General features: G+C 41.2%; 1 protein-coding gene across 2 annotated transcripts; it reads left to right on the forward strand.

Annotated features, from left to right (window-relative positions):
- Positions 1–520: 520 nt before the first annotated feature.
- hunk.S (hormonally up-regulated Neu-associated kinase S homeolog) lies at positions 521–67,565 on the forward strand. Of its 2 annotated transcripts, none has more exons than XM_041583397.1 (11): positions 521–656; positions 19,364–19,604; positions 46,033–46,325; positions 49,605–49,660; positions 51,324–51,459; positions 55,578–55,705; positions 56,527–56,656; positions 60,408–60,576; positions 61,507–61,590; positions 62,818–62,998; positions 64,921–67,565. In XM_041583397.1, exons 1-11 carry the CDS (start codon positions 556–558, stop codon positions 65,589–65,591), a joined length of 2,190 nt encoding a protein of 729 aa, XP_041439331.1. In that variant the 5' UTR covers positions 521–555; the 3' UTR covers positions 65,592–67,565. The 2 variants fall into 2 exon arrangements, with proteins under 2 accessions (XP_041439331.1, XP_018104362.1); XM_018248873.2 differs by lacking the exon at positions 521–656 and adding an exon at positions 18,223–19,193.
- The last annotated feature ends 66,904 nt before the right edge of the window (positions 67,566–134,469 follow it).

Below are 134,469 nucleotides of genomic sequence, written 5' to 3' on the forward strand. Positions count from 1 at the left end.
GCCCACGGCTGCTAATCTATGGAGCAGTGCTGACATTCTAACAGCAATCTGCTCGTGTATTACCACCACAAAGCAATTTTGGGATCAAAGGGCTGTTTTCGTTATCCTATAAAATCCCAGCGCCTCTTTGCATTCCTTGACATATAATGTGCAGGGTCTGTGACCCGCACAGATATTTTCTCATTTCAGCAAATAACAGATTGCCATTTCTTTCATCCCCTGTTTTTGTGACTTGCTTTGTGCCGCTTTTCTGCTCACTCCCTGATCTGATCACGATGTGCAGCCCAACGCTATTTTGTTGTCTGGTTGCTGTGGTCCCCCCTTCTCAGCAGTTGCTAGGCAACAAAACACTAATGCCTCTCTCCATCATCTATAGCATGTCCTCTCTTAATATGCCGACAATTGTACAATCTAAGTTGATAATGTGACTATTTTTAACCAACCAAAACCCATCAAGCTCTTATTGTTCTCTGCCTGTGATTTTTCTTCTAATCCAAGAAGCTGGGAGACATCTCGGCACATTGGCTGGTGCACTTGTGCTGGTAACATCAGACTATGGTTGTTTTAACCACCCTGAGGTCTCCTTGTATTACAGAGAATGCCAAAGAACACCAGCCTTTGGAATGGAGTGTGGAAGAAGATACTATTGGCTTGGGGTAAATACACTTTTTTATTACCCTACTCATTCAAAAAAAAAAAAAGTTTTGGATCAGTACGAAATTCATCTATCCTGACAGCCGTAACCTGGGCATCTCTGACAGTAACTCTCATCTTAAACCCATTGTCTCATGAGTTCTAAGCACATTTCCAAAATGCATTCATTAAACTATTTCAGTGGTTTTAAGGTTATTAGTACAGGTATGGGACCTGTTACACAGAATGCTCAGGAACGGGGGCAGTAGGGTGTTAAGGGATAAGGGATCTTTCTGTAATTTGGATCTTAATACCTTACTTTTGATAGAAAATTGTTTAAACATTAATTAAACCCAGCAGAATTGTTTTGCTTCCTATAAGGATTCATTATAACTTAGTTGGGATCAAGTACAAGGTACTGTTTTATCATTACAGAGAATTACAGAAAAATTCAAATTGTTTGATTATAATGAAGTCAATAGGAGACGGCTTTTCTGCATAACGGGTTTCCAGAATCCAATACCTGTAAATGTAATCACTACTGAAAGCGGTAGGGTTTATTTTATGTCCCTTTCTGCACTGCTGGTTCTGTCTTTCGAAACGATACAGCAGAAGTCAGCCTTGCTGTTAATCAGGTCGGCTGCCGCTACATTGTGTCAAAAGTCAGAAACAGTAGGGCATGGAACAGAAAGGGAACAGGCAGATGCTGTACAAATAACTTTAGAACTACAGGTATAGGATCCCTTATCCGGAAACCCGATATCCAGAAAGCTCCGAATTACGGAATGGCTGTCTCCCATAGACTCCATTTTATCCAAATAATCCGTTTTAAGTTTTTAAATATTATTTCCTTTTTTTCTGTAATAATAAAACAGTAGCTTGTACTTGATCCCACCTAAGATATAATTAATCCTTATTGGAAGCAAAACTAGCCTATTGGGTTTATTTAATGTTTAAATGAATTTCTAGTGCATGAAGACCCAAATTACAGAAAGATCCGTTATCCGGAAAACACCAGGTCCCGAGCATTCTGGATAACAGGTCCCATACCTGTGCTAAGAATATATCATTGGTAGGTTGCTTAAAATAGAAATTTATTTTATTATTCAAAATAATATTTTTTGAGATGACATGCCCTAATGCTACAGGTTGTTGTCACGTGAGTATAGTTTTCTAGTGTCCTGCAGGCTGTACACAGTGACACGCTAAAGTATAAGTATGGATCTTTGGGGCCAGAATTTAACATATGTGCGGTTTGAGCTTATTTCTATTAAGGAGTTTATTATTTTCTGTGTAAAGTATGTGTGTGTGTGTGTATATATATATATATATATATATATATATATATATATATATATATATATATATATATATACAGTACATGCACACACAGTATATATATATATATATATATATATATATATATATATATATATATATATTTATATATATATGGTACATGTACACAAGTGTTGCTTAGAGGAGTGTATTTAAACCACTCAGTGTCTATTGAAGTTGATTATTTTAAGCTTTTATAATATATATATATATATATTTGTTATATGAAACGCTGCCTTGTCCTGGTTACCAGCCAGCATGCTTTTCCATCCTCCCCATACTGGCATTGTTCTTTGTGCCACGTTGTTACCCTGCGCTTATTACAGCACTAGCCACTGACGGCAGATATTGCCTTGAATGATTAACTCCACTGCCCATTGGGAAGCCCTGACCTTTTTATTAAACAAATACAAACCCCTTTTATTGATTTACATATTACATATTGCTCTTTTCTGACACTATAAACCCCTTCCAATGTAGGTGTGTGTGTATATAATTGTATGTGTATTTGTGTATGTATACATGTGTGTATTTATATTTGTGTATGTATTTATGTGTGTATAAGGCTGAAATCCAATCATAGAGTGGGTTAACCCTTGGAAGCTATGTCTAGCACGGGATTATAGTGAAGCCGTTACAGGAGTCCTGCTGTATATTAGGGCATCAATGGGTTAAGATGTTATGAGCTCTTTACCCACCCTGGGGTTTCACACTTGCATGGGAACCGTATGTATTTGTGCACACGCTGTAACAGAATGAGCCCCAAGGGAAATTAGACAGCCATGTCAGGGATCCAGTAACACATACACTAGCCAATAAAGAATGATAATAATAATAAATAATAACAGATGACAGGAACAGCACAATACACAACAGCTACTCCAACAGCTAATTCAACTAGGGATGCACCGAATCCACTATTTTGGATTCGGCTGAACCCCCGAATGCTTTGTGAAAGATTCGGCCGAATACCGAACTGAATCCAAACCCTCATTTGCATATGCAAATTAAGGGTGGGAAGGGCTAAAATATTTTACTTCCTTGTTTTGTGACAAAAAGTCACGCAATTTCCCTCCCCACATATTTGCATATGCAAATTAGGGTTCGGATTCAGCAATCCTGCTGAAAAAGGCTGAATCCTGGTTGAATCCCAAACCGAATCCTGGATTCGGTGCATCCCTAAATTCAACACAACCATCTAAATCCTTTATACTCTGTACTGAGGGGTCATACAGTTGCCTATCCCAGATCGGTGCAAATTGTGTAATGTTTTGAGTCTGCGATTGAGGGGCTTCTGTTGCTTGATTCACAGATAAAGGACAAGGAATAAATCCAGTGCCTTTGCTCAAACCCAACAGTTTCCCAAACAGTGGGGCTGGCACCCTGAAGGACCCAAGGGATGGACTGGGGGGCCCAAGCTGAGTGCCATTTAAATTAAAATTAACTCTAGCATAACCATGATGAATATGAATATTTTCATCTTGCTCCTCAACTCTTTTAAGATTTGAATGTGACTCATGGGTAAGTAAGGTTGGGGATACTTGGTCTAAAGTATTTGAGGTTTAGGCAAATATACTAACCAGCCAATGGAGCAGATACAGGGATATGTTGGTTTCCCACTCCTTCATTGCTTATAAAGGCACTTGGCAACCAGGAGCCTATGATATTGCAAACACCTACAGAACTACAACTCCCATAGCAATATACTATATACCAAGGATGCCGGAGGCTGTAATACTCAATCTGCCCAGGTATTCTGAGAGATGCTGTTTGGCTGTAGATGATTTCTTGCCTGTCCTTTATCTAATAAATATGCTACAGAAGGGCATGGAAAGTCAGATCTCTATTTATAGCAGTAAGTGCAGAGCAGGGGGCACTTGACTAAGCAGATGCGACAGCTGGAACAACAGTAAAGCCCCTTAGGCATGTGAATATGCATCAGAATATTTCTTAGGCTACACAAACAGACATGCAAGTTGCATTTCATTTAATTGATATTTTTTCATTTCATTAGTTGATATTTTATTCTAAAATTCCTTTACTGCTGGAAGGTCTATGAGCTAGTGCATAAAGCAAGGACTTTATGGCTAAAGCTTATCACATGACAGTGACTTTAATGCCCTGATGAACATGCTGCTAGTTACATGACTATGGGATTTTCAAACTAATGGATGCATTTCTGATCACATGACTACGGTATTAAGTGATGACTGCACTGGTTAATTATATATATATATAATTTTAAACAAGCTGAAATGCCACTCCTCACAATTCTTATTGGGTTCACGTGGGCAAGGCTTAATTTACATACTAAACAAGGTAGCCCCAGCACTCTCAATATATAACCCCCTGAAAAAAATAAATTCTTGCACAACTGAACTGTAACTTTTTTAAAAAAAGACACTTTTAGTTACAAGCATTTAAGGAGAAAGCCACCACCCCAAAATTTTAATTATATAAAGAAGATGAAATAAAATATATAAACAAGCTGAAATGCCGCTCCTCACCTTTCTTATTGGGTGCACGTGGTCAAGGCTTAATTTACATACTAAACAAGGTAGCTATATATATATATATATATATATATATATATATATATATATATAAATATATATATATATTTATATATATTTATATATTATTTATATAACATATAGAACACGCATATATGAACAATATTATTTCGCTTAATGTGGTTTTATCCTCATCTGCCCTTGTGTCCAAACTGTGGCTGTGCCCAAGGCAAAGAGAGGATAGTGGGTTTTAGAGTTTTGTGAGAGTTAAAGGCCCATCAGTAGGACATCCAGGAGCCACTGGTAGAGTGTCCGAGGAACATACATTCTGGCATCTAAAAAAAATTGCTAAAGGGTTTGTTCAACTTTTAATTTTAATATCAGATGGAGCTCATGGGCAGCAGGGGGTCCACAAAATCTTAGAGGGCCACATTTAGCCTGTACTTCATCTGGACAGCCCAGATATAAACAATTCAGGGGCCTGTAAGGGACTGTGATCCTAGGTGAGAAGAAGAAGAAAGCAGAACAACGGCAAAACTGTGGCTGCTGCAGTATGTTATCATTTATCAATACATTTATCATGGGAACAGTCAATTGCATTTGATTAAAGAAGAGCAAACATTGATAGTGGGGAAACCTGTAGACTTAAGTGGACCAATAAATTAACTGACTGTCACGGGGTGTTTGCCAGTAGACGGAAGGCCAGAAAAGTGTCTGTGCTGCCCAAGAGAGGGGAAGACACAGTTGTAACACAAATATCTTTCATGTGCCCCGTTGTGATATCTATTGTTACCCTGTATCATGAACAGAGAAAGCTGCGGGTGTCCTGTGATCGACACTGCTAGTTAGGGGCTTATACTTCCATAAAATATATATCACCATCACTACCCATTATCCTCCACATGATGCACCTGCAAACAGCCTACCTGTAGTTGTCTGTTGAGAATCGTAGTTTTACAACAGCCTGAGGGCCTGTCGGACTAGCCCACCAGGATACCAGGAAAACTCCCTATGGGACTAGGTGTCAGTGGGCCCTCATGCTGCAAAACATTTGGCTTATTTCATGGCCATTCCCGATTTCTATTAGAACAAAGAGGCTAAATAGATGGAATAATAGATTATAGTATGTAAAGAAAAGAGACTAGGAGAATAGAGGTTGAGTGAGGAGAGGAAGAATAATAGCACTGAGAGTGGGCCCCTTGTGTCCCAGACCTACACTGTTATATAGTATATTTTAGCATCATTAGTTGCACTTTGCCAAACGCCTCCTCAGCTCAGCCGTATCACAGGCCCAGTGTGTTAGGAACCATGTGTATTATAGAAAGTTCTGGTACAGCAGCGCTAATGAATAACATACAAACCAACAAAGGAGCTGCCATTCAGCAAGGGATTCCCATTTATTCCTGCAAGCTCTATAGCACAGCATGGAAACAATGATTGTGGAGTACAGTGTGTACGGTGTGTTATTTCCCTCCCAAACTCACCCAGCTGTAATTATTTACATTTATAAAGTTTTGCTGCCCTGTAAATATGAGAGAAATTCCTCCCTGCTGTTGGTGGAAAATATACAGATCATTTTGAATTCTAATTAAAGGCTAAATACCCTTTTCATAACGGGCGCTTAAATGACTCGTGTTATTGTATGAAAGGAAACGGGCTGTCGAATAACTGCTGAGTCTTTGGTGTGAAGGATTCCAGCTTCAGTTAATGCTCCCTGTATTTGCACTTTAATTACAAAGGAATATTATGAGAAAAGGAGGTTTCTGAAGTTCACATTGAAATCACCGTCATGTGTACAGGTTGCCACTAGATGGCAGTATAGGCAAAAGCCAATTTCATCTTGGGCATCTATTGACCAATTTCCCTGGACACCCAGAGGCAATATCTTTGCTTTTACCCACTCAGGCCAGACGGTGAGACCAAGTGAGCTTGCACACAAGCCATTACACAACTGTCAGGTGCTCAGCCTTTTTCATTTAGCGGAATCAATCTGGGCCTGTTGGTTTCCCCTGAAGGTTTGGTTCAGTCGAACCACTGGTTTAGACAAATATCCTAAGCAGTTTTTCAATATACATTAAACCTGATATTACAGGTTTAATGTGTACTTTTTTTTTATTGCACTGCTGGTTCTGACTTTTTAAACAATATAGATGGTGGCTGGCCTCCTGCCAAGATTCCTAATCATTTTCAGGCCTTGTAATCAGCTGGCTTCTGCTACATTGTTTCATTAGTCAGAACCAGCAGTGAATGCAGAGACTAGTGCGGGACAGACTGCTTTCAGTAGCATTTATATTTAGAATAAGTTTAAGACCGTTGACATTATGCAGTTAATGTTTATTGGAAAGATGTTTCAATTTAAACAGGATGATAAAAGCTGGTGACTCGGGACAAACGAGTCAGCGGGTTATTGGTCCATGTAGGAATGTCTTCAATGGCCTGGCCAACCAATATCTGGCAGCAAACCGGGCAGATATCAACTGGGCCATGTGCTAATTAGCAGATCTATTAGCGTATGGTATGCTCAGTATGTCAGGGTGTGCAGGGCATCAAGGGATGCTCCACTTAAGGTGGCCATACACAGGCCGATAAAAGACTGAGTTGGCAACTTATTGGCCCATGTTTGGGGCCCTCAGATGGGCTTCCCCGATCGATATCTGGACAAAAGTCGGCCAGATGTCAATCGGCCAGGGATAAAAACATGGTTGGATCGCAGACCACATCTGTTTGTTGATGCGGTCCTGCAATTCGACTACCCATATTCCTTTCATTACGATCTGATCATTGGGCCCAAGTTTGGCACAGGGTCGGACTGGGGGGCCCGGGGCCCACCGGGACTGCTGTCCACCCCCCTACTCCCCCTCTCGGTGCACACGCATGAAGGCGCTCATGCGTGAACGGCACCACGTGCATGCGCTGACGGTGCTGCGCGGCGCCGTAGAGAAAACTTTTATTTTGTAAAGAGAGGTGTCTTTGGGAAAAGGGGTCTGGCCCGCCGGGGACCATGAGGGTCGGGGCACACCGAGTTTTTTCCCGGTGTCCCGCCGGATCAGTCCGACACTATGTGGGCATATTGGGGAGAGATCCTCTCCGAGCAGATTTCTCTGTGAGTGGCCACCTTTAGAAACGGCACGCCAGAAAAAACGAAGAAAGAACAGGGCTGCAAGCACTCAAACGGATCCACAGGACCAAAAAAGTTTAAGTTAAAAAATATATCTTTATTTTACAAAGTTAAAAAATGTATACTTGCATCTCCATCCGCCCTACGCGTTTCGTACCCACATGGGCTAGCCCATGATTAAGTGCCCTTGTAGGTAGGGCAGATGGAGATGCATATGCAGATGCATATACATTTTTTAACTTTGTAAAATAAAGATATATTTTTTAACTTGAACTTTTTTGGTCCCGTGGATCTGTGAGTGCCGGACAACCCTGTTCTTTCTTCGTATTAAGTTAACTTTTAGTATGTCATAGAATGTCCAGTTCAAAGCACCTTTTCAATTGGTCTTCATTATTTATTTATTTATAATTATTTGTCTTCTTTTGACTCTTTCTAGCTTTCAAATGGGGGTCACTGTCCCCACCTAAAAAACAAAAACAAATGCTAGAAATGTATTGTTCTTGCTACTTTTTATTACTCCTCTTTCTATTCAGGCCTCTCTTAATCGTATTCCAGTCTTTTATTTAAATTGCTGCATGTTTGCTAGGGTAATTTGGACCCTAGCAACCAGACTGCTGAAATTGCAAACTGGAGAGCTGCTGAATAAAAAGGTAAATAACTGAAAAACCACAAGGAATAAAAAATGAAAAACAAATGGAAATTGTCTCAGAATATCCCTCTCTACATCATACTAAAAGTTAACTCAAAGGTGAACAACCCCTTTAAGAGACACAAAGATGTGCTGAGTTGCTTAGGCCAAGACCATTTTGTCTGTCCTGTTTGAGTGCTGGATTAGTATCCGCCGTGCCAACATGGAAATCAGTGTTGTCTGCAGCATGCATTAATACTAATTACCGATCAGCAATGCAACAAGTGGACTTCAGTGGCGAAGCTCATCCCCAACAATAATGCAAAACTACAATCCAATCATCACGTCTCCCCTGAAAGGCTCCGTGGGGCTGCACTGGCTGTTCCCTGTACAAATGATTCCCAGGAACAGCTGCTAATAGTCCTATAATGATCCTGCCATGGGAACAGAATCAAATTACGCCCCGTCCACTGCAGGTTATTATGGAGGCGCTCCCTGAAATTGGCTTTTAAAGCAATTTGTGCTCTTTCTGTATTTAGAATCTCCAAATCAGAGCTACAATGAACATATTGGCCAGTGCCATTCTTTTTTTTTCTTTTTTTGTCTGTTTGTTTTATCTCCCCTTTATTTTCCCTTGCAGATTGGTAATTAAGAACTAACTGCATCTGGCAGCTGATGCCATGATTCTATTAAAGGGAGGGTTCACCTTTAAAGGGATACTGTCATGGGGAACATTTTTTTTTCTCAAAACTCATCAGTTAATAGTGCTGCTCCACTAAAATCCATTTCTGAAAAGACCAAACAGATTTTTTTATATTCAATTTTGAAATCTGACATGGGGCTAGACATATTGTCAATTTCCCAGCTGCCCCATGTCATGTGACTTGTGCTCTGATAAACTTCAGTCACTCTTTGCTGCTATACTGCAAGTTATATCACCCCTCCCTTTCCCCCCCAGCAGCCAAACAAAAGAACAATGGGAAGGTAACCAGATAACAGCTTCGTAACACAAGATAACAGCTGACTGGTAGATCTAAGAACAACACTCAATAGTAAAAACCCATGTCCCACTGAGACACATTCAGTTACATTGAGAAGGAAAAACAGCAGCCTGCCAGAAAGCATTTCTCTCTCAAGTCACATGACCAGGGGCAGCTGGGAAATTGACAAAATGTCTAGCCCCATGTCAGATTTCAAAATTGAATATAAAAAAAATCTGTTTGCTCTTTTGAGAAATGGATTTCAGTGCAAAATTCTGCTGGAGCAGCACTGTTAACGGGTGCGTTTTGAAAAAAAACATGTTTTCCGATGACAGTATCCCTTTAAGTTAACTTCTAGTATGCTATGGAATAGTCAATTCTAAGCAACTTTGCCCTTCATTATTTTTATTAATAGTTTTTTTAAAAATTATTTGCTATTTTGTTCTGACTCTTTCCAGCTTTCAAATGGGGTGGTCACCGACCCTATCTTAAAACAAATGTTCAGTAAGGCTACAAATGTATTGTTCTTGCTACTTCGTCGGATCGCGCTGAAAACGTCTGTGTAGTCCTACCCTCAATGCGATTGTTCTGCCTTGCTTTCTTGGGTGCATGCAGCTGAAATCTCTGGGTAGCTGTCACTTTAAGCGCAGGAACACAATACAGTAAACAACACATTTTAGGATTTTTTGCTGACGTTTTATTTACCTCCGAAAGTGCGATCACATTCTTTAATGTGCTGCTGAAGTTGTGAAGCTATAACATATGTAGCACTAGAAGGTGACCCAAATAATCATGCTAAGGATCTAGATTAGGCTTGTCATCTGAAATCTGTAAAGGGTATATAAAGACTATTTGTAAATCGAGGTTTAATATTCCGTGAAACATCTGCTCACAGAATATTCAACACGGGAAATCTAATTTTAGTGCAAACACGTCTCTCTCTTCTCTCCGTGGGCCAAAAACCCCTGTCCTGATGTTATTTAAAGGAGTTGTTCACCTTGTTTAGTATGATGTAGAGAGAAATACAACTGTTTTTTATACAATCAAAACTTGCCTCCAAGCCTGGAATTCAAAAATAAGCTCCTGCTTTGAGGCCACTGAGAGCAACAGCCAACTGACGAGCGGTTGAAGCTGCGCTCCCCTGCGTTCCGTTTTTTCTGCGTTCAGCCGCAGGGGAGTGCAGGAATAGACGCATTTAGCTTTTTTCAATGGGGCTGTACTCAACGCAGGTTGAGACGCAACATGCTGCATTTTTCCTGCGTTCGGCGCCTACAAGCGCCTGTGTGAGTACAGCCCCATTGAAAAAAAGCTAAATGCGTCTATTCCTGCGCTCCCCTGCAGCTGAACGCAGAAAAACGGAACGCAGCATCAACCGCTCGTCAGTAAGAGCCCTAAGGCTAGCTATGTGTCGTTATTGATACTTTTTATGACTCCTCTTTCTATTCAGGCCTCTCTTAATTGTATATACAAAAATAGGGCACTCCAAGTATTAGAAAGGGGGAAAAAATTACTTGAACACAGAAAATAGCTTTTTAGGAAATATGAGGTGCAAATAACCCCGGGATAACCCCACAGTCAGTTACCCAAAACCATATACATAAAGAGACAAGGGATGCACACTCAATGAAAAAATACTTAACATGCAGAAGGTGGTATTTAAAAATCTTCTTTTATATAGTATATAGCAGACAAATACATATCAGATAAACTGGAATATTGTACAAAACAGTATTAACACAGATATATACATACCACCAAGTTACAAGATCAAGGCAAAAACAGAACAAACCACATGGAGCAGATACACTTGCCAATGATGAGAATTCCCCAATGTTTCGGCACTATAGCCTTTGTCAAGGGGAATTCTCATCATTGGCAAGTGTATCTGCTCCATGTGGTTTGTTCTGTTTTTGCCTTGATCTTGTAACTTGGTGGTATGTATATATCTGTGTTTATACTGTTTTGTACAATATACCAGTTTATCTGATGTATATTTGTCTGCTATATACTATATAAAAGAAGATTTTTAAATACCACCTTTGCCTACTAAGTATTTTTTTCATTGAGTGTGCATCCCCTCTCTATTTGTGTATCTCTCTTAATTGTATTCCAGTCTTTTATTCAAATCAATGCATGGTTGATAGGGTAATTTGGACCCTAGCAACCAGATTGCTGAAACTGCAAACTGCAAGAGCTGCTGATTAAAAAAAGCTAAATAACCTTAAGGGATTTTACACACGGGCAGTTTTTCCTGCGCTTCTCTGCGTTGTGCTTTCTTCCGTTCAGCCACAGGGGAGCGCAGGAGTAGACGCACTCAATTATTGTGAAGGCGGCTGTACTCACACAGATCTATGTGATGAGCGCAGGTGAAATGCAACATGCTGCGTCCCACCTGCGTTTGGCGCTTATATGCATCTGTGTGAGTACAGCCCCCTTCACAATAATTGAGTGTCTACTCCTGCGCTCCCCTGTGGGAGAAAGCGCTAGGAAAAACCACCCGTTTGTAAGAGCCCTAAAACTACAAGTAATAAAAGATGAAAACCATTTGCAAATTCTCAGAATATCCCTCTCTACATCATACTAAAAGTTAATTCAAAGGTGAACAACCCCTTTACCTCTGTTTCTAAATGGCATCTCCCAGCGACTGTTGGGGGATCGTGGGAATAGTAGTGCAACAGCACCAGGTGAAAAGGCAAAGATGGGTGGATTTATATATAGAAAAATTGAATGAGCCCTTTTTCAGCAGACAGAGTTGGAGCTGGTGGCAAAGGGAAGAGATTCACAGCAAGAAGAAAGAGAAAACATTTTACTAGAGAGTGCAGTGTCTATCAATACAGTAGCGCTCCATAAATTACACATGCGCCGTGCATATTAAATGTGCCGCTTAACTAATTACACATGTACAGTGTTATGAATATCAATGGGCTTGCTGGTGCCCCTGTGTTTACTGACTGCTGGGTGGAACCACTTTATCCCAGGAGGGTGTCAGTCCCGGATTTACCCATCCCAGTGTGATAAACTCTCTATTGAAATCAATGGGAATGCAACGACCTGGGAATAGGGTTAAATTATAACTATTTAGTACAAACTATACCCAGCCATACCTCCCAACTGTCCCTTTTTCGGAGGGACAGTCCCTGTTTTGACAGCTCAACCTGCAGTCCCTCATTTGTACTGGAAAGTCCCTATTTTATATATAAATGAACAGCCAGAAATTAATTAGCTTTTAGAAGAGAGCACAGAACACCTAACAGGTGCAAATAAGATACTTTGCAACAATTTTGAGACACAAAAAAACTGTTTCGATAAGGAGAGTTATTTTCAAACTTTCATAACCTGCCAAATTTTGTGAAATGAACATGGTAATTAGGGGTGTGGTCACAGAAAGGGGCGTGGTCCTATAAAATTTGCTACGTGTTAAAAAATATTTTGTCCCTCTTTTTACTTCCAAAATGTTGGGAGGTATGAGCCCTGTTCAGAGGTCTGTCCTGGCAGCTTCCCAACATGTGTCCCAGGCTACTAATCCATAGCAGTCAATCAAATCGGTGCTTTCATCATTCAAACTACTGAATCACAGACCATTAAAACATAAATGAAGGTCAGTTGCTATGGGTTACAAGATTGATTGCTAGCTATCTGTTACAAGACATGGCAATTCTTGGTCAGGAACACAGAGCATGTTGGAGATCTATTTGTCTGGGGCACGGGGAAATAAAGGGGCCGACTGAAGGTCCCAGGAGTTGACATGGGAGTTTTTAGGTTTTCTCCCTGCCAATACCACTATTGTCTGATACAGTTTACACAATTTTTAAGAAGCTGTTTGTGGTGGGGGCTCACCTTTGAGGTAACTTTTAGTATGCTATAGAATGTCCTATTCCTAGAAACTTTTCAATTGGTCTTCATTATTTACATTTTATAATTATTTGCCTTGTTCTGCCTTATTACAGCTTTCATTGGGGGTCATTGACCCCATCTAAAGAACAACTGCTCTGTAAGGCTACAAATGTATTGTTGTTGCTACATTTGATTGCTCGTCTTTCTATTCAGGCCTCTTTTATATTCCATATAGTCTCTTATTCAAACCAGTGCATGGTTGCTAGGGGAATTTAGACCCTAGCAGCCAGCTGTAATTGCAAACTGGAGAGCTGTGGAATAAAATGCTAAATAACTCAGAAGCCACAAATAATATAAAATTAAATCCTAATGCAAATTGGCTCAGAATATCACTCTCTACATCATACTTTAAATTGAAGGTGAACAACCCCTTTAAACCAGAAATAGAGGCAACATCAGTAATCTTGGGACACAGCTAAATGTTTGCTCCCATTCCTCCCAAGAACCAGCACAGTGGGTCCTTTGTAAGCACAATGGGGACCTACTGTCGTGGAATAGAGAGGGGCCCCAGTTGCTTCCATGCACCAAACCAGAGCAGAGCAGCACAAGGCACCTGGGCCCAGATATTGCTTGCAAAAAAAAAAAAAAAGTGTTAACCCCCCCCAAACTAATCCTAAAAGTCATGAAGCCCCTCCCAGCTGTGTCCTCTTCTGATAAACACCCTATGAATGGTGTACAACAACCAAAATCACAGTCTAAATGTGCCCCTATCTTGCTGGGAGTCAGTAATGTAGCACAGGCAAATGCATTTTTCTTTCTTTCTTTCTTTCTTTCTTTCTTTCTTTCTTTCTTTCTTTCTTTCTTTCTTTCTTTCTTTCTTTCTTTCTTTCTTTCTTTCTTTCTTTCTTTCTTTCTTTCTTTCTTTCCCTTTGCCCTTTAATAGGAGAGATATTTTTACTTGGTTTAAGACAAGATAATTCCACTGCTATCATCACATAGGATTAATGACCCCCCCCCCCTCCAGCCAGCCGGACTCCTAGGGTTCAGTGACCTTTATAATGGAACTTGCACAGACCTCCTCTGTGACTTATAGAATCCTCATTATGTGCAAACAGGCACTGAATGATATGATCTAAATAACTAGTCCTTAGCTCCAGGCCATCAGGGCCCACCAGCTGTTGCACTATGGAAGATGCCAGCATATGAAAACTGAGCACAGGTCTCCCAGCAGGAATCACTGGGCACCATACCTGCTAGGGGCCCCCAATTATTTACCCACTTGTCACCTGGGCCCCTGGGTGGAGGCTCAGGCCCAGGCCAGTAGACCCAAAGTGTGCCTAAAGCTGGCCATCGACCAAAAATAAATCGATACGAATCAAAGTTTGGTACAATTTTTGTACAGTCTGGGTCCCTACATTACATCACTACATTGTTTAGTCTATCGGACAGGTTCGAAGATTTCTGTTGGCTAATGATAATTTCTCTACAATATGACAATATCAGTGGGTGACTGTCACTTGTATCAGTCAGATATAACTTTCATACGATTGCTGTCAGGGCCAGGACATCCTCTGATTTGTTCTTTTATTGCTTTATTTAATATGAATGGTTAGTGGCGGGTTGGAAGATTGAGACGTCTGTTTGTTCGTCAGATACAAGGCTTACATCTGCACGACTATGGCTAAAGGTGGCCATACACAGGGATCTCTCCCCAATTTGCCCACATTGAGGTGGGTGATATCAGGCTGATCCGATCGTGGGCTCTAGGGCCCAATGATCGGATCCGAATGGAGATCAGTACAAGATTACCACGCTTGCACACCCTGGCTCTCCACAATAAGATAACCCGGTGCACTGTGATGGAGGCCTCGGCAACCTCAACAATACGAATACAGGAAGAATTCACTGGCACACAAGGGTTCTTTCAAGCAGGTACAAGCCCTTGCTATATTTTATTTGCAGAGGTGCAACGTTTCGGGGTAAACCCCTTTATCAAGCATGCTTGATAAAGGGGTTTACCCCGAAACGTTGCACCTCTGCAAATAAAATATAGCAAGGGCTTGTACCTGCTTGAAAGAACCCTTGTGTGCCAGTGAATTCTTCCTGTATTCGGATCCGAATGGAGGCCATACGGGTGGTCGGATTGCGGGACCGCATCAACGAAAAGATGCAACCGTGATCCTATGGGATTTTTTACCCTGCCGATCGCCATCTGCCCGACTTTTGGCCAGATATTGATCAGGGACGCCCGTTGGATGGCCCCACACATGAGCCAATAAGCTGCCGACTTGGTCTGTCGGCAGCTTTTATTGGCCCGAGTATGGGGGCCTTTACTTTAGACACATGACCATGACCTTAATTAGCTCAGTCAAACCTCCCAATGTAATACCCCCCACAATGTTCAATCAAACCTCCCAAAAGCACCCATAAGGATCCAGGAATTGTGCTTCTACGTCTTCTATGCAGGAAGTTTAGAAATGGAGACACTGAGGGGAGTCTGAATTTAAGCAAGTTTTTGGCAAGGGCATAGGGGATTCTGGGAGTTGTAGTCTATGAATGCTTTAAAAGCCACATACTTCAGAACACTAAGACTTTAGCAATTGCAATACTACAACTCCCAGAAACTCCCATCAGCAGATGCCATTAGCCTACTTTTATTTTTTTTTTAATTATAAAAAAAAACAGTATTATGTAGTTGCTGGGAGTTGTAGTTCTCCATTATGCCCTACTATAGGGCCATCGCTCAGCAGCATCAGAAGAGTCACATATTGAGCATCTCTGATCTAAGCAAAGAGAGAATTGTCAGAACAGCAATAAAACCAGCGCAGGGAAGCAGGGAGTCATTTGCAGACATTATGCTCTAATAATAATAAAGCCTGAATGCAATTAGTTGTTAATTTCTATAAACTCTTTGTAGCTGCAGGCTGCACCTTTCCCAGCGAGCGACTGCATGTGCTCAGCTCTCTGGGCATGCTGGGAGTTGCCGATTTACAGCATCACTATTTGGAAATCTTTGCACTAATGTTCTAGTAAGATTTATATAGAGAGAGCTGAGCCCACGCTTTCCCTACCACAATAGTGCCATAAATAGCTTTTTGGTCTTTTTTTAAGTCCAGCGTGTGGCTGTGTTGGCTCCTCTTCTGCCCTGCCAGGAGGTTAGAGGGACAGTGACACTAAAAGGGCCACTGTTTGTATATGAAAGGGCCACTGTCACATTTATAGATATATCTCTTTCCATATAGCATGGACCACCGCAGCCTGGGGGTGCAATTGTTTTTGCACTATTCACTTCCTGGTGGGAAACCTCATCCAATATGGAAATAACCCCCCAGATGGATGTTATCAGACGCCACTGCCAGCCTCCTGCTGTTACACCTTCACAAGCTGAGTAATGTCGCTCTATAGCCGTCTGAAGGAGTTAATGTAAATGTTACTGCTTGACTGCAAAATAAACAAACACTTTAGCCTGTGGGTGCATGTGAAATAGGGCAACAATAACAGACTGATATGGAAAGGGCTTGTATTATAAGAGGTGTTAATAGCACACGCTGGGGGTTATTTACTAAAGTAGGGCAGGGCACAATTACTATAATGTTTATAGCAATACAGTGATAGTAGGATCCTCTATTATTGGAAGCAATCCTGGCATCCCATGGCTTCTACAATAGCATCCTGAGGTCCATGTTCCTTTAAATGTCCTTTTGGCAACATGCAAAACTGATCATATTTTGGGGGGGGGGGTGCCCAATCCAGCTGCTCTAGCTCTTACTAAACAATAACCCCCCCCCAACCAAACACCAATGGATTTCCTACAACAAACAGTAGGGATGTATTCCCCATGGATTTGTACAATATTGGTACTTAATGCTGCCATGAGTTCTGGGGATATTATACATGGAACTGGCACTGTATTTATCCTGTCAGGAGCTCTGGGGGTATTATACATGGAATTAACACTGTATTTATCCTGCCATGTGTTCTGGGGGTATTATACATGGAACTGGCACTGTATTTATCCTGCCATGTGTTCTGGGGGTAATATACATGGGATTGGCACTGTATTTGTCCTGCCATGAGTTCTGGGGGTATTATACATGGAATTGGCACTGTATTTATCCTGTCAGGAGTTCCTGGGGTATTATACATGGAATTAACACTGTATTTATCCTGCCATGTGTTCTGGGGGTATTATACATGGAATTGGCACTGTATTTGTCCTGCCATGAGTTCTGGGGGTATTATACATGGAATTGGCACTGTATTTGTCCTGCCATGAGTTCTGGGGGTATTATACATGGAATTGACACTGTATTTATCCTGCCATGTGTTCTGGGGGTATTATACATGGAATTGACACTGTATTTATCCTGCCATGTGTTCTGGGGGTATTATACATGAAATTGACACTGTATTTATCCTGCCATGTGTTCTGGGGGTATTATACATGGAATTGGCATTGTATTTATCCTGCCATGAGTTCTGAGGTTATTATACATGGAACTGGCACTGCATTTTTCCTGCTGTGTGTTCTGGGGGTATAATACATGCAATATATACTGTTTTTATCGTGACATCTGTGCTGGGGTTATTATACATGAAATTTACACTGTATTTATGCTGCCATGCAATAAGGCATATATAATTAATCACTTGTCGTGTCTTTATCATGTTATGTGTTTATGTGCATGTTTTCTGTCGTGTTTCAAAGAAATTGCCAATGCATTTACCCTGCTTGGGTTCTGGGGAATCATATAGAATTTATTCTGGGATACTATAAAAGAATCCATGTAGAAAATGTCAACCTCCCAAAACATTCAAATCACCCCTATCTATGACTACAATTCCTATTACCTTTAACTGATCCAAGGTTTTACAGGGATGCTGGGCATTTGTAGTCCAAACACATCTGAAGTGATAGTTTATTGTACCATCACTCAGCAGCCCAGCGCAGACATACCCTATACCTATATTATGACTTTCCCCTCTCTAGCTATTGTAGAACTATAAGTTCCAAGCACCTCCTAACACCCTTATGTGCTATATAAATGCTGATGTACTACTGCATGGCACTTGGGTTCAAGCTGGCACTTTGTAAATGAGATATAAAAGGTGAATCAGAGAAGGAACACACAACAAGTGGGGCCAATGGTGCTTCTCATTTGCTCGCCAGTCCAGCACAATCCAGTGGCCAGACAACTAAATATAGTCGCAGATGCAACAGCAGCCTGTGGGCTTGGCTCAGTGTTAAGGAGGGAGGGCTCAGGACAAAACTCTCCGGATTTAAATGGGGTTTGGTATTTTAGCAGCAGAGTGCTGAGCTTAGAGCACATCTGTTCCCGCCGCCTGTGATCGGATTAAATGACTCTTGTCGCACGTCTTGAAGCAGCAGCGTCTCTGTCGCACACTCGCTGGGGCCAAATAGGCAATTTCTGCATGGGATTTGCACCCTTTGGAAGGATTTAGCTCCGTTGCAGAGAAGGGGGATCTATCGCTGGCGCTGGGCACAAACCTTTAATTACCTTGGGGCTGCCGGGTCTTTAAACGTATTGGGAGGCACTGACAGACCTGCTGGCGCTCTGAGAGGTGTGTGGGTGCTGCTGGGACCGCTGTAAACTTGTATGGGACACTGAGCACCCACTCACCTGCCAAGGGAAACACCGTGTAGAACTCGCACTGAGGAGTGTCTTGTATTTGGGTTAAATGGGATCGACACCACTGGGGTTATTTAACTGCTGAAGTGCTGCAGGCAGGGGACACTGTGCACCCAGTTGAACTGCTGCTGCTACTAGAAAGTGCATGCAATTTGTGTTCAGGGGACACTGCTGAACTACTGCTGATAATAGAAATTGCATGAAATTTGTGTTGCAGAGGACACTGTGCACCCAGTTGAACTGCTGCTGCTACCAGAAAGTACATGGGATTTGTGTTGCAGGGGAAACTCTGCTGAACTGCTGCTGCTACTGGAAAGTGCATGGAATTTGTGTTGCAGGGGACACTCAGCTGAACTGCTGCTACTGCTACTAGGAAGTGTATGGGATCTGTGTTGCAGGCAGCATTGTGCACCCAGTCGAACTGCTGCTACTAGGCGGTGTATAGGATCTGTGCTGCAGGGGACACTGTACTCTCAACTGAACTGTTGGCACTAGGAAGTGAGTGGGATTTGTACTGTAGGGTGTCCCTCTCTGCTGCTCTTTCTAAGTTTAAGGCTGCCACCACTATAAAGTTAGATGAGAGCTGTGCTGCTGTGCACTGCAGGGTACACTGACTAAATCAGACTTTGGAATTGTTCAGCACTCAGTTGGATCCTCTGTCTCCTCAGGATGCCGGCTGCAGCTGGGGACGGACTCAGCGAGTCCCCCTCCAGGTTCTTGGCTGGGGAGAAGCCCCCTGTACACCTGGAAGAGACCTTCCTGCCGGCCTGTGTCAGCACTGTGTCCCGGGAGACTCTGCGCAACTTCCAACATACCAAGCGGGTCGGCAGCTACCTGATCGGGAAGAAATTGGGAGAAGGGTCGTTTGCCAAAGTCCGAGAGGGGCTGCATGTGGGCACCGGAGAGAAGGTAAGCACCTCAGAACTTTATTTCATACCTGCTCTGCTAAATCTCATGGGGGTAACTCTTAAAGGGATTGCTCACCATTGAGTTAACTTTTACTATGATGTAGAGCAGTGATCCCCAACCAGTAGCTCATGAGTAACATGTTGCTCTCCAAACCCTTGGATGTTGCTTCCAGTGGCCTCAAAGCAGGTGATTATTTTTGAATTCCAGGCTTGGAGGCAAGTTTTGGTTGTATAAAAACCAGGTGCACTGCCAACAGAGTCTCAATGTAGGTTGACAATCCACATAGGGGCTACCAATTGGCCAATCACAACACTTATTTGGCACCCCAAGAACATTTTTCATGCTTGTGTTGCTGCCAACTCCTTTTTCTTCTGAATGTTGCTCATGGGTTCAAAAGGTTGGGGACCCCTGATGTAGAGAGTGCTATTTCATCTATTTCTGATTGCTAGGTTCCAAATTACCCTAGTAACCATGCATTGTAGTGATGTGTGGGCTGGCCGATAAACCCGCGGGTCTGGCAGGTTCGGGCCGACCTTGCACCCGACGACTTCCGGGTTGAACTTTTATAGACGCGTGCCCTGGTCCTTTCGTGACTTCATCGGCAGGGCGGGTCAGCGTGGGTCTATAAAGGGAACCTGGAAGTTGGTCTCGGGTGCGGGTTGAGAAAACCCCGACCCGCACATCACTAATGCATTGATATGAATAAGAGACTGGAATATGAAGCGGAGAGGCCTGAATAGAAAGATGAGTAATAAAAAGTAACAATAAATTTGTAGCCTTACAGCGGGCATTTGTTTTTAGATGGGGTCTGTGACCCCCACTGAAAGCTGGAAAGCACCAGAAGCAGAAAGCAAATAATTCAAAAACTCTAAAAAAAAAAAAAAAAATTAAAGCCAATGAAAATTGGAAGTGACCCTTTAAAATTGGGTGTCTGAGTTGAATTATTGTATAATAGAGGAAAATGCTGTGAATTATACAGGATTTATTATTAAACTCTACTGTAGCTAACAGATCAAGTGCTGGCTGTCAGCCAAAAGAGTTGTATCTTAATCCTGGTAGCAGAATGCATTCTAGTTACTCTAGTGTTCAATTGCATCGGCTCTCTGCTTTCATGAAAGCTGCTGCAGAACTTCTTAGGGGCTGTTGGGTTTTGTAGTTTAAAAATACCTGGGAGACCACAGGTTGCCCAGCCTTGGTTTTTTTGTTGTCACTATATCAGTATTTTCCTAGGGAAGCTTCATTTACGCATTTATTACCTGGAGTGATTTCTCCATCCTTCTTGTTTGTGTGTGTGAGAGAGAATTTGCCTGGGGCCACATCAAAGGCCGGAATATGCAAACCACACAAATAGAAAAATTGCTGCACACTTGGTTCAACAAAAGGTGAAAGACAAAACGATTATTAGTCAATCACAGAAACCCACCATGTAAAGGGCTGACATTATGCAGAACACTAGGGGGGCTGATATGGTAAAGTAATTAGCAAGAATAATGCTGCAACTGAACATGCTAAATGGCAATTCATTTAGATGCGTAATGCATGGCTACACTAATAGCAATACAGGCTGCAGCATGCATCTACATCAATGTTAGTCATGTGCTGATTATGCTGATTGTGTGTGTGTAGGGAATGTTAAACTATGACTTTGACTATGGGTTACTGTCATGGAGACTATTTACTCCACTTATGAGGGTACATAAGCAGACCCCCAGATTCTGTGTGGCCCTTGCAGTTATTGTACTTGGTAAAAGTGTATATTATTCATGTACTGCTGTCAGGAATTTCCAACCTTTGACACTATAGCTGTTCAGCTACAACTCCCAGCAGCCCCAAACAGCAGGTGCTTAGCTTGTAGCTGTAGCCTTCCCGGGATGCTGATAGTTGTAGTCCAACCATAAGTGGATGGTGCAAGTTGGACATCAATGTGAGACAGTGTCACTAAAGTTGGGCCAAGCAGCAGACGCTCATCAGGCCAGCAGACTGCATGCAATTTGGCCACACACATGGATGTGCAGATTGCATGGAACGATTTGTTTGGCTTCAGAAGCAGGACTCTAGGGCCAGTCTGATCGCTACTAACAGAAGCAGATCAATGTCCATTGTTTTAGCAGCAGCTTCTGTGCAGCTCATTAATTACCAGTCTAAAGCTGGCCATAGATGTTGAGATTTTTAAAAGATCAGATCCTGATCGTGAGACCACGATCTTCTCAGAACGATCGTACGAATCTACCATCAACTAAAAAGACCAATTTACCAGGAAAACAAAGGGGAGCTGCCTGCTTGGCCCTGCAAACATAGAGATTGCACTGGGACCGACAAAGATTTTTTGACCTGGCCGATCAATTTCCCGACAGATGTCGGACGAAAAATCGTAAGATGTACGATCGTTCGAATACCACTAACCGCACGATAATTTCGAAGGATCGGTCGGGCTTCCCTAAAATCGGTCGTTCGGCAAGAAGAATCGTCGCGTCTATGGGGACCTTAAGCTCCGTGTTTATTTATTTTGTTAAAGGGACAGCAGTTTGCCCATATGAAGGATCCATTTGGCTCCCAGGAATGCGGCAGGAGCTGTTATAATACACACGAGAAGGGATTATTGCAGCATCTGATTATGGTTGCTATCAGGCAGAAGACAGTAGTTGTCGCAATTCCCTTCTCCGTGCATTTACCTTTATTGAGTATTTCTGAGCTGATATCCACCTGTCATCTCCAAGTGGGCTTCTGGCACCACATTCCCCATAGATTACTATACCAGGCTAGAGACAAGTATTTGTATTAATTCGTGCAAGCAGAATCTGCCATACTGCCTCCCAGCAATGAGACAGTGCCCCCCAGTGGTTCTTGCTGACGAGCGGTTGTACCTGCGCTCCCCTGAGTTCCGTTTTTCTGCGTTCAGCCGCAGGGGAGCGCAGGAATAGATGCATTACATTTTTTCCAATGGGGCTGTACTCACACAGGCGCGTGTAGGCGCCGAACGCAGGAAAAATGCAGCATGTTGCGTCTCAACCTGCGTTCGGCGCCTACCTGCGCCTGTGTGAGTACAGCCCCATTGTAAAAAATGTAATGCGTCTATTCCTACACTCCCCTGCGGCTGAATGCAAAAAAACAGAACGCTGGGGAGCGCAGCTTCAACTGCTCATCAGTAAGAGCCCTAAGAATGATTTGTAAGAATAAATTGTGCTGGCCTATGAAGTAGTAGCTTTTCGAGTGCAACAGTAAAACCCTGACCCTCAGTGACGGTATAAGGCGTTAAAATCATAGTAACTCAAAAAAGTTAATAAACAGCAGGGGGGAACCTACGGCTCAACAGGTACTACAGCGCCTAAGTACTACTAGTTGTAGTAGACAGCAACATGCTAGTTTATAGCATTTGGAACATCGCTCTAAATCTGTGAAGTCCAATTGCCTTTAGTATTCATGTTTATAGTAGCTGTTCGCATTATGGGAATTGTAGTTGAACTGCAGCCCAAGTTCTACAGTGAGGCTGTCCCTCTTCTAAACCAATCCAGCAGTGAGATTTATATTACTTTAGTGCAATTTGGAGCCTTGTCTGTCTGGAAACTTTCCGGCTGTCTCCTGTTAATCCCAGTTCATCCCCTGAATGGGGGTCTAGTGGATCTCAAAGGAAAAGCCCCAAACACCATAAAAGCAGCCGAGGCTTTTTATTTGCTGAAGTGTTGCAGACCTGCTGGCAGTTTAACTCACCTCCCTGTTTATCCTGCACCTGGGAAGATTTAATTCACTCGCAGATAGCAAACAATCTTGCAGTGATAAAACACTCAAGTCAAGATCATTATTTTATTGGGGCCACTGGTTCATGGAGTGAAGGAGGGCGGCAGTGTATAGTAAGCTTTTTGATTTGGCAAGGTCACCAAGAAAATTGGCCAGATATCGACCGGGGAGGCTTGATGGAGGGTCCTATACACAGATAAGCTGTTGAACCGGTCTAAGGGTCCGAGCACATGCCCCGATTTGCCCGGTGACAAATCTCCTCTTCTTCGACTTATCTCCCCAAACTGCCACCCGCCGGCTATAATGTGAATCGGCAGCGGGATGTCACTCGGAGCGCTTCGTTTTCCGAAGTCGCCCGAAGTTTCCTCGTGAGGCATCTAAAAACCAGATGCTCTGTAGGGCTACAACTTTACTATTATTACTACTGTTTATTACCCATCTTGGTGTTCAGGCCTCTCCTATTCACATTCCAGTCTCTTATTCAAATCAGTGCATGGTTACTAGGGTAATTTGGACCCTAGCAACCAGATTGCTGAAATTGCATACTGGAGAGCTGCTGAATAAAAAGCTAAGCAACTCTAAAATCACAAATAATAAAAAAGTGAAAACCAATTACAAATAGTCTCAGAATATCACTCTCTGCATTATACTAAAAGTCGCCTCCTTATTTTAGCATCACTGCCTACCCAGTATCGCCAGGTCCACCACAGTAATGGCTCCACCCATACATTGGCCATCTCTGATGCCACCAGACGGTATAAATAAGGAATGACCCCTTGCCTGCTTTTTCGTCTGCCCTCTTTGGTACCTGTGCTCATCGGGAAGAGATAGGGTTCCACCCTCACCCTCCGCTCCATTATTAGTGGGTTGCCTGGGTGTGTTTGAAAAAATCTGCAGAATTGTTTGTCATCTACATAAGCACAAGGGTTGCCATCTAAACCCTTTAAAACCAAACACATATGGAATATACAGCCTGTATGGCTAATTGATGCATGCTGCAGACTGAATTGATTTTGGGTTAGTTCACACAAGGAGATTCGGGGAGATTTTGTCGCCTGGCGACTAATTGCCTCTTCTTCTCTGCGACAATCTCCTCGAACTGAATAATGAAAAGTCACCTGCGCTAAAGCACACGCGGTACTTCGTTTTTCGAAGTTGCCTGAATTTGCCTCATGAGGAAACTTCAGACGACTTCCAAAAACGAAGCGCCATGTGTGCTTTAGCGCAGGCGACTTTTTATTTTATTGGATGGGAAGACACACAGAGGCATTTCGGTGAGATTTTCGCCCAGAAGAGGAAATGATTAGTCGCCAGGCGACAAAATCTCCTTGTGTGGACTCCACGAGCGTTTTTCATCGGATCGGCACCCGCTAACAAAACGGAGGTGACAAGTTGGACAGAGTCGTAGGCGTGAAGATATAATTGGACTGAACGAAAAGTCGCAGGTAAAAATGACACGGTCAGACTGTCGGATGAAGACGCTGCTTTCTGCGTTCACATCCAACAATCGTGTCACATGTAATGTCGTTTTTAAATGCGACTTTAGTTCAATTATATCTTGACGCCTGCAACTCCGTACGAATTGTCGCCTGTGTTTTGTCACTGATCCCACGAAAAACATGGAGTCCAGCCCTTATGTGCAGCCATGCAACTTAATGAATTGCTAATTAGCCATGGAGGCTGTGGATTCCATATGTGTTCGGTTTTAAAGGGGTGAGGTGGCAACCCTAATAAGCACCCTAGACAGCCCCCCTGTAGCTGCTGCCCTAACACATGTCATGGGTGCCTGTATAGGAAATAGGGCATTGGGTGCTGGCCAGTTGGGGGCATGGGGGTGGCTATAAATTCCCAAACCTGTGCATCACTACATTGCAAAAATGATGTGCTGTGAATACTGTGTCATTGCCAGCAGTTCCGTCAGTCCTTCACGGAGCCAAATTCTTTTGGGCTAACACCATTTACAAAACTGGGTGGAAATAGTCTCCATATTGTATTGTAATACGGTGTCCAAGTTGTACATTGAGTTCTAAGTAATTTTTCCCCTGTGATGTATTTCCAGGCGCCTACAAGTTATGAACTCATAGAGCTTCTTGGAAAGCTGTCTCCTACACGCTACCTGAGTGTAATGATATGTACATTGCTAATACCATTGCTAAATGCTCTAAAAAAACACGAACATGCGTCCAAAAAAAGACTCCGAAATCTCTCAGTCTAGCTAGGCCTTTTAATACTGCCTCTCACAATATAAACTGAATTTTAAAAGGATATATTTCCTTAAGGCAGTAATTCCAGCCATAAAGCCCAAGTCCTCTTGGGTATAATTCCATTCAACCTTGTTCATCTGGAACGCATTTCGCTTAAACCAGGGAAGTAGGAAGGTGTATGGTTTTATAATGGAGAAAATAAAAATTAAATGCAGGCCGTTGTATAGCTAAAGTATAGTCATAAGAGTTCTCTTCCTCCACCTAAAATTATAGGCGTGAGGTATTACTTGGCCTTCAAAAGTGCACAGCTCAGCTCTAGGTTATGTGTCCCATGAGGCCCTTGGATATACAGTACCTATAGGGTAATCTGTATAACAGCAAATGTAAGAGACATTAAAGAGACAGGTCCCAGACCTCTAGATGTAGTTGAACTCTATATCCCACAGAAAGAGAAGTTTAGCTGTACATACACCATAGATTCAGTTATAGTATTTGCAGGGGATTTCTGGACCCTCATAGAAAAATGCTTTATAAGGAAGATGTGTACATAGTTATTTACCTTTACATAGAAAATATATCTTGTTCAATAAATGGAAATACTTCTATATGTGCAACTAGAGTCTTGCCTAAGCCAAGCTGGGTTATGGGAAGGAGTACCAGTTGGTTTGGTGATGGATGCAGGGCTCAATGTAGACTTGCTCTTGGATAACATCACTTCCAGGTTTGTGATGATGCAATGGAGGTCTATAATGACATCATTCTCAATGGTCGTCAGTGGGTAATGGGCCAGGTTGTGGACAAAGGATTGGGATGAAGTAGTGTATGCAGGGTCTTAAAATGCGTCCAAATGTGGGTAGCAGGTCTATGGTTACACAAGCAGGTCTATATGTGGAGCTGCCATATCGGTTGCCTTAGCTAACATAGAGCTGCACATGTCCTATAAATGGCAACAGCACCATCTTTTTGGGGAGATGTTACTTAAAAATGTTCAAAGACCAGAAGCAGACACTATGGCTGCTCCCACACACACATATAGTGGTGTGAAAAACTATTTGCCCCCTTCCTGATTTCTTATTCTTTTGCATGTTTGTCACACTTAAATGTTTCTGCTCATCAAAAACCGTTAACTATTAGTCAAAGATAACATAATTGAACACAAAATGCAGTTTTTAAATGAAGGTTTACGTTATTAAGGGAGAAAAAAAACTCCAAATCTACATTGGCCTGTGTGAAAAAGTGATTGCCCCCCTTGTTAAAAAAGAACTTAACTGTGGTTTATCACACCTGAGTTCAATTTCAAAGGTTATAAAGCCATTTCTAAAGCTTTGGGACTCCAGCGAACCACAGTGAGAGCCATTATCCACAAATGGCAAAAACATGGAACAGTGGTGAACCTTCCCAGGAGTGGCCGGCCGACCAAAATTACCCCAAGAGCGCAGAGACAACTCATCCGAGAGGCCACAAAAGACCCCAGGACAACATCTAAAGAACTGCAGGCCTCACTTGCCTCAATTAAGGTCAGTGTTCACGACTCCACCATAAGAAAGAGACTGGGCAAAAACGGCCTGCATGGCACATTTCTAAGGCGCAAACCACTTTTAAGCAAAAAGAACATTAAGGCTCGTCTCAATTTTGCTAAAAAACATCTCAATGATTGCCAAGACTTTTGGGAAAATACCTTGTGGACCGACGAGACAAAAGTTGAACTTTTTGGAAGGTGCGCGTCCCGTTACATCTGGCGTAAAAGTAACACAGCATTTCAGAAAAAGAACATCATACCAACAGTAAAATATGGTGGTGGTAGTGTGATGGTCTGGGGTTGTTTTGCTGCTTCAGGACCTGGAAGACTTGCTGTGATAGATGGAACCATGAATTCTACTGTCTATCAAAAATCCTGAAGGAGAATGTCCGGCCATCTGTTCGTCAACTCAAGCTGAAGCGATCTTGGGTGCTGCAGCAGGACAATGACCCAAAACACACCAGCAAATCCACCTCTGAATGGCTGAAGAAAAACAAAATGAAGACTTTGGAGTGGCCTAGTCAAAGTCCTGACCTGAATCCTATTGAGATGTTGTGGCATGACCTTAAAAAGGCGGTTCATGCTAGAAAACCCTCAAATAAAGCTGAATTACAACAATTCTGCAAAGATGAGTGGGCCAAAATTCCTCCAGAGCGCTGTAAAAGACTCGTTGCAAGTTATGGCAAACGCTTGATTGCAGTTATTGCTGCTAAGGGTGGCCCAACCAGTTATTAGGTTCAGGGGGCAATTACTTTTTCACACAGGTTTGGATTTCTTTTCTCCCTAAATAATAAAAACCCTCATTTAAAAACTGCATGTTGTGTTTACTTGTGTTATCTTTGACTAATAGTTTAATGTGTTTGATGATCAGAAACATTTTGTGTGACAAACATGCAAAAGAATAAGAAATCAGGAAGGGGGCAAATAGTTTTTCAGGAAGCTTCATGGAAAGCTGTACACATATACAGGGTTTATTCAAGGGTGATTCATGGCCTAATACATCGAGGTGGTGACCCAGTGGGAAATAAACATATTTTTTTTCCAACTATGACTACTATATAATGATGGGGATCATGAAGGGGAAATTGGGATACTGTATAGGAATGGGGTTTGCACTGAAACTGCATTTCTAGTAAATAGGAAAATCTTCTAAAAATTCATAATTTGGGTTGTTTTCAGTATGACATATCCTTTCCTCTGCATCCCAGCCCCTGCCACCGGTGTGTGTTATTATCATGATTATTATCAAGGTAACAGAATCCTGTCTCCTTTGTACAATGACACAAGCTTGTTTTTAAATAGGCTCTAAAAATAGACTCGCATTTAATGAAATGAATAATAATAGCTGATCCTCTGTGTACTGAACCTTTCAGTAGAATCACATATTTCATTAGCTCAGCCTGAAACAGCTCTTTTAAATACCACCACCTGCCACAGTGCAGACATCCAGATGTTGTTGAACTACAATAGTCTTCATGTCGAGGGCTGCAGGATGCTGATTTCTGCCTTTGACATTTACCAAACATTAGTGCTACATCTTAAGCTGTCCAAAAAGTTAAAGGTCTATAATAGGTGAGTTTTTGGTGTTTTCCGGTAAACACATTCCTTCCCAGCATTTTAGAGTCTCTATAATTTCATTTTCTCTGGGAGATAAGGTTTTCGGGACAATGTATTACACAATTATGTTGCTCTAATCAAGTTTATTCTGCTGTTGTATGAATATTATTGGGTTCCTGTGAGGAGAAGAAGTTGATACAAGTGTTAGCAGCACGAAGCTGATGCCAGTGGTAGGACAAAGTGGATACCAGTGGTAGGACAGAGTGGATACAAGTGGTAGAACTAAGCGAATGCCAGTGGTAGGACAGAGTGGATACAAGTGGTAGAACTAAGCGAATGCCAGTGGTAGGACAAAGTGGATACCAGTGGTAGGACAGAGTGGATACAAGTGGTAGGACGGAGCAGATACCAATGGTAGGACTGAGGGTATACAAGTGGTAGGACGGAGCGGATACCAGTGGTAGGACAGAGTGGATATCAGTGGTAGGACAGATGGGATTCAAGTGGTAAGACAGAGGGGATACCAGTGGTAGTAGGACAGAGTGGATACAAGTGGTAGGACAGAGCAGATACCAATGGTAGGACAAAGGGTATACAAGTGGTAGGACGGAGCGGATACCAGTGGTAGGACAGAGTGGATACAAGTGGTAGGACGAAACGGATACCAGTGATAAGACAGAAGGGATACCAGTGGTAGGACAGAGGGAATACAAGTGGTAGGATGGAGGGGATACAAGTGGTAAGACTGAGCGGATACCAGTGGTAGTATGGAACAGATACCAGTGGTAGGACGGAGGGGATACCATGGGTTAGACAGAGTGGATACCAGTGGTAGGATGGAGCAGATACCAATGGTAGGACTGAGGGGATACAAGTGGTAGGACAGAGAGGATACAAGTGGTAGGACGTAGGGAATACCAGTGGTTGGACGGAGGGAATACAATGGTAAGATGGAGGGGATACAAGTGGTAGTACGGAGCAGATACCAGTGGTAGGAAGGAGTGGATACCAGTGGTAGGACAGTCCCCATATATACAGTATATACATGAGAATACAGGCTCATTTACCCCATATTCAAAAACTGACTTTTTCTTGAGCCTCTGCTGCATAATGGACAAGTGGAAACATTATGTGAAAAACAGGACTGGATTAATTTGTTGCTGAGTAGTATAGCATTGCTCCCCATCTGCTGTCAGCTACTTACCTCGGAATCCCATTGTAGGGAAAGGAAATGAAATCCTTGCTGTGGTTTCCCTATGGGGATAGAGAGGCAGGTTTATTCTGTCAAGTTTACAGTATTTTAATAAAGGCAAAACAAATAAATGAAAATTCCCAATTTGAAATCACCAACCCCCTCCCTGCAATACCTCAGCTGTCGAATCAGATCAAAAGGCAGCCGGTGACATCCCTGACATTGGGGTTCTTTAAAATGACATAGAGTTAATTTAGTATAACTCCCTGTGCATCAGATATACATCATAGGGTCATGCATTTGCCTGTAGGAGCTTACAATCTAAACATATTAAGGGGCTCTGAGCTCACACTTCCCTTTAAAAAAAAATAAATAAAAATCTTCTGATCCAGGTACAACACTGCCAGCAGCAATGGGGATGATAAATGCAGCAAATTATGTCCCATAATTACACCAAATCTCTGTCTTATTCTGTACATCCCATTTATTATGTTGGTCTCAAGTGAAATCCTTTCTATTCATGACCTACAAGCAATTAGGCCAATCAAATTCCTATTCTTTTGGCACTGTATTGTAATACAGAACAATTGCCAGTGGTTCGTTGCCTTTCCCAAGTAGTTTTGCCTGTTTGTTTTTTTAAAAGCCAGCTCCCTTGACCTATGATTAAACTTTCTACATAGGCCACTGTCATTAGCTCAGGCCGATCCTGCTTGACGCTGTATTTTTCTGTTGGAGACAGCAGTATCCCAGGTTTATATAACTCCACACCTGTAGTTTGGGCTGTGGTGCACCTGGAAGTTTAATAGCATTATGTAAGGTGTCATAGGTATGTCATATGAGGAGCTTTAGGCTATACGTCTCTTGATTAATCTCTTCCTGCTCACATGGTTCAATATTAATTCCAGTATATTTCATGCAAGGGCAATAAATAGTTATCCTTCATTACATACGACCCAAGATATAGTATTTCTTTCCCACAATGGGAAACCAAGAATGGGCCCCCTCTAGATGTTATTATTCCGCAACTGCCAGAATTCCACCGACAGTTAGAGGAGATCATAATTCTTTGAGGGAACACATTTATACAGTTACTTTGCCAGATAACAAAGACTGTTTCACGGCCAGTTCCTGTTTCTGCAACGTTGGGCCTGTGGGTCCTTAAGTGCAATTCATGGATAAACCTTTTAATTCATATGGAGAATATGCAACATTTTGATGCTGGGTTTCTTTGTCCTTTTATTTATATGTTAAAAGGCAACTAATGTTGTGACAATAAGAGGTTATTTTCAATCATAACCAATATTAACAATGTTATATCATCAACTTAGAGCTCCCAATCTACCTCAAGTCTACTTTTGGGCAATCTGTCTCCAGTTGACCTTTTGGCGGGTTCTGCCACGACCAATACACACACACACACATACGGGTTAAATGTAATAATAGGTACAATGTTTGTTTCAGCTGGTAGAACTGTTTTCAATTAATTAATCAATTGGTTCCCTCTTGTTGCCTAAGGGTAGAACTACACGGGAGCAATTTTCGGGGTGCGTCCATCCGTTGCGACGTGACACGAGGAAGCGCAGGCGTCACGTCAGATGGGCAGAATCTAATGTAAGTAATACAAATGACGCGCGTACAAGCTGTCAAATGAGGATACAACATGCAGCGTTCGCATTTGACAGTCATGTCGGATGCAATCAGCTTGTACTTGTATCTTTTGTATTACTTACATTAGATTTGGCGCATCTGACGTGACGCCTAAGCTTTCTCGCGTTGGAACGGATGGACTCTCACTGAAAATCGCCTACGTAGTTCTACCCTAAGGGTAAAACTCCAACAGATTTTGTGGGTCGGATTTTATCTGATCCTTCATGCAATGCTGCGCAACAGCACACGATTTTGATGCTACAAAATCGGATCCCCCTTGGCTAGAATGTAAAGTGGGATCAGATAAAGGGCCACATTCAATTCAGTGAGAAAAAGGTTTATCACGGGAAAAGTCATGGACAAGGTTCAACTCCAGGAATGGGCAGGGTGGATACGGGATGTGGACGGGGCAGAGGTGGGATGGGAGGATGGGGATCGGAGTCCGCCTGGCCCCTCTGAAGATTTTTTTGCAGGGGGGCCCGGCGCACTCTAGTTACGCCACTGTTTTGACCCAATGTGACACCCAATGTGACTTGTCGCATGAGATTTGTTGATCCAACACCATCTACAAAAGCGCTTGTGGAGTTTAGCCCTTACTCCCTTGAAGAAGAACTAAATTCCCCCTACCAAAAGTCCCCTAAACTTCCTTGCATTGCCCCCCTCTCCCTCCCCTCAATGTGCGGGTTTTTTTTAAAACCCCATTAAAAAAATCAGACTCTTAAATGCAGAGAAGCGCAGCGGAGCTCCCGGTCGACATCTTACGTTGCTTCATATTTTCTTCGGGCCTCAACGTCGATTTGTGCATGCGCAGTTGAAGCCGATTCCTGACTTGGCCTAAATGCGCATGCCCCGGCAGGCTTTATGACGGTGAAGAGACCCGAAGACAATGCAATGGGACGGAAGATGGTGACCAGGAGCAATGCCAGGAAGTTTAGGGGTTTAGTTCTCCTTTAATTCACAAGCCTCCAGAGTGGCACACTGTGCCCAAGGAATACAGGGCAGTGGAACCAGGGACAAGCTTTGCCATAGGCCTGTGTATTTTACCCCCTTACAGCTATAATGAACTCCTCCCACAGATACACTTCTCAGCATGGACTGGCTCCTTTTTGTTTCCTGTTATCTTTTTGGAAGCAGCAGAGTCTAATGAGAATTGAAGATAATGGAATCCTATGGGTCAGTGCACATATTGTCACCCTGCTTTTCATTCTGCAGAAATCTAAATAGTGCTGCAGGGGGCACTTTTGCTTTGTGGGTTCAGCTCTTTCTAAAATCCTTAATAAAGCCTGCAAAAAAAAATAATTTATTTCCTATGTCCACTGTGCCTCTCCTTTATTATTTGGGAAGGTGTATTTATTCTACCATCCAGGCCTGTAAAATACCAGTCAGGTGGTAACTCTAAACAGAGCAGCATATCAGACATACCTAGGCAGAACTGAATATTGAGTAGGCCTAGAATAAAACCAAGCAAGACCCAATAGCAAACAATAGAAAGAGAGGTAAGTCATGTGGATACAGTCTGTTGGGACATATGTTATACAGTATATAAGGTATACCAGGCAGATATCATCTTGATGCATATTTCACAGCTAAGCGATCTTCCGTTACGTGCAGAAGACCTTTTTTTGGTGCCGTTTTTCAGTGGTTGGGCTACATTTTTTTAAAGCATAACTTCTTGTACCTGTTTCACTTTTGTGCGGCAAAACTCTTGGCCTAGTTGGGCAGGAGGAACAAAAAAAAATGCAAATTTTGCCATTATTCAGCAAGTAGAAATTTATATTCTTTCATTCCTCAGAAAGTTCCTCCCTGCTCTTTTGTCTTCCAATAATAACAAAAAACGACTTCACGGAAATATATGCGCATATTTGCGAAGTGAAATGCTACGTGTTTATCTGCAGTGTTTACCCGTTTGTTCTTTAGGAGAGATTCATTGAGGATGGAAAGAAAGAATCCACCTACTCGTTGTGCACTTTATACTTGGGCATAATCACTGCTCTTAATTCAGATTATTCACAGCAAGGCCCTTTTTTATGGAAAGGGTTCTAAAAATAAGCCATCGGATCGGTGCCATGAATAATGGGAAAACAATACCGAAAGCAGAAGCTTATTTAAGCAAATCCTAAAGTTTACAGATGATTGTGCTGGTTTCCACTGGGCAGTGGTGGTCAATACTCCTCAAGAGCCTCTGGCCTAATGTTTCCCACTAAACAACAGTGATAATTCCAAGACCCATTGACCTGACAAGTCAGTGCTGCCCAATGTCAAGACTGGGGATGAGAATGAATGTCAGAAAGGAGCTTTCACAGCTAGTTAGGTAGGCTTTGCAGCCTACAGTTGTAGGTGGGGCTTTCACCCTATACTTAAAGGGATATTGTTATGGGAAATTTTTTTTCAAAATGAATCAGTTAATAGTGCTGCTCCAGCTGAATTCTGCACTGAAATCCATTTCTCAAAAGAGCAAACAGATTTTTTTATATTCAATTTTGAAATCTGACATGGGGCTAGACATATTGTCAATTTCCCAGCTGCCCCGAGTCATGTGACTTGTGCTCTGATAAACTTCAATCACTCTTTACTGCTGTACTGCAAGTTGGAGTGATATCACCCCCTCCCTTTCCCCCCCAGCAGCCAAACAAAAGAACAATGGGAAGGTAACCAGATAGCAGCTCCCTAACACAAGATAACAGCTGCCTGGTAGATCTAAGAACAACACTCAATAGTAAAAACCCATGTCTCACTGAGACACGTTCAGTTACATTGAAAAGGAAAAACAGCAGCCTGCCAGAAAGCATTTCTCTCCTAAAGTACAGGCACAAGTCACATGACCAGGGGCAGCTGGGATATTGACAAAATGTCTAGCCCCATGTCAGATTTCAAAATTGAATATAAAAAAAAATCTGTTTGCTCTTTTGAGAAATGGATTTCAGTGCAGAATTCTGCTGGAGCAGCACTATTAACTGATTCATTTTGAAAATTTTTTTTTTTCCCATGACAGTATCCCTTTAATGGAGATCTTTTCCGGGTCCTGATCTACAGGCTTAGAGCCTGAGCTTTAGGCTCATGCCAAAAGTATTTTTGTTGACAGAGAAGCACCTGTCACTGCCAAGGCTGTCAGCCATTTATTAGCACGGCAACCCTAGGTGATAACGATAAAAATTTGACTGCTGCCATTGCTGTTGGAAGATGGTTTCCATTAGAGCCACGATCATTATTATTGTTTGTGTTTATAAAACACCAGCTTATTCCACAGCGTTCTTCAATAAATGGGTGAATACATGAAACATATACACAAAAGCCACCAATATCCAATACAAGAGGTAAAGAGGGCCCTGCCGAAAAGAGCTTGCAATCTAAAAGTAGTGCATACGTGTATGGCCAGCTTTAGAACAAACACTGCTTCTGAAGTTATAGTCCAGAGTCCAGACAGCATACTCACCTGAAACCTTTTTAGCCAGTCTTCTAATGCCATTAGTCTCTTTTTTTTCCCAGCCAGACCAGATTATAGCGGGGAAGAAAGTGTCACAATCCCCTGGCCTTGTTGGGTGCTGTAAGGACAATTCCGACACGTCTCTGACACTTTGCCTGAGATAGGCCTAATCTTGGAAGAAGTTATATTTAGAGGCATATGGTTAACGTCCCACTGGCAAATAAAGCATTAAATGTATAAAAAAACAAACCCAAAACACTTTGTTTCACTGTAAAATGATTCAGTACGACTCAAGATCTTTTATTTGTCTTTAAAGTGAACATGAGATACAGGAGCGACTGCTTTTTATACCCTAGAGAGGTTCATTGTCAAGATGAATGGGTCTCGGCACAGGTGAAGATCAAGTAACTGCACATTCCAAGCATGTTGCACTGGCCATGCAATCAGAAAACAATATGCTTTTAATGCTTCATTCCAAATAATTAGGAAATCCACCAAGCAGATAGCTTTTAAAATAAAAATTAACATTTTATTAGATAGCTTTCGATTTTGTCATGTTTTCCTGCTACCTGTTGGTTCGGGTCCCACTTACACTAGCACCCAGGGTGTAACTGGCCTGCCAAGATTCCGGGGAATCTCCCTGTGCGCCCCACTGTTTAAGAAATCCCATCAACTCCCTTATTTCTACCATGCATGTGTGTAATACAGACATCATCTACAGGGATCCGTTATCCGGAAACCCGTTATCCAGAAAGCTCCAAATTACGGAAAGGCCGTCTCACATAGTCTTGCGGTTGGCTGTTGGGCAGGTAGGCCAATAAATCACATTACAGGCATTTGCATATACTTGTATGGGATCTGTTTTCCAGAAACCCATTATACAGAAAGCTTCAAATTACGGAAAGGATGTCTCTAATAGACTCCATTATAATCAAATAATCCACATTTTTAAAAATGATTTCCTTTTTCTGTGTAATAATAAAACAGTAGCTTTTACTTGATCCCAACTAAGATATAATTAATCCTTATTGGAAGCAAAACCAGCTTATTTGGTTTATTTCATGTTTATCTGATTTTCTAATTGTCTTAGGGTAAGGCAACACGCGGCGATGTGTTATCAATATTCGCCCAAAGTTGCCTCATGAGGCAACTTTGGGCGAATATTAAAAAACGCATCGCCGCGTGTGCATTAGCGCAGGCGACTTTTCATTGTAGCCTATGGGGAAAACCGCTGAGGCAGTTCGGGGAGATATTCGCTAAAAAGACGAGGCAAATAGTCGCCAGGCGACAAAATCTCCCCGTATCTCCTCATGTGGACTAGCCCTAAGGGGGTTATTTACTAAACTCCGAATGCAATAAAATTGGACTTTTAAAAAAATCATGAATTTTTCAGAATTTATTAAATCCCGAGCATGGGAAAAGTAAAAATCTGAAAATCCGGCATCTCAGACCTGTTGAGGTTGCATATAAGTCAATGGGAGAAGTCCCAATGATTTTTTGATGTACACTGGGTTTTTGGCAATACCCCGAAGTCTTCGGGTGAAAAATCCGAAAATATCGGATGAAAAATCCTGAAAAAATCCTGAAAATCTACTTTTTCACGGTTTTTCCAGATTTTTTTCCGCAAACAAAATTTTCGGGAAAGTGTATTACTAAATAAGCTCAAAAAAACCTATGCGAATTTTGTCTGAGTTTTTTTCAGAAAATATTGAGATAAATTCGGACTTTGATAAATAAACCCCTTAAAAGGGGTTGTTCACCTTTAAATTAACTGTTAGTATGATGTAGAGAGTGATATTCTGAGACAGTTTGTTTTCATTTTGTATTATTTTTTTTTTCTAATTATTTAGCTTTTTATTCAGCAGCTCTCTAGTTTGCAATTTCAGCCATCTAGTTGCTGGGGACCAAATTACCCTAGCAACCATACATTTATTTGTACAAGGGACTGGAATATGAATAGAAAGATGAGTTATACAAAGTAATAAATGTGTTGCCTTACAGAGCATTTGTTGTTTAGATGGGGTCAGTGACCCCATTTAAAAGCTGGAAAAAATCAGAAGAAGGAGGCAAATGATTAAAAAACTATACAAAATAAATAATGAAGACCAATAGAAAAGTTGCTTAGAATTAGCCATTCTATAACATACTAAAAGTTAATACAACGGTGAACCACCCCTTTAAAGTATGACGATCCAATTTACAGAAAGATCCGTAATCCGGAAAACCCCAGGTCCTGACCATTCTGGATAATAGGTCCTGTATTACGTGTTCCATAGAATTCTTTCCACCTCCTAAGAAATCTTATTCCATTTAAACATAATTTTTCTGCTTTGTTCTTTTTCTTCCACTAAATATCAGATAATCCATACAAAACAAAAGGATACTTCCAACCTCAACCCCATTCCCAGGTTGGACACGTAACATCTTTTTCCTATTACAACCATCTTGCTATTTCAATCTGAAAAATGTATTTTCTATGTGCGAGGAAACCAGAGTTTTCCAAATTGCTAACAGAAGGAAGTAACTTTGTAAACTGCGGGCGGTTTGTTTGACTTGGGCATTGGGTTACGCTGCTGGGAGAACAGCTCTTATTGTAAGGAGATATCATATTGCTCTTTTCCTTTATACACAACAGATTGATATAGGGGGGGGGGATAGCGCTCGGGCTGCCGTACACTTTATTATGGGGGGATGCCAGGAAAGCGTCCAAGGCTAAAATTCCATAATGCAGATGAATGAGATAAAAGCTACAGAGAATTTTCTTTTACATCTGTAAATAAGGTCTTTGTTTTAAGAAGAAAAAAATAAATGTTTTAAATAAAAACAAAGAGTTTTAGCTTTAAAACGCAAGCCACCCTCTTGTATTCATGAGACGCACAAAGGTTTCTGCCCTCTGACTTTTTTTGCACTTGCATGCTCCCTGCAGGTACTATAAACTTAAAGGGATACTGTCATGGGAAAACATGATTTTTCATCAGTTAATAGTGCTGCTCCAGCAGAATTCTGCACTGAAATCCAATTCTCTAAAGAGCAAACAGATTTTTTTTTATATTCAATTTTGAAATCTGACATGGGGCTATAGACATATTGTCAGTTTCCCAACTGCCCCCAGTAATGTGACTTGTGCCTGCACTTTAGGATGGAACTGCTTTCTGGCAGGCTGTTATTTCTCCTACTTAATGTAACTGAATCAGTTTCAGTGGGACTTGGCTTTTACTGTTGAGTGCAAAAAGTCACCAGCGTTTGACGCCCACGCCAAAACTACGCATTTTAGTGAATTAGCATTGTCTGAGCAAATTTTTGCCTGGCGAAATGTAGCAATGCAAAGTGGTCGCTGGTGAATTTTCGCCGGTTAGTGAATCTGCCCTCTGAGAGTTGGCCCCTGGTCTAAGGTTTTTGGGTGGGCCCCTGGTGTCCAGTCCGAGACTGGACCCAGGAGGTATAGGGACCCCATGAGGCCTTAAATTAGGGATGCACCGAATCCAGGATTCGGTTCGGGATTCGGCCAGGATTGGGGCCTTTTTCAGCAGGATTAGGATTCGGCCTAATACTTCTGCCCGGCCGAACCGAATCCGAATCCTAATTTGCATATGCTAATTAGGGGCGGGGAGGGAAATCGCATGACTTTTTGTCACAAAACAAGGAAGTAAAAAGTGTTTTCTCTTTCCCACTCCTGATTTACATATGCAAATTAGGATTCGGTTCGGTATTCAGCCGAATCTTTCGAGATGGATTCGGGGGTTCGGCCGAATCCAAAACATGTATTGGTAAAAAAAGGACAACCTCTGATTATGTTTGGGGCCCTAAAATTAATTTGCTGTGGGGCCCAGTAACATCTAGTTAGGCCATTGAGCTGAAGTAAGCAACATGGCAGCTCACATTCGCATACCTCCCAACTGTCCCGTTTTGAGTGGAACAGTCTCGATTTTGACAGCTCAACCTGCAGTCCCGGATTGTTACTGAAATGTCCCGAGTTCCTCTTTGATCTCCTGCATTGAACAGCCAGAAAAAGATACAGCATTTCTAAAACTTAATTGGGCTTTTTGCAGAGAGCCCAGAACACTCAGCAGGTGGACTTTTGTAACAATTTAAAATAAGCAAAGAAGCAATTGTAACAATTTAAGTTAAGCAGGTCTCTTGGGGAAACTGTGATTTGCAGCTTAAAGGACAATTCACCTTCATTAGCAAAACTGTAATAACACATAAAAACCCAGAAAGTTGTTCAAACTTTCTTAACCTGCCAAATTTTTTAAAATGAACATAGTAATTAGGGGGCGTGGCCAAAAATGGGTGTGGTCAAAATGCTACGCACGGCAAATCTTTTTGTCCTTCTTTCTATTTGAAAAATGTTGGTTGGTTTGAATTCCCTAAATAAGAATCTTCTCCAGAGTTAAAATTCAACAGGACTCCAAGTTACAAGGTGTATTTTCCCTTGTAAAGCAGTGTCTCCTTTTCTCCCAGTTGTACTTGCTACAGATTTGGAATAGACAGCAGGTTTGCTTGCAGTTCAGCAGGCAAAGAGAAATAAGAGAGCAATTATGCTTTAGTCATTGACTCAGCACGTGTAGCCGTGTGGGGGAGCAGAGTGGGCTTCAGCATTTTGCCACATGATACATGACACATTACCAGGCAGCACGTATGAGGAAATAGTGACAGTTTCAGTTACCGGTATATGTTTTTTCCCAGAAGAATAGCTTTCTCTGTTCCTTCTAGTAATACATCTTGTGCATTTCTTTTGTACTATGAAAATTTCAGACTGGTTCCAGCTAATATGCATAATAGAGAAAGCATAGAGGAAATATTTAACCCCCTATTGTAAATGATAAGGATATTAGAAGTCACTGAGGGGTTCTGTGACCATATAAAGGCACAAGGCTGCAGAGTGAATTATACAGGGAACTCTGAGTATCACTCATGAATTATAAGGGATAATGTACCCCCTACTGTTAATGAAAAGGATATTACAAGTCACTGAGGGGTTCTGTGACCATATAAAGGCACAAGGCTGCAGGCTGAGTTATACAGGGAACTCTGAGTATCACTCATGTATTATAAGGGATAATATACCCCCTACTGTTAATGATAAGGATATTACAAGTCAATGAGGGGTTGATCTGTGAGCATTTAAAGGCACAAGGCTACAGGCTGAGTTATACAGGGAGCTCTGAGTATCACTCATGTATTATAAGGGATAATGTACCCCCTACTGTTAATGATAAGGATATTACAAGTCACTGAGGGATTATATGACCATATAAAGGCACAAGGCTGCAGAGTGAGTTATACAGGGAACTCTGAGTATTACTCATGTATTATAAGGGATAATGTAACCCCTACTGTTAATGATAAGGATATTACAAGTCACTGAGGGATTATATGACCATATAAAGGCACAAGGCTGCAGAGTCAGTTATACAGGGAACTCTGAGTATCACTCATGTATTATAAGGGATAATGTACCCCCTACTGTAAATGATAAGGATATTAGAAGTCACTGAGGAGCTCTATGAACATATAAAGGCACAAGGCTGTAGGCAAAATGTTTTTCCTCAATGACTCCCAAGATCCATATTTCTTTAATAATAAACAAGATTCAAGTGATATCGCCAAGCACTGGTTATTACGCATGGCATTGCCAAGCCTCACAATGAAAGCTAAAGACTATTCATTGATTTTCAGTATTATATGTTTCTAAATGATGAATTATCATAACTGATATAATTCTATGAAATAAACAGTAAAGTATAAAGGTGTGCATGGGGTAATTCACAAAGGTGCGTTGTGTTAACAGATCAGTTTTCTCCCCCCACTGTATAAAAAGCAGTTTATTTTAGCATATGATGTTAAAGTGAGGCTTGTGCTAATGGAGCAGTGGGATACAGTGAAGGGGGCTCATTGGCTGACAACACAAAGTGACCACCATGACTGGGTGAAGTGGGTACAGAGTAAAAAAATGTACTTATTCCTTTACAGGCAGTATAAAAAAATATTTATTGGTTCTAAACTGCAGAACTGGGCGGCATAAGGTCTCCTTGAAGTCTGGTCTTCTTGTGATGCTCAGTTTTACACTCACATATAATAATAAGCAAGTTCTGTTCAGTCGGGCTGACCCAGACATAACACCCAGTGCTTCAATGTTCATTCCTGAAGAATACCTTTTCTCTCTTTTGCTGTGTATTCATTATTTATTGGCCTCTGTAAATTCAATCCAGGACTCAGTTGGCCCAGCTGTGACAACTCATACAACAGATTTCAAAATACCAATAACTGGAAAATCTTTGTATCTTCTTATGACTTTATTGGGCTAACTAGCCAGGGACAGGCAGCCCTTTGTACTCCTGCTGCTAGGAATGTCCCAGCACGGCACCTGTAGGCTAAATGGGACTATACTATCACAATAAATGAATATTATACACTTTGTGTGTACTGCTGAGGCTGTGGGAGTCTGACAACTAAAATGGATTTTTTTATATTGTGATCATAAAAGTTGCTTGAATTATATAATGGCTATTTTCTTTCATTTAGAGGTAAAGGAACATAAAGGGGACAATCTAAAATATAAAAAAGTTTAGAGAGGATCTTCTTTTTCAGAGGAACAAGAGGTGATCCTTTCGGATTAGAGCAGATGTGGTTGGATTCTGCTCTAATCTATTCTAATCTAAGGATCTCACCTTGAACAACCAACCTTTGTTTATGGACCTAAACCCAGTTCATACATGGCTACATATGTAGGTGTATCAGCCATAGTTCCAAGAATATCTTGGACACCCCCAATGTCACCATAAGGGACTGTCATGGATATCCGAGTCCAAAAATGCCAAAGCTTTACCCTAATCATCCTTCATGCTGGGCCTCCCTGCCAACCCTAGCCCCTCCAATTTGAGAACAGCTGCATTAGAGGAGGCTCGTGGGAAGATGGGCCAATAAATTGTTGACTTGGTCTGGAGTCAGCGGCACATGTAGGCAACCCATTCAGAAGTAGCCATATTTGAATTTCTATGATAAATATTAACAAATAACAATGTGTGACATAGCCCATTATGTCTTTGTTTTGCCAGTTGCCTGTGTTAAACTTTTTCTTGCTTTGGTTTTCCTTATCTCTGTTAACACAGGGCGTTCAGTTCAGCAAATTCTAGTTTTTTGCCTTTTTAAGGAACGGGTCACCTGGAGGTTAATGGCAGCCTGACCATGAATTATTCAATATCACTTCATGTTTTAGTTAAAAAGTCCCCTGTTTTCAAGAACCTTTTTCTTTCATTTAACACGCAGGCTAAATAATTCATCAAATCCGCTTGGGTTCTTGAGTTCTGAGATTATGTCATAGAGAATAATCCTGTGGACAGTTTATAACGATTAGATTTAAAACCAGTTTATTGGCAAGCCTTGCAAATAAATGCCATTGGTCGGCTGTGCTTTTTATTGGCTGTTGAAAGAAGACTTTATGAGGGACATTAATTATTGAATTACTGGCGAGTAATGAGGTTTCTGCCTGCTGGGCTGTAAAAGCTAGGGATGCACTGCTTCCAGGATCGTATCGCAATTTTCTCTGCAGAATTTAGATTTGACCAACCAGATTCGATATTTGATTGGAGAGGAGTTTCCATGTGCCAGAATATGAAGTAAAGTAGAAGGGTAGCAGTCTTAGAGCAGTTGGTTGCTTGAGGAACAACTACTTATATGTCTGTCTGAAAAGAGCCACTGGTTTCCCAAAAACATGGAGAAGGTTGAATCTTTGAAGTGACTTGCCAATGTTCTTGAGAAGGTGCATTCATCAAGGCTTACAAATAAGTCTCCTTAAATTTTTTCATCAAATTTGGGTGTGACCTCTTTTGCTTAGACTATTGATGTAGTCCAGGAAAATAAATTTGTTCTAATGGTTGAGCCTATTAAAGATCAAACTTCTTGAAACCAAATATGCTCCTAAACCTACAGTTCAGAGAATGGTAATTTGGTGGCTGTTTTACTTAGAACAGGGATCCCCAACCTTTTGAACCCGTGAGCAACATTCAGAAGTAAAAGGAGTTGGGGAGCAACACAAGCATAAAAAATTTTCTTAGGGAGCCAAATAAGTGATTGTGAAGTGCTGTGATTGGCCATTTGGTAGCCCCTATGTAGCCCCTATGTAGATTGTCAACCTACATTGAGGCTCTGTTTGGCAGTGCATCTGGTTTTTATACAACCAAAACTTGCCTCCAAGCCTGGAATTCAAAAATAAGCTCCTGCTTTGAGGCCACTGGGAGCAACATCCAAGGGGTTGGAGAGCAACATGTTGCTCACGAGCTACTGGTTGGGGATCACTGACTTAGAACAATGATCCCCAACCAGTGACTCACAAGTAACATGTTCATCACCAACCCCTTGGATGTTGCTCTCAGTGGCCTTAAAGCAGGTGAATATTTTTGAATTCCTGGCTTGGGGGCAAGTTTGGAGGCAAATTGTTCTGCCAGACAGAGCCTCCTGTATGCTGCCAGTAGGGACTAGGGATACACCGAATCCACTATTTTGGATTCAGCCGAAAACCCGAATCCTTTGCAAAAGATTTGGTCGAATACCGAACCGAATCCGAAGGGGAAATTTTTTTTACTTTTTACTTGTTTTGTGACAAAAAGACTTCCCTCCTCAGCCCTAATTTGCATATGCAAATTAGGATTTGGTTCAGAAGGATTCGGCTGAATGTGTATCCTGCTGAAAATGACCGAATCCTGACTGAATCCCGAACTGCATCTTGGATTCGGTGCATCCCTAGTAGGGACTATTAAATAGCCCTTACTTGGCACCCCAGGACCGTTTTTATGTTTGTGTTTTATGTTTTACATATGAATGTGGGTTGGGGTCCCCTAACTTAGAAGGAATAGAGATAGAGGGGGGCTATTGCACTGATTAGTGTGCCAGTAATGATCAATTTACAGCTGGTTTATAACCTAAGTTAGATTCTGAATATCACAAATATCATTGTTTCTGATCTTGTTATGTGTTTATCCTCTTCGTGACTAGATATTGGTTTTCTTCAGATTTATACTTTCTTTGGAAATTGCCCAGAGCATTGAAACAGGTTCTGTGTTGATTTGATATTGTCCTATATCAGCCTTAACTTGCTATTTAGGCTCCTTTATAGCCTGTAGGAATGCATACGTTCCTGTGTTTTGGGTTAGTTGCCAAAATATTCGCATGACGAAAGATGGGCTGTTGGAAATTTTTGCAGCAGGTATTTATCTTTCATTCCACTGAATATGTTCTCTTTCTCATGAATTTATGATATGTGACAATTTGACAAGCGAGATCACCTATAAACAATATCATGAATTCCCTTCAAATAAAGGGCCTATGAAAATTAAAGGAGAACTTAAATTAAAGAGACAATGTCTAACCAATTAAAGGCTTTCACAAACAATAGCCATTGTGTATGGCATTTCTTGCTTCATAAAACAAGGACACTTCCAAGTTCAAGAGATGTTTTGTTTAAATGTTATAGCTCATTAAATCCAAATAGCCCACTGAGGAAGTTTAGAGCAGAGGAGACTCCATCTATAATTGACAGTGCTCTTAACAGTGGGAGAGATTATGGGATTTACTGGATACTGTTCAAATCAACGCTGGGGCTGAGGCATTAAGAAAAAAAAGACATTTTTGGTAAAGTAGCTGTAGAATAACAGAATGGAATGCATATGCCTACAGTATATAGTATGGTATAGGTATGGGATCCATTATCCAGAAACCCCTTATCCAGAAAGCTCTGAATTATGGAAAGACTGTTCTACAGTATATGGCAGGGCTCCCCAAGCTTTTTTTTTACCCATGAGCCACATTCAAATGTAAAAAAAGATGGGGAGCAACACAAACATGAAAAAGTCCTTTGGGGTGCCAAATAAGACATTTGGTAGCCCCTATGTGGACTGGCAACCTACAGGAACCTAAAGCACTATACTTTTTTATTAAATTAAAACTTGCCTCCAAGCCTCTGCTTCGAGGACATTGAGGAGAAACATCCAAGGGGTTGGAGAGCAGCATGTTGCTCACGAGCTACTGGTTGGGGATCACTGGTATATGGTATGGGATCCATTATGCAGAAACCCGTTATCCAGAAAGCTATAAATTATGGAAAGGCTGTCTCCCATAGACTCCATTTTAATCATATTATTCAACTTTTTCAAAATGATTACTTTTTTCTCTGTAATAATAAATCAGTAACTTGTACTTGATCCAAACTAATATATAATGAATCCTTATTGGAGGCAAAACAATCCTATTGGGTTTATTTAATGTATAAATTATTTTTAGTAGGGGCATATTAATAAAAAAAAAGTCAGACCAAAGTAGAAGCCACGGTTGGAGCTTTTTTATCATTAAAAAAAGCACAATTTAATTGAATCAGGGACAAGCACGAAAAAATTGAGTGAAAATCTGAATCTTATGAGTTTTTTCCAGAATCGCTCAATTTTTTCTGGCCTTTTCTCGTAAAGTCCACCAAAATAGTTGGATTTTCCGGCTAATTCCAGAGCAGACCACAGAAACTTCCAAATAGGTTAGGGACCTCTCCCATTATCTTATATACAACCTCGGTAGGTCTGAGATGCCGGATTTCCCATCCTCGGGGTATAATAAATCTTGAACAATTAGAGGTTTTTTTTGTCCAATAAAAATTCAGATTTTATAGTAAAAAAAAAAACCTCGATTTTTTTTTCAAGTTTTTGCCATTCGGACTTGGAGATCCAACTTGAGGAAAGATCCCTAATACAGAAAACCCTGGGTCCCGAGCATTCTGTATAATAGATACCAAACTGTATTTTGTTCAAAAGCTTTAATTGTTGATTCAACTATGCCCTATAAACACTCAATGAACTCCCCAACAGTTAGGAGCCATGATGCCGTATTTCAGATCAAAGGTGAACATTTGCAAAATTAGAAGAGTCAATGGTAAAGTCCATCCAGGGAAGTGTAAATGCAGTAAGATTGAAGAAAACAGACCAATAACCAAGACAACTAAGAAAGTTGTCGAGGTGATGATTTACTGGAATACAGAGTCATTTAGCTCTGGGTTCAGGGTGGTGAAAAACTACATTTAGCAGTAGTAAAGTTTCACGACAGAGTTTTGAACTGATTCATTTGTAAAGTTGATCTGTTAATCACTTTCATGAACTTTATTGTTCCAGGTGGCCGTCAAGGTGATAGATAAGAAGAAAGCCAAGAAGGACACGTATGTTACTAAGAACTTGCGGAGGGAGGGCCAGATACAACAAATGATTAGACACCCCAACATCACCCAGCTCCTTGACATTTTGGAGACAGAGAACAGTTACTATTTAGTGATGGAGCTGTGCCCTGGGGGTAACCTCATGCACAAGATCTACGAGAAGAAGAGGCTGGAGGAGCACGAGGCACGAAAGTACATCAGGCAACTTATCTTGGCTGTTGAGCATCTGCACAGAGCAGGAGTTGTACACAGGTAGTTATAAACAATGTATTGTATTTGCTTCAGACTAGTAAAAACCAGCTGAGTTACTGAGCTGGGATAAACATTATCCCCTGTGTTGATCATTAGATATATTTGAAGGTAACAGAAATTCGGTGGACAATTGGTGGATTTAGTAAGGGTTGCCCTTCGAAAGTTGACCTTAGAACTTGATACAGGGGGGCCCCTCCCCCCAAAAAGAAAGAAACTAAACTTTCTTGGCCTTTTACATACAACTTAAATATTTATTCTAAAGTAAACACTTCGGACCATTCCTTGACCTTTAGACAAGGAAACTGTCCCAAAGAAGGATCACGTATTGATTTCAGAATAAATATTTGATTTTCTCCAAGAGTGCAGAGCTCAGCTTTGAAATGTATTTTTCTTTAAATATTTGTTTAACTTTCCCTCACACCTCTACAGTTACGACCATTATATCAATTTTCTCATTTTTTTTGAACCGTAATTGCCTTATGTAAAAATAAAGATTCAGTTCTGTTGAGGGACAATGAAGGCACGGAGTCATTTTAGGATTCCAAGCAAGGTTGTTTTATTCCGAGCGATGTCTTCCAGCTGCAGACTGCATTAATGAATGAGTCATACGCATTGTGAAGGTAAAGATCAAAACTTGTATGGAAAAAAACCTTTTCTCAATGGGCTCCCGAAGTTTATGGCTTGAAAAGCGGCAGCTATAAATAAAGGGGGAGAAGTCATGACAGACAAGAATTCACCTGGGCTCTATCTGAAGATCTGGCTGTTATTAATAGAATAATAGATAAAAGGCCGTCTGAATTGATGTTCTGTTGACACACCATTACTGAATGTCACAGAAATTCTTCTGATATAAATCAAAGTGAGCAGTTCGCTAGAGTGAGGACATTTTTGTCAGCCCTCTAATTTGTGAGCAGAGTCATGAAATGATGTTGCATATAAAACTTCAGTGTGGCTCTATACTCAGCATGGTGTGGACCTATCTGAGGTGGCCATAGACGCACAGATAATATCATACGAAACTAATTTATATACGATATTCGTTGTGTGTATGGTGGGAAAAGAGCCAACCGATATCGGCAGAAGACTTGGATATCGTTCAGCTCGTCAATTGGGCTGGACGGAAAATTTATATCGGGTGCCTTTGAAGGAACCCAAACATCGGCCATTATTAGTGCTGAATCGTCAGATACAGGTAGAATTCTAATGTTTCTACCTGTATATCGATCTGTATATCTGACGATTCAGCTCTACACATGTGTATTGAAACAAACGATCTTTCTTGGAAACCTTAAATCTGGCCGTACATGGACAGATATTATAAACATCTCGCCTTATGTTTAAGCCCAAAACTATCCCCTTCACAATTAACATTTGATTGGGACTTGATTGTCAGGGTGAGGCCAAGAATTCAATGTGTGATTGATAGGTCTCTTATGACTAATATATATTCAGGGGAATAATTAGTAAAAGGAGAAAACTCAAAAAAGAACTTGTCTAAGCACCTTAAGTTTTGGAGTTATGTACCAGTCCAAGGCCATGTAGCAGAGAAGATGTTTGCCAGTAGCTCCACATCTTCTTTTCTTCTGATACACTAATACGACGAATATAATATCACTTTCTACAAATATTTTGCTAATTACCAAAGACCCCTAAACTTAGCTTTGTCAATGGCATCCCAGAGCACACTGAGCATGTGCAGTGCCACTGGCACTCAGAGAATGACATAACAAGATCCAAGATGGGGAACTGATGTGGACAATTTGGAAGGCATAGATCACTACAGGTCTGTTCTGCTGAACTGTTGGACTGGTACAGTAACTTAAGTATTTAAATACTTTCCAAGCCACATTCTTTCATAGGCTTTAGGTTACTTAAATGTTAATAGTACTTCTAAAAGGGGCAGTCTGTTAAGCGTATGTAATAAGAAGGTTTATTGTCCCTTATATGTTGTGTGAGTTACTCCTAACACGTAGGGAATTGGTGTTGACAGAGTTAAAAAGCATGGGCTCTTCCACAGCCCACGGGAGACGTCTGACTTGATAGGAGTTGACAAATGCATCCTTTGCAGAGCCAATTGCTGTCAGGCTGTTAGGCAGCAGAATCGTGGCTTAGCAACGTACAACACAGATGTGTGCATGTGTTACATGATCCTGTTCATCTCCCTGTGAACATATCTTCTAAATGGTGATCTAAATAAGCATGTGCACTTCAGTGTCTGGCAACATAACAACTGGGAATAGGGCAACGAGATGCAATTGACTCATGAGAAAATAACAGGGCACTTCCATCTCTTTCCGTGTAGTTCTGCTCCATTAAGTGCTCCACAAGAACTCACACTACAGATGGAAAGCACAAATCCATCCAGGAATGTCCAACTCTTAAGCTTAAGACTTGCCCAGTCCTTGCACTGCTGCCATCATAACCAATCTACTGACACAGTAATGGTTGGCTTTACGTTGTGCTTCCTCGGCAGATGGTGAGCAGGGAATAGGGCTATTGAGGTCAATCACAATTACTGTTGGGACACAAATGGGTTATAAGTTTAATGAATTCTTTGCTTACCGGAAATTTGAAACGGATTTGCTGGCAATTGCCATTGTGTTTAGGAGGTCAAGATTTAATTTTTTTTAGTAGCTAACCAGTTACTACCAGTGGTTATTGGATTTAGGTCCAACCTTTGGTCAGGGCCAACCTTAGCCCATAATTAGGTTACAGTTGTATGAAAACATTGTTGTATCTTCCACACATAGTTACAAAAACATCTAGAAATAGTTGTTGACTGCAAGTGTCATCTGATTGACCTTCAAGCTGGACCTTCAGGAGCATCTAGGATTCTCCTTAAATTTCAACCCAACTGGTCTTTAGGCTGAGCCCTCCCAGGCACCCCACTCCTTAGAGGAGCCAGCTCTTCAGTACAGGAACCACGACCAAAGACCCTTATAATAACTCCATTCAGTATGGCAGCAATAGTATAGATGTGCTTTTATTTTAATAGTTCCCGGTTCAAGGGAGGATTTAGTCAGCCTTCATTTTAGTGCCTCTGGGAATATTTGCTCTTTCCTGAAGGCAGGAGGGAATGTTGAATATTTTGGGATCCGTTTCATGTAGACACCAATGTTTGTTAACCTGACGTCCTCAATCTAGCAGTAAAGAGGTTAATATTTTTTGCTGAATGAAATGCTTTTCCGCTAATGGTTTATCCTTTCCCACTCATTAAGTATTCCAGCCTCGCTGCTTCCCATGCTCATGTACAATCATTAATTGTTGTCTCCCCCACAGAGACCTGAAGATTGAAAATCTGTTACTGGATGAGAACAACAACATCAAGCTGATCGGTATGCAAATTATTTAATGAGTCTCCCATTAGCATTGTGCTTCTCTGCTGACACTTGATTTGGCCGCATGGCGGATACACAACGCCCTCTAATAGGGTTTCCCCTCCTGGGTTTGGCTGCACTTGCATTTTCCCATTAAACTCATTTTACAGCTGAATGCATAGCTTTTAGAATGAAACAGAATCAGTGTGTCTGTGTTGATGCCAGTTTAAAGGAGATGTCCACACAAATTATAAATTTTTTTTTGTATTTTTAGCAACTTTACGATATACAATTATTGAATACTTTTTAATTTATATATACATTTTAAATTTGAGAATGCATTAGCTATTGAATTCAGAATGTGTCAGTTTGCTCCACTGCTTGTCTGACTACAGAAACAATATAGCAGAAATCAGTTCTCCTTCTGCCAAGACTCCAGTTCCCAAGATGCCTCGCATCGGTGGGCTCAACTGTCCCAGACCCGATCCTCGACAGCTGGCTCCCAGGCTGTAGATATCCCTCCCCTGATTTGCTGATGGTACTTTTTAAGCACGCTCAGGGGAGGGGATAGGGCAGGTGACAATGGCCCATGGGAGTTGCAGGTGGCGCAGTAGGGTCCCATGGGCAGTGTCGGACTGGGCCGGCAGGACACCGGGAAAAAACCCCAGGCTCTTGTTGGCCCCGCCCAGCCCAGATCCGCTTCTCTGTGGCGCGACCCCACTTTGTTGGGGGTTGCGGTCAAATCAAAGTTCCGACACTGGTGGCATAGCGAGGGCTCATGGGGGTCTGGGCCCCCTACTGTGCCGGCGCGCCCTGTGTGTCGCAGTATTAAGAAGCCTTTCTATCACAGATTTAGTACGAATCTGGGCCGGCAGGGCCCACAAGAGCCGGTGGCCCACCTTGTTCTTTCCTGGTGTCCTGCTGGCCCAGTCTGACCCTGACTTTTGGTATCACTGCTCGAAGATATTTAATTTGCTTATATTTATTAACCTTTAAGTTAAAGTAAAATCAATAGAATGAATTTTATTGCACTTGCACTTTAATGTAACTTTATTTGGTTAAAATCAAGCACATTATTATTTTTATTGGTTAGTGATTGCCTTCAGCAACCACAATAGGTTTAATAGGTAGTTTAACATTTGAGGAACTGCTGTACGAGTGGTAGGCAATTGGGGTTCTTTTTCTCTTTTTCATAGAATTATATTGGTTTGCGTTATATTACATGCATCTAAATTCATTTGCAATTTAGCCATCCGGGATGGGGATTTTATATGTTTCCAGTTAAAGGAGCAAGGTGGTAACTGTAGGTTCTTGTATAGCTGACATCTAAATTAATGGCTATTTAGCCATGCAGGGTTTGGCATTTTATTTGTTTTTGGCTAAAGGAGTGAGGTGATAAGCATTTACATGAATGGTTATTTAGCCATGAAGGGTGGGGATTTTATATTTTTTCCGGTTAAAGAAGAGAGGCTGTAACTCTAGGCTCCTGTGTAGCTGCACATCTAAATGAATTCCTATTTAGTCATGCAGAATGGGGGTTTTATATATTTCTGGCTAAAGGAGTGAGGTGGTACATCTAGGCACCCTAAAACATGAATTCATTATTATAATCCTGCTGTTTTAGTTTATGGGTTCTTTGCTAATCAACTCTCTAACCTTAATATGTGGTTTATTTTGGTAGATTTTGGACTGAGCAACTGTGCTGGTATCCTGGGGTATAGTGACCCTTTCAGTACGCAGTGTGGAAGTCCTGCCTATGCCGCTCCAGAATTACTTGCAAGAAAGAAATACGGCCCAAAAGTGGATGTTTGGTCTATGTAAGTACCTGGCGTTACCCATTATGAAACCATTTTTATGTTAGTGAGGCATTTTCCATAACCTGCTTTTGACCAGCTCATGATACTGTTCATGCTCATTACATACCTCCCAACATTTGAAAAACGAAAAGAGGGACACAAAATTATTTTTTGGCCACGACTATTTTATGGTCACTCCCCCTAATTACCATGTTCATTTTACAAAATTTGGCAGGTTATGAAAGTTTGAACACATTTCTGTGAATTTTAGTGCAATATTTCATGTGTTATAGCAGTTTTGCTAGTGAAAGTGAATTGCCCTTTATACTGCACGTCTGAGTTCTCCCAAGAGACCTGCTTGTCTTAAATAGTTACAATCATTTCTTTGATTATCTTAAATTGTTACAAAAGTATCTAAGAGCAGTTGCTGGCTGTTCTGGGCTCTCTGCCAAAAAGGCTCTTATTTTAATTAAGTTTCAGAAACTTTGTATCTCGAGTTAGTGCAGGATATCAAGGATAAAAGTCAGGACATCTAATTTCCCAAGTCTTACGGAAAAGAGAATACCATTGCACACCCCTTCAAACCAATTCTTTGCATTATTCCATACTTGCCAATGGGCACCTCCACATGCACATTCTGGAATCTTTTTAGAAAAAGGGTCACCTTGATAGCACATTAAGCACCATCCATGCATCCCATGGCTGAAACGGAACGGCTGCTGGGTTTCACTTCTGTTTCCATTAAAAAGCCTCTCATCTGTTGGTACTGATCACGGAGCAGCCGGGGCACATCTGCCTGTTTGCGTAGGACGTATTTGTTGTGCAAACAGCTGCACTCAGTTCTAAGGACGGGTAGAAAATGTCAAGCGAGCAGAGGGATTAGGGTGTGTGTGTGCCTATTATCAAAATGGCAAAACAAGAACATGGAGGTTAAGGATGTTGCTTTTGGTTTCTTCAAGCCTATAGTTGCTCAGTCACTGTGACTCTGCCGGGAATTTTTGAATCAGAGCTACAATGGGTTGTTAGGACTCTGGGAAACATACAGGGGTGTAAGTGCAGGGTAGAATACAGCACCAGGGACCAGGCACAAACAATTCATTCTTTCCCATTAGAAGTTTAAAATGTGCCCTTGGTGATATTCACAGATTCACTAAAGGTTGAATTGTTGCCAACGATCGCTTCGCACACATCGCACCACTTCGCCAGGTGCAAATTCGCTACAACTACGCTAATTCACTAATATGCGAAGTTGCGCCCGGGGGGCTGAACGCTGGCGACTTTCCACTAGCGTTCCTTCTACAGTGCGAGCACTTTATAGTGAAGATGCTCTAGCGTTCGTTTGTGCCTAGTGAAAATTCGCTAGTGATCTTGTGCTTAGATCAGTTTGCATACGACGGTAATTTAAAGTTGTATGGACGTCTTTATTATAAATGTTGGTGAAAATGCTTGAAGTTACCACTTTTTATACAAATATCCAGGGAACCTTAATAAAGACAAGAGAGTTAATATAATTCCCTACACATGAGCCCACTGTAAAATAAGGGTAGGACTCCATGAACGATTTTGTCGCGATCCGACGCGCTGCGTCAAAACGCATGCGACAAAAATAAGGTAAGAGATAGAATTGTCGCATGGTGTCGCAGCGTTGATCAAGTTGCATGCGTTTTGTCACATCGCGTCGGATCACGACAAAATGGTTGGTGGAGTCCTACCCTAAATGTTCCATATGTTATAAAAATGTCTGGAGAAAACCGGTTACCCAAAAAAAGGACTTTTTTGTTAGGACTTTTGCAGTCAATCCCGTTTCAAAAAAGGAAAAGTCGCCTGCGTTTTTGTAACTTTGATGCATTTTCGGCACACAGGATATGATGTAAGTTAAATAAGATTGAGGAAGATCTAGCTTCTTTTTAGCACTTATGTAACATTCAGTAAAATCCGCACTTTACTGAATTTGTGGTGTTACGTCCTTTCGCAAAAAGTCCCTGGCGATAGAGTGCGAATGAACGCTAGCAACAGTCTCTTTTGCTAGCGAATTGGCGCCTGTTAATTAATTGGCGATGTCCCTGCGGGTGGCAACGCTGGAGAATTGTCGCTAGCGTTAGCCACATCGTACTTTAGTCAATCTGCCCCCTAGGAATAGATGCAGGCCTAGAATGGGAATCATAATAGGCCCTGGCATTTCAGTGTATCTCCCACAATGCCATATACATATCTGGTAGGTTTCAATGGATCCCTTCCCTGAGCACTCGCGGTGCAGACAGGTTTCTATGGCAACTTCCCGCAGTCATTTATTTGTAGCAATTTCCTATATTTTTTTTTTTTTGGTTAAAAGAAAATATGAAAGGATGCTTTTTTTTCTTTCATCGCCTTAGAAACCAGCTGGACTGTGAGAAAATAAAACTGCGTAAATCAAGGAGAACAAACTCGCAGCCCACCAACTGCCGCTGAATTGTAACGCCAGTCAGTGGCTGCTGTTGCCTGGGGATGATGGGAGGTGTAGTTCTACAGCAGCAGTTTTAGCAATAGTCTGATACCCCTAGTTAATATAATTAAGAAGAGCAACCGCTGGTGCACAAGTAAAGTCGAAGGCAAAATCGTTCCACTTGCTTTTATGAATGTATTATTAGCTTGTGGTTGTAGTTTTGTGTAATGTTTCATTATTTTCAGGCTAGGGACAGCAACCTTTCTTATCTTCCATTACCCCCATTCCATAGCCAATGGGGACATGGCCATGGAATAGACCATATATGGAATAATTCTCCTGTGAATATAAATATATACTATAATATTGTACCAGCCTATATGATTATGGTGGCACAAAGATCATATATTGACCATACTAACCACAGACAGACAACATTAGGCAAATGACTTCACAAAAAACCAACACGCTACCCAACTGAGATACCAGTGTACCTATAGCCTTTCTCTATTAGCACAGTGATAAACCAAATATCTATTTCCATTCCCCAATGGATTTAATGGAGATCGTCTGTCACATCAGGTGAATGGCCTGTAAATTCCTTAATGTGCGTTAAATTCTCCTTTAAAGTAAATGGGAGGTTACAGAGGTGGTTTTGTCCATTTCTGCCAGCTGGGAAAGAGTCAGAGAAAGGCAGAGATCCCCAACCTTTTTTTTTTTTACCCGTGAGCCACATTCAATTGTAAAAAAGATTTGGGGAGCAACACAAGCATGAATAAAAGTTCCTTGGGTGACAAATAAAGTATATGATTGGCTATTTTGTAGCTCATGTGTGGACTGGTAGCCTACAGTAGGGTCTGTTAGGCCCAAAAAAAAAGTTTTTTAAGCAACCAAAACTTGACTCCAAGTCAGGAATTGAAAAATAAGCACCTGCTTTGAGGTCACTGGGAGCAAAATCCAAGGGGATGGGGAGCAACATGTTACTCCTGAGCAACTGGTTGGGGATCACTGGCCTAAAGGCCCCCATACACAGGCCAATAAAAGCTGCCGACAGACTGAGGCGTCAGCTTATTGGCCCATGTGTGGGGCCATCCGATGGGCTTTCCCGATCGATATCTGGTCAAAAGTCTGCCAGATCTGGATCAGGCAGTTTAAAAAATACCGTTGGATTGCGGCCGCATCTCTGTGTGTATGCGGTCCTGTGATCCGACCTCCTGTTCTCATGCATTATGATACGATCATTGGGCCCCAGGGCCCACAATCGGATCAGCCCGATATCGCCCACTTCAATGTCGGCATATCGGGCAGAGATCCGCTCGTTTGGCGAAGGGTGTAGAAGTTTAATTTGTAAAAAGAAGCTCAGTATTACCCGCTGGCTTTGACCTACCCGCATTCTGTCCATTATTTCATGCCCTCTGGGTTGCCGGATGAGGGATCCGAAAATGGACAAGAGTACAGTAAATCAGGGCTATGTGGTGGGTAAGAGGGAGAATTAAAAAAAAAAAGACACAGTGTCACATCTTTTTAAAAAAGTTACACAATGCCAGGTTCAATGTAAATGCCTTCCAGGAACTGCGGTATTGTGCCAAGCAGATTCCCAGTTAAAAAGCACAAAGGAGAGTGGAATAATCCAATATTTGTAAAGAAATACTTGCTGCCTTCGCCTTCTCTCCTACACAGCCCTAACTGTTCATTCCTTTATTTTGTGTTTCCCCAGTGGAGTTAATATGTATGCCATGCTGACGGGCACGCTGCCATTCACTGTGGAGCCTTTCAGCCTGAGAGCTTTGTACCAGAAGATGGTAGACAAAGATATGAATCCGCTGCCCACCCATATCTCTCCGGGTAAGTAGCTCTGCGTTTCCGTGCCCATTCACTGTCGAGCAGCTGGAGGGATCACATGGCAGCGCACGCTATAGAATGAGTATAATCGCTCACCGCTTCGCCAGGCAATTTCAGAGGCACTTTAAATGCCCTTATTTCTCTGCACGGCAGCAGAGACAGAGCCGCCCGCTTCTGAAATCTGCCTGCGGTGCAATGTGTTTACAAGCCATAAATTTCCAGTGCTGACAAACATTGCTCGAGGGGAACAGGTTTGCACGGCTGCTTCTGACTACTACCTTACTATCTTAATCCAAACCTTCCCACATGCGTAGAATTTCTTTTTATTATTGAATAAAGCTTTTCCCTGTATGTGTATGGGGGAATAGTAACCGTGAATTGCAAGGGACTATTATATTGATCACTGCAACTGACCAGAAGCTGGTTAGGAGCAGGTTTATTTGTCCTACTTCAAAGTTGCCCGTACACAAATATATGTGCATGCTTGGCAAGGACACCAAACAAGTTGACCTTTGACCAAATTGGCAACCTACGAGCTGGTCAATATTGGGCTGATGTTATCTTTTAACCCCAGGCCACAATCAGGTCTAAATCCAGGCTTATGTAGATATATTGGGAGGGGACCAATAGATATTTTTGTTTTTTTTGGCCAGGTAGTGTTCTGTCAGGCTGTTGGAAGCCTAGACCAATCAGATTGATAGCCCTATAAAAATGCACCTGCAATGTTAGCTTTGTGGTTCAACATCTGGGGAGTCAGAGGTTACTTATTTCTCCGGCTCTTGCTTATTTCAAATGAACTCATGAGTCACTTTCTGCCTTCCTAGCTGCCATCAGCTGCCTCCGCTCTCTACTGGAACCTGACCCTCTGAAGCGACCAAACATACAACAAGCACTGGCAAACCGCTGGCTTAATGATAATTACCATGGCAAAGGACATCACACCTTCCCAAACAGGTAAAGCACTGGCCATTGCTGGCAGGGGATGCTGGGACTTGTAGTACAACAGTGACTGAACTGCCTTAGACAATATCCCGCTAGGAAAAAGGCTATTTTGTGACAGCAGCACAGCAAGAAACAGTAGACTTCATACTTAACGTGTGTTCCTAAACAAAACAACTTCATGGCACATTGTAAATATTCTGTGTTCCCTTTAATGAACACAAAGTGGATCTGCCTGTTTAGAGACCCCAAAATTGTCCATATAGGCATGTGGGTATCACCTCTGTAATGAACCTACATTATAGCTGCTATTTATAAGATCCAGCATGACTTTTTACCTGCCATTTAGTACAAATATATATATGTATTTGTGTGTGTGTGTGTATATTTTGATTATTTGCCTGTTCAAGCAGAAAGAACAATTAACTGTCATACCTTTTAAAAAAATACCTTTTGGCTTCATGTTTCAGCTTTTAAAGTCCAGGCTTTGAGTTTTGACTGGTAACTAGTGATGGGCAAATCTGTTCTGCTTTGCTGAAAAATTAGCGAAACGGTGAAAAATTTGCGAAACTCATTGAAGCCAATGGGCATCAAAATAATATTTTTTTGATTATGCAAATTGTTGCGGCAGTTTTGCAAATTAATTCGGCTTGCGGCAGTACTCGGAAATTCGCAGCAAATTAGTGTCTGCCGAATTTATTCGCCCATCACTTCTGGTATCACATAGCCGGCCTAAGGGTGCCGATTCCTCACTAAAACAAATGACACTTTAAGGGGATTCCAGCATGGAAGGCCTGACGATTGGTGATGGGCTTTTAAAAGTGTGATATTTCTACGCTGTTCCATTCACTAGAGGATTTAAATGTACATTTATGGATTTTTTTCTTAATCAAATCCATTAAAGGCCATCTCCACTTAAAAATAGCTTTTTGCATAATGGCCGAAAATCTTCCTTAAATACATTCATTACATGTCTCCAGTGCTTGTAAAGCTATTTGTAAATGGCCCTTTTCTGTTTATACCTCTCTGTTTTATAGTTCTGAATGTTGAAATACTACAGCATAATGTAAGTCAGTTCTCCTGATTGGCTTCTGCTTCATTGTTTTAAGAGTCAGAACTAACAGTGTAGAGACTATATATGTGTAATGAATGTTTAGTGCATGAAAGTTACATTTTCTTTCATTAGGCAGTGAACACTTTTTGGGTGGATTTGTTTTGAGTGGAATGTTAGGCATTCACTTAAATGTGAGGTGTTCAAGCTGATTGGGACATCCCAGCCCAGATTAATTTCCATGAAGTCATCCAGTCTGGCTCGTAGAGATACGCCACTATAATCCTTCCTTGATTCCTATCAGTGCATTGATGGAATGTATCCAGTAACAGATACCTCTTTATCACCCCATCACATTATCTCATGAAAAGACATTAAGACCAGGTCATATCAGGGCTATTTTCTCCCCCATTCCACTTCCCTCTGCTCCAACATCAATGTTTGGGCTACTTCAGAAAGTAGCAGGGCCACATATGTAACTGCAGTGACTATTCAAACAGCCGCTGGGGTAGGTCAGGCCCAGACTGGCAAATGCCAGAGGGGCTGCTCTAAGGTGCCATAGAAAGTCAGTATTTAGTGGGCTGATGGGACTGTTTGGGCCTCTGAGTGATCTGATAGGGCCCCCTGTGTACCTGAAATGCCAGGGCCTATTTTAATTCTCAGTCCGGACCTGGGTAGCATTCAGAGGAGATTAGTCTCCCCAGATAAAGGAGATTCAATGTGGGCAAATTAATCTCCTAGTCTAATCTTCCCCCTTAAGGAGAGTGAGGGTTGGAAGAAGAGGGTAGGGTTCTACTAAGCATTATAAAAGGGAGTAATTTAATTTAAAAAGGGGATATGAACAAACGCATACATACTCCCACATACACCAGCAGAAGGAGAGAACAATGAAAAGGATGAAGATGAGTAAGTGGGAGAGAGGGATAGAAAGGGTTAGGTGCCTAGTGAGGGAGAAGGTTATGGGTTAAACAGAGAAGGGGTGGAGAACAGGTGGAAGGGCCACACACAGTGATCAGTCAAGTGCAGGGATTCAATTTAGAAGAGAAAGAAAAGTTGAAACAGAGTAAAATGAGTTAAATGAACCAAATTGACTGCGTAGAGTGAGTGCATGGCTGGCATTTGAGAACTGGATAGATAGATGGAAAGATCTACAAATAGATGATAGATAGATAGATAGATAGATAGATAGATAGATAGATAGATGATAGATGATAGATAGATAAATAGATCAATGATAGATAGATAAATAGATAGATAGAAGATAGATAGATAGATAGCTCAATGATAGATAGAGGACAGGACGCTGGATATTCTGAAGTACAGCTGGAGAGCCACACATCCATGGGGGGAGGGGAATAGGTTCTAATTGAAGAACACAGGGGTTGGCGAGTTTACCAGACCTGTACTACAATATCCACACTTAGGGGGGAAATTTCACACGTCTGTGTTAATCTGCCAGACAATAGACGGAAGGGCCAAGACACAGCACAGTCTCTGGAATAATCAGCATCCTGTCCCTTTAAATGAAACATTTTCTCTATCATCTATCTATCCAGTGAAAAGGCAAATACTTCTTTATATTCTATCTGCCCAAAAATAATATCTGGGGTGGAGATCAATTAACAGGACACAGCTCTTCCCTTACATCAGGGATCCCCAACCTTTAGAACAACTGAGCAACATTCAGAAGTAAAACGAGATGGGGAGCAACACTATCATTAAATATGTTTATGGGGTGACAAATAAGGGCTGTGATTGGCCATTTAGCAGCCCCTATGTGGATTGTCAACCTACATGAAGGCTCTGTTTGGCAGTGCATCTGGTTTTTATACAACTAAAACTTGCCTTGCCTGGAATTCAAAAATAATCATCTGCTTTGAGGCCACTGGGAGCAACATCCAAGGGGTTGGAGAGCAACATGTTACTCACGAGCTACTGGTTGGGGATTACTGCCTTACATCCGCCCCTTATGGTGTCATCTGACGTATTATGGTCTGCTTGTAATAAGCACTTTAGCGGGTGCCTCTAATTTACACATAAAAGGGAACAAGGTTACCTGAATGTTACACTTCAAAGCCAAGAGAGACACAGTCAGACGAGTCCTCCCACCCAACATTCTCTGCTACACCCCCTAATCAATTTGCTTCCTGCCATCAGTAATATAACGGGCACAGCCATAAGGAACACATAGCACGTCCACATGGCAACACTGCCAAAGAGCCTCCACAACGGAGATACACCTAATTATGGCTCAGTGTGGAATCCAAGGACGTTAGTCACTACTAATAGGTGATGGAGGTGGAACTGTTCACACCCAAGTGTTGGGCAGACAGGGTGACTATACTGTGTTCAGCAGCATTCAGCATTTATGGTGTTAAAGGTTTAAATATAAACTTAAAAGGAAAAAGCACAATGACCCTTATGTATGTACAAAATCTTAAAGATTTATTGTTTTCCTTTTTTCCTCTGTGTTCCTTTAACTTTTTTCCCAAGCCACTTAAACTGTAAACACTGTAATCTTTGTAACTGGGTGTATTATTGTATATATTGTACTGATAATGTTTGTCCTCAAAATCACCCAAGTGCATGCGTTTCTGCAGCCTGTTTTATGAATGGCATCTGCCTGTCACCGCTCACAGTTTGTAGAATGGGGCAGTTTGGGTTTTTTCTTTTCCAACTTTTTATATCTTTTTTTATTTTTACATTTCTTTCCAGGATTCACCTGGAGGATCTCAGCCAAAGCGTGGTGCTCCACATGTCCGAGAAACTTGGCTACAAACACAGCGACGTGATCAACGTTATTCTCTCCAATCGAGCTTGCCATACCCTGGCCGTCTACTTCCTCCTGAACTGGAAACTGGAGCACTATTTAGTGAACATGCGGGTACGTCTCATGGTGCCATGGCACCGTTTCGGCCAATGATTTTATGTTGGTAGAGAAAGCATCATTGCAGTTCTTGCTCTTGTGCAAATATAGTGATCAATAAGGGCCTCTGCTGACGTTTGTTTAACATTTATAGACAGGTTGAAAAGACAGTTGATCTATGTATGGTATCTGCCAGGAAGGGGCGCCCTAGAATGCAGACACACGGCCTTTTTACTTAATTAATAAAATAAGTCCATTGGCAGTTACTACTTGTACTGTAACATGCAGAATATCCTTCAAGGCTAGTTACCCAAAGCCACCAATCACATGCCTGCTTTCAAAGAGCAAATGTTACCTGCTGAATAGTTGCTAAGGGTTATTACATGATTTCATTGCAGTTATCTCAGGTATCTTTTGTTCTCTCCAAAACAACCTGTGTGCCATTACCTCGAGAGGGGTGCATTTTAGGCTTCTGAATGTGTGTGATGGTGGGTAGGATTAGGAGGCAGCTTTTTAGGGCAGAGACACACGGGCAAATCCGGGGAGATTAGTCGCCCGGCGACAAATATCCTCTTATTCAGGGCAACTAATCTCCCCAAACTGCCTTCCCGTCGGCTAGAATGAAAATCGCCGGCGGGATGGCACTCGGAGCACTTCATTTTCCGAAGGTGCCTCACAAGGAAACTTCGGGTGACTTCGAAAAACGAAGCGATCCAAGTGCCATCCCGCCAGTGATTTTCATTCTAGCCGACGGGAAGGCAGTTTGGGGAGATTGGTGGTCCCAAAGAAGAGGAAATTTGTCGCCGGGCTACTAATCTCCCCGAATCTGCCTGTGTGTCTCTGCCCTTAAAGCAGAGATTATTGCAAAGCAACAAAACACAGAGCAGTCAGGTTTATCTGCACAACATGTTGCACTCTGTAATTAACATCTGTTTCCTTTAATGCCAGAAACCAGACATCAATGACAATGTTTGCCACAAAAACCAGTTTCATCAGTCAGAAAAATACAAGATGAACAAGAACTCTTATGAGGTGAGCCAACTAGGGCTGAGATTGCTTTGCTTCCAACCCGTTCAGGGTTCTGATATGGCCCATTTGCTCCGGCAGCTCCGTTATATGACTGGTATTTAAAGGGACCTGGGCTCAGACCCCGATACACTTGGCAACTTTTCAGACCGCCATCAATCTTTTATCAAGCCTGGGCTTGATAAAAGACAGATGTCGGTCTGAAACGTTGCCAAGTGTATCGGGGTCTGAGCCCATGTCTCAATAAAGGCATTTTAAGCAAAGGAATCCATGACTGGTGCTGTCAATATTTGAAAACGGATACATGGTGGAAACCGTTGCACGTGCACCGGGCTCTAAGAATTGGGAGGCTACAGGTGCTGACTAAAGGTGGCCATACACGGGCCGATAAAAGCTGCCGACAGACCGTGTCGGCAGCTTATTGGCCCGTGTATGGGGGCCCCCGACGGATGGGATTAAAAATCCCGTCGGATCGCGGCCGCATCTGTTCGTTGATGCGGTCCCGCGATCCGACCGCCCGTTTGGTGAACGCTAGGATCCGATCGTTGGGCCCTAGGGCCCACGATCGGATCAGCCCGATATTGCCCACCTCAAGGTGGGCATATCGGAGGGAGATCCGCTCGTTTGGCGACATCGCCAAACGAGCGGATCTATCCGTGTATGGCCACCTTTAGAAACCTATTCGGTATTTAAAGGGGCCATATATTGAAACTATTGCTTATTTTAAAACTTCCTGAAATTTCCAGATGAATCGTGTCCCAGGGATATGGTCGATGGGGTGAAAGGGATGGACCTTCCTGTTTATTGAAAGGGAATATGGGACAGGAAACCTACACACTGACACTTTGTCAGAGAATAAAAGTGGAGGATGTGCTGATTTATAGGATACAAGGAAGTTCTGTCCCCCCCCCCTCCACTTTCCCTTCGCTCTCAATGAAATCACGTTGATTGATATTTAGTAGACACCATTGTTTAATATTTAGTTTTCCACTTCTGTTTTCTGACATCTTTGATCTGCAATTTGGAGCATTGCTTGGGTCTTTTTGTTATGCCTTATAAAGAGCTAGAGATCATCATTGGGGTATAAAGTCCCTGTATTTGCTTTTTTGTTTTGTAGTTTTTTACATTTGCACAGGGCCAGACATAGGATCTCTCATGCCATGCGTGGCCCCATAAATGGCTGAGGATACCCCCTATTTCTTTGACTAACCTTGCCTTTTACTTTTCTGTTAGGAACGAAGAAGTAAGGATCTAGAGAAAAGAGGAGAGCAGCAGCAGCAGCAACAGCGTGCTATGCCGAGGAAACTGGAGAAATGTTCCCCTTCGCACAGACAAAGTACCAGCCTGACACCACAAGGACACATCAGCAGCAAAGGCCCCATTAAGGAAAGGAGATCCTCTAAGTCTGAGAGAGGTGAGGCTTCAAGACTGTGGCACACGCTGAGCAATGGCTGTGGGCAAAACTGTTTACAGGAAAACTATAGCATAACAAAGAAGTAACTAGAAATGTTGTACATTATGTTTTGCGCTTCTGTACCAACCCAAGGCAACCACAGCCCTTTAGCAGTAAAGATCTGTGTCTCCAAAGATGCCCCAGTAGCTCCCCATCTTCTTTTCTGCTGATTCAATGCACATGCTCTGTGCTGCTGTCACTTACTGAGCTTAGGGACCCACTCACAATATACAGTACACATAGAATAGAAATGTCACAATATAAGGCTGATTAATAATTAATACAGATAATTACTACATGGCAGCACAGAAACCAGTGCAACTAGCATCAGAGTTTAATAATCAGCTAAATAATCAGTTTAATAATAAGTTTAAAGTCCTGAATCATTGCTGCTATTGACAAGCTGAAACTTTAGGCTGGCGCAATTTGTTCAGTATATAATATGGCATTTTTAGCCATATTCATTTTATGGTTTAGTTCTCCTTTAAAAGGACTTTAGTTGAGCTTCTAAAAATAAGTTATCCAAAGCAATCTGGTAAATTTGTGTTTTGAAAGAATGATACAAGTTCATATATTTTTCTAGTGGTTAATTAAAAAAAATTAGAAGTCTTTATACTCAACTGAGTCTGAGTATTCTCCCAGTGGTGGAACTACCGGGGGAGGAGGGGGTGCGAGCGGACCAGGGCCCGCACCCCTTCAGGACGCCACTGAAATCCGGAGTGTACGGAGGGGGGCGGGGCTCAGTTGCGCGTCACGCACCAGGCTTTAGGGGTCAATTACAAACTGGGAAGACGGGGTGCAAAAATAGGCCAATTTTTTTGCACCTTGCCTGCCACCGTAATTAAAATGACTCTCGATTCATGAGCGGTGGGGTTGTCCCCCGTGTCATTCAGACATGCAAGCTAGGGGAAAGCAGTGGACACAACAGGGCTGGACTGCCCCCCACGATGCTGCACATCCTATAGTTTATAAGAAGGATACACTGAGGTATCAACCTTTTAGCCACAGCTCCAAGAATATCTAGTACAGCAAATACATGTTTAACCCATACCTTGACCTTGTCTCGGTGTAAAATACTTTCAGGTATATCTAGCAAATGGGAAATCTCTCCAAATCCTACAAAAACTATATCTATTAATGACATTCTCTGTGGGAGGAAGCTGTAGCAAACAATTTTATACAATGTTCTTCAAATGGACAATGTGTTCTTTACGTTTATCGTACGTACCCCAAGGTCACTTTTTTTTCACGTAAGGTGGAGCCGTCTTCTTGGCATTAATTAAAGAATTCTGTATCTGATGCTTTTCATAGGGAATATGTGAGAGGTCCTACAGGTTGTTAGCCTTGTACTTTACGCTGAAAAAGGAACATTAAAAAGCTGACATTGATGCATGAGAGTCATTCTCTCAGCGCACTCGTTATTTCTATTTTCTGATACAATTCTCAGGATTGAGATGAACATTCATTCAAGGGCTGCGGTCACGTGACGCTGCCTGTGACGTGAATGGAACATATGCCTATTGTACTGCCCTTCAGAAAACAGTCAGTCTCTATAAATAGACATGGGGAATAAGGCCAGTGTGATTCATCAAATGCAAAAGTGCAAAGAAATTTCTGCCCTTCGCAAAGAACCTGTAGCCGTCAAAGAGGCCACTTAGAACAGTGCGGCAGTAATGGCATTAAAGTGCCATTGGGAAGAATAGGGTGATACTTGATTAATATAATATCTCTAAATGGGTAATTGTAGTTTTCATTTGGTAATGACATGTGAAACTTTAATAGGGGCAACTTGCTTAAACATTTGGTTTTACTAAATTTATAGATCGATCGATGTTCGATTTTTTTTCCAAATAAAAAGTATTTTTTTTTTCTTAACTTTGCAGAATCCTTTGGAGGCCTAAGTCCCTTCCATGAAGTCAGGATAACCAAGACGGGTTGCATGAATTCTTGCTCTTTGGAGTATCTGGAAATTCAAAGTCCAGACCCCAGAACCCCAAAGATTATGAGACGTCAAGATTCCCACTCCCAAGAGACTGTAAATGTAAATATGGGAAGCCGGATAAGGGAAACCCATCTCAATGTTGTGCGTTCCTTTGAGTCTGTCAACAGGGAAGACCAAATAGAATCGTTATCCCCAAATCACCAGTACAGAGTTCTTGGATCTCCGATGTCCTTCTCTCCCAGGCATTCAAGTGAAAGAACTCTTTCCCCCATCTTTCATTTTGACAACACATCCCCTTTAAAGGGCCATTCCAATCAAGCTTCCTTCACATACGATGACAAAAGCAGTCCATCAAGTCCAGAGTCAATGTCACCAACTTCTCCCCATTCCCCTTCTTGTAACAATAACATTTCTGGCAATTTAGGAAGCCCCAATTGTGTCAGAAGTAGGGGTCGCTTCCCAATGATGGGCATTGGACAGATGTTGAGGAAGAGGAACCAAGTTGTATCTCCCAAAGGAGAAAAGCCTCTTGAAACACGAATGCCCCCATTGCACCAAATGAGCCCAGGATATGCCAGCTTTAACTCAAGTGATATGAATGGATTTTGCTAGTTTATAGTTTCTGAAGGACAATGCTTTGCAGAAATAATGTACTGTGAGGGCTAATCCATTGTAGGAGGAAAATACATTGATATACATGTTTATGTAACTTTATTCTTGCTTAAGTTCCACAACAATTTTCTCCTTTCCAATGATACACATGATTCCAGGCTGTATACAATTGGGCATAACAGATGAAAAGGATATATTACCCGTAGAACTCCTCAGTCTGTCTGCTTGGTTCTTTGGACCATAAACAGTTTTTGCCTGATTCCAGGCCTGTTGCACTAACCCTCAGATACTGTACTTGACTCTTTCGGAAGCACAAAGGAGCTAAAGCAGACTGAGAACCCTGGGGAACATACATATTGCCTTGTACAAGTTCTGGAAAAAAACGACATTGCACATGAAAGCTAAATAACTGTGATGTTCCAGGCTGTACAACACTATGTTCAAATGCTTCTAAGCTAAATGTTTCAAAGTCATATTGTCAAACTGCTGATACAGTTGTCACTCTTCATTGTTATATGTTATATGCTGCTACATGGCGGAACTGTCGGACAACGAGTCAATATTATATGTGTAGAATACAGTTTCTAGATGAAAGACTTCTAACAAGTATGTGCTTTGTAAGTTTACATAATTCTTGTTCACCCACCTTTGGTATTCTTGCACCCTCGCTTTAGTTACAGGAGGGGCAGCAGGATTGTTTACCCACTAGTTACACCTCCAGCTCAAAACATATCACAACCAGTAGCCCCTGAACTTTAATCCTTAGTAGTTTTACATGTTATGGAATATGGGAGTTGTAGTTAGTAACAGATGGGAGGGACAGAGCTACAGATAGGTCATCCTAAGTCTAGAAACTCACATAGAATCCACTGGCCAGGCCAGAAACAAGTTTTATTTACTCATAACAGAGTATTTCTATGTGACTTGGCACACAGATTAGTATTCAGAAGGTACAAAAAAAAAACCTTTTTTGGAATATAAAGAAACTCCTTCCTTGAATGCACTGAGCAATTTTCACTTGACTCCACCAAAATGCCGTGTACTGGGAGTCCCCTATTTTTTACCCGTGCACTACAATTAGATGTAGAAAGAGTCAGGGACCAACATAAGGATGAAAATAGTTCCAGGGGGTTCCAAATAATGGCTGTAATTGGTTATTAGTTGACTATTAGTAGACTGGGAGCCTACATGAGGCTCTGTTTGGCAGCACACATAGTTTTCATGTAGTGAAATAGGGTTGGTTAACAACATGTTGTTCACGAGCCACTGGTTGGGGATGACTGGTCCTTTTTCTCTGTAGTAATAAAACAGTAGCTTGTACTTGTTTCAAACTATGATATCATTAATCCTTATTGGCAGCAAAACCCGCCTATTGGCTATTCAATGTTTACATGATTTTCTAGAATACTTACGTATGAAGATCCAAATTATGTAAAGATCCATTATCCAGAAAGCTCCAGGTCCCGCACATTCTGGATAACAGGTCCCATACCAATATGAGTAGAGGAAGACCATTCATGTACCATTCCAAAGCTTCTGACCGGCTGGAACTCAAGTTGGAGTTTTTTTCCATACAGGGCCAATTAAAAACTGGAACATTAGGGAGCATTTACTAACACGTTATGCCACTATTTATTTCTAAATATACAGCACCAGATTTGCTGGGCGAGTGCCCCTAGGCTGCGCGGTCTTAGCGCCCGCCCGCACTACCTCACGCAGGCGCAAGCGTGCAAGCATCGGAGCACTGGGGAGCAGCGCCATAGAGCGGGTGGGTGGCATGCCACCCCCAAAAATGTGCCGCCCTAGGCCCGGGCCTATGTTTTTTAATGTTCTGTTAATTTACTTTAAGTAACACTGTTTGGGAGCCTGAACCTATTATACATACAGTATAAGCCAATGTTTTACAACATTTAAGTGTTACTTGGTATCTGCGTTGCATCCATTTGTTCAATAAAGTAATGGGGATTACTGATATGCAGCTTCCAGCAGTGTCAATAGAGACTTACATTTGCTTTGGCCAACCTTTACCAATCATCCTTTAGGTAATAAGGGGAAATCTGAATCTGAATAGTAAATGACTGTTATAAGAGCTGACAGTTTAGCACAGTGATTCCAAAAAAGAACATTGAAACGTTCCATTAGACATTATTTAGATTCAAATTTCAGTTCAACAAAACAAACAAATTCAAAAACAAGACCCAATATAGAAAGTGCCTCAACATCTGGTCAAAAGATCCAACTATACACTTCAATTTCCCTGCAGAATTGTATGCAGTACACTTGGTACTGGCTATGGCAATACACAGGGCATTGTTCCTGCTCATTCTCTGTGTATAATTCCATCTTTACTTGTTGGCACACTGCCCACACCATCCTATAACCTACCACAACCTCTTAATCACTTGGCCTCAGACATCTTGTAAGGCTGGGAATCTCAAGCTATAGAGCTGGCCTGAAGACAAGTTATAGTACTTGATATTCCATCTTAAAGGCCAGGTAGGGGGGAGATTTGGGGTAACCATGTATCTACTGCCCTATATCTATGACATGGTGAAGGATGACCCAATACATTTGAAAACCTCTGTTGGAAGATGATTATGACACCAGAGGGCCGTGGGTATTGGTGAGTATAACAATGGCAGCTTGGGCAAGAGTAAAACTGCAAGCTGAATCAATAATTCCTCCAGAGAAGCTAGGAAGAAGAAAGGAAAATTCCTGAGCAAATGGCAATGTTTGTATCACATGTTGCTACCATGCTCAGTTTGTGATTTATGTCGGAACCCTGTCTTTGAAAAGGGTCTGTGGAATGCAACTGTAAATATACATTTGTGTGACGTGTCCAGATGCTAATCGCACCTTGTGTACAGATTTCTAGGTACATAGACAAAGAGTAGAATATAGTTTGCCTCCACGAGAGCCCTGGTTCTATATTCTATAGAAGGTGTCAGTAGTAGCTGAGAAGTACAAGAACTAACGTGAATATATAATCAACTCTTGTTTGTAAGAAGCTGTCGGAAGATTCACTGAAGATGTAGTAAAGATGTTCCTCTGTCACCATGCCACATGTTGGATAATGTGTCTTTTCTCCTGTAATGTGTGGGCTTAGGACCTTTAAGCCAGTTTACCTTCTATTTATTTTTTTCTGGCTGTAGCTGAACAGTTTTTTATATCAATATAAAAAATCAATGTTTTCTTTAATGTGTTTGTTTTTTTTACTGAAATTCTAAGACCACGTATAGCCCATCTCTCAATCCTTCTCATTTAGGCAGGGTAGGGGCAGCGTGTAATGGAAAGCAGGCTGAGGTTAGGGTTAGGGATGTCGCGGACTGTTCGCCGGCGAACTTGTTCGCGCGAACATCGGCTGTTCGCGTCCGCCGCAAGTTCGCGAACGTCGCGCGACGTTCGCCAATAGGCGTTCGCGTCAAAATCGTTCGACCATTCGACCATTCGATCGCTAAAATCGAAGGATTTTCGTTCGAATCGAACGATCGAAGCCATTGGATTGAATGAAATCATTCGATCGAATGGCTTCGATCGTTCGATTCGAACGAAAATCGTTCGATCGAACGATTAAAATCCTTCGATCGTTCGAATCGAACGATTTTCGGATGTTCGAAGTTCGCGAACACATTATCGGCGGTTCGCTACATCCCTAGTTAGGGTGACGCTCGGTGTATTAGAGGGGTAGTAGCCTAATAGGTTGGGAGATACAGTTTTACAATGATGTGCTCTCAAATTAAAGTGAGGCCCACTATGACTTCATATCCAAGAAAGCAGAGGCATCAACTGACCGATTACATCAGGAAGATAATTATTCAACCTCTGCTTCATTACCTTTCTAATACTTATGTTATGATCATGTCAGTGTCTTATGCCTACAGAATAAATGACAGTAAAAAAATGTTGACATGGCCCACACACAAAATACTTAACTACAAATTGACGGATCAAGTCCAATAACAGCTTTGAAGTACACTGAAACTGTCAGTTTTCTGATTGTAGGTTGCAGACCATTTGAGCCAACTAAAGGCTGAACTACAATATGGATTGATTCAAACACTGGGGAAACACACAGTCTCCTATACAAGGACTGAGAGCACAAGCCTTGGAATTGTCCTGCAATTTTTCTAATAACCTACCCAAGCAGTTGGGGAATCAATATATTATGAAGTAAAATAAGCAGTTGGAGAACTCCCATCCTCTCATGTTACAAAATACACATTACTTTTCTCAGAACCAAGGGGGGGGTATCCCTCAATAAACCCAATTAAATAAACCCAACTAAATAGCACAAATTAGCCCCATCATGTTCCTCATCCAGACCTGGAGAGCACTGGATCACATGCATGCAAATATCTCAAAAGAGAAAGTACAGATGAATGAGGTGCTCATTCACCACACTAGATATCTTCCTTCAGCTTTTTCAGGAAAAAAACTTTGGGTCCAGAGTAGGGAAGACATAGCAAGTATAACAACAACGTGCAGGAGGTGAGTAGTACCCACTCTAGTTCCCAGGGGACAAGTATTTCTAAGAAGATAACTCAGAGTAGCTTGTGATAGATATTTGAGACATAGGTACATGAGTCATAAGTATATGAAACAGGCAAACAGAAGACATGGGCAGCTGTGGCCCCCAACCAGGAGAAAGTGAGCCCTGACCAAGGATATAAAAGAGAGAATCCTTGGTGGTGAGTTGTAATAAAACCTACCTGCCCTGGTGGTCTAGTGGGGCGGCGGCAGGCCTGGACTGGGAGTCTAAATAGGCCCTGGCATTCCAAGTACACAGAGGCCCAAACAGCCCTCTACCAGCACAAACAGCCCCCTACCAGCCCACTATATGGTAACTTTCTATGGAACCATACAGCAGCCCCTCTGGCATTTGCCAGAACCCACAGATTGCCAGTCCGGGCCTGGGCGGCGGGGACGCCCGCCGCGTTGTCCTCTTCCTGCGTCATCTTGTCTTCCTTAGGGCGCACGCGGCATGTTTGCGCCAGCGCGTTTTGGCGCGAATGTGCACGTTTTTGGCGCAGACAGATGCCCGTGATAGAACTTGGTTTCTAGTGGTTTCCTGAGCCTTGTGCATCTGATCTGTATCCTGTCTGTTTGATTACCCGTGTTTGACCCAGCCTGTTCCTGACTACTCTGCATTCTGTATCCTGACCCTTGCCTGCCTACGACAACTCTTCCTGCTTAACCCCTTGATTGACAACCCGGTTTGACCCTCGCCTGCCTGACGATTCTGCCTGCCTGACGATCCTTGCCTGCCTCGACCCAGCCTGTCTGACCATCCTTCTGCCTAATCCTTTGTACCGTGACCTTCGGCCCAAAAGACTCTGCTAACAGCCGTGTCCCTTTGCCAGCCAGAACATCTCGCCTTGTACCCCTCGTTAAGTCCAGGTGGCACCCAAGTAAGCTGAGGGCTCCTCCCGAAGCCCAACGGTGGTCACACTACTGGTGAAGCCGAGCCGAGACCAGGGTGCTTGGCACTTGTTCTGGTATTGGGTGCCGGTCGTGACATGAGTGTGCCGGTGGCTGCTGGTGTGGCCTGGGTGGTAAGGAGCACAATTTCAGTAATTGAAAATGAATGCATGTCTTTCCTGACTGAGGGAAGCCACACTGAAAGAACCACTTTTGGTAATCAGACTGCCTGAACTCTGGAGTACATGTAAAAGAGAAAATTTCAATAAAGTTTTTGATATATCAACTCCCCACACCTTCATTTAGCTCATATGAAGAATATGGAAGGAAGCCTGTAGTGTGAGGATCGCAAGTTTATTCAAGTGCTGCACCTTTCACAAGCTGGTATGGAGCTACTTATTCCCAGTGTTGGGTGTCAACTGGGCACAAATCCTATCTGATGTGTTGGTAAAAGGGTTGGTAATACAACGTAGCAGTTGAAGCCTACTGGCTATTGTTTTACAGTTAAAGAGTTTTCCCTTGGATTATTGCCTTATTTACTGTAGGTATAATGGCACTTTTTCATGTCTTGCTTTATTTTGGTGAATTCAGGTCTCTCCTCTTTTTTTTGCTACTCAGGGTGTAGGCTAATATTTGCCCCTTCATAACCACCTTTTGTATTTCTCACAGCAGGCCAGGCTTTGAGAAATTTAGTGCCTAAACAAAACAAAACAGGGATTTAAACAAAACAGGGATTGTTTGACTATATAATGCTACTGTATGTATTCAAGCTGGCCAACATCAAAATAATATGGGTTGAGTGCAGAGGACCTCTTGTATTTGTCTGTATGAATTTTGCGGTCACCGCCTCATTGCACCCCTGCTTAATGGTTTAAAAATTTGTGTTGAGCACAACTTTCCCTTTTTTTGTAACAGGGTGGGGGTTTCTCAGTGTTCTACATGATCATCTTCCATGTTTTGCCTGTTATTCTCTAGGTATAACTTGAATGCTTCTTATTGTAATAGATATGCTGGGAAGAGCCATCTTCTTGTATGTAGCCATTGTTATTTTAACCTGATCGACAACTGTACAGGCTTAAGATCAGATAGCACTGGTGCACGTGTTTCGTAAGGTTTATTATTGTTCACAGTCCATAGTTTTCCAGCACTTCATTTACTTACTGATCTGGGTGCTATCTAATTAAATTGTATTCGATAATATCAAAAAGATGGATGCACACCAGTACCTTTAAAGTACAAAACGCTAATATTGTATTTAAACACTTAAAAAAATCACAGGCCAGGATTATTATTGTGGCACAATAATGCTGCCTTAGGATATAAATGCACGGGTGGTGAAAAATAAAAGGGGTAAGCTCCCCACCTGCAAAATAACATGGTGTTCGTGCAACGCTCTTCCAATGTTCCTTGTGTATGATTGACGTGTGCCGACCGTCTAGGGAGTTCTGCACCACCAGGCAGGAATATCATAGGAAAGGAGAGGAGGTGCGGTATTTACAATCGATTAGGATTTAATCTACCCATGAATGTGTTTCATTTACTCCAAGTGAGGCTTTAGTTAGAGTCCTGCAGTCAAGTGGATACCTTGCGGGATGAGGGTAGGATTTCCGGGTGCGGTTATAGATGCGGGTTGTGGGTCTCATCTATTTTATATTGTCTATATTTTACTCCTTTTAAAATTTTAACTTTTTTCTGTCTCTGCCAATTCTGATGATGTCACTTCCGGTTTAATGGTGGTCAGCGGGTTGGGGATAATGCAACCCACCTAATAGAAGTACTAGAAACTGGGCTTTTTTGACAGTTCTGTATGGTTTCTTGATTAGGTTTGCTTCATACAATGTGAACTGGATGTTATTCTTAAAAATGAGTTTATATATTAAGTAAAACTAGTTCTCAGAGAAATCTTGGAAAGTGAATAGTCTATGCCCATTTTTCGTGACCTCATTCATTCCCTCATGCCTGTAAAATGTGTTCCCTGTGAAAATAATTGAGATATTTGGGTCTGACAGAGTGAGATTCAAATGTTTTGCAGTCTCTCAGGCTTCAGAGATCTTATCAAACGTATTCACCCAGTGCAAGTTTCTCTCCTATCATACAAATCACACCCATTGCAGCACTCCACATAAATATGATATTAAATATTCACTTCTGCTGGAGGGTGAAGTTGGGCTTTCTGTTGGTGCGTGCGTGGTTTCATCATTTTACTGCCAATGGTTCTTCATAAATCTAATTCCAAAAATAACATCATGGAACACTACATGACCTGGTAATGTTACTGTAGATATAGATCACTACCGATTGTAACTGGTGAATGAGGGCCTCTCTGGGATAGTTTGAAAAAAAACATTTCACTTTAAAACTGGAGTTTCGGAGGGCAAAAAAAGGGATTTTTACTTCCCAAGTATAAAGTCACAAGGAGGGGTTAAATACTTTGGAAACAGATGCTAATTGTGGCAATGAACATCAAGGATAAGAAGCAGAAAGCACCAGAAGAGCACCAAAAAGCATCAAATTTTGCAGGATAGCCATGCTGTCCACCGTACCAAATATCAATATTATCAACATTTTTTTTTATTAAACTGTTCAGTTGTATGAATGGACAATGCTTGGACTCTGGAATACTGTTGAAATGATGGTGATCTGGTGGGACAGGTCTATTTATACATGCCCACAAATACACAGACCCAGTAAGCTTTCAGCTTGGCCCTTGGGTATCTGTCAGTATAAAGACATCTCAGGGGGCTGTTTCAACAGTTTCATCAGCCTACCAGATGTGAAATTAGCACCTGCTGGTTTGTATTTGTCTCATGCGGATTGGATAAAGGAACTTGGAAAAGGCTAGAGGAGCCACAAAGGTGGCCACCACTCCTTGCACATGTCTAAAGACAACTCTATGATTTCTCTCCACCCTATTTTCTCTACTTGGTGCCCCAAAGCATCTTAATTCATTATTGAAATCAAAAGAAACCTACCTGATAAAACATCTGCTTATATTATTTCCTGACTTCAGAATTACCCTTACATTATTTGCCTTACAATACCTGCCTGTAAATACACACATCTCTTTCAATTTGGCATCTTAATTCAGGATCATTAAACATTTAGTCAACACCTTCTACAAGACCATTTGCCTCAATAAGGCAAAAAAAGCAGCTCCTGAGAGCCCCCTTCAGCTATTGAGCTAAATCCTACTCATGCTGACATCAGCATTCTGACTATTTCCAGGGAACTTGGCCTTATACTTATCAATATTGTTGTCTTGCTGTGCCTGCAAGTGATCATCTGGCACATTCCAGCAACTTGTCTCTCTTCTACTATCTCAATTACTTGAAGAACAACAGAAGAGGGTTAGTTATCTTCACAGAAAGCTACCCCAGCCCCTATGAATTAGTTCATGCTCAGTTAAGGTCACTGCTGAAACTTGGGATATTTTAAGATGAAACAGTATTTTTGTGAATATTCAAAGAACCCATGGAGGATCATGTGCTGCTCAATCTTTTGCTCTTCTCCTGAATTCCTATAGTTTGTAGGAAGTTCTGGGAGATGTCAACAATTGAAGAGCCACGTGTTGAGCCATCTTGACCTATTGTCGCCATCTTGTGCTACTGTCGCCCTACTAAACTGTGACTGTTTTTCTGGGAGGAACGCAACCTCAACCTGGATGAACAATCAGGAATTTCCACAAACATCACCCAGCCTTTGGGCTGATCACCTTCAGCTACTGCTGTGGGCCCCCATCCCAACAGTCTGGCAACCAGTAGTAAGCTACTCAGAACAATCAACCTTCAGATATCTACCATTCCTAGGGCTCAATTTTTTCTTAATTTTTCTATGTCATGTATTTTTATCAACAGGGGATTTATCTGTAGCTGTATCCATAGCATGATCCCCCGAATTATTTATACATAGTTCTTCCCTTGATGCCTAGTGTGGTTGAGCCAAGTTCATCACCAACACACAAAGCACAATACATTAGGGAATGTGAACTTGTTTTTATGAGTTTTTGTGTGGCCAGTGGGTGGTTCATACAAATGCTCCTTGGCTGTGTGTTAAAGCTTATTCTTAGGAAATAGAGGTGGGCACAAACTATCATGCCCTCTCCTGATGCACATATGGAAACATCCAAGTGCATCACAAGCAGCAAAATATTTCCAGCCTACTTACAGTTCAGCCATCACCAATACCAATGTGAATAATAGACCTCCCACTGGGTGCACATTAAAGCTGTGCTTAAATGCAACACACCTTGCAGTGACTTTGCCCAGAAATTTTGGGGTACACACTCATATCTTTCTCCTTTGAGAATACAGTAATACAGAAATGTTTGGGGGGGAAAGGAAACATTAAAAGAGTATTGTCCCAACAATATCTACTTGTCACAAAGCGGTTATGACTTGTATGACATTACATGGATGTCAGAATCTAAAAAATATAACAAGGGAGGGAATCCACTAATTTCAGGGGGAAAAGCATTTTTCAGAGGAAAAGGCAGGGGCATTTTATGAAACTGAAGTTGTTACTATCGTCCAGGTAGGGATTTTTGAAATAGTTTATTTTTTACCACATCAGCTGGAATGTTTCCAGTGAACTTGTTTCTGTCTTTTGTCAGATGAAAAATTGTCTGGTGTTGTGAAATTAAAAGAACGAAAAACCTCTTGGGACAAGAATGAATATCATCTGTTTGTTCCGTCCATGGAAGTGTTATGAGAGTAAATACAGCAGTGTGGGGGTGGAATAATAATTGGGCTGGACCATGGCTCTATGGGAAATTTTTCTTTAGGGAATAATGAGCCTGAAACTTGATGGGTCCAGGCCATGCCCCGTTACAGCCAAGCTCACCACATCTAACCCCTCTTCAGCTCCACTATTTAGGTTTGTTAAACTAAATAGGGACATGTTAGGGATAGGTAGTCGTGCAAGTGGTAGTATTCACAGAAATATGAAAGAATGGCTGAGATATAGGCATAGGTTGCCACAGAACATGGGAGAAACTGTAAGTATAAATGAGTAGTTCAACACAGAGCCAGATCCTAGAAGATTAATGCTCTGAGTCATTAATATAGGATGCCCAGATGTGCCAACAGGTTCTTATATTCTGTTTAATTCCCTGTTAACTCCTTAAAAGGGTAATGTAGCTAATATTCATACTATTTGCCCTGGCATGTGTCGGACTGTAATGCCAAGGGCCCACCAGAAAACCTTAGGCTGAGGGACCACTTGCCAAACTATTTTTCCTCCTCACTCAACCTCTTTATTCTCCTAGTCTCTTTTCTCTACATACTATACTCTCTACATACTATACTATTCTTCCATTATTAAGACTATTTGTTCCCATAAAGACATAGGGAATGACATGAAATAGGCTAAATGGCTATAAGCAAGAGACCCATTAATACCTGGGCCCACTGGGAATTTTACTAGTATCCCGGTGGGCCAGTCCGACCCTTGGCACCCAGTTAGGGGCTGCTTGGAGGCAATTGGGGCATAGATGAATGTACAACTAACATACTGTAATGTGCAACCAATATAAGATATATCACAATAGTCATCGAAGATGGGTATACAGTATATGTTTCTTCAGTTGAAGGGTTTGAGAGTTGCAGCTGGAGGGCTACACAGACTGTATAATTTTACTGTCCATGTTCTTCCTATGTAGTAGGGCCCCTCTCTTCTTCTCCCCCAGCCCTGCTGATATAACTGGAATGACAAAAGGCACATCACTAAATCTAGCCATGACATTGTGTTACATTGTGTCACCACAATATCAATTCACATGTTCCCTCTTATCTATTCTTCTATGTATAACAGTCAGCTTCGCAAAAAGCTCCCAGGTGGATTCTGGTTTGTTGTGTTTTTACTTTTATTTATTTATAGCTGCGTAATTCATGCCTAAATAACAGAACGCCCCAATGAGCAATGAAAATCTATACACAAGAGATAATCTTTGCCTTAATAACATACGTGGCTCACTCATCAGATGGAAAATATACGTATCTAATTTATAAGTAGGCTTTACCTTAAAAGGATTCTGTCCTTTTCAGTATGAAGCAGAGCTAGAACATTATTATGGCTATTTGGGCCTCAAAGGGGCCAGATGGGACCAAAATCAGAGGCTGAAATCCATAGACCAATCTCAGCCCCTGACTGCTAGCAGAATCCTCTTCTCTGTTCATGTCCAGAAGCCTTGTGCTCAAAATGGAGAGTCTTGCTCTTCTTTGCCGAAATCCGAGTGTGTTCACTCTGAAGATGACAAAAGGCTCCTGGGCATGAACAGGGGCTGAAATTGGCCTGTGGATTTTTTGGACCCATCTGGCCTTAGCTTAGATGCATATGTTGGGGGGTCAACACAAGGCTCAAAATGCTGCCCCATACTTGTTTGCTTTATATTACAGCAGTACTTTTTCTGCAAATGTAATTAAGATACTGTTTGTTTTTAAACTTTAATCTTACCTTTACATTCGGTGGTGTTAATGCAATAAAGCAACCGATCACAAGTTTGCATTCATACCAATCAGCTGCGTGCTGATTGGTTGCTATTCGTTTTTAGACTTTTTAGATATCCAACCATTCTGTTTCTGAAGTTTGGCCCATGTATGGTCACTTTTAGGGAAACAATGGGGCAGGTCCAAGCCATGTACATAAATACAAATCCACTGAGAAAAAATACTCCTATTATAGTGTCTTGGTTATTTAAAAAATGGAGGATCAAGTTTGCTCGAAAATATGGTATATTATATTTTCCCTCAAAAGGACATGATAGTAAAGTTTACTGTTGCTTTATTCTTCTGAACTAGAGGAATTAGCCCTCCATTGGGCTGCTGGGCATATAGCAGACAATAGGGATGATGAATATTTTAGCAGAGTTTGCTGTTGAACATAAAAGAGAAAAATTGCTTCCACAATATCAGCCTTGCAGCCCCCTCCCAGTGTAGAAGTGTCACATTGATCTATGGCCCTGGGGCTGCGTAACATTACTCTTCTGTAGACACTGTAACATGGTATGCTTGGCTGAAAAGAGCCCGGTGTCTTATATCGTAGGACTTCCCTCTATGCTCCTGGGTTTTCTAATTTAGCCATCATCTGGTGGCTGGTTCCTTTCATTTTTAATTGTATAATCTGGCAATGTTCTTTGGCCAGGCACATTCTGAATATTCTCCCTGCAAATACAAGCAAATGCAACTCTCTCTTAGCTCTCTGCTTTTCCCATAATGTCACAAATGATTGCGGTTGATGAATTCAAGGTATTGGGAGGACAGTTCCCATATGCACCCCTACAAGGCTTCTTGTACAGACAGGCATGCAGCTATCTGCTGTTCCTAATTACACAGGGGCCATAACTCTCCCAGGCTGCGTTCAGTGTATTTCCAGTATATTATTCTCTGTCCCTCCCCTATACTCCTTTCTCATTACTCTTTGTAGAGGCCTCAGAGCAGAGGTCCCCAACCAGCGGCTCAGGAGTAACATGTTGCTCTTCAACCCCTTGGATGTTGCTCCCAGTGTCCTCAAAGCAGGTGCTTATTTTTTAATTCCAGGCTTGGAGGCAAGTTTTGGTTGCATTAAAAACAAGTGTACTGACAAACAGAGCCTTGTAGGCTGCCAGTCCACATAGGGGCTACCAATAGCAATAACAATCACAGCCCTATTTGGTGCCCTAGGAAAATTTTCATGCTTGTGTTCCTCCCCAACTCTTTTTATATTTGAATGTGGCTCATGGAGATAACAGGTTGGGGATACTTAAGACTAAAGCACAGGGGGGGGGGGGTGTGCAATGAAGTCCACTTTATTTTACTGGACTAGATATGGTACCAGATTGCTTCATCTCACATTTTAGGGCAGAAAAGAGATTTTTGGAGGAATCAAATACCACTTTGCAGTCTAACTTTCTTGGCTGATAAGTAGATCTGATAAACACAAAATAATGTTATGGTCAACCTGTTCCAAATCTTTCTAAAACCAGTAAATTAACATTTACCCCAAATGCTACCCTGATTCTTGTTGAGACCAATTCTCCACTCATCCACTACTCACTGCCTGGGGCCTCCATATTGAGCAGCCTCATAATTTTGAAAATGGTAGTACCACAAAAACCCACCTCGTGTGTAACAACTTTCTCAAATTGGAAGGCACTGTTACATGTACTGTTAAAGTGTTATAAGTCACAAGGCCCTCTCAGAAAAAAACATTATAGGGACTCCTCCATCTCCATAACCTTGGGAATATGTTTTATACACATATACATTGCAGCCTCCACCAGACCCACTATAAATCCAGGCTATCTAGCAACCTCTAGTTCTACTATCTCTGGTATTACACCCCAGCTCTAGAGATATCCCATAACTGTTAAAATTTATTGGAATAATTATTTTAAAACACATTTTTATACTTTTATAAGAAGGGAAAGTCCCATTGATGTAGTCATGTACTAATAGGTTTCTCCTGATTGTGATTGATTGTCCTACCTGTGCAGCCAATATATCTCCATGTGGTCCTGGCCTTTAGGAAGTTATACTTTTCTCCAGGAATCTGTTGTTCGGTGTGTTTCTGTGTAGTTTTAACATAGAGAAGTTCTTTCTAATAACCAGATTTTTTTTTACAGTAAATAAGTGGCCAATGTTGGTCTCTATATCCCAACTGCAAACATAAGGTCCATTTCCAAGTTCTGATTAATACAGAAATCTCAGGCTTTTTTGGGTTTCAATTTCCCAAATATCCAAACCCTGTTCTTTAGTTATAAGTAAGTGATACCCAAAACTAAACATTTAACTAACCTAGCTTATGTTTCTACTTCCTTGGGATCTTCTCAGGGGCCAGCCGAACATTTTCGGTCTATCTTCTCAAAGTTCTGGACTACTCCACTTGATTGAAGTTTTAGTGCTACAAAATCACAGAGAGGAAACGACATGAAGCTTTCTACGTAGATGGAATGGCCCATTTAGTTAATGTCATTACAGGATAGTTGTAAAGGAATATACAAGTCAGCACACACTCCTCAACTCCGCCGGTTCACGTTCCGACAGTGGCCACAATCTTGGTACAATGAAATTTCGACGATGGACAGCACCGATTTTGTATATATACGAAAACTCTGCTGTTCATCGTCGAAATTACAGGATAGTTGGAAAGATCAGACTTGGGAATGAGCTAGAAGAGCTTAGGGCTTCAGATGTCTTTGTGTAAAGAGAACAGGAGTGGCTGCCTGTCCTGTTAACATGACTAATGTCTTCTCTTGCCCCCAAAAACAAAGTTTGCCCAGGTTTAGTAAGCCGTAGCAACCAACAAGATATTTGGCTAAGTTACTTCATCATCTTGTCTTTTGACTCAATCGCCTTTCAACTACTTCAGACTCCAAGTAATTCCAATCACAATGCACGTATTTAATCTTTCACTTACTCCCTCCATCACCTATAATACAAAGCACTCTCTTGCTTGCCCTCACCTTTTCTCTCTTTCATATTATTGACCTGTGCCATTTTGTTCCTCTCTCTCTCTTTTAAGTAGCTGAAAAATGTTCTCATACATCATATCATATTGACTTTAAATGCCGTATTTGATCCTTTTCAGTGCAATTTCCACTTCCAAAAGGCCACAGAGACCTCGCTAACAAAAGCCTCCAGGGGCTTCAGCACTGTACGGTCTCATGGGAATTTCTTTATTCTCATTTATTCTCATGCCTCTTGAACTCTGTTGCCTTTTGACTGCAGCAGCCATGAAGTCTCAATAATTTTGTTTGGTGGAACTCAACCTTTTCCTAAATATCTTCTGTCAAATCTTAGATTCAGCTTCACACATTGCCATACATTATTCTCACTGCTGTTTATGGGGGCACGAAGTGGAAGTTTCAGATGGAAATGAGACATACAGCACATTCAGAAATGAAGATTGTGTCCACAAGCTTCCATATCATCTCCCATAGACACCCAGTTGTATTATAAAGCCTATAAGGCAAGGTCTTTTTATCTAGGGGTGTGGTCCATGTACTTGGGGCATCACAGTAATGGAACTCTCCATAGCAGGGAAAATACCATAAGTTTTCTTTTAGGCAGTACAGAGAGATGCCCTTGGCCCTTGAATGGGATCCTATCAATACAACTATCCCCTTTGTATAATACAATGTGGTGATTTTCTTTGTAATTATCACTATAATGGTAGGTTCACAGAAGCTTAGTTATTCCCTGTTCATATATCATATATTTATATACTGTAGTGTAGATTATATATTTTAAACATTCAATTTGTTTGTTTGCTCTACTTTAGCTAATCTCCTTCCACACTCACAGGTAATAATAAAGAAAGTGCCCTCCAGGCAGCAGTGCACTAAATATCATAGAAAGCTAAAGAATAATATGATGATCTATAATTTGCACAAATTAAAAAAAAACTTTTTTTAAACAATACACCATATTAAACAAAATGATATTGTTTACAAACTTAAGTTGTTTGCATGTAATATCTTTAAAGACACAATATAACCCAAGTAATGAAATATTGTACATTATTTAGCAGGTGCTTATTTTCGAATTGCCATCTGATACTAAGGTCATGTCAATCCCATTTTAATATTTAGGCAATCAGAAATCAATATATATATATATATATATATATATATATATATATATATATATATATATATATATATATATACACACAGTAAAGGATCTGCAATATGAATATTATTCTACATTCACATTTTACAAATCTGGATTCATTGGTCTATCTGTTTCTTTCATCTTCAGTCAAGTGCACTGCTCCCGCACCCCATGCTCCCCCACTCATTAGCATGTCTAATCAGGAATTTGTATTCATAACCAAAATCATACATGTCAGAGGACATTGCATATACAGTACATGCTTTCCAGTTCTATTTCACTTGGCATTAGGAAAATATATAGTGACAGGCTGACTATATGATCTCTACAGAGACAGAGCATTTCTACTGATTGATGCTGGCTATGAACGGCCTTTCAAGTAAAGGTGGCCATACAAGGGCAGAATAAAGCTTTGGGGGCAAATTCACTAAGATTCGAAGTTGCACCAGGCGCAACTTCGCCGCACTTCGCCAGGCGTAGTTTCGCCAGCGCTCCGCAAATTCACTAAAACCCGAAGTTGCGCTCAGGGGTAGCGTAAGGTTGCGAAGTTGCGCTAGTGTTGATTCGCTATGTAAAGCGAAGTTATGCTAGCGAAGGCTAATTTGCATACGGCGCCAAATTCAATTTTCAATGGAGGAATACGTATCAGCACTACAAATGCCTAGAAAACCTTCAAATCATCAAATAAAAATTTTATTTTGCCCTACACATGTGCCCACTGTCTAGTTAAGTTGCCATGAGTTAGGAAATGTAGGGGGGAAGGAGGGGAGCCCCAAAAAATTTTTTGATCTTTTTCAGCCTATCACCCATAATGTAGAAAACACGCCAGCGTTTTTTGGGACTTAGAAAAATTTTTGACTTTTTTTGAAACAATCCCTATCTACTCTATTGCGCTTCGCCAGGTCTGAGGTGGCGAAGGAAGTCTAGCGTAAAAGGTAGCGTTCAGTACACTGCGCAAGTTAGTGAATTTGCGTAGTTACGTCGCTAGCGAAACTTCGCCAGGCGTAAGGGTGCGAAGTAACACTAGCGAAACTACGCCAGCGTTCGTTAGTGAATTTGCGCAGTAACGAAAATGACAAACGCTAGCGAAGTAACGCTAGCGTTCGGCGCTTCGGCGCTTAGTGAATTTGCCCCTTAGACTTTAGACTGATTCGGCAGTTTATCTGCCCATGTGTGGGGGCTCCCGACGGGTCCTCCCGATCGATATCAGGCCAGAAATCAGCCAGATCGGTCAAGTTTGATTTTTTGTACGATCAAGGACCGCATCGGCTAGTTGATGCGATCCTGCGACCCATCAGATCCCATTCGTAATATTCTAATCTGATCGTTCGGCCCCAGGGCCGAACGTTCACGTTCATCCGATATCGGCCAGCCTTTAGTGGGCATATCGGGTTATGATGCCAAACGAGCGGATATTATAGTGTATGGCCACCTTAATGCACAAATATATCTTCCAGCATCCCTTCATCTGCTGAGCCAATAGAGAAGTGCAGGGAATTGGCATTCTGTAAGATCTGGAGTTGTCAAGGTTTTGTTTTTAAGGCTGTATGAGTTCCTAGTGGAGATTAGTCACCCATTAAAGGATGGCCACCCAGTGTTCAGTAGCTCTGCCCCTTTTTTACTTCCTTGTTTTGTGACGACTAGTCACATGATTTTAAGGATTCGGATTCGGTTCGGCCAGGCACAAGGATTCAGCCGAATCCAAATCCCGCTGAAAATGGGCGAATCTTGCACAAATACCGAACCCAATCCTGGATTCGGTGCATCCCTACAATTTACTAACGGGCGCAGGCGCCAATTCAATAGCAAAAGAGGCAGACACTAGCGCTCATTCACACTCTATTGCCAGGCGACCTCTAGCTCTGGCAAATGGACGTTACTCCGCAAATTCACTGAAATGCGGATTTTACTGAACGTTACCTCTTTCGCCAGACTTGCCTTCGCCAGCTCAGACCAGGCAAAGTGCACTGGAGTGCATAGATCTTCCTCAATCTTTTGTTACTTACATCATATTCTGTGAGTGGAAAAAGCATAAAACTTCAAAACATACTGACGTCTGCAAAATTCCTAAAAACTTTTGGCATATGGAACATTGATTATACAGTGGGCTCATGTGTAGAGCATTATAACAACTCTATTGTCTTTATTAAGGTTCCCTGGACTTGTGTAATTAAGAGTGGAAATGTAATGTATTTGCTGCAACACATAACATAAAGACGTCCATTCAACTTTAAATTTCTTGGCGTACGCAAATTAACATGAGCGCAAGACCTAGTAAAGTTGCGCTAGGCAGAAATTAATGCTAGTGCATCTTCGCTATAAATTGCTTGCATTGCTGATGTAACGCTAGTGAAAAGTCGCCATCGTTCGCCACCCACGTCGAAACTCCGCATTTTAGTGAATTAGTGTTGTCTGAGTGAATTTTCATCTGGCGAAGTATAGGGATGGGTGCGAAGTGGTCACTGACGACTTTTCGCTGGTTAATGAATCTGCGCCATAGTGTCTAAATTCAGGTAAGAAGCAAGGGAACGAGAGACTTGGGTTTTAATAACACTCTATCCCCCATGTAAAAAATGGCACTCAATTTGCCCCAGTAACCCATAACATCCAATATGATGTTTGCTTTTAAACAGGTGACCTGTAAATGCTTACTGCTGATTGGTTGCAATAGGTTACTGCTCCTGGGCAAACTTAGTGTCTTTTATACTTATGGGGTTTTGTCTTAGAGGCAGGATCAGACTGGTCCCACCGGAACTGCAACTGAAGGGCCCTCTTCCAGGCGCCTGGTGTCACTTACCTCCTCCTTTGTCACTATCAGGTCCAGGGTGGGGGAGAAGCTATGTTCCCAGGTGGGGGAGTAGGCTGGGTCCCTAGGGATCACAAAAGAAGGGGCACACTGGGTTTTTTTCCTGGTGTCCCAGTCCTACACTGCTTAGAGGACACGTGACTTGTTCCTTATGGAGGATGTCAAGGATATCAAGGCCCAGGCATGAGCCGAAACGTTGGATGCACAAGTTGAAATAAAAAACCTTTTTTTCTTCACGCAACATTGGAGTGCGGGTCCCTATTTAATTACCATATATATATATATATATATATATATACCCTTCCACTTTATAGGCAATGTTAGTGAGACCTTCTAATGTCTTCAGTGGCTCATCTGTTCTTCCCATAATTTTTGTGTGGTCAGTTGCATGGCTACCTGGGTAAGCAATTTATGCTGCATAGAGTATTGATGAGTCAAAGCACTTCTGGCAGCATCTGGAAACTCTTGTTCCTAATGATGTTATTGAGAAGACCAAGTTAAACTGAACACCATTATCAATCTGAGGAAACAATTTTCCAGAGTAGAAGCATGAGTGATGGGGGTGTATGGTCCTCCTGATGATACTTTCTTTGAAGAACTGTGATAAACTAGGTAGTAATTCACATTTTGGTGTTCCAACATATGGTTGAAATTACAGGCCATAGAGACATTTTTTTCCCATTGTTCTTCCCCTCACAGAAGTGAAAACCAAATGTGTTTTTGTTCATGGTCGATCACGTTTGCTCAGTTGACTGGACACCGAAAGGTCCAATAAATAGACATCAATCTCACTGCTGCTCCAGGGATCTGACTCCATTTTATCCAAATAATCTGTAGTAATAAAATGTAATGATAAAACAGTAACTTGTTCTTGATTCAAACTAAGATATAATTAATCCTTATTGGAAGCAAAACCAGCCTATTGGGTTTATTTAATGTTTAAAGGATTTCCTAGTAGGCTTAAGGGAGAATTTGTGGAACTTTAAAACATTAAAATTATCTGATATTTGCCGATTCCATTCCTGTTCATGTTCCTATATCTTTTTCCACCAGAAGGCACAATTTCTTGAGTCTGCATGAGTTACCTGCACACAGGGCAGCCATCAGGGGGGGGACAGAGGGGAGAGTTGTAGGGGGCCCGGCCACGCCAAACTTACATGATTAGTCAGGCCCCCCATCTTTCTGAGAGCTGCTGACTTCGGGAAGGCATGGACGTTTAAGGGGCCCTAGCTACCAATTTTCTTATAATGTGGGGGGGGGGCCCTGGCCACCAATTTTTTTTCTCATGTGGAGTCCTAGCCACCAATATTTTTTAATGGGGGGGTCCTGGCCACAAATGTTTTTTTATGGGGGGCCCTGACCACCAATATCTTTTTATTTTTTATTAACATGTGGGAACCCTAGCCATCAATATTTTTTTGGTTTTTTTACTGTGTGGTGGGGAGGGCGGACCTGTAGCTGGGGCTTGCGGTGGGCGCAGCCCAGGGGGCCCAGGAAATTTTGACGTACGGGGCCCTGCGATTACTGATGGCGGTCTTCCCGCTGCACAGACAATAATGGATGCTCCTGTCCATTTAATAAAAACAAATAGGAAGATAAATGGCATTCCTTATGCAGATTAAACCATACAACTATGTTTTACTGAACATTTAAAAATAAAACTCAATATACCTCTCTTTTTAGAAATGTCTATTTGCCAAGGGAATACTTAGTCCTTAGGAGTTTCAGTTGGTGAGTGTGTTACTAACCCACAAACATTGCATCTCTTGTATCTCTCTTGTACATATGGTTTATCTCATGTGCTAGAAACCAAGAACAAGCCATCTTCCCTTGTCTTCACCTCAGTTACAAATGAACTGCCGTCACTGTCTGTGTCTTGTGTTCTCAAGGCTGCAGATGTCTTCATCACGGGAGGGATTTTTAACAGTTGGTCCTAATAAACCTCATTATTTTCATACATTTGCATCTCAAGAGAACATATATGCTGCTTAGAATTGGGGATCTTCTTTTTTTTTTCATTTGAACAGAATAAACAGTAAAAAAATAAAACTTTACATAATGAAAGAAAATTGAATCCTAACCTAACTGTCCAATGAAACATACTGACATATTTCACAATACTTTACAAAGATTATACATTTCCATCAGTAGTGTAATTAGATGTTACTGGGCCCCACAGCAAATTAATTTTAGGCCCCTAACATAACCAAAGAGGTTGTCCCTTTCTTACCAATATATGTTTTAAATGCTCATTATTTAGGGCCTCATGGGGCCCCTATACCTCCTGGGTCCCCCTGCAGCCACAGGGTCTGTTCCCCTTAGTTACGCCCGATTCCCATCAGTCCCTGACCCTGTGGAGCTTACAATCTAAGATCCCTGTCACATTCACACACACACTAGGGTCAGCAGGTATCATAGGCAAACAAACGGGAGTCAAAGGCCACCTTTACCAGTTTTATGCAGCATGGCTAGCTTTTATTATAAAAAAAAATGAACACCCACTTTAACACCCAGAACGGTGTGCACAGAAACCAAAATCTATCCACACACAGTCTTTTAGGAGTGATTTTGTGTTTCTTCCTCCAGTCACTTGGTGACATTTCACCAAAGTGCAGCTCAGCATGGAAAAGCCAGTCTCCTCAGGCCCAGATTTGAGGAAAGGCCACAAAGGCCCAGGCCTAGGAGGGCAGAATTTTAGGGGGCAGCATTGCACCTAACCACACCTACATTGGTTCCCAAGCACTGGGGATTCACAGGAAAAATGTGCATCTTACTGAATTAGTTACGTCACTTTGCATGAGCGAAAATTTGCCTGGTGATAGAGTGCGAATGATCGCTAGCATGTGTCTCTTTCGCTAGTGAAATTACGCCTGCGCCCGTTAGAGCGAAATTAGTCACTTCGCCCTTTAGAGAATGTGCCCCTAAATGTATCGTTTTATTAATTTCCTTGTATTTGCTGGTTTCTCTCCTTGTGGATAAATCAATGCCTTTTAAAACTGAACTTCTAAACACTCACTCATTCCCTTATCCTAACCTGCCTAGATTACTGCAACTTGCAACAAACCTCCCTCCCAGAACCCACTTCTCATCACTTCGATGTGTCTGAAGCTCTGCTGCTAGACTCCTTCTGCAGCAGGTTTACTATCAAAATAATAATTATAGGTTCATGTTATGCAAAAAATAACTTACAACTTTCTCATAATCTTCATATTCGTGAGATGATGTCCATATTCTCAGGATTCCTTTCATACACACTATATATATATATATATCTATATATATAAATTATATATATATATATATATATATATATATATATATATATGTATATATATATATATACTGTATATATATATATATGTATATATATATATGTATATATATATATATACTGTATATATATATATATATATATATATATATATATATATATATATATATATATATATATATATATATATATATACTCATTCTAGCAGCTGGAGCACTCTCAATCCATTAGGCAATTGCCCGGGTGCAGGTTATAGTCAATCATACATAGAGCAAAGAAAAAAACCGCACACACAGGACTTATGAAGTGCAAAAAAAATAAATAAAATAATAAAAAAATAAATAATAATAATAATACATTTTTTATTTTTTTTGCACTTCATAAGTCCTGTGTGTGCGGTTTTTTTCTTTGCTCTATATATATATATATATATATATATATGTGTATATATATATATATATATATATCTATATATGTATATATATATATATATATATCTATATATATATATCTATATATATATATATATCTATATATATATATATATCTATATATATATATAGTTCAACAACAGCTAAAGGGTCCCAGGTATATCAATATAATGTTTGGTCTTTTAGTTTGGGGCCCCAGCTTATAATATTTACAGCCCTGCATCTCCTGATCTTGCACAAAACATGGAAGCTCCTTGATTTACACAGTAGGTAGAAATACACCTTTTTTGGGTCTGAATTCTATTCTGATCATGTTCGAAGAGTGTTCATAAATGGACAAGGAGAGCCCATAAAGCCAGCGATTCAAGAGTGTAGGGCCCAGATGAGAAAAGTAAATAATGCTAATTTCTAACACTTTGCCGCGATGCAGTTTCAATATAAAAAGGCAGTGTTCGAATTCCATTAGAGAGCAAATTGGGGTTTGTTTTATAGCCCCGGAACTTGGCCAAGAAGCCGATATGCTGTCACCAAACATCTCCTATCACCTTGAATTATTTTCCCAATCGGGTACTCACCTGATGCTTACAGGCTTATTACTGTCCTGGCTTTTCTACAGCAGAAAGAACAACTTTGTTTGTCCTTTGATACTGCACCCACCCTCTACATACACGTTGTATATAATTATTAGCAAGGCTAAATAGCCGATTACCAGAGCCAATGGTGAAATAAAACTACAGTCCTTAGCCCCCTGGTAGAACTGGTAGACCATGGCATGGTCTCCATAGATGTCCAAAGATTTCTATCATACTCTTTTTATCTTGAAGGCGACAGTTATGCACAAACTGTGTATTTTTCTTAATACATCTATGTCTATATCTAATTAAATGCATTTTATTAAATCCCTTTATCTATGTCCCCTGGCATCAATCAGTAGGCCCTTTTTAAGATCCCATTGTTGGTTAAATAAACATTTGCACACAATCACTATATCATCTATCCCTTTTTTAATTATGGACCACTCAAAAACAGTGGTATCATAACGGGTCCCTGATTTAAGTAGAAACTAAGGTTAATCTGCAATCCAGGAGCCAGAAATTGTAGTTTAAAAAGGCAAATTTTATTTTACATTATGATTAAAAAGCAACAGTACACTATGCTATGTTATGAGTTTTTCCCTTCCTCTTAATGTAAGAAGATACCTGTAATAAAGAAGACACACGTCCATTGTTATTTTGGGTGGAGTTCCCCTTTAATAAACATTTTTTTCTGCAGCGCTGCTGCTTGAAATGCTTGTGGCTGATATAACAATAGGGCTCATCTTAGGCAAAGTAAACAGCTTCACTGAATTTATAAACGGTAAAAGTTAAAAAAAAACCCAAACCACTAATTTGATTTAAAATAACGGAATTGTAAAAAAAAATTGAAATAACATGGTGACAGTATGGGGCAGATATATCAAGGGTCGAATTGAAAATTTGATTTCGAAATTCGAATTTATTTGTGATCGAAACTGTCAAATTCGACTAGGGAGTTATTTAAATTCGATTTGAGTTTTAAAAAAATTCTAATTAGATTTTTGAGATTTATCATACTCTGGCCCTTTAAGAACTGTAATTCGACTATTCACCACCTAAAACCTGCCAAATTGCTGTTTAAGTCAATGGCAGAGGCCAGGGATCAATTTGGAGTTGTTTGATGCCTTTCTGACGTTCGGGTTTTTTTCGGAGAAAAAACTCAAATTGAGTTTTTTAAATTTGATTCTAATTTTATTCATGTTTTCGGGGGCGATTTAATAAATCCGAGTTTTAAAAATTAGATTTTTACCTTTCGCAGACAAGTGTTGACATTTGTGTGGGGAGATGATGTGGCCGAACTCTTTAGCAGAAGGGAAGAGAAAAGAACAATAAACAGGAGGAAATCAATTTAATGGGAATCAGAGGAAGTGTGTTTGCCAACACCAGAAACAGACTCTTCAGCATTAATAAAGGGTAAATATAGCCAATCCATAAGCAGCGGTAACTTAATTTTTTATCTTTTTTTTTGCCGGTGATATATATTCCATGTTATAGAGAGGTATAATAAAACTAACCCTAAACCTTAGAAAAATAATTGCAGCATTGTGTAGGTGCTTACCCAGCATTTCTCATGTAGGCTTCCTTTGACAAATAAATAGTTATATAGGGGGGAGAAATGGACTTTAGACCATAAAATGGGCTCACAATGGTCATAAGCTTGTGGAGGCCACAATGGAAGCCCTGATATTACTGACACAGTCACGGTGTAGGTGGCTCCAGGGTTCCCTCATGTCAATAGACACAAATTCTACAATAGAGACAGAATAGACTTAATGGCTCCTCCTGCTTTTAAAACAAAACTAAAACTATGTAGACTTTTCATGATTTTAAATGGTTTGGAACAGTTCCCTAAGCCCAGCCCCCTGCTATCCTGCTGATCTGTCTGACTACTTTGCTGAGCTGGCTGACTACTGTTACTTTGTATCAACAGCCATCTGTCCTCAGCCTGCATCCTCCAAACCCCACAATTCCCTGCACATGTGATTTCAATAAGGAAAGGAACATCACAGTGCAATGCATTGTGGGTTATGTAGTTCCTGCATGCTGTCTGTAGGATGTGGAGAAGTTGTTACAATTTGTAACATCAGTGTTTTAGAAAATGGCATTTACTTATACTTTTTGAAGAAACAGGTAACTGTGATGGGTATATTAGGGGTTTCTGTGTTATGTGGGCCTCTTTATCAAATTTTGGTTTGTAAGCCAGAGTTCCCCTTTAATAATGGAAGAATATATTAAGTAAATATAAAAGGCTAGTGGGCAATGTAATATGTTTTGTTAGCGCAAAAAACATTCGCAAACACCTTTTGTGAACGTAAGCGACACAAAAGTCGCGGCACCCTTTTTGACTGACTAAAGACTTCAACGACTTCCTCGCAAAGTTTGAGACTAAATTGCTTTTGCGAATGTTCACAGTTTATGTAATAAAATTTCTCAATTGCAAACCATTGTTTGCGACAAAATCGTTAACGAAACTCCAGAGCAGGTGTTAAAGGTTCGCAATGTGCAATTAAGATTCGCAATGCAATAAAAGCCCAACGAAGAATATTACATTGCAACAAGCGATTTTTTTTTTTTGCAAAGTTTTGCTCTTTGCAAATTTTATTATATTCCCGCCTAGGAGAATAAAGAGGTTGAGTGAGGAGAGGAGGAATAATTGTTTGGAAAGGTGGCCCACGGTCTAAGGCAGGGTTGGACTGGGGGGCCTGGGCGACTATTCTCCCCAAATCTGACCGTGTGTCTCTGCCCTAAATGTTAAGGATAAAAAACAAAGTAGTGTGAAGTTTTACATCATAATGAAAGGGTGGCGTTTCCACCGTGCCTGTGATTATTGTTTTGATGAGGCCTGAGTAAATCTGACAGCAGAGTCTGGCTTTTATCACTTGATTAAGTTGCTATGTGAGTGAGCTGATCTCTCAGTAGGGAGGCGACATTGCTAAAGTGTGCAACAGCAGGGAAAGTGCAGAACATAAATCAGTGTAAAGTTTACTTTGCTAGAAGCTCAGAATCATGAGATGGGGTCAGAGTTGAGAAAGAAATGAGTGCCACCTTAATGACCATAAAGTGGGAGACGTGTGCGGGTGGACATAAGGCAGCTGCAGGCTCTTCTGTTAACACAAGGCTTGAGCATCTAGCAGTCTCCTTAACTTTTCCACCATGTCAAATAGAACAGCATTTAATATATATATATATTTATATACATTTTAATAACATTTAACATACATGTACATATACAATACATAAATTTGTCGCTCTGCGACAAATCTCCTCTTCTTTGGGGCAACTAAATTCCCTGAACTGCTTCCCGCCGGGAAGTCCGGGATGGCATTTAAGGTGCTTCGTTTTCCGAAGTCGCCTGAAGTTTTCTCGTGAGGCTCTGCCCTTAAACTTGGCTGTAGCAAGCAATGCCAGTCAGCAGTATCAAGGGCAAACAAAGTCTTGAGCTGTATTAAAAGGGGCATAGAGTCACGGGAGGAGGGGGTCATTCTTCCACTGTATAGAGCACTTGTAAGGCCCCATCTAGAATATGCCGTACAGTTTTGGTCTCCAGCACTCAAACAGGACATTATTGTATTAGAGAGGGTACAGAGAAGGGCAACTAAGCTGGTAAAAGGAAAATCTTAGCTATGAGGAAAGACTGGCCAAATTGGAGATGTTCACGCTGGAGAAGATTAAGGGGTGATATGATAACTATGTATAAATATATAAGGGGATCATATAATAATCTCTCTAATGCTTTATTTACCAGTAGGTCTTTCCAGCTGACACAAGGTCACCCATTCCGATTAGAAGAAAAGAGGTTCCGCCTAAATATTCGGAAGGGGTTTTTTACAGTGAGAGCTGTGAAGATGTGGAATTCTCTCCCTGAATCAGTTGTACAGGCTGATACATTAGATAGGTATAAGAAGGGGATGAATGGCTTTTTAGCAAAGGAAAGAATACAGGGTTATGGAAGATAGTTTATAGTACTAGTTGATCCAGGGACTGGTCTAGTTACCATCTTTGGGGCAAATTTACTAAAGGGCGAAGTGACTAACGCTAGCAAAAATTCACCAGCATGGCGTCATTTCGTTACTTCGCCGATTTACTAACGGGCGCTGGAGTAAATTCGCTAGCGAAGTGGACCTACTCTAGCGCTACTTCGCACCCTTAAACCAGGCGAAGTTGCGCTATGGCGAAGGGATGTAAATACGCTAATTCACTAACTTGCGCATTTTACTGAACGTTACCTTTTGCGCCAGACTTGCCTTCGCCACCTCAGACCAGGCGAAGTGCAATAGAGTAGATAGGGCTTGCTTCAAAAAAAGTTGAAATTTTTTCTAAGTCCCAAAAAACGCTGGCATCTCTTACTTTTTTAAGGGCGATAGGCTAAAAAAGATCAAAAAATTTTTTTTTGGGGTACCCTCCTTCCCCCCTACATTTCCTAACATAAGGCACCTAAACTATACAGTGGGCACATGTGTAGGGCAAAATAACAACTCTTTTATTTTATGAAGCTTTCCCAGGCTTGTGTAGTGTAATGTATTTGCTGCTACATATACGTCCATTGTACTTTAACTTGGCGCCATATGCAAATTAGGCATCGCTAGTGTAACTTCGCTTTGCTTGATGAATTAACACTAGCGCAACTTCGCTACCTTTCGCCTCCCTGAGCGCAACTTCAGATTTTTGTCAATTAGCGGCGCCCTGGCGGAGTGCGGCGAAGTCAACGGTGGCGCAACTTCGAAGGAATCAGGAAGGAATTTTCCCCCTTGAGGCAAATTGGAGAGGCTTCAAATGTGGGTTTTCACCTTCCTCTGGATCAACTAGCCTATGACAAATTACCCACAAGCCACGAAAAACTTAAGGCTACTTTTTGAGATGTTTTTTTTTGTTAAATAAAATACTTTTTATCTCCATCAAGTATTGGAGTGAAGTCCGGTTTGTGCAAGCCTACTATTAAACACAAATATGCAAAATTGCCTCCCCAAGCTGAAGATCTGGGGCTTGAACACCTGGAACCCCTGCTAATATTGGTAAGTTAACCTTGATATCTACAATAATGAATACTGGATATCCACACCCTTCCTTTTTTGCAACTAGCAGTGAGGCAGGTTATAGACAGACTTAAGGTTGAACTTGATGGACGTGCTTCTTTTTTCAATATAACTTATTATGTTACCTCCTGGGCAAGCATTTGGCATAGTGACTCAAAAGGAAAGTACCCCCAGGCTCAGGCCTAGATTATTGGGAAGGCTACAAAGGCCCTGTTTTAGGGCTGCAAGATGCTAATCTACTGCATCCTAATTCATTCTGAAGCACTGGGGACACGCAAGAGATTTGTCAGCTCTTTCAATTTCTTACACTCCAAATCCCCAGTGCTCTGGCGGAAACATGTGCATGTGTGCCCGCAAATGGGGGGCCTAACATCATCCACATATTAATTACAGGTCTGCTCAGGCTGGTGCAGTTTTTTTGGAAAACACACATCCATCCTCTCCATTGTTTTAGATTTTTACTATTATTACTGGAAAGTGTGTTGGAAGGATTAATGATTTCTGTTTATTTTATCCATATGGGTGAGAGGGTTTGGGGCCATGGGTCAGCACTGTCGGGGGGGGGGATGGGGAAGGCGCACAACAGATTGACGTAACCTGTAAATCTGACCCAGAGCATAAGGCAGAATTTATTTCCAAGGAGAAAAAAGAAACAATAATTTCAAAAGAAATAAACCAACTGTCAAACACGCACCATACTTCATTACCGCGAGCATGAACCAGCTGCTGGTTTTTCTTTGGGGAATAAAGTATCCAACGTATAGATCTAGAGCAGCCTCCTTTTGTTAAAGGGCCACAAACACCAGATAGCAATGGCCTGCATGCTTTCATACTAATTGAATTAAAATTAAACTATTAATATTATTATAACTATGAATACATATTTATAAATAATAACTGTTAGGTCAGTTAGTATCAATAACTTTCATCTTTGGTGTCATTGGTGCATGAATGGGGATTGCCATGGATTGGACACAGCCTGGTCTTCCCTTTAATGATCAGTGGATTCTGTTAGTGGATGAGGAACACTAATTACGAGCTGTATATCATAGTAAAAGGGGGCTCTTGTTTGTGTTTTAGAAGGAAGTATGTCATTATTATTGGTTTGGATTTGTATTTTGTGTGGCACCACCTGTGAAGGTTGGATACAGTGTATCAAGTGTATCCAGATAAGATAAGCGATCAAACTAAAACTTTTATTGACTGTTGCTGCTCTACAATTTGGAAATATCTGATTTACATAGTCCAGAGCCAGTCCTGAGTTGCTGTGCACCCTTGCAAAGTGTTTGTAGCACATTTAGAAACATGCAACATTTACTGAATATACAGAGTAACATAGAAAGTTAGGTTGAAAAAAAGATTGAAAAGTTCAATCTTTTAAGTCTATATATAACCTGCCTAAAAAACATTTGAAGCCTCACCAATTTGCCTCAGAGGGGGAAACAATTCTTCCTGACTCCAAGATGGCAATCAGACCAGTCCCTGGATCAATCAAAAAGGTACCATGAGCTATCTTCCATAACCCTGTATTCCCTCACTTGCTAAACACCATCCAACCCCTTCTTATACCTATCTAATGTATTATCCAGAAAACTGATTCAGGGAGAGAATTCCACATCTTCACAGCTCTCACTGTAAAAAAAACCCTTCCGAATATTTAGCCAGAACCTCTTTTCTTCTAATCGAATGGGTACCCACATGTCATCTGGAAGCCACTAGCAAATAAAACATTAGAGAGATTATTATATGATCCCCCTTATATATTTATACATAGTTATCATATCACCCATTTAGTACCTCTTCTCCAGCGTGAACAACCTCAACTTGGCCAGTCTTTCCTCATAGCTAAGATTTTCCATTTTTACCCTTCTCTGCACCCTCTCTAATTCAATAATATGTAACTTGTAATAAAAAAATAATTTCGAGAGAGTGCAAGGTCTTTTTAATTTTGGAGACTTGGAACCCCCAAAAAGACCTGCACTGATATAAGCTCATTAAAACCTCTGTAGTAAAAATCTCAATCTCATTGTTGGATATTCAGGGGCAAATTTAAATTTTGAGCACACCCCCGCTGGCAAATCTAAATCCCTCTGTGCTCCAGCTCCCACTTACTATCCTGGCTAATACCAACTCTTTATCCCTGGCTCAGTACCCACTACTAGTCCACATTGCACATACTTGTTTGCCATACTTTCGGTATTCAGTAGTGGCAACCAGATTATATGGTTGACCTGTATCCCCTAAACTAAGCATAGACTTTTATATCTTACTCACAAATCCTGGCCTGATCTTAACAGAGTCTTTGGAGTTCTGTGTTTCACCCTTGTACACTGCCCCCAAGGAACTAAACCAATGTTCTCTCTGTAACAACTAAAATATGCACTATTGGTATTTTTTTAGGTGCAGAATATATAAACTCTTCCCTAGTTATGAAACGTGCAATTAGCATACCTCTTGTCACACTGAAACATTCCTTTGTCATGTGTCCATCATATTTCATTGGAACAAACAGAAGAGTCAGATCTAAACAAACCAATGTAATACATAAACAATGTCAAGGGCATTCCTGAAATGCCACCGTAGCCATAATCATGTAATGGAGCCGCCATTAACTTTACCCACATTGCTTAATGGAGCAGACAAAATGTATTGACTTATTATATTGATATTATTATAGCACAGTTCTTACAGTTGCTTAAATTATCTCTTCAGACAGTGTTTTGTCATAACCCCAGTAGCAAAGGCCAGAACCATTTCACATGCCCAAATATATATTGTCAAGCTAATATGTCCAGGCCTATGCAGACCTGTCCGATGAGGAGTCCATCAATATACTGGTGCAGTTCTTGTCCAGAGTTTTCAAACCTGCCCAATTGATATGTATGTATATTTTTACTCATCCGACTGATTTTTGGCAGACAGGGAAGTGAAAGGTGTCTATACAAAGACCAATAGGCTGGACATATCAGTAGAAAGATATCCATTCTACTCTCTAACATCTGTAGGAACAGAAAGGCAAGAAGTATGGAATAAAAGCAACAATGTCAAAAGAACAACTTACATTAAGCTTCACTTGCATTTTAGAGTTGGAATTTTAAGGCTCAATTTGCTTACAACTGTGTAAATGGCTTCTCTGCAGATCACAGGGATGAATTGAGTGAGATTTTGTACTTGTGTTAATACAATGCCATTACTTTTCTTCCTCCCACATCCTGTTATATAATGACAAAAGTGTGTTATACTGTATAAGCAATCCTGAAAATCTTATTTCTCGTAGGAAAAAAAAAACATATTTATAGATTCTGGCTTGAGCTCTGTAGGGTTTAATCTCTTTTTTCATAATCTTTAACTTGAAAGACCCACAAAACAAACCGATTGGCACTAAACAAAAAACACAGCCTGGCCCACTCAATTTCCTTCATACGCATAATTCATCTTCACCGTGTGGAACGCTTGGCCATGAGTCAGACTATAATTAGAATCACCTCAATACTAATCCTTTTCTACATTGAAAAAAATGCAGTTTAACGTGTATAATGTCGAAATAATTTTTTTGCACCAGTGGATGCAATGATTCCCAATGATTAGGCAGGTACAGCTGACACATGGGTAAGGAGGGACATGAAATACAGAAATGGCATGGAGTGTCATTTACAGTTAAACTGATAGGATGTTACACCAGGGCAGGACATCCTGGGGATGACACATTTTGAAACACCCAATTTTCAGGATTTGTGTCCTGAAATAACTTCCTTAGATGTCCTAAAAGTGGCCATACACTATAAGATCCGTCACACATGGGCAGATAAGCTGCCGAATCAGTCTAAAGGACCGATATCGGCAGCTTTAATCTGCCCGTGTATTGCCATCTTTAGCTAGACTGGCTGCAGACCTCTAGCTTTCGGGATGCTGTAAAGGTGGCCATACACTATAAGGTCGCCAAACGAGCAGATCTTAACCCAATATGCCCACTAACGGCTGGGCGATATCGGATAAATCAGAACTTTGGGCCCTGGGGGATTACAAAACTACGAATGGGCTCCGACAGATCACAGGACCTGGAACGTAGAAAAAAATCAAACTTGACCGATCGATATCTGACCAATTTTTGGCCTGATATAGATCGGGAGGACCCGTCAGGAGCCCCAACACATGGGCTGCCGAATCGGTCTAAAGGACTGATATCGGCAGCTTTAATCTGCCCGTGTATGGCCACCTTAAGTAGAGCAATCTGGATATAGGGTCCTGAGAATCAAACTCCATTCTTTGTTTGTTAAGCTTCAGAATCCCTTTAAAGGAAAAGTAAAACCATTTTCATGCAACTGCATCATTTGTACTGCCTGAAAATTGCATTGCAGGGTCAGTGGGCACCATGTTTGCCTGCCTTGCATACTGTCAGGAGCTCTATAGTTTCCAGCACTCATGCTCCACTTGGAGATTGGATAGGATGTGATGTGGCCAAAAATGTCAGCCACCGAGCTCTCTGCACAACTCTGCATTTGGGCTTCCGGTACAGAGGAATCTGGGTGATGTGGCTGGGGAGGAGGTAGGGTGGCCTTTGCAGACTATTGTATAAAAATGGCTTTCTAAAAGTTTCCAAGACTCTCCTCAACTATTTGCCATCTACTTTCTCACTAGGGATTTTCTTTTTCTCACTCAACTTGTATTTTTTATTTCGTTCACTTCTACTTATACCTGTTAAAACTCTGCATGTAAAAAGTATTAATCTTGTTATTAGCCTTGTGGTATTCGTAAAGAATTGTATAATCTCAGAAATTAAAGGGTTGATTTAATACAATAGTTTGTGCCATTGCACTGTCCTTCTCTACCTGCTACATGGGCACAGGTAAGTTCTCATAGACAAATACAAGAGGTCCTCTGCTCTCAACCCATTATCAATATATTAAAGGATCAGTAAAATAATTTTTTTAAAAAACTTTTAAATTGCCAAGTCTTTATTAAGAAATAACTTACCAAAACTCCGCTTGCGCTCCTCTTCAGAAAAGGCTGCACAGCGGCGATCCATCATGCAGCGCTCCATTTCTCCTCCCTGGCTATCTCCTATAAGGAAAGTAAGGAGGAGAAATCGAGTGCCACACAATGGATTGCCGGATCGCCTTTTCTGAAGAGGAGCGCAAATGGAGTTTTTATAAGTTATTTCTTAATAAAGACTTAGCAAGTTAATAGTTACATTTGTCTTTGTGTTTTTTTTTCCGTTCTATACTAACAAATTTTTTTTGAGGTTGATGTTACTGGTCCTTTAAGGACATTGAACCATTTTGTGCCTTAAAGGAGAACTAAGTCCCCCCCCATGATGTTAAATCCCCACTGGGCCCTCTCCCTGGCCCCCCCTGCATAGTCTTACCCCAGAATTCTGTCCCCTCTTGAAATAGTGACCGCACATGCAGAGTGAGCGCAGCGGAGCTCATGGCCACCATCTTTTTCTCTTCGGTCAGTGGCGTAATGGTGCATGTGCAGTTGGATATGCAAACACCTGACGAAGGGGGAACTGCCCCCGAAACGTTGTGTTGACTAAATAAACACATAAGGGGCTAGTCCCCTACTTGAATTGCGCCCTGTGTGCCGGTACCTGTTTTCTTTGTTCCTGCATGCGCAATTGGAGCAATCTACTGGCTTGTAACAACTGTGCATGTGCCGAAAGAGATGGAAATTGCCGAAGGGGAGGAAGAAGACATGAAGATTACCGAAGTGCCGGAAGATGGCGTCCGTGAGCTCCGCTGCACTCACTCTGCATGTGCGGTCACTATTTCAAGAGGGGACAGAATTCTGGGGTAAGACTGTGCAGGAGGGGGCAGGGAGGGGGCCCAGTGGGGACTTAACATCGTGGGGGGTTTAGTACTCCTTTAAGCTATTAAAAATGCCTTACCCTTTAAACAAAACAGGGATTGTTTGTCCATATATTGCAATATATTTAAGCTGGCCAACTACGTCAAAGTCATCCCATATCTGGCCAGTCCTACGCTCAATTTTCATCTGATTCATTAAGAATTCTATTGCTTCATTATACATTTTATAAAGGGACTAAAGGTGGCCATAGACATAACAATTACGATCCTTCTTGGAAAAGATCTTTCCAAGAAAGATCAATAATTTCAATACACACGTGTAGAGCTGAATCGTCAGATATACAGGTGTATACAATCGTACGAAAAAGTTTTTTGTACAATATTATCTGTACATCTGTGGCCCCCTTTACTTTTACTTGCAACTTACTTGCTGTTTCAAAGTAAAACTCCCAAACTTGGTTGCCCTTTTATTGGCCACCAGTGGGTTTACCTGACTATAACTGGAAAGGTGGGAGCTACAACATGGAGTTGGCCACATGTAAGTGTTTTACAATGACACAATGATGTGATTTAGAAAGGAGGTTGTACAGTATATCGGTACTATATTATGAAAGCAGGGTTCACTCGCCTTTAATACTATTCTTTCCCTCCTTGATTGCTAAGCAATGATAACACTAGCTGATCTGCTAAATCCAATGTAAACACCCTTGTTGGTAAGGGTCTAATATGGAAATCATTGCCAGCTGGGAAAGTGAAAAGGAGGAAGCCATCTCCACTAGCCTTGAGACTATATGGCCATGATTTTGGGCTGTTATAGATGGGCCATTGCTTGGACAGGTTGTATGAATGTAACTAGCAGAGAGGGAGATTGCACAGCACTATTATTGTTGTCAGCCAGAGCAAACAATACTTTTACTTTGGAAGTATGTGTCCTAGTGAATTCATAATTTAACATTTTATGCCTTTATTCTGTTTAATCGAATCCCAGTAATGGAGGTAAAGACAGACTGAAAGACTCTCTATGAGTCCTGATTGATTATTCACATAGAGAATGAAACAGCAATAGAGCTGGGGCTAACAAAGGCCAAAGATAAAAGTATCCCACGTAGAGTGTCAGAAATAGCCCGAGAGTGACAGGCCACTGGCTCTGAATTACACATGCTGCGTTACCACAGGCAGCCCCAGGGTCCCCCTAAATAGACCTGTGCGGGGTGATTTATTTATTGTAGCTCTGAATAACAAAGCGCAGTCAGTAGAAGGCCTCATGGGAAAACACGTTGTTCTTGAAGTCTTTTAGAAACAAAACGTTCAGTATATGTGTCATTATTATTCTTAGAAAGGGCAACTAAGGCTCCAGTTAGAAGATTAGCAACTGCTTTAAACATATTGCCAGAATTTAAAAAAACTCACAGTGGTGCAAACAAATGCAAAATTGTCCACTGATGCTAATAAAAGAACAGCAACGCCAAAAAATGTTTTAAAGTAATGAAAATATAATGTCCTGTTGCCATGAGAGAGAGGAATAATAGTTTGGAAAGTGGACCCATAGTATCAGGTGTTCTGGTGGGCCCCTGGCATCCCAGTCCGACACTGGCTAGCTGGGCAGGTGGTTGTACATACAGAGGGATTGTTGAAGTGCAAAGAATTGTGTCTCAGGCTGCAACCAGTAAATATCAGTGGTGGAAAAGTTCAATTATTATATAACTTGGTTCAGGTATTATATAACTTGCAGTGGCTTATCCCCTGAAATGAAAGTAGCTGACTGTGAATGGGACACTTGTACAAGAAGGAGTGACATGTCGGGATCCCCATGCTTATGTTTGCTCAAGGCAGGCATTAATACATAACTCCCTTGCTCTATGCACTGCACTAGTGAAGCCTACCCCCTACCTAACCTTTATTTACATTTGACTTTGACTTCATTACAGCTTTACATAATGACCTTGTAGCCCCTACGTGTCCTTTATTGAGATCTCCACGCAATGTTTGGGGCTGTTATGAGGGAAATGTTATGAATAATTGCTTTGAGCACCTTTTCTGATGTCCTTAATTGGGTGGAACAAAGGCATTTGGTTAGTGAAGATATGTAATAATTTGGCAACTTTGATATGATATATATTTATATTTTTTTTTCTGTTTTTTAAGGCCCTAATTATTTACTATTATTACTCTGTAAATACAAAACAAATGAAGCGATATGCACGGTAAGAAGTCTCTTGCTTTAGAGCCCCTTGCCACTTCATCTGGTTCAGTATGTCTCCTGATACAAAGCAGATTTTGTTTTGTCTGCCTGAATGCTAATAAAAAATGATAAATGATTTGATTAAACTCCACCTGAACTAACGAACGTGAACGAGTCACCAACAGAATTAACCATGTCGCTACTAGTGGGGTCTGAAATCACATGGAAAGGAAATGTAGCCTGACCATTAGCTGACAATAATGGGTAACTGCCTTCGCATTGGTTCCTCTATAATTCTAGAATTAGGACTTCCCACACACATCAGGTGATACCTTACGGAAGGGTGACAGCTGCAATTAAATTAGGATAAGGCTTTAGTAAAAACAGATTCAGGTTCCCAAACTGTGGGACTGCCAGTCCTTGACCTGAATGCCAGTTAGGATGAGATTTGGGAATTTGTTCTCCTAGATACACCTGAAAGCTCAACTTTCCAGAAGATGCGGGGAGATTTAGTCTTCCCAAAAAGCCTTCCCGTCGGCTAGAATTAAAATCGCCAGCGGGATGGCACTTGGAGCTCTTCGTTTTCCAAAGTCGCCTGAAGTTTCCTCGTGAGGCAACTTCGGGTGACTTCAAAAAATGGGCGATTTAGATTCTAGCCGGCAGGAAGGCATTTTGGGGAGATTAGTTGCCCGAAGAAGAGGTGTTTTGTCGCCGGGCGACTAAATCTCCCCGAATCTTTGAGTCTCTGCCCTAAGGGTCAGTTAGGGTGAGATTTCTGGTAAAAATTTCTGCTCTAAATATTCTTGGAAATGGGGGCTGAATTATTAGTACACCAATGTAGCACTGCTATGAGCTAAGGAGGGGCCTGACCAAAGATTGAACCTCTTAGGAAGACTTGAACCAACAACAACAACAACTGCTTTTCATGCAGGTCATGAAATCCTCATGAATCACTGTGAAACTGAGTTTGTTGCTGAGCATCTTACTAACAGCTTAAACAGGAAAATCAGATGCCACCTGCATTCAGCAGTGTTGTATTCATAAGGGGGAGCAGGTAGATGCCCCTTTGGATGCCCCCTAGCTTGCGTGTCTGAATGGCCCAAGTGTGTGTAAGATGCAGGAAAGCCTTGTCTATGGGCAGGCAGTGAGTACAGGTTGGCCTATATTGTGCCTTTTTGTGCCCAGAAATAAACGCATTTTTGTCTCAGCTGCTCTGGATTGATTTTCTGCGCTCGATAAACAGGCAGCTTATTCTTCGGGTTCTGTTCAGGGGAACACAGCTGTTGGTGGAACAAAATGAGAGTTTAGATTCCAAGAAAAAAAAAAGAAATAGCAAATGCCGCTTGAAACTGTTTTGTGTTACTATTGTACATTCCAGCTATGCATTTCATTGATTTGGGACAAGGGGTGTAATTCTGTCACTACAGGAAGGATATAATTGATCTGAGCATTCTGAAATCTCACATCCAGTTCCAGAAAAGAATCTACTTATAAATCTATGGCTATTGCTGCATTTAACATTAAAAATAAATGTTCTGGGCAGGGCAATAGGCAGAGGTTTGCAACCATGAAAACCCCACACAAAAACAGGATTTATCTCAATTTATATCAAGATAGAAGACCTTATTAATGTTTCTAAATTCAGCACTTTAGATTGATCCATCTAAGCTATAAATTATTTTATTTGAAGAACTCAGATGGTATTACACTTTCTTATTGTCCTAAATGAAAGTTAAAGAGTGTTTCTCTGTATCACTATGTGTGAGAATGCCCTTTCATTTCTGAATTATGGAGCAAGCTTGAAAATTTCCTAAATGAAAATTTGAACATTGACCTTAAGTTATCTCCTGAATTTGCACTGCTTGATTATCAAGTAACTTCTTCTGCTAGTTGCATTCCAAAGATAAAATATTGGAATAAGTATAAATATTTCATCATCTGTCCATTGCAGCTACCCGTAAATCTATTTTTTTTGTATTTGATTCAGGAAACTTCCCCAGACTTAAAGGTTATTTTATCCTATCTTAGGTCCCTCTGCATGGATGAAGCAATAGGTTTTAGATATGGTAATATTGGCTTTAAAAAAAACTTTGGTCTCCCTACTTTAAAATTCTGGAGTCTAAGGATAGAGTTTTTATGGAGAAGTTTATGTATAATTCAGACAAAAATTATTTTCTATATACTCATTGCAGTTCCAAGATTAATTGATGATGTGATAATTCATCATCAGCTTTAGTAAATGTTTTGTTTGTTTGGTCGGTAGAGAGGAAGATATTATTTTATATAACTTTATTTTTCTATAGGAATATTTGTTTAAAATCGATATTTGATGTTTTATTTGTATTGGGTTGTTATGTAATAATTCTTTTCTTTTATTATGTAATTTGACAAACTTTATTGTGAGCTATTGCTTTTGCTCTTACTGTCTATTCAAAATACCAATAAACATAATTGGAAAAGAAAGGAATGTCTAGTTACTCTACACCAGCTCCCTAATCCAGAGCTGTCTTCACAAATGAGCTCCATAAACCAATTTGTCCATACCCTGTTAAGTCCAAATCCACTCTTGATCCATTCAAGCCCATTAATTTCTCATAAATCTCACCCCTTTGCTGACATTCTGGTTCTCCTAATCGCCAATGACAAGACTTCTGACCCCTTCAATAGGGGCCCTGCACCCAAGAGGTCTGATTTGCGGCCTAGGTTATGATTTAATGAGAGTGCCAATTCTCTCTCCTAGATACTCCTGAAAATCCAGCCTGAAGGTCACTTAGCGTAAAATTTGTCACACTTATTTATGGTCAATCTCCAGGCTGAATTGGTGATAATACTAGTGTTTCCGTCAATCTGTAATCTGGAGATATGATAGGTGAGGACCTAAAAAAATGTTGCAGTTTAGGGGGGTGATTGAACTCAAATGTCCAAAAATGTACTGCTCTACAACATTATTACATCATATAGAAACATGAGTACCTGCTGTGGCACAGCACCACTTGCCTGTTGATGGAAATCTACACAATTTAGTAGGCTAAGGAGAGCCACAAATGGAAGCCTGTCTTTAACTCAGGGTTGACAGCTGAAGGCATCTGTTGTGTTTTTCATGGTAGACACAATTAACCTCTGGATCTGTTTTCCTAGGAGAAAACCTAAAGACTAACCATGTACTTCCCTTTAAACTCTAGGATTGGAGTTATATTTCTTTAAGAGGAAACGAGCAGAAAATAAGGCCTCCTAATTAAAACAACACATCTCTGGAGCTGAGATAAATCGGAGATTTCCTTAACATATGTGTTCAATCTCTGTTTCTTTGCTTGAAAGCTGATGGCATGTGAGTCATCTTAGGGATCAGCAAAGTGTCTGCAAGCGCCATAAGATCCCTTACAGTACACAATATAATATGGCCTTTGTACTCCGTCCTATCCAGAGCTGGGACATGGGGGTAAACAGAAGTGTCATGTAACCAGCTGCAATTTGGGGCAGTGATCACCAGGAAGGGAGGAAGGAAAGCAGTGGTAAAGGGGAGCAATTTTTGAGGAAACCACGTAGTCCAAGCAGACAGGGTGGGGATCAAACCATGGGAGCCAATACTACTTGGCCTGGTTCAGGGTGCACACCCTCATAAACCCACCATAAAGCCTTTCTTGCAACAAGGAATAGGCATATTGCTGCACATTTCAAATAGTTTTCTCATAGCCAGTGGCGTAATTACAACACACCAAGAAATCTTTGGAGGGGCCCTGCATGCACAAAAACTTCTCCACGTCCTCTTCCAGAGGCTGAAATAGAGTGGTTAGGATGGGTAGAGGGAGCAGACCCCATTGTCCAGGCCCCACTGCTAGCCAGACCTCGACCACGACTGCAGGGTCTGCTTCCCCTATAGTTACACTAGTGCTCATGGCAGCTACATCAGCTGTACCATCAGTAACTTGTAGCCTTACCCATATGGTATAATTAGGGCTCAGCAATATCAACTGTGTTACATGAGTCATGAGACATGATTATTATTATTAATAAATAAAATTCCACCTATTGTACAATATACAAGTTGTATAGGTTATACACTGTAACCTCTAATCTAAAATATATTGATCTCAGAAGAACATTTTGTTTTGTTTTTTAAATGATGGCGCTAGCATTTAACTGGGTATGTTGCTCTTCTGCTGATTTCATTGTTTTTTCCGCTTTTCCTTGTCATTTAATGATTCTCAAAAGAACTGCTCCGTAGGTTTGGAAACAGCTGAGAAATGGCAATTGCTGTCGGACAAGCATGTCAGTTGAAATAACACAGAACCCTTAGCAAGCGCTTCAGTGGGACCCAAGAACAGCTGCATAAGTAAACAGGACTTTACACAGACTGTATCTCTCTCTCATATATATTTATATATTTACTGTATATATATATATGTGTATATATATGTTTTTATACATTTACATGTCACCCTGTCTGTCCTGTAGGACTAATATAGACACAAATGTTGATGCTTATTGACACCATTCAATAAATAAACGCAGTGGGCAAAGTGCAATTTTGAGTTCAATTGCCAAGTTTTAATCCTGAAATGCAGACTATTTTTCCCCCACAAAAATTCCAGATTTGTTGCAGTTGCCAGGGAGAGTTGCACCTGACACAATTGCGCAACTCAAATCGGATGGAATGGAGCAGCGTTTTATGCACCAATGCACCCAATTCTTTAGATGCAAGTGTGCCACACCTATTTATGTAGAACACTTTCTGGATAACGGGTTTCCGAATAAAGTCACATGGACGTATATGTTATAGCAAATACATTACATTACACAAGTCCAGGGAACCTTAATAAATACACACGAGCCCACTATTTAGTTCATGTTCCATATGTTAGTAAATGGAGGGGGGAACCTGGTTACCCAAAAAAAATTTTACGGACCTGCAGGCTATCACTCAGAAAAATGAAAAAACGCCAGCACTAAAAATAGAGGAAGGCAAATCTGGCAAATGAGGTAGCGTTTAGTAAAATCCACATCTTAGTGAATTTGCAGAGTTACGTCCATTCGGCAGAGCGAAAATTTGCCTGGCATTAGAGTGTAATGCAACGCTAGTGTATATCTCCTTTGCTAGCGAAGTAACACCTGCACCCATTAGGAAATCGACTTAATCCCTGCGGGCTGTAACGCTAGCGAATTGACGCTTAGCCACTTCGCCCTTGAGGGAATGTGCCCCTTAGTCTTAAACTGACAAATACCCCTGCCATCCGTTTGTTCAACACTTGTAAAGGTATTTAAATACACAGGGGGTCTAGGGCACAATTTGTGTTCATACTGGTGTCCTGCTCCTGCTTAGAATGACTAGTTATGGTCAGGAAAGATATGATTGGTCTATCAGTATTGGTAGACCGTACGGTGACAGATAAGCTCTGCCCATGCATGGTGCGTTATATTTTGTTCTACATATGGACCCAAATAGATGTTCTTTCCAGATGCAGTTGACGTGTGACTCTGCCTTGCTATAGAAATATTGCATGGATACTGAGTAAATACTTTCTAGTGAACAATGTGTTGCACGTGAGACGGGACACTAAGCCGTCTGACTGTGACAGGGATAATAAACGGCTGATTATCTACGGGTATATGAGTGTGACTTTGCACTAATTGTGACTGATCGGTGCATTCCTCTGGGCCTTTGTCAAATTACACTTGAAATATGACTAATATCTGCTTGACAGACTATACATAGCATGTGTGTGTGTGCTTTTCCATACAAATAGATAGATTAGGAGGCATCATCTGTCATGCACTTCATCTGTGGCGTCAGCCGTACCCAGGTTGAAGGACTCTAATTCACGAGAAAACAAAAATACATGAGACCCGACTCAGGTTCCCTGCTCTTGGCTCTCACTTTCCAAGTCAATAAAATGGCTTTTTTTTTGGCGTAGTGTAAAAGTTGTTGTAAGCACAGTCTGTCACTAGAGGACCGTATATCAGGCAGTCCAAGAGAGGTATTGATTTATGCAAGTATTGCGGCCCAGTATTGCTGGATTTTGGGGCATTCCCAGAACATCTGGAGTACTGCTATCCAGATAACATTTGAGACAAACATTATGGTAACCATGATATATATGTGCCAGCCTGAACTGAATTTTGTGTGAATAAAAGGTCTGGAACACAAATATTGGTTTCTGGAATTTGCTCAAGTACAGTATATCTTCCCAGGCTTCCTCTTTCAGAGATGGGCCCAGAGTTATGGGTCCATTTTTGAGGTATAAGTTTAATGGGATTAAAATGCCCTTATAACAAGATGGCACAGAACCAGCTAAGAGGCTTAGAGAGCTCTGGCCAATGATAGCATTCCAAAGTTGATTCAGCTACTTGTGGGGCACCCTTGAGGAATTGGGCATGAAATGCATGTTGCAACTGCAGGAATCTAAATAAGATGGATTTTATTTGGTTATGCAGACTTTCTTCACTGGGTCTTGAAGCATTTGCATGCTTATTCTTGGCCGTTCTCCCACCCAGATAAAGTCTCAGATACAGGCATCTAGCTGCTTAAACCATGATTTGGTAGGTAACCACCTGGAGGAGTGCCAAGAGAGATTCTTTGGTATTGGCTAGGAATCAGCAGTTTATCCGCATACAGCAAAATCTTCTCCTCTAGCCACTTTATGATAGGGTTTTTTCTGCATTCAGATAGTTAGGGGCTCTATGGCTAAGGCAAATGGGTATATTTATCAAAAAGTGAAGTTAGAGACCACCACAGTCCACTAGAGTGAAATACCGCCTCTCTCCATTCATTTCTATGGGATTTTTTATCAATGGGTGAAAGTTCATCCTTTGATAATTACGCCTTTAAAAATGCCATAGAAATGAATGTAGAGTGGTGGAATTTCACTCTAGTGGACTGTCGCAATCTGTAACTTCACTCTTTTGTAAATATACCCCAAAGAGTAGAGGAGACAATGGACACTCCTGCCTAGGGCCTCTTGCTAAAATGAACTCCTGTGACAGCTCTGTATTCACAAATATTTTGGCTTTTGGGGAGTCATAAAATACTTTCACCCATGTAACATACCTGTCTCCCAGTCCATATCATGCGAAGAGGGTCCAAAGGGAGGACCACTCCAAAGTGTCAACGGCTTTTTCTGTTTCCAATGACACCATTACTCTCTCCTTCTGGCACTGTGCCTGGCACAAATATTTGTAAAGAGGCACCTAATGATGACATCTGTAGCTCTATGTATTAATTAATTATTAAAGTGAAATGGGCTGAAATGCTCCACGCCTCTCCAGGGGGTTACCTGCTTTAAGTATAAGTGTGATTGTTGCTAGTTTAGAGCTACAGTATCGGGTAAGTGTGCCCCTTGTGGGATAGTATTAAATAGGGAACAGAGTTTGGGTGCTATTAAATGTTTATGTGCTTTGTACCACTCAATGGGAAGCCCGTCCAGGCCAGGAGACTTGTCATTCAGAACATATCTATTGCTTCTGTGATTTCATCCAGAGTAATCTGCTGATTGAGTGATTTTAGGGAGTCTTCTAGGAATCAGAGTGTCATTTAGGTACTGCCAAGGGCCTCCAATGAGCACTACATGTTGGAGCTATACTGCATATGTTAGAGTAGAATTTAACAAATTCTGAGAGAATCTGGTCCTGCCTGTGAATTTTCTGGCCCATCTCAGAGGACAACATGGGAATCAATGTTATTTGCATGGGATCCTTAGTGAGGATGGCCAGGAGTTTGACACTTTTATCCCCCTTATCGTACCAGGAGGCAGCTTTTTGGAGTTGCATGGAATGACTTTAAAGGGGTGGTACCCCTTTGTTTAGTATGGCTTTTTCATTATAAATTAATTTATGTTTCCATTTATGTCTAAATGCAGTTCTACAGGAACTGATTAAGACAGCGATTGTTATTCTAGAGACCACATGAGCTGAGAAAATAATTAGCAACTCATTAGCAAAGCACTTATCTGGCCATGTGTGTCAGTTACCACAACCAATATGGGCCACACAGATCTGTAGACCAAAATAGGAAAACTTACAGGGACCTATACACCCTTACACTCACGCATTACAATAAACTCTTGATTTTGTTTGCTAGTGATGTTTCCTGGGCCTGTTAGTCCCAAAACACTTCTTAATAGGACTTCACTAACCTTGATCAGCCCTGTAGTTCAGTGCAAGACTTTGAGCCATACCAGAAGAGCAGATGTAGCTAAAGAAGGAAGTGGCATTGAAAGTTGCTTCTGACATTTTGGAGGATACATCTAGTGCAGCAGCTTTCATACACAGAATTGCAATGTAGCCTTTAACTCTCAGCAGTAAAGTAAGCAGTGATTGCAATGATGCAGTTGGTCTAGTTGGCCGGGCAGTTGGTTGGTTGCTAGTTATTCCTGGGTATGAGATGGTACAGCAGCTTAGATGGAACATGTCCCAATGCCATTAGAATACAGAAACTAGGGATGCACCGAATCCAGGATTTGGTTCGGGATTCGGCCTTTTTCTGCAGGATTCGGATTCGACCGAATCCTTCTGCCCGGACAAACCGAATCTGCATATGCAAATTAGGGGCGGGAAATCGTGTGACTTTTTGTCACAAAACAAGGAAGTAAAAAATGTTTTCCCTTCCCACCACGAATTTACATATGCAAATTAGGGTTCGGATTTGGTTCGGTATTCGGCCGAATACTTCGCCAATGATTCGGGGGGTTCGGCCGAATCCAAAATAGTGGATTCGGTGCATCCCTAACAGAAACTCACATGGATTAAAGTTGAAGTGTAATTTTCAACCAGTTGGGATTTAGTTGGTTCCACGTGTGTTCTTCTATTAGTTTATGATTCAGTGTGTGTTCTGTAGCTCTGGGGTGTGTATGGCATTAAACAGGCTCTATTTTTAACCTCTTTGTTTGCTTTTCTTTCCATCCATTTGCACTTTGACAAAATCAATCACCAAATGACACATATATACCATTATATCGTAATGACTGAAAATTAGAACAGAATAACCAAAAAAGAAGGGCCAAGGAGAACATGATCCTGCCATTCAATTGACCATTTCCATAGGCTGAAGCTGGGAACACTGGTCTGAGAATGTAACCCTTCCTTGGAACTTGTATAATTGTATAATTGGGGCAGCCTATTGCAATTGATACTTCAAGGGGCCCTAAAACACTATTATTTTCTGGAATCTTCGGTTACTATATACAGTAATTGGTTTGGGTGAGGCAAGGGGTGCAGTGGTTCTGGTGTGGTCAGGGTATATTCCAATATGGTCTAAGCATCAGGGGAGTGAACATATCTGTCACTAAAACCTACATGTGGAAGTCACTTTGAATAAAATAGGGAAGGAATTATTAAACAATGGCTTGCACACCTTGGGTACCTTTATATAACAGTCAGTAAATCCCCTTTATTTTTAATAAAGTGTAACTGCCTTTACGAGCAATGCCTTTTAATGTGTATAAAAAGATGTGCACTGGCCACCATACTGTTTTTATGGTAAGGTCAAGGTGAATTACACTACATGTTTAAAGGGATACTGTCATGGGGAAAAATATTTTATAGTTAATAGTGCTGCTCCAGCAGAATTCTGCACTGAAATCCGTTTCTCGAAGAGCAAACAGTTTTTTTTATATTTAATTTTGAAATCTGAAATGGGGCTAGACATATTGTCAGTTTCCCAGGTGCCCCCAGTCATGTGACCTGTGTTCTGATAAACTTCAGTCACTCTTTACTGCTGTACTGCAAGTTGGAGTGATATCACCCCCTCCCTTCTCCCCCCAGCAGCCTAAGAACAGAACAATGGGAAGGTAACCAGATAGCAGCTCCCTAACACAAGATAACAACTGCCTGGTAGATATGAGAACAACACTCAATAGTAAAATCCAGGTCCCACTGAGACACCTTCAGTTATATTGAGTAGGAGAAACAACAGCCTGCCAGAAAGCAGTTCCATCCTAAAGTGCTGGCTCTTTCTGAAAGCACATGACCAGGCAAAATGACCTGAGATGGCGCCTACACACCAATATTACAACTAAACAATAAAAACACTTACTGGTTCAGGAATGAAATTTTATATTGTAGAGTGAATTATTTGCAGAGTAAACAGTGTAATTTAGAAATAAAAACTACATCATAAAAATCATGACAGAATCTCTTTAATCTAGCCCGTCCTAGGCCCATAAACTGCTGACGTTTGATTCATTGTTAAAGGGCCACTGTAGTCTAAAATATTCATATAAAATTGAGTTTAGTACAGGATGATTCCTTTTTTGGTATACATTTATAGTATCTTAGGGTGCCTTTTGTGTGGTCGTCTCCAGTTATATAATATCTTGATCCCTTTCTGTGGAAGGTGATAGAGAGCCTTTCACCAGCCTGACAATGGCTGCAGATTTCTTTTAGGGACCCTTTCATCCAGTGGCATAACTAGATATTACTCGGCCCCACAGCAAATTATTTTTCAGGCCCCCAAAATGTCTAGAGTTTGACCTGTTTTACCAATATTTATTGAAATGGTATATGAATTAGTGTCTCATGGGCTCCACTATACCTCCTGGGCCTCTCTGCAGCCGCAGGGTCGGCTTCCACTATAGTTACGCCCCTTCTATCATCTCTTTAACTAGAAATGATGGTCTGTGTATCAATCAGGACTCACAAACACCCTCCATCCCATTGGGCCAAATAGCAGCCACTGGGTCTTGTCCATATATCCCCCCCCAAAAAAACACCCATTTTATGCTCATTATCCTTTCTCAGCTATCCAAACCAGAAATGGGGTTTGGCATTACTCATGCAAACAAAATATTCCTTCTGGAAGCTAAGCATTGACTGAAAGTGAATGAAAAGTCCAGCAGCGCTGGTGGTTTCTATAGAATTTCTTTTGTTTAGTAAATATTCTCTGCGTGTTAAATGTTCGCTGTGATTGGGACTGTCAGTTTGATGAATTCCGAAAAATGTGTAGTTTATGTTTATGCTTGGAATTGTGTCTTTGGTGGAGCAAACTGAATTTCCTTGATTACCACTTAAAAATATTCTCAAAAAAACCCCCAAAGTGGAATGTATTTATATCAACCCCATTGTGACCGCCATATATATGTTCCTTTATATATATATATATATATATATATATATATATATATATATATATATATATATCTTACCTCCCGACATTTGAAAAATGTTTAGAGGCGCCCGTAGAGTGACATTTTTTGACACGCCTATTTTATGGCGTGTCCATTTATTACCGTGTCCATTTTACGAAATGTGCCAAGTTATTAAAATGTGAACACATTTCCGAGAGTTTTAGGGCCATGTTTTATGTGTTATAACAGTTTTGCTAATGAACGTGAAATGTGACTCTTAGTTCTCCCAAGAGACCTGCTTATCTTAAATAGTTACAATTGTTTCTTTTCTTATCTGAAATTGTTACAAATGTATTGGAGTGCAGCTGCTCCGTGTTCTGGACTCTCTGCCAAAATGCCTCTTATTTTAATTACGTTTTAGATAACTTTGTATTTTTTTCTGGTGTCAGTGCAGAAGATCAGTGAGCAAGACAGGACATTTCAGTAAACAGTAACAGAAGTAGGGTAGCTGGACCCAGGTGCAGACTGTGCAGCCAGGCCCGCCTGCCCACCTCCCTTGGAAGCGGTTTCTGATTGTTTTTTCGCTCGCACAGACTGCCGGCAGGCTTGCAGGGGGTGAAGGACCCTGGTACAATTGCACCCCTGCTCCCCCGGTAGTTCCGCCACTGTCAGTAAGAATCTCTGGACAGTGGGTTGAGCTGTCTAAATAGGGACTGTCTCGCAGAAAATGCAACAATTGGGAGGTGTAAACCATGTGGGTGACCCCCATCTGCCCGCAATGATATCATACTGTGTCAGATATCCTGGATTGTGCAAACACAGACACATTTCCACTTGTGATTGTCCATTGAGATCCAACAGCCCAATTGTTCACAGACGGGGCTGAATGCTTTATAGGTACATAGGAGACAACTGTCTGGTTGCTAGTGATTCCAAAAGCATTTCACAAAGAATAAATGACCCATCGTACCCACTATTTTTCCATGAAATGTCATCACACTGAATCCATTATTCATTATTCCGTTCATATGAACACGTATTATTTATTAATCAGGATTTGCCACCCTAAAACCAAAGTGGTGTAATGCGAGGAGTGGAGTGGCCCCTACCATGCATATTAGATGCAGTATTTATATATTAATAAGAACATAAAATATGTTGCCAGATATAAATTGTAACTTAATTAAACTGCTGTATAAGACTGGCCTATTATAAAAAAGTGCATTGCCATTAATCAATATTAAGCCATCCATAATCTGAAGATCTAATAGAGTATACTCATTGTTCACTAGACCACTCACACGCCAATTCATGGTTCAGGCTCACCTCTTAATGGGATAATGTTATAAAAAGGGCAGTGTTTGCACCAAGTCTAGTAATCCATAGCAGCCAAACAGATATTGGCTTACCGACAGGTGATCAGTAAATCCATACTGCTGGTTGGTTGCTATGAGTTACAAGACCTGGTACAAGGCTTGTGGCTTTTATTACACAAATCTGTCTGAAGGAAATCTGTACTGTTTCACTTCACCGAAAATTTAGCGGACCAGCGTCAATTTTTTTTAAGGGCCGTGACAATGTGTGTTTTTTTTCTTGTGGCAACTTTTTTGTCTCAGCTGCTTTTTTTGTCTCTGCATCTTTTTTGTCTTGGCCACTTTATATCAAAAAGTTTGAAGATTTGAAAGTTTGAATCACAACTTATATAGCTTATATAAAGAGCTTCAAGATAGGCACTGACTTATTGGCATTAGTGTAAAAGTAGAAGTACCATGGATTTTATACAGGGGGCACATTTACTGTCACCAGTATAATAATCAATCAGACATTTGCTTTTGGTTGGGAACTTGCAATAAACAGTTGCTTATTGGTTGGTATAAGTAACTGCATTTTCAGTGTAAACTGACCATCTGATGAACTTAATGTGGACCCTGTAATTTCGAACTATTTGTTTTTAGAAAAAATATTATTATTTAAACAAAAGGAGGGGAGGGGTTGTGTGATCCAGTGTATACATATAAAGAGACGCGCTTTGTAGAGAGAAAGGATAGGGTGACTGGTTCAACTTCTGACCCCCAAACCATTAGGTATTTTTATGGGAACACAGTTCTTGCGTGGGCTCCCAATGTAGATTTTCTAATGTTTCAGGGCTACGTCTCATTCTGTTTAAACAAACATGGGTAATGAATAGAAGAAGTGGCCACTTAGAGCCAAGCTCAGATGTAAATTATTACAGCCCATTCCAAAACTCTCTTTGCTAATAATATCCCATGTTAGGAAATGTTACAACACAAGATCCAGTCCAACATGTTTCTGTGTCACTGAGGGTTCAAACATTTGCACCTTGCCCCATGGTTTGCCACTTAAGGGCTGGGACACACTGGGCGATTTGGGGAGATTTAGTCGCCTGGCGACTAATCGCCGCGACTTTCCACGACCAATCTTCCCCGAATGCTTCCCCTCTCTCTGCGCCTGGCTAAAATGAAAAATCGCCTGCGCTAATCACACGCGGCGATTCGTTTTCCGAAGTCGCCCGAAGTTTCCTCGTGAGGCAACTTCGGGCGACTTCGGAAAACGAATCGATGCGTGTGATTAGCGCAGGCGATTTTTCATTTTAGCCAGGCGCAGAGAGAGGGGAAGCATTCGGGGAGAAAAGTCGCTGCGATTAGTCGCCAGGCGACTAAATCTCCCCAAATCGCCCAGTGTGTCCCTACCCTAAAGGAACAGTAACACCAAAAGAAATGACAATATAATGTAGTGTTGCCCTGCACTGGTAAAACAGATGTGTTTGCTTCAGAAACACAACTATAGTTTATATAAACAAGCTGCTGTGTAGCCATGGGGGCAGCCATTCAAAGTTGAAAAAGGAGAAAAGGCACATGATACACAGCAGATAACAGACAATCTCTGTAGTATACAATGTTATTCTTCAGAACGTATCTGTTATCTGCTGTTTATCCTGTGCTTGAATGGTTGCCCCCGTGGCTACACAGCAGCTTGTTTATATAAACTATAGTAGTACTTATCTGTTATCTACTGTGTATCTTGTGATTGAATGGCTGCCCCCATGGCTACACAGCAGCTTGTTTATATAAACTATAGTAGTACTTATCTGTTATCTACTGTGTATCCTGTGATTGAATGGCTGCCCCCATGGCTACACAGCAGCTTGTTTATATAAACTATAGTAGTGTTTCTGAAGCAAACACAACAGTTTTACCAATGCAGCACAACACAACATTATATTTTCATAACTTTAAAAGTGTTTAATTTTTTTGGTGTTTCTGTTCCATTAATTTGCATTAATAAGTGCAACTCCTTGCCCTTACAGTATAGAGCACAAAAAGTGGCACCACGTTCCGGATGTAGAACCAGTAGAGCATGTCAGCAATGCATACAGTATAAATGGGCACAAGGTACTAGCTATCTCTTAGCTTACTTGCACCTTGCACATCAAGACAGCACCTGGGGCAAGAGGCATTAAATACAGGATTCCTTTGGTTCTGACACACCTGCTCTCTGCAATTTTGCACCGGACACTGGAAAATATTTAAAAAAAAAAAAAAATAATAATATATATATATATATATATATATATATATATATATATATATATATATATAAAAATATAGTTAAGTATACACAAAATTGTGCATTACTAGAATATTGGTCAATCTTGTGTCCCCTTCTATTTGGAGGTCTGTGTTGCTGCACCCTAGAGGCCAGTCCTGAGTTCCATGAAGGATTTGGGGGGGAAATACTGGCTAAGCTTTGCTGTGTTTAGCAATAAACTTTATGCAGGTATAGTTTTGGTTGATGCATTTGGCACCATTTATATCACAAACTATATATTGTGCTTCACAATTCTCCACTGCAGCCATAGGGAACACCTAATGATGTAAGTAGTGGCCTTCGAAGATTTGGGTCATTGCCTTTCTCTCTTTGAAATTGGATACCCCGAATAAACAGCAGTTAAAATGAGATCCATAATTTTCCTAGGGCTTGCTAGAGGTTGCCACCCACAAGCAGACACTATTTCTGAAAGCTCTGGGCAGAGTGTTTAACATTATTCTGTGGGTGCAGCAGAGGTTGGCCTATCACACATTGCACTCCTGGTCTCATTTGGGCATATGGTTCTGCACCAAGTGTGGTAGAGACGACTACTTCTTGCTCCATGTCCGTATCAGCCTCTGATACAAACCAGTTAAACGTCTGCATGACATTGACTTTCTTTATCACGACTACTACCCAAATCCCCTTGCCATCTGTACACAAAGACTATTCTAAACCCAACAGATTATTTTGATCATTATTTTCCAAAGAAAGCCATATTTACACTGGAGGCTTCCAGCCCACAGAAATCTTGTTATGTGTTTCCAAACCACTCAAGACAAATCATATTCTTTTTCAGCTGAAGATTACTGGTGCTGTACTTGTTTGCCCGCTGGGATGTGCCTAATTCTCTTTTAATTGCTAGCAGGGCCGATGGGACAGTCTAAAAAATGGCCCAAAGCCTTTGAAAGGATTACCATTTGATCAATGGGCAAGTTGGATGGTTTCCAGAGTGGCAGATCAAATGACGCTGAAAAGAAGACCTTCACTCATTGTGGTTTTGTGCGCAGTTTCTTCTGATTTTATCCCACACTATTAAGCTGTCAGCTCCTGCACACATTCCACTGAGTGATTAAAAGGTGGGCATAAATGGAGTATTTTGATACCTACTCGCCATAAATACTCCCTTCAACCATCTAAACTAAGAAAATAAATAAGTAATTAGGCTGTTTGGAACAAATAACAGTGGGCTGTGCAAATGAAAGTGTCAGCGTATGAGTGATATTGATTAACACAGTGCTACCCCTTTTGCAGCAGGTCCTTTTAGTTATAAAGCCTGCATAGTGAATACAGCTATTTATAAAAAAGCAAACAGTCTTCTATAATAAATTCTAACTACAAAGCACATGAAATAATTCTTGTGGGCCCCATTATAATTTATATGTATGGAATAGGGGCAGTAAAAATGCTATTCCTTTGCCAGAGAGATTTGCATTCCAAAGAGCAAACCATGAACCCAGGTATAACATTAAATACGCGGTGAATAACATTTAACTTTCATTAGGCATTAATAACAGATGCCGAGATGTGGGTTGCTTTCCAACAACCAGCAACCGATTTGCACACTTCACACCACTTGCAAGGTGCAAATTCGATACCACTAGGCTTATTCACTAAAACGCGAGGTTCGTCCTGGGCGCCGAATGCTGGCGACTTTTGCTAACGATACTTATTCAGTGCGAGCATTTAATAGCGAAGATTCACTAGCGTTCGTTTATGCCTAGCGAAAAGTCAATAGTGATCTTACACTAACGTCAATTAGGGCGGGTACATTAAAATTGTATGGACGTCTTTATTATGCTTGAAATGGACACTTTTTTTTTTTACAAATTTCAAAGGAACCTTAATAAAGACAAAAGAGATCATATAATGCCCCAGACATGGGACCACCATAAAATGAATGTTCAATGGCCCTCAAATGTCTAGGGAAAATGTCAAAAAAGTTTATGTTACGACTTTTGCAAACAAAAGGAAAAGTCGCCAGCGTGTTAACAACTTTAATGCATTTTAGGCTCACAGGATATGATGTCAGTGACATAAGATTGAGGAAGATGTAGCTTCATTTTAGCAGTTCGCTTGGTCTGAGGTGGCGAAGTCAACTCTGGCGAAAGAGGTAACGTTCAGTAAAATCTGCACTTTCGTGAATTTGCGGAGCTACGACATTCGCCTGACGAAAAGTCGCCTGCTGCGAACGAACAATATCAACGGTCTCTTTCGCTAGCGAATTGTATGTGAATTGTCACTGAATTGGCAATGTCCCTGCGGATGTGATTTCTGGCGAAAAGTCGCTAACGTTAGCCACTTCGCCCTTTTGTAAATCTGCCCCTTGGTCTTTAGAAGCTTTAGTAAAACTTAACTAGAAATACTGGAAAAGGGGTTCAACTAAGATGATGCTATGCAGATGCTAACTACATGGTGATGGACTGGGCCAGTGCAACACTAGGTAAAAACACAGTTGGCCCCAGCCTTCCTGGGCCCCTCAAACCCAGGCCCACTCCCCTAGCTGATGCCTGATGATGGTCGCAAATTATGGAGGAGCAAATAAAGCAGCAGCTATTGGGGGGATTGGTGCTATATTGGATGCTGGACCCTTTAGTTTGCAAAGAGGGCCCTTGAAGTAACAGTCCTGGTGTGCCTTGATCTCCCCAGTGCAACCCTGCTAATAACCAGGGAGAAACTTGCAACGGGGCAAGCAAACTAGCCTGGGCTTCGGTGTTTCCAGATCTTAATATCTAAAATCTAAACAGGCAATATCTACAGACCAAGGTCCAGTTTCAAGACCAATTTTAGGGGATGATTCAGTTCCATATCTCCCCATACACTACAGTGGAGTTATTTTATTAAATAAAAGATGAGATACATTTTGCTAATGGATCGAAGTATCATCTGCACATCTGAGAGCCAGAACTTAGCCCCCTCTCTACACACTTTCCAGATATCACTGATTCTAGTTCTAGGTATCCTAACGTTCTCTAAGAGGTAGAGTTAGTAATTCGTTTTAGTACCTTCTCCCCCACTACACACTTGTTTATGTTTGGGATAGCAACCCATTCTAGGCTGTCGTTTACAGTGAGTGAGTGGGCAAATGATCGATGAATGCAACAAAGTCAGGTGGTTCTTTGGTTCTTCTGAATCACAGGCCAAAGAATATCAAGCCATTTAAGGTGACCATGTGCACCCTGTTTTCTTATTCCAAGAGAGTAACAAACCCTGTATACAACTAAACTTACAACTCAAAGGTGAGCTCACCAATACAAGGATGATGTCCAAACACCAGATTTTTTACAGAGAGGATATCTGACTGATACAATAGTATTTGTAACTTTCTTTTTTGAAAACTGCCCACCAGGAATAGGTTTGATTGTAGCAAACTGGAAAAACACTACAAGGTGAGCAGTCTTGCAAGGTCAAATTCTAAAATGACCAGTTCAAAATGATTATGGCTTGTTTCCTAGTCAGCAAACCGGACAGTCTACTGAATGAATTCCTGCGAGATGATCCACAGTATTGGCAGCCATCCATATGGATGATGGTGGTCCCAGCAAGAGTATGGGAGGCCCTGACAACAGAAAACACCAAATGCAAAGTGACATGTATCCTCTATCTAAATCTAAAGCAGTGAAGTGTGTATAAGTTTATATATTCCTGATTGCCTTCTGGCAGTTTCCATTTCCATCTCTCGACCATCTTTCAGCAAATGTGTAAGTTAATCTGCCCTTTAGAGCTGAGCAATTCTTCCCTCTACATTGCAGAACCTAAACGACTGCTAAAGTATAACGGAATGTATTTCTGCACAATTCTGCTTGCAAAGAAGCTGCAATGACCATTCAAGCATTACCTCTAAAACCCTTTTTATTTTAATGATGGTTTACCTTTAAGACAGCCGCTGAGCCTGAATAAATGGTCTGAATCAGGTTCCCTTTAGCAGCGAAGGATGGAAAAAGTCATGTCATGTGTGACCGGTGTTGATTTTAGAGTACAAAGGTCTTACTGGGCATATTTTTCACCATGGAAGATTTCATTTAGAAGTTTCCCAGGCAGCCAAAGAAAGAATTACTCAAAGACTGGAATATTCGGTATGGTTTCCGCAGAGGACTGGAACATATAACAGACTGTGAGCCACACATGCTATTTCCATACCATTTGCTTAAAAGAACATGTAAACAACAGAGAACCAGATCTACTGGCAGTAAATAAAATGCTTGTGAACCTAAAAAATATATCATCCATCTGTCGCTTTTTCAGATTATACTTACAAGATTTGTAATTTTATTCCAAACAGAATTCCAATATGAAAATAATTTCAGTGGAGAGTCCCTCTGCCTTCTGCATCTCCATATGTTCCTGGCCGTCTCCTTCATTCGTCTTAGAGCTACACTCGGATTCCCAGATGCAGATTTTCTGTTTCATTACCTTGGCGCTGCCGTGACCTCCTTTATGGTGTATTTGCTGCAGGGAGACCTGTAACTGTATGGAGCAGGGAATAGATAATTGCACTCACTTTACTCCCTGTTGTCTGGCCTTGCACAACGTAAGCAATATGCAGAAGGGGTGTTGTGGCATCTGTAGAAGCTGGAGCTTGTGGTTAGGGTGGGGGTCCCTTTGCAGCAGTTCAACACCCCAGTCCGGCACTAGTCAACTCAATCAATTTCATCAGGAGTTACCCGATTTGGACCATCTCCTCCTGTAAGGGTTGGGATGGGGAATGCCTGTGTACCATCCCCGTTCCACCTCTCATGAATATAGTGCTGCCAAATGCAGGTGGTGGTGTATTCATTACGCAGTTCTCTGTGCTCCAGGAGCTCATGAGCATTGCAGGTGACCATGGTTGGTTCTTAGCAAGATATGTTTTGATTGTTAGAGGTAAGGTTACATTAATTCAGCAATGAATTCAGTAAAGCAACTTCAGAGGGGTACAGGGGGGCTACAGACAAAGTACCCCATGGCAGAAGGAGGCCTCAAAATGAAAAAAGGCCAATCTGTGGGAGTGTGATGGAGTGGTGGGGTTTGGGTGGATCATGGGCAGGATTTTAATTAAGATGTGGTCAGGGATGATTAGGGGCTTGACTGTGCATGTAAGGGACATTTTTTATTGGGACCCCATTTTATTGCTGAAAGGGCCCCACTGTCCAAGGTGGCCAGTGCCTACTTTTATTTCTGGTGTTACATTATATATATATATATATATATATATATATATATATATGTAGACACATACAAGAGTCCTCTGCACTCAACCCATTATCAATATATTTAAGACAGAGACATTATATATATATACATATAATTAAACTTGGAAAGGGTAAACAATATGTACAATATAATATGTATTAATAATGTATAATATAATATGCATATTTGAAATATAATATGCCAGTTTTTTGTTCTTAATTGTGCAATTTCTTTTCTGTTTACAACTTTTGTGTTTTCAAACCATTACTGCATACACTGCAAGATAAGAGCGTGAAGCAATTTGTCATAAAATGTAAACATTTGGTAGTTGCTGCACGATGCAGATGTGTAACTTTCTATTTGGAACAACGTACAAATGCATATTATTCCCCTTAATAACCAACCTACTGTACGAGTACAGATCATTATGATGAGTACATTTTTAGTAGCCGGCACTGTTCCATTAGCTGTTACTTAATGTACTTTGAGTCCCTAAAGTGTTGTGTTTGCACCCACTTAGACCCATTGCAAGTCTAGTGCAGGAGTAACAATGTACTAAATAACCTTCATGGATAATATCATTATTTATTCTAATTTGGACTCTGGACCTCCCCATTAATTGTTGGAAACTCTGAATTACAGGATGGTCTTCTCCCATAGACTCCATTTTATTCCTATGATTTGTAAAGTAAAAGTAAAGTTATGAAAGTAAAGTTATGAACGTTAGAGAGAAATAGAAGAGGGGATACAGCTGTCTCTGAAGGCTAAAGGGACCTGCTCCAATGGGGCAGACTGGTAAGAGAGCTAGGATGATCCCCAAAGGCTGTCAGAGAGAAGTAAAGTTGTATACTTATTTGTTCTACATTGTGTTAAATAAAGGTTTATATGGCTTTCAATTGGGAGTAGTAATAAACCTACTTCATGATACAGATAGTGCCTCCTAGTGAGTTAAATGGTTGAGAAACCAACCAGAAGTGAAGAAGCCAGAGAATGTACCTTCATATGAATTGTGGCACCAAAGGTGTACTGAGTATAGTGAAGTGAGTATAGTGAATGCACCATCCTCCATAATGTTCTCCATACTGTTGCTGGGGTATACCAGCCAGAGATAAGAACTGAACTGATAATAGAACTGAACTTGTGGCTTCGAGACTTCAAGATCAACTCCTTTTGTGACTTCAGATCTTTTTGCAGGCTTCAGGACTTTATCTTCAGCTGTTTGGGACTCCGGCTTTTTGGTGGTTCAGGACTTCGGAAGAGGTGGCACGGCTTTGGCCCTGTCAAGGGGGACCCAGCTGTTTCAGAAAGTGCAGCACAGCTGGGCCCCCCTTTAGGCCCGGGCCCGGTACACTAGTACCCCCTGATGGCAGCCCTGGTTGTAATTCTACTGTTCTTATTCTTATTCTACTGAAATATGTTTTTTTCCGGAACTTTAATGTTATCGACTGGTTCCCCAACTAGGGACATTACATGCATGGTTGGTCTGCTGGTCAATCTTTTCTACATATGGTCATAAATCTAAGATAACATTTTTAATGTTAGTGATTAGGACGATCATAAGATGATATCTTGGTCTGAATGGTCACCTTAAAGGTTGGTTTTACCCTAGCCAGTTGGTAGTTGCAGATCCCCAAACAGGTGCTTTTGTTCCAGTGAAAGGACCTAGTAAAAAATGATAGGGGTCAGGGTTGTGTCAGTGCAGAGACAGCAGGTAATAAACCTAATGTAAACTGGCCTACTGAAGACCTTCTCTCATTGAGGTTCTTCTCATGATCAGTAGGGTCTAATTCCAAGAACTGGGTTTATCAGTTACACAATACAAAGGCAAGACTTTTATCACTGAAATTGTAAGCTCTACAGAACAGTGACAAGGGTTGGATTTAAAAGTTGTCCTCCTTGCTGATCACATTCCCACCCGACCGCCAAGCCTGAAATTGTCTGTCAAAATCTTCCACCCAGTCCTGCCACCCCAGAGTTCTGCCACCCTAGGCCTGTGACCTGCCCAAAAATCCAGGTCTGGCAGTGACATCCTTAAACTTGAATGTAGCAGTATTCTGCTTATTATTGTATTGACCCGTTTATTGACCCCTGTTTGTTCTATTAATGTATTTTTTTACAGTATAATGTGTGCAAGTAGTGCTATACAATTAAAAATATACATACTGTATATATATCAAATGATACTTTTCAAACTAGATTATATCATAGTGCTAAAATAAATGAACCATATTTTGTTAGTAATTACCAAAAACCCCATTATTCGTCTGGAAAGAGGATTTTGAAGTTTTTCAGAACTGAAATTTCATATTAGAACCTGCTCAGAAAGCTGAATAATTTAGGGTTATAAATAGTCAGGTACACGATCACGAAGCATGAACATAAAGAGAACTTTTAAATTGGATATTTAATGGTACGATTCAAAATATCAAAGTTAAGAAAAACGTGTTTTTAGTTTTCTGCATCTGGTTCTAATTATTAGAGGCAACAGGTTTCAAGGTTGAAAGGTAGTCCATTAAGTGGCTAGATTATCCCAATATAAATGGAGAGGAAAGTAAATACTGTGTAATAATTGTACTTCTCTTTGGTAAATGTCTGGTTGATCGGGTGCAACTCACCAATCCCAGAACCCCCTGCAACCCTTTGCAACAGTAAACTCTAAATCTTGGTTCATCTGTTGCTGAAAAAGCACTTTGGAAATTCATGCTTTCCCTTGTTCGACCCTTGACTGTCCTTTTACGGCAAGGATCAGACTGTTTAGAGCTTTTTGTTGTCCAACGTGGTGGGTGGGCAACAGCATGTTCTACATTTATTTCTGTAGCAGCTCGGTCAGACCTGGACAATGCAGACTAGTGTGTTTTCAAGTGACAAGTCAAGTGACAACCAAGTGACAAGTGCACCCATGGGTCCAGGATACCATGATACGAATGGTGGTCAATGTGGAGTGTCTTGTTGCCATGTTTTTAAGCCACAGTCATCTGACCTGAAAGTGGACTGAGTCCAAGCAACTCCCACAATTATGAATGGCTTGAGATTGTGAATGTTGTGTTACCTGCCTGCCAAGCTGAAAATTGCTCGGAATACCCTATCCTCCATTTCCCTTAAAGGGGACCTGTCACCCAGACATAAGAAGCTGTATAATAAAAGTCCTTTTCAAATTAAACATGAAATCCAAATTATTTTTGTTATTAAAATATTCATACCTGTTGTAAACTCAATTAAAAGTCCTAGCTGTCAATCATATATTGTATGCCCCTCCTCTATGCCTTAGGCATAGGGGCGGGGCAGTCAATTACTTTCACTTTCCATTCTGCACTTCCTAGATTTCACTGCACTCTCCATATTCCCTTTCACTCCTCGTTGGGGCCAGAACTAGGGGTAGGCAGAAGAGGCATGTGCTTAGGGTGCAACTCTGGTGGTGTGCTGGGCATGTACCTATTGCCTCCATTCCCTTATTCCAAACCCTTGTGTTCCTCCAGTACCAACTGTTCACTTCCCTCAATGCTCCTGAATCTCCCCATCCCCCAACCACCATTGTCATTGCGTGTGAGCGCACATGCAAGGTCACATGTTCATGCGTTCACATTAGGGGGTGGGTGTGGAGCGAGGTTGCCGGCAGATTGCCTATGGATCCTGGCTGGCATGGCCCAGCCCTGCTCCATTCTGGCACATAAACAAGATTTTGTCATGATGCAAAACTTGCCTTAAAAACAGTGTCCACAAAATGGTTCCTGCCTGCTTGATGTGATTGTGACTTCCAAGACTAAAAAAAACAAGATTTAAATAATTTTTATAGTGTAAATTAAGTTTATTCTGCCTGACTAACCTCATAAATTGAATTATTTCTTAAGGTGACATTTCTCCTTTAAAGTGGCCATACAAGTTAGCAGCATATTGACTTATGTACAGTATGGGGCAAAAAACACGACCTGCTCAAATGATTCCTGATCTACTGGGGTTTGAAAATCCCTTAGGCAGACAATTGCATCAGGTCTTTGATCTGATTCTCGTCCAAAGGGTCAGCATTGTCTCCTGTTACAATCCGATTAATACCCCAAAAGCCCAAGGGGTGTTCACCTTTAGGGCAGAGACACAAGCTTAGATTCTGGGGAGATTAGTTACCCAGTGATAAATTGCCTCTTCTTCAGGAAACGAATCTCCACTAAATGCCTAGACTGTAAATCGACGGTGAGATGTCACTTGGAACGCTTTGTTTTCCGAAGTCGCCCAAAGTTGCCTCCCGAGGCAACTTCGGGCGACATTGGAAAATGAATTGCTCCGAGTGCCATCCCGTCGGCAATATACATTCTAGCTGGAGGGAAGGCATTTAGGGGAGATTAGTCGCCCGAAGAAGAGGCGATTTGTCGCTGGGTGACTAATCTCCCGAGAATCTTACCAGGTGTCATCACCCTTAAGTTAACTTTTAGTATGTTATAGAATGGCCAGTTCTAAACAACTTTTCAACAATAACAAATGAAAACCAATTGCAAATCGTCTCCTTTAAGATCAACACCATTTGGCCCAATACCCAGACATATGCTGGTGAGTTGCCATAAAGGCAGATTAGTCCTTGCATGACTAGAATAAATTTCACAGAGTGTTTTTTGTCCAATTGCCTTTGAATCATATGTTGCAGATGCTTGTCTATCTTAATAGAGTCAACTTGACATGCCGTTGTTCATGGTCTTATGACCTCCAGCTTGCAACTACCGAACTCTGCTCTGGTGGGGGCAGCCCTGCTGTTTTGGGAACCGATTTTCAAGAAGTAATGACAAAAACCCCTTAGGGCACCACAATAATTCAGTAACTCTCTAGTTTATTAGGAGCACATATGTTGCAATTTGAATTATGTGTAGTCACAGAATCTGAAACATAGAACGCGATATCCAGGTAAACTGTTATATCTTGTGTTTGTATCCCCATACTCTGTGAAGTGCCTTATAATAATAATAATAATACATATAGGGGCAGATTTACTAAGGGTCGAAGAGAATTTTTCGAAGTTAAAAACATCGAATTTCAAACTATTTTTTGGGTACTTCGACCATCGAATAGGCCTAAATTCGATTTCGACTCGAAGTGAAAATACTTAGACTATTCGACCATTCTATAATCGAAGTACTGTCTCTTTAAAAAACTTTGACTTCGACACTTCGCTACCTTAAACCTGCCGAATTGCTATGTTAGCCTATGGGGACCTCCTAGAACATATAGCCAACATTTGGCTAAATTGAAGTGAAATCGTACAATCGTACGATTAAATCGTTCAATTCGAAGTTCGATCGTACGATGTTAAAAATACTTCGACTTCGAATGTCGAAGTAACCTATTTGATGGTCGAATTTCGAAGTTTTTTGCACTTCGAAATTCGACCCTTGATAAATTTGCCCTATACTGTACTATTGATATTCCCTTACTCTGTAAAGTGCCCTAAAATAATAATAATAATACATATTCTATTTATAAATACATTGCTTTTTGCTATATTTTTAATCGAATCAAAATAAACTGGCCGTCAGCAGTGAAAGAGAATTAGTTGGTTTTCTGTTTGACCGACAAACCAATATAATTAGGTTAAAGAGCCCCAGCAAATAAACCAAGTTAGCTAATGAAACCAGAAATAGACCTTAATCTGAACTTCTATATTTGGAATGTACTTCAGCCAAGTTAATTTCAGCTTTACAGAATGAGACTGTAGACTTGATTATGAGGAGACTGACCCGGTTTTTCAGTAGCAGGTGTAACGATGCGACAGACACCATGTCCCAGGTAGGGTTGCCACCTTTTCTGGAAAAAAATACAGGCCTTCCTATATATTTATCCTTTTTCCCTATTAATAATATTGGGATCAACTATCATTTTTACTGGCCAGGCCAGTAAAATAGCGGCCAAGTGGCAACCCTAGTTCCAGGGGACTGTGGCAGCTATGGCCTGTCATTGGTTAGCCTTTAAGCCTACTGGACCTTTCAAGTAGAGTTAGATAAAGAAATAGCGAGTTTCTATGAACTTTAATCATTTGAATTTTATTAAGAAATATTAAAATTAAGCACACAGCTTTATTCATTTTCATGCTTCGTGATCATTTATCCAACTATTTAAAAACTAAATTATATGGCTTTCTGTGCAGGTTCTTAATAACATTTTTTAATGTAAGAAATTATATAATCAGCCATGAATGACAATTTTTCAAGTTTCATTGAAATTACCTATTATAAATATACAGATTAATAGATATTACTTCTGATATACAATGTTTATGCCAACAGTACAAGGTTGCTTTGCTTTTTAGTAGGCCTGAAACCCAAAATGCCCAAAGGGGCAAAACAATCCTAAATGCCCCTTGTGCACTAAGGCTATTCTAGCAATCTGCTCCAAGATAATGTTTCTTATCTAGAAGGAATTACTGTGGTTTGAAATATTTTATTTGGTTTTCACAATAAACCATAAAAATCAATATGATAACAAATAGTATGCAGAATAAGAAGATTAGAAGGAATTACTGAAGAATGGAATCTAGAAGGAATGCTGAAGAGGATGGGTTACATTGCTGTCTGTAACTTTTGTAACTTTGCGATTTCCAAGTATTTCAACTGGGAGTTTCCACATATTAAGAAAATAATATTTACAATTTACGGGGCATAATAACTAAGCTCGAATGAAGGAATCAAGGTTAAAAAACGTCAAATTTCCAAGTAATTTTTGGGTACTTCGACCATTGAATAAGCTACTACGACCTTCCACTACGACTTCGATTCGAACTAAAAATCGTTTGACTATGCGACCATTCGATAGTCGAAGAACTGTCTCTTTAAAAAAAACTTTGACTACATACTTCGGTAGTTTAAACCTACCGAGGTACAATGTTAGCCTATGGGGACCTTCCCCATTACTTTTCTAAGGTTTTTTTGATCGAAGGAAAATCCTTCGATTGATGGATTAAAATCCTTCGATTGTTCGATCGTAGGATTTGCGGTAAAAAGGATTTTACTTCGAGGGTCGAATAAGAGGGTTTATTAACCCTCGATATTAGACCCTTAGTAAATGTGCCCCCAAGTGTTGGGTTAGATCTAGAGAACCAAGTACAACTGAAGCAACTATGTGCAACAGTTGGGCTGCACTTTGATGCAACTCACAGCTCTAAAACGAATCTACAACTTACAGCATTCTTTCTAGTCTTCTCCTATCAAGAATTCTAGAAGCTCATCAACAGCTGGAGAGACCTGATTTGATGTTGTAAAGGCTCATGGTTTGAGAATTTATGAGTCTATAACAATGAATATCCTTGGAAACTTTCACTTTCTTTCAAAGACAAGAGGCTGACGTGTGGACCATCATTTTTCAATCAGCAGCAAAGGCCAGTACTTTGGCAAAGATATCCGCTTGGCTCCAGTCAGATGTTTTTTGAGACAGTGTGAAGGCAAAAACACTGACAACACTCTTTCTTTCTAGTTGACCGTTCTTGTTTATCAGGCCAGGGGACAAATGGGAAATGAAGCATCCAGTCTACAATGGGGAGGTATAAAATAAACCAGTTCTTTGATGTTAAAAGGTTCCTTCAGTATGAGAGTCCTCATTGATAGGGATGTAGCGAACGGCGGAAAAAATGTTCGCGAACATATTCGCGAACTTGCGTCCAAAAATGCGAACGGTTCGCGAACGTCGCGGACCCCATAGACTTCAATGGGAAGGCGAATTTTAAAAGCTAGAAAAGACATTTCTGGCCAGAAAAATGATTTTAAAGTTGTTTAAAGGGTGCAACGACCTGGACAGTGGCATGCCAGAGGGGGATCAAGGGCAAAAATGTATCTGAAAAATACATTGTTGACACAGCGCTGCGTTTTGTGCTGTAAAGGGCAGAAATCACACTACGTCACTCAGGTGATGTTTCTGGACACGGAATGTGAAAAAGCTCACACAGCTAGGTGGCACTTGGTTAAAGACTGGGCAAACAATGCCTGCAGGGGCAACGTATACAGTAGTGGATACGGAATATATTATTGCTGCTGTAAAAACATCACTCAGGTGATGTTTACGGACACGGAATTATTATTGTTATTTAGACAGAATGTGAAAAAGCTCACACAGCTAGGTGGCACTTGCATACCTCCCAACTGTCCCTCTTTTGACCACTCAACCCCCTGTCCCTCTTTTGTACTGGAAAGTCCCTCTTTTCTCTGCACTGAACAGCCAGAAAAAAACCAGTTTCTAACTTAATTGGCTTTTGGCAGAGAGCTCAGAACAGCTAACAGGTGCAAATAAGATACTTTGTAACAATTTTGACTCTGGTTGGTGCTGGTAGTGGTGAACTACTAGGAGGAGCAGCACACCAGTCCCTCTTTTCTCTGAACTGAACAGCCAGAAAAAAACCAGTTTCTAACTTAATTAGCTTTTGGCAGAGAGCTCAGAACAGCTAACAGGTGCAAATAAGATACTTTGTAACAATTTTGACTCTGGTTGGTGCTGGTAGTGGTGAACTACTAGGAGGAGCAGCACACCAGTCCCTCTTTTCTCTGCACTGAACAGCCAGAAAAAACCCAGTTTCTAACTTAATTAGCTTTTGGCAGAGAGCTCAGAACAGCTAACAGGTGCAAATAAGATACTTTGTAACAATTTTGACTCTGGTTGGTGCTGGTAGTGGTGAACTACTAGGAGGAGCAGCACACCAGTCCCACTCCCCAAAACAGCTAGACTAATAGCACTGGGCTCTTATAGTAGCAAAGTAAAAAAACAAAAAAGAAAATAAAAGCAGTCCTTACAAGGACTATTGGGTTATTACAGCAGTCAGCAGATGAGATCAGAAGCAGTGCCCACAGCAGCTACATACAGAGCACTGCAGTAGAAGGTAGATTACTAGTCAGCAAAGCTAACTAACCTAAACTCACTGTCCCTCAAATCCCTGCAGAGTTCTGTCCCTACAATACAGAGCAGTATCAAGTAGATTACTAGCCAGCAAAGTTACTATCAACTGTCCCTCAAATCACTAACAGCTCTCTCCCTACACTAGCTCTTCCAAGCACACACAGGCAGAATGAAAAAACGCTGCAGGGCTTCAGTTTATATATGGAAGGGGAGTGGTCCAGGGGGTGTGGGGGTGGTCCAGGAGGGAGAGCTTCCTGATTGGCTGCCATGTATCTGCTGGTCTGGGGTGAGAGGTCAAAAATAAGCGCCAGCTAAGGCGAACCCAAATTGGCGAACGTCGCGCGACGTTCGCGAACATTCGGCGGACGCGAACAGCCGATGTTCGCGCGAATTAGTTTGCGGCCGAACAGTCCGTGACATCCCTACTCATTGATAGTAGTTGTTTACCTTCCTGCCCACAGATAATATTTTCTGAGTTAAGATAGCTTATTTTATGGATGTTGCTCTTAAGGGTCTGGCCATCTCCTCTTTTTCACGGCAACTAATCTCCCCGATCTACCTTCCCCTACCTTCCGGCAGCTAACATGTAAATTGCCTGGGGGCATGCAGTCGGAGCGCTTCGTTTTCCGCAGTTGCCCGAAGTTTCCTCAGGAGGCAATTACGGGTGACTTCGGAAAATGAAGCACTGCGAGTGCCTGCCCCCAGGCAATTTTCATTTTAGCTGGCGGAAGGCAGATTAGTCGCCACGAAGTGTGGCCAGACCCTTAAGCTCCAATAGTCCTTTGTTGTCAGGTATATCTTGACAGTGTCGGCCAGTTTCATTCTTTTTACATGGGGTAGAGAAGGCCAGAGCTCATGGAAGATGGTGATCTCTTTAGCCTGTGTATTTCTACCGACTGCAAAATGCTTGTGACTACCTCCTGCCTCCTCCATTGATTTGAAATGGGCTAGAATATGTTCATTCAAGTCAGTCTAGACTAGGATATACCCCCTTATCTCCTAGTCTAGACTGTAGGATCTTGTCTTGTTCTGACCTGTTTCATTGTTAGTATTTTCTCAAGACTGATAGCTTCTCAATAATATGGATAACAGCACACAAGATGCATGCTACCCCTGCTCCATCTAACAGAAATGTATTTATTCCCTGAATGTGTTGGTAAGTATTTAATGTACAGGTGTATGGGACCTTTTATCCAGAATTCTCGAGACCTGGGGTTTTCCAGATTATCGATCTGAAAATTTACAGGAAACAGACAAGCTGCAGTATGGCCCTAACTTGTGCTAAATTATGGAACTCAAAGAGAATCAGAGATTCTGTTAAGAGAAACAAGTCCATATCAGCAACAACCTGTTTTCATTTTCTTCTGTGCTTTGTGCACTGCCTTGTGCTACAAAGAATTGTTTGTATGGTCCCTACAGGGGAGCAAAGGAGGTCAGTAAGCACCAATGGTTCTGAGCCATCATTTCTGCAAAATGTGGCCTTCCTGTTGGCTGGAGAGGCGGGCAAGTCAATAAGCTAAATAAATAAATCTCATATGGAAAGAGTTAGACAGTCTATCCCAAAGCATGAGGTTCACTATCCATATGGAGCGGCTGTGCAAGCCCCAATGGTTTGTGCAGCAAATGAGAGGCGCTCCTTGACCTCATTTATCCATTAGCATCTCTCTTTTCATTCCGACTCCAGCTGCTTGGCTGCGCCTGACTCCCTCATGCACCGCCTTGCTCACACTTGAATCTCTTCCATAGACATTTTTTCAAACAGAGCGATTATATCACACATAACTTCATGGGAAGTCAACTTTTATTTTTAATTTGTCGGCCTGAAGCTGAAAAGCAGTCAACTTAATAATAACCGTGTAAGAAGAGATTATGAGTAAGTTTTCAATAAGGATATTACAGGGGACTGACCCCCCCCCAATACTTGTAAACCAGTAGGGCCCCTGTGCACAACCCCCCATGTCCCCTCAAGCAGCTGCATCAAAGTTACTACCAAAAACTTGTTTGCCAAGCAGAAATACACACATTGGAAGCCATTGCACATGGATGGTGATCAGTGCCAATGACATTGCCAAATAGTGTGGAGACAACACAGAGAAGGCTTCAGGAGTTGTTTTGATGAATGTGGAAACAGGGCAAGGGTCTGGGTAGAACCATACTGGGTAATAAGTTATTGGGCGTTTACTTACCCTTTAATAACCCAGCTAGGAAATCTAAGAAATAGAATGGTGCAAAATATAGGAAAATATCAAGAGAACCTGTTTCAGTCTGCAATAAAACTGAATCTTGTGTTAAAGTTCTACTTTCAGCAGGAGAATCACCCCACACACAAGAACAAATTAAAACCAGAGTGTTTTAAGAATAAAAAAAGGCGGATAGGTCTAAATACTTTCACAAGACACTGTAAATCAAACTTCATTATAATATAATTGTTTTACATTGGGCGTCTTATAACTGCAGCCACCCTTGGGGAGTATCTGGTTCATTTGAACAAAGAGTAGAGAACAGGCAGCCAGAATCTTTTCTATGAAGGAACAACTGTAGGAGGACATTCCAGTCCATCGCTCCCGGCTTGACCTTGGTTTTGGGTCTAGAGACGTTTTGGATGAGCACAACAGGACGTGTGAACTGAAGCCAGAGATGTGATGGAGCTTGTTTATATACAGTACATCCATTTCTAAAGCTGATACTTAAAAAAAGAGTATTTTATTTTAAATCAGGATTCCGTCCAAATCTTACAGTCAGTTCATCAAAAAAAAAAAGGAAATCACATAGCCCACAGCTGTCACTGACTGCAAAATGGAAGGAGCTTGGTTCAGACTGGGGGATGATAGGGCAGATTATGGCGCAGCCTATATTATTCTGTAGCCAACGAGGGGGTTAGAAAGGCAGCAAATCAGAGTATATTAAATCAAGTAATTTATAGAATCAGTTATTGAGTAGCCCATTATTCAGAATTCTCAGAAATCAAGTTAAAGTAAAGATAAGCACTACAACCCACAATGACATTCTTGATAATTCCATATTGCCCTTTATTTTGTGTGAAAATTTTGAGGAAGGCGCTTTCCTGTCTCAGCATAATAATGCCCCCATGCACAAAGCCAGGTCCAAACAGACTGGATTTACTGCGATGGGAGTGGAAAACCCATGGAGCCCAGACCTCAACCCAACTGAACTCTTGTGGTATTAATTGGAATGCCAACTGTGAACCAGGCCCGATCCCTAATGTCTGTGTCAAATCTCGCTAATGCTGCTGTGGCTGAATAGAGGCAAATTCCTCCAACAATATTCCATCTATTGGAGACCTTCCCAAAAAGGTAGAGGCTGTTAAAGCAACTAAGGTAGGTACAATGTCATAAAAATAACCTTGATTTTGTAATGAGTGGCTGGACCATCAACAAATTATTAGACCCCTATTTGTAATAATGTTGTTGCACAGCATTGCATAACTTGCTGCTATATAAGTAAATGATGATGACAGTAGAGCCGCGCAAAGGTCCTTGGCAAGTCAGATGGCCCCCTCGCATCCTCAAGGGATGTGGCATCATGGGGGAAGGGGGAGTGAGCAGTGACTATCTGCAATGGGGAGACGAGGTCCCATACTAGGGGTAGGCAGACAGATGTGGTACATGCCCAGCTCCTCTTCTGCCTACCCAAGGTTTCAGCCTTGGATGACAGGCGGTGTGGAAGCTCTTTTTGGCCACATAGTGTATCTGTACATCCTTTGCAGGGAAGCCTAGAAGAGGCCAATTGTTTTAAGAGACTCTGTTCACTGCTATGAAATGGGGAAAAGAATCTGTCTCAGCCTCTCTTACTTCCCATTGCTGTGATAGCTAGCAGCACACTTCAGTGTATTCATGTCGGGACCTCCCTGGGTTCCTGGAACTCTTTGGGCTTGAACCCACCTGAGGCAGTGTGGCATCAACCTGACCCAGTAGAGCTGCAGGCAATAGGTCATTAAGGCAAGGGCCAGACAGCTGAGGATCCTGGCCTGCGGAATGTTTATCATCTGGCCCTAGCCTAAAGGGCTGTTTAAGCCTGCTTCCTTACACCCTGGTGCTGGATCATTAGCCATTCT

Source organism: Xenopus laevis, chromosome 2S (genome assembly GCF_017654675.1).
Source record: "Xenopus laevis strain J_2021 chromosome 2S, Xenopus_laevis_v10.1, whole genome shotgun sequence".
Taxonomy (NCBI): domain Eukaryota; kingdom Metazoa; phylum Chordata; class Amphibia; order Anura; family Pipidae; genus Xenopus; species Xenopus laevis.

Excerpts from the sequence above, each read along its gene's own strand:
- hunk.S (XM_041583397.1), top strand. The coding sequence starts at position 556 with ATGGTTGTTTTAACCACCCTGAGGTCTCCTTGTATTACAGAGAATGCC. Across the intron at positions 56,657-60,407 it reads CATCACACCTTCCCAAACAG|GATTCACCTGGAGGATCTCA; the intron begins GTAAAGCACTGG and ends ATTTCTTTCCAG. Across the intron at positions 62,999-64,920 it reads ATCCTCTAAGTCTGAGAGAG|AATCCTTTGGAGGCCTAAGT; the intron begins GTGAGGCTTCAA and ends TTAACTTTGCAG.